The sequence below is a fragment of the Miniopterus natalensis genome, chromosome 2, assembly GCF_054644295.1.
Source record: "Miniopterus natalensis isolate mMinNat1 chromosome 2, mMinNat1.hap1, whole genome shotgun sequence".
Classification (NCBI taxonomy): domain Eukaryota; kingdom Metazoa; phylum Chordata; class Mammalia; order Chiroptera; family Miniopteridae; genus Miniopterus; species Miniopterus natalensis.
In genome coordinates, this window is record NC_142082.1 from 23,259,824 (window position 1) to 23,404,002 (window position 144,179).

The following is a 144,179-nucleotide window of genomic DNA, read 5'->3' on the forward strand; positions in this document are numbered from 1 at the left end:
TTTTCTGCACAGCCGAATGCTCCTTCTTGCCTCCTCCCTACCAGTGCCCCTCCCCAAGTTCAGCACTCTTCTGACCTTGATCACCTCAGGTCAACTTTGCCTAAGTCTAAACTTCATGTAGATGGAACCATACAATATGTACCCTTTTGTACAGGACTTTTTTCACTCAACATCATGTCTGTTGCATACATTGGCAGGTGGTTCTTTTCCATTATTGTGTAGCATTTTATGGTATAAATATACAACAATGTATTTATCAATTCTCATGTTGATAGACATAAGTTGTTTCCAGTTTGAGGCCACTCTGAATAAAGCGGCTATGGACGCAGCATTCGTGTACAATGGAACCTCAGTTCTCAAACTTAATTCATTCCAGAAGGCTGTTCAAGAAGTAATGTGTTTGAAAACCGAATCATTTTTTCCCCATTATAAATAACATAAATCGAATTAATCCGTTCCAGACCACAAATGATTCCCTGTTTCTTATATTCAGTACATGTCCAGTGTACTGTTTAATCTATAAATAAACACTTCTTAAATTTATCGAACCACTCACTAGTCTTAAATGGATCACTTTTAGCACTTGGTACAGGGGTGTCTTTCAGGTCAGCTTTTTCACATAGCACTGCCTCTGAAAGGCTGTCATTGGCTAACTGCTTTTCATTTACCCAAATCAAAACAGTTTTTCTACCTCTTCAGTTGCCAATGATTGTTGTTTTGTGAGCACTTTCACACCCTTGGCAACATTAGCACTCTTGATGGCCTCTTTATGTTTTGAAATTATGCTAATCCTAGATTTCACCAGACACAAAAAGCATTGTCTCCTTTGTTTGTTGCCTGAGAGACACTTTTTGTCATGCTGAGGTATCAGCATGAAAGGGTTGTCAGGTTAAAAATTGAAGTTTTGTCCCACAACCAAGTCATTTTTTTCCGGTGAACAGCTTGGTCAAGAAACAAATTGTTCTAGATGGGAGATGTTGGAGAGCCCAGATTTGACTGTACACTTCTTTTGGTAGAGGCATCTAACATGCCCAAAGCTGAGTTCCTGATGTTTGTCCACACGCTGATGCTCTCACAGTCTTACCCATCCTGGGTAATGTTAATCCGTTTCTCCAGTCGCTCAGAATAAAAGCATTGGAGTTCTCTTGACTCTTCTCTTTCTAGCACTTTCCACATGCAATTGCTAGCTAACCCTACTGGCTCTGCCTTCAAAATATATCCAGAATTCATCCACATCTTACCAACCCTCCTGCCTCACCCTTGTCCAAGACACCATCATCTCTGTTCCAGCCACATGGAGCATATTTCTGTCCCAGGGCCTTTGCACCTGCTGTTTATCTCACCCCCTTAACATCCATCAGCTCAGCTCATTCCCTCACTTTCTTCTGATCTCTACTTAAAAGTTACTTTCTCAATGAGGTCTTCGTATTAGTTTTCGAAGATTGTTGTAACACAGGCTGTGGGGCTTAAACAACAGAACTATATTGTCTCACAATTCTGGAGGCTGGAAGTCCATGATCAGGGTGTTGGCACAGTTGATTTCTTCTGCAACCTCTCTCCTGGGCTTGTAGACAGCCTTCTCCCTGCATCCTCACAGGACCTTCCCTCTGCCTGTGTCCTAATCTCCTCTTCTTGTAAAGCTATCAGTCATATTTCATTAGAACCTACCCAAATTATCTCATTTGACTTAATTACCTCTTTAAAGACCCTATCTCCCACTACAGTCACTAGGAGATAGGAGTTTAATATATGAACGGGGGAGTAGGGGAGAGACACACAATTCAGTCCAGAACAGTCTCCCTTAACACTTTATCTAAAATTCCATCCCCCTCAGCGCGGCTGAGCATCAGCCTAGGATCCAGGAGATCGCGGTTCGATTCCCAGTCAGGGCACATGCTCAGGTTGCGGGCTCCATCTCCAGTCGGGGGTGTGCAGGGGGCAGCCGATCAATGACTCGCTCATCACTGATGTTTCTATTTCTCTCTCCCTCTCCCTTCCTCTCTCTGAAATCAAGAAAGATATATTTTAAAAATAAAATAAAATCCCATCCCCCTCTACCCCACATACTTCATTTCTATCTTTCCTGCTGTATTTAGTTCCGTCACACTATGTGTCTTAATTATGTATGGTATTTCTCACCGGTCTCCCTCACCAGAATGTAAGCACAATGAGAGCAGGGATTTTTATCTGTTTTGCTCACTGTATTATCACCAGTGCATATAACAGAGCCTAGAACAGGGTAGGCACTATGCTGATATAATTAACATATATAATTAATATATTTAACTAATTAATTAAAGCCACAACTGTTTTTGCAAGGCCTCCAGAGCATCCTGGTACTCGTATTTCTTTCTTTGATTATTTTTATTGAAGCTTTTTTAATGAGCTTTGAAAATGGACTCATCATTTAAAACATGTGCCATCATCATTAATAACAGGCTTCTGCTCATTTATTAGCAGACTGTTTTCTCCCTGGTAGATCTTCCCTAAATCCAACTGTAAAAAGCCTTTTTGTTTCTTAACCTCTTTTTTGGCACCAGAAGGCATGTAATTTTCTTCCCTCCTGCCCTTCTGTTTGGTATTTAAAAACACACCCTGAGGAGCACAAATGCAGCTTTATTTCCTCTGATGAGTTTTCTGTACTTGTGGGCTTTGCTTTAAAGAGATTCAATATATATGAAGTTTAAAATGCCAAAAACATTAATAAAGGGGGCAAAAGGGAAGGGTGATTGATTTACTAAAGATCCTTTCTTTAAAAAGTATTTTCTTTTTAAGGATTCGGTGTGCATTTCCTGTCTCCTGCAAGTACTCCACTAGGGATCGAGCCTGCAACCCAGACATGTGCCCTGACCAGGAATGGAACTGGCAAACTTCTGGTACAGGGAACGACACTCAATTAACTGAGCCACACCTGCCAGGGCCCTCCACTGCTTTTAAAATGTAGGTAGACTTACACATTTTCATTCATATAATACTAGTTAGAGCACTTGTACTGCATCAAGCTGGATAGAGCTGCTCTGGCATTTCTTTGGTAAAAGGCCTTTTCTTGATCTTTTCATGTTTCCCTCCTTAGAATTTCTAAATGCTGCTCTGGATTCCAATTTTGGAATCAAGGGCTTGAGTGAGAGCAGGGCAGCAGGGCAGTGATTTGAGGTAAAGTGGAGGAGCCAGGGGAGGGAGGCCTATCCACACACACACCTCTGCTCCCCAGCACTCCAGGGGTCCCTTATGGCTTCTGTGGATTTCTTCTGTTGACCGAGGAGCAATGCAGATCACAGAATACGCCTTAAAAGATTCCCCTCATTCCCCAGTTTCCCTCATTCCTCAGTATTTCAAAATTCAGGGTATCAAAGTCATGAAGGAGGGCTGCTGACTGATGGAATCACAGGATGTCAGAGCCAAAAGCCACGTTCAAGATCATTCGATCCCCATTTTGCAAAGGAGAAAACTAAGGAGCAAGGAGCAGGGGTAATTTCCCTCAGGCCACCGAGGGTTGCCTGGAGGGGCCAGGAGAGAGGGTCAGGTTTTCCTAGACGTCATGGAACGGTGGCTCTAGGGAATGTGGAGCTCGAAGGAGGAGACAGATCTCTGTAGGGCAGCCCAGGGGGTGTGTCAGTTTGAGGGCTATCAGGCACTTTTAGCTCACTGCCAAGTGGGATCACAGCTCAAGGTCCTGCCTCAAACAGAGAGAATAACAAAGGTTGCAAGAGGGGCCTGGTCGAAGGCATTGTCAGCCAAGAGCACCCCATTCCACAGATGGCTGGGAGATGGCCATGGCAGAGCGGAGGCACAAGGAAGGGAAGGGGCGGTTGTGAAGGGCACACACCACTGAGTGAGCAGGCAGGTGAAGCCACAGCCAGGTGTCCAGGGGAGTCCACAGCAGGACAGGGCGGTGTGGTCTCTTCCTATCAGTGACAGCCCAGGGATCTACTCTGAGCCTCAGCAAGTGGACACAGGGCTGGTCTTGTATCATCAGCCTAGTCAGTGTTTGGCATAGTAACCTCAGTAAATGTTGACTGAATGAATGAATGAGACATATTTCTATATACGCAATCACGTGCAGCCTCAAAATGAAAATCCATTTGTGTGACCATAGGCAACTGCCTAACCTCCTCTGACCCAGCTCCCTCATCACCAAAATGAGCTGCTCTGTAAGGTCCCTTCCACTTTGAATATTCTCAGAGTCTATGACATTCTCCAAATTGAAAGTCAACTTCTCATCTACTAAGATGAAGCATAATTGCCCAATACTTTAAATGTAGAAATATGTCAACATGAAGAGTTTAAAAGGCATCTAAATGTAAGTTGACTGTAAGTATTCTGTTTAGCTTTAAATGTGGGTTGGGTTTGGTTTCTAATTGAGTAGAAGGTGAAAGGCCCTCAGGGTGAACAGGTAGCCCCAGTAAGAAGTAGTCAAGGCCAATGAAGGTGGAAGTGTGGGGAGCCAGCCATCACGTTGAAGGATAATGGATTATAAGGATAATGCATAGTCTGCTATTCTTGCATGTTGTGTTTTATATGGGTCCATTAGGGCAAGTTTGTAAATCATGTTCAATTATCATATATCATGACTGATTTCTGTCTGCTATTTCTATAAATTATTTAGAAGTCTCAAAATCTCCTGCTCTGGGCTTTCCTTGCAACAAACAAGTGAAATTTGAAATTAAAAACACATTACCATTTACATTAGCATTCAAAAAATTAACTAATTAGGTATAAATACAACAAAATATGCACAAGATCTATATGAGGAAAACTACAATGATGAACAGTACCAAAGAACTAAATAAATGAAGAGACATTCCATGTTCATGAATAGGAAATTCTGGAAAATGCAAAACTATGGAGACAGGAAAAAGATCAGTGGTTGGCTGGGGGTAAGAGAGGAGGAGGGATGAACGGGCAGAGCGCAGAGGACTTTTAGGGCAGTGAAACTATCCTGTGTGATACTACAAAGGTGAAGACATCATTATATATTGGTCAAAACACATAGAATGGGTCCACCAGGAGTAAGCCCTAATGTCAACTATGAACTGTGGGTAATTATGTCAGTGCAGGTTCATCGACTGCAACAAACGTACCATGTGAAAGAGAATTGTCAATGTGTGGGGTCGGGCTACACGGGAACTTTCTGTACATCGTGCTCAAATTTTCTCTGAAACTAAAACTGCTCTAATAGAGTTTATTAATTGGAAAAGAAATCTCCCACTATAACTGTAGGTTATTTTTCATGTCATAGTCTGACCTTTTTTGCTTTATATATTTTAGAATCATGTTAATAAGTGTATATGAATTTAGAATTTTTATATCTTACTGGTGAATTAAAACTTTACCATTATTAGGTAACTTCATCTTAGGAATCCCTTTTGCCTTAAAATCCTGTTTTGTCTCATATTAATATAAAGTAGCTTTCTTTTGGTAATTTCCTGACATATAATTTTCTATATATTTTTTTTAATTTAAAAATGTTTGGTATCCTTTTTGCTGTTTCTTTTATAAACAGCATATAATAAGATTTTTAGTTTTCTTTTTTTCATAACAATTTTTGTCTTTTAAATGGAATGTTTAGTTTATTTAGAAATAATTTAATTACAGACATATTTGGGTTTAAGTCTATTTATTTTGGATTTTCTACTTAATTCACTTACCTGTGTGTGTGTGTTTTTCTCTTCTTTGTTACATTCTTTGGTATTTATTATTATATTTTATCATCCCTCTTTCCCCTTACATTATTTTGGAAGTTCTACACTCTGTTTCTATTCTTTAAGTGCTTCCTCTGGAAATTAAAATATGCATCCTTCATTCAGCAATGGCTAATGTTAATCAAGACAATGTAAAGAAATTAAAACACTTTAACTCAATTTATCATCTTTTAATTCACATGAAATTGTCATCTTGTATTTTAATTATATGCATATACATGTGTGTATAATCATTTAAATTTACCCATATATTTTTCCAAATATTGGTTTAGTATTAGAAAAGCAAACAACATTTCCGACACATTGACAGATTAGAGGAGAAATCATGTGAATTATTAGATTCAGAAAAAGCATTTGATAATATTCAACATCTATTCATGATAAAAATTCTTTAAAAACTAGAAACTGAATGAATCATCCATCTGATTAAGAATATGCCTGCACTTACCAGTTCAATTCAACATTGTGTTCAAGATCTAACCCATTGCTAAACAGCCAGAAAAAGAAAAAAGGTAAAAATTGGAGAGGAAGAAATAAAACTCTCATTGTTAGAGATTATATACAATACAGGTAAATAATCCAAGAATCTGTAGATAAATCATTAGAATTATTGAGTTGAACAAGATTATTGGGTACAAGGCTAAATTAGAAAAATCACTGATATCTCTGTATGCCAAAAAGAAAATTTTTAAGTTAACATTTTAATAGTTTCAAGAATAAAGTAACAAAGTACAGAATCTCTATGCAGAAATCAATAAAGAAAATTTGACAGAAATTAGTCTTAAATGCATTACTGATGTTCAATGAATGAGGGAGTCAATACTGTTAAGATGTCAATTTTTTGCCAAACTAACTTACAGAATCGATGGAATCACAATAAAATGTCAATAGGATTTTTTAGGAATCTGATAAGCTAATCCTAAAAATACATGGACATGTAAAAAGCACTGAAGAGTCAATCACTCCTGAAATAGAAAAATAACTTAGGAGGACTTACTTTACTTAATAACAAGGCTTTTCATAAAGCTACAGTAATTAAGACAGGATAGATATACAGACCAATAAAACAGAATAAGCAGTCAAGAGGGACTTGGTGTTGACACTTGATGTAGAGCAGTGGTGAAAAGGTACGTGATGTTAGAGCTGTATGGGCAGAAAAGGAAATTGGTCCCCTACTTCATGCTATGAACAAAATTCCAGATATATTAAATTTTAACTATGTAGCAAAGCAATGAATCTGTTACAAATTACTCTTAGAAAGAATACTATTATAATCTCAGGGTAGGAAAAGACTTCTTAATCTGGGCAGAAAAGGCACTACCTACAAAGGAAATTGCTGAGCTGTATCACATTAAGAATTCTGTTAATCAAGACACCAGTAAGAAAGTGAAAGGCGAACAAGATGACAGTGTACCCGCTGCACCCGCCGCTGCCTCCCGCAACCACATCAAAACTACAACTAAAATACACAACCACCGTCACTCAGAGCCTCCTGAGATCCGGCTGCACAGACGCCCTACAACCAGGGAGCTGAAGAAGCACCGAGACCGGGAGGAGGGGCGGAGACGCGGGGGGGTCGGGGCGGATCATGGAGACGCGGCCGCGGGCCCACACCCGGTGCCGCGGGTTAAACCCGAAAGGGAATCTCACGGTGGAGGTTTCCCGGGGGAGGGAGGGGTCCCAGCCCCACACCAGGCCCCCAGCCCAGAGCTCCAGGGCTAAGAAGAGACGTCCCCACACCTTCGGGCTGTGAAACCAGCGGGGACTGTCCCTGAGGGTCATGGAGGCTGCGGGAGCCCCAGCAGCTCCTCTCAAAGGGCCCGGCACGGACTCACTCGGACGCTCCCTCTGAGCCCAGCGCCGGGCAGCAGATGAAAGGACCAGGGACACTCGGGAGGAACTAACCTGCCTGAGATCCGGGCGAAAGCTGGAGGGGCGGCTTCCTCCCAGGCAGAAGGGCTGGCAGAGGCCGTTGTTCCTTTGGCGAGTCCTCCCCGCACACAGCCGGCAGGCAGGCGCCATGTTTGAATCGCCAGCACCTGACTCACACCTTTGGCCCCGCCCCGTGATTCCCGAGGCCCCGCCCCTCCCCACCTGCAGCTCATCCAGGCCATTTCCAGGGGCTTTTCTGTGCAAGTGGCCACTCGAGCTTTACGCTTAGGACTTTCCTAAAATCTCTCAAACAAGCAGCAGTGGGCCCCATACGGCTTGATAAGTGGCCCCACGCCTGGCACTAGCGGCAGCCTGCATTGGCTCATAGCTTGGCCTCTCCTGGACACCTCCAAGCCCAGCACAAGTAGCAGCCAACTACGGTTTGCTGAGTAGCTCATGCTGGGTGGCCCTGGGCAAGGCACTGGCACAGGCTGACTCTGCACCTCCCGGGAGGCCTCAGAGACAGTGCACCTGATGGTCAGACTGGACCACGCTGGATTACAACCCTACCACATCCATGAGTGACACACTCAAGGGGCACACTTGGTGAACACCAAAGCTCCACTGCAGTTGCAGCTGGTCCTCACAGCCGATTGGTCTGGGGGTCAGTTCCTCTCAGTGACGCCAACAGCAACCAAGGCTCAACTACAACAGGACAGTGCACACAGCCCACACAGGGGAGCACCTAGAACGCCCAGCTCAGGTGACCGGGAGGCTGAGCCACTGGACTCTATAGGACACCTACTACACAAAGCCACTCTAAAAATTCCAGGAGACATAGCAGCTCTACCTAATACATAGAAACAAACACTTGGCAGCAGCCAAAATGTGGCAGCAAAGAAACATGTCACAAAGGAAAGAACAGAAGGAATCTCCAGAAGAGGAACTAAATGAAATAGAACCAAGCAAGCTAACAGATACAGAGTTCAGAATTTTGTTTCTAAGGATGCTCAACCATATTAGTAAGAGTTTTATGAAAATAACTGAGAAAATCGATGACTTAATAAAGCAACAATTTGAAATGAAGGCTACGCGAACTGAAATGAAGAATAATTTACAGGGAATCAACAGTAGAGGACGCTGAGAATCAAATCAGCAATTTGGAACATGAGGAAACAAAAAACACCCAACCAGAAGAGCAAAAAGAAAAAAGAATCCAGAAATATGAAGATAGTATAAGGAGTCTCTGGGAAAACTTTAAGCAACCTGACATTTGTATTATTGGGGTGCCAGAAGGGGAAGAAAGAGAGCAAAAAATTGAAAACCTATTTGAAAAAATGGCAGAAACTTGTAAGACAGAGACTTACAAGTCCAGGAAGCACAGAGGGTCCCAAACAAGAGGAACCCAAAGAGGCCTACAGCAAGACACATCATAATTAAAATATCAAAGGTTAAAGGCAAAGAGAGAATCTTAAAAGCAGCAAGAGAAAACCAGTTAGTTACCTACAAGGGAGCACCCATACGACTCTCAGCTGATTTCTCAACAGAAATCTTGCAGGTCAGGAGGGAGTGACAAGAAATACTCAAAGTGATGAAAAACATGGAACTACAACCAAGATTGCTCTACCCAGCAAAGCTATCATTTAGAACTGAAGGTCAGATAAAAGAGCTTCTCAGGCAAGGAAAAGCTAAAGGAGTTCATCACCACAAGACCAGTACTACATAAAATGTTGAAAGGTCTTTAAGAAGCTAATGAACACATAGAATCTGACAAACTAAATACATCCAGAGACACTGATGCATGCAACAGATGATCATATTTCAGAGGGAAGAGGGAAGGGAGGTGGAGGGTGGGAAGAGATTAACCAAAGGACTTATATGCATATATGCATAACCCATGGACACAGACAATAACAGGGTGAAGGCCTGGGGAGGGGTGGGAGCGATGTGGAGGTCAACTGGGGGGAAAAATGGAACACCTGTAATACTTCCAACAATAAAGATAAATTTTTTTTAAAAAGTGAAAGGGCAAGTTACAGAATGGGAGAAGATGTGTGTAACACATGTAACTGACAGAAGACTCCTCCAAAATATAAAGTATTCCTACAAATCAGTAACTAAAAGAAAACTTAATAGTAATACAGGCAAAACACTTGAACACTTTACAAAAGAGGAATTTCAAATATCCAATAAACATATGAAAAGGTGCTCAAACTCATTAGTAGTCAGGAAAATGCAAAACATAACCACAAGGAATTTCCATTGCACATCCACAGGATTGACAAAAATTAACGTGATTTAAAATATCAAAAATTGAAGAGAATGGGTACTAACAACAGCTCTCATATACCGTTGAAGGGAAAAAAATAAGTAGTATGGTTACTTTTGAAATTCTGGCATTATCTTGTACAGGTGAAGTTACACCTGCCCCATCACCCAGCAAATCCCCTTCTAGGAATATGCTAAGAGAAATGTCTGCAAGTGTGCACAGGATTACATGTAGCAGTATCCCCGCAATAAACCAAATTGAAAACAGCCTAAATCTGGCAACTTTAGAATATATAAACACATTAGAGTACAGTCCTACAATAGAATATTATACAGCATGAAAATAAATGAACTATAGCAAAGGCAACAAACATCATGAAGGTTGAAGGAAGCCAGAGACAAAATGAATAATTCCATTTCTGTAAAGTTCAAAACCAGGCAAAATGAAACTATGGTGTTTATGAATGCACGTCTAGGTAGTAAAACTTTTTTAAAAAACTAAAGAAAGTATTTACCACATTAAGTCTGGTGATGATCTTCAGTTGGATGAGAAAATTATGATTAGAAAGGGCCCTCACAGTCAGGGTGGAGGATTTCTGTCTGGGCTGCTATTCTATTTTTTGAACAGATTTATTTTTACAGAGATATTAACTGTATACAGTTAAGCGTATATATTTTGTGTCTGTATGTACTCTATTTTCACATAAAAATGGGCATTAACAAGATGTTGGGGAACAAAGTTCTTCTTCTACGGGTGTATTCACATCTTAGAATGCCCGACTCTGCAGAGGAAGGCAGCTCCGGCAGAAGCCAGCTGAAGACAGTGGTCACACCACGAGGGTGAAGCAGATTGATGAGAGATGTTCCATGGCCTGGGAGCCCTAACGAAATAACAACAAAGAGGCTTCAGTGGCTGGTCTGGTTCTGTTTTGCTTTGTTTTTCTTTGTAATTTTTAATAAAATTATTTCCCTGGCTCTCCAAAGTTGTTCTTGCAACATTCCATATTACTGTTTTCAGATTACAACGTTCAACCAGGAACCCTTTGGAGATGTCAAGTTAGGAGTTTTAGTCCATTCTAGTTAACTTCCTTAAACGGGGGCTAAATAAACTAAAAAAAAAGTGTAATTATTCTATTTTGCAAGAGGTACTTGCCTTTAGTAAAGCCATCGCTGTCTCCTAGTCAATCTGTAACTATTTTCATTTTCTCTGGAAAACAATTATCAAAAACAATCCTTTTGACATAACTGACTATACAACTGCTTTTTTAAACCTTATTTTAAAAAGAAATTTAAGTCAACCAATTTTTAAAAATGTAATACATCAATTAAACAATTAGAACTTGTTTGTACATAGGGCAGAGCCTCAGTCCTAGCAAAGAAGTTTTATGTATGCATGTTTTTATTTACTTTGTTCACAAGAGACTTTAAATTTAGGATCCCAATTAAAATATTTTAAAAGAAAAGTTCAGAAAAAGAAGATTCTGGGGGCCCCAAAAACTCTTTTAAGGAGAATCTTTAAATAACTTGAGAGGTAATCTGAATGGCTTGTGTCTCCCAACATTAACCAAAGGTCAGTTTTCCAATGCAGATTCACAGAAACCCCAGTGAGCTACACCAGCACTCAAGGTCTATCCTCTAAGCACGGGCAAGTAGCTTACCTCTCAGTTCACCTGCTTGTCTTTGCTTGCGTATCTTGTGCACATGTAAACTAAAAACGGTTAGTTAAAAATGAACATGTCACCCCAGAGAACATTTAACATTTTTTTGAATGTTGCTTAAATGTGGCTTAGACCATTCTTTTTCTTGCTAACAATAATGTATACCTCACACTCAAAAAGCTTATTCACAAGTTGCAGGAATACAATTCTCTATTAGTTTCTATGCCTAGTGTTTTAAAAGATCTGAAAAAAACAAAGTCCATCATAACCAGGGCTTTCCTTATTTAAGGCAAAAATTGCACGTGCCACTTTTTTAGGTTTTGTGTAATTTGTATACTAATATTTAGGCTCCTGATATAGCAAGGAATCGCAATTAGGTCCAATTTGTAGCTGTCACTCTGGAAAGAAAGCCCTTGGGTCTGTGCTGCGTTATGTAACCACACCAACTTACGTAACAAACCCATCCTGCCCCTTAACAGGCATTAAGAAATGAGTTGGGTTTTGTTCTGGAGATTGTTCGCTTTTAATTGGACCTTACTCTACATGTTCTTCTGAGATCATTTACAGAAACGTGTCCCTTGAATTTTTAGATTTCTTGAAGGCCACATCAAGGGTATGGAGCTCTTCCCTCCCACACACACTTGCCACAATAACCCTGCTTACTCTATTCGGCCAACAAGGACCGTTATTTTTTCTCTTTTCACAATGCCTTTCCATTATCATCATTGACCCATATCTTTTACATTATGAAAAGGCAAGGACAAAAACCACAACACACTGCCCAGACTGTAACGGAGAAGCCAAAACAATAATTCTTACCTGAAGAGCTTGAATTGTCGACCTGACAGACATTGGCTTTTGGTGAATACATACTTGTCACCATGCTACAAAGGAAGCCATGCTCAGACAGGCCTTGTAGGAATATAATTCCTGGAACCTTAGTTACTAAATGCAAGGGAAGAGGTCTGGGCAATACACACATTCACCAAGTGTATTTCCACTTTCCTTCCACACCTACCTTCTGATGCTGAGTGAAAAGGCCAGAGGGTGGACAATGAAGAAATGAGAGCTCCTTCTCTACTCACATCATTCATGAGTTTGATATAGAATTATATCATGCAATTTATATTTTAAATGTAATATAAATATGGTGGGGGTATTAACACTTAAATCTATAATATATTCTTTGGTCACATTATCTCCTTTGTAGAAAAATCAAAATTACTGTATGTTGAATTCACTTAAAGCAGTATGTTTTTGAGACAATCCACTAATAATTGCATAATACCACAACAGTGTCTTGGGTCCAAATCATGGTTACCCAAGCAAGCAAAGAAATCAAGGGAAAGGAACCTTTTCTGGATAATGCCTTTATGGCCTAAAACTTTAATGGCATGAAGTTTAGAACAGAGGTCTGCTATAGATACTATTCAGGTACACTTCCTAAATTCCTGACTCAGTGTGCAAGAGCAGCAGATGAAGCTTGTAGGCCACTACAACTTGCAGCCGCTTTGCCTCTCCAGCCCGAGGCTGTCAGCTTTCTAAACCTAATCTTTTGGAATCTGCCTCATATCCAAAATTCTAAGTAATGAGAGGGCAAGCACAAGAACTCAGAAAAAAAATCTCCAATGTTCAGGACTTTGATTTGTGGTAAATATTCCTAGATTACATAATCAGGTAAACTGAAATGAGAGAAAAAACAGTTTTAAGTCTAAGAGGTACTTGTCATTTCTTTTCCATGGTTGGGTGAATCACAAGGTTTCCAAATGGATTTCCCTAAAAAATCCAAAATGAGGTTTTAATACCATTTTCTTTGGAAAAGAAAAAATATTTACATTGTTCACATTTAAACACATATATATTTGAAAACTGGATTTCAAAGCAAAGGTCCTGAACTTATACTTGCTATATAAAGAGGAGCATGAAAAGGCTGTGTAGAAAAAGAATTGGAGCTTGAATATTTGGGAGGGAGAAAAATTCCACATGCAAGACAGACATCCAAAATGGCTCAACATAATTTATTTTTTTTTTATGTTAAAATGTACAGAGTTCTTTTGAAAGTACTTGCTAGAAAGGGGGGAAAAAGTGATATTACATACAAGGAGAGGAAGGGAGACCAACTGGCCCAGGAGCGCATGACATGGAGAAATACAAAGGCATCTAGGCACCCCTTCCCCTTAGCTTACAAGTCACCATGAACAAAGTACAAAGAGGTTACAAAACAGGAAAAGCAAATATAAACAGACAGGAATAGACTTAGTTAGCTTCATTTGTACATGCGGCTTTTAGAGGCATCTGGAGCTCTATTCACACACTCTAGAGATCTCTTTAAAGAGAATTTTTATCTTTCTTAAAATAGTTTTTAATATTCTACAACAAAGATAAAAAATTTTAAAGATGGAATGAAATGAAAAAGCTCTTATTTTAAAAGGCATCAAAGTCACTAACAGTGAGTTTTTAAATTTCTTTTTTAGAAGATTACCCAAGTTATTTTGCTAAAAATACATTTTTTTAAAACAGAAGTGAAAAAATGACAGGTACCAATATTACTGTGTTGGATAATTTCTTTTATAATATAGAAAAGAACATTTTCTCTACAATAGTTCTAGTCACAAAAAGGCTTGTGGAAAAAGGGAGCTGCCCGATTGAATGTTTTTTTTTTTTTAAAGAAACAAACAAAACCAAACACAATCGCAAACCAACAGAAACTGAATTCACGGCCCTCGTTTCAAAAGCTTCTCCTTCTGCCTTGACCCACCCTCCTCCCAATATACTTCCCTCCCTACCCGCCCCACCCCCACCCCAACCAGGAAGCAATGACATAGCTGAAGATGTAGGGAGAGGGCAGAACAGTGCACTTTCTACATAGATGATTGAAAACTGGAATAGTATATACAGAGAAACTGGGTCCTACACAGCCTTGCACATGCTCAGAATTGATAGCGGTAAGATGTGGAATTCTGCCTTTTTCTACCTAACACATTAATTGAGAAAGTCAATTAAAGTGTATTAAAAAAACCAACAAACCTGTGCATTTGAAAAATTTAATGCCTAATTAGTACTTCAAAAATTTACCTATATAAAATGTACAAATAAAGGAGAGAATTTAATGCTTACAGGTATTCCTTTAAGCAGTACTTCCCCCTTTTGGATATTTGACTGCACATACCAAGTGGTATAATAGTTTCCATCTTCTAATGATGGAATATATATATATATATTTTTACCTATCCCTGGAGCAAGTAACAGGAAGAGAATGGGCAAACTGGCTGCACAAGAGAAAAGAGAATGGAACTGGGAACAACATAGGAGCCTGCTAAAACCCTGCTGTCCAGATTTGCCCTACTATGCTGGTGGTTGGTTTATCCCTCTTCTGTTTAGCCACTCACAGGTGAGCGGCTAGTGCACTGATTCACAGGGGATGAACTCAGGGTCTCAAAAGACAAATGAAGACTAGAGGTATGTATCATTTAAGTAGCTATAAAACTCACACCATGATTTCCCTTACGACACAAATTCTGTGTCATCTCTTCCAACATAAACAGTGTCAAAGGTTTGTCAGGTATTTTCAAATCACTGAAACAGTCATCCACCAACACTGTAAGAATGTAAGAGGCTAACCACTGGGGACTGTTGTTTGAGTTGAATCAGAGTCAAAGGCTCAGGAATCAAGACCCTTAGCATCTCAAAGTACATACTAAAAACAAGAGGCTGCTTGGAATAGGGCAGTATGGCTGACTCACCAGGTGGTAAAAAACAAGAGGTTAATTTCCTCTTTTTGATTGTTAATTGACCATCTCTATTCCTCCAAGGCTAAATTAGGGTTGCAAACAGCTTTCCTCTGAGATTCTGCTGTTAATTGAGACTTACAGTATTTGAGTGTCTCTGAGTGCTGAGTGGGAATAGTAAAAAAAATTATATTACACTTGATTTAAGAAAGACAAACATTTCAATGAAGTCCATCAAAAAAGAAACATTTCGGGGGAAAGGTTTCAAGAGGGGTGTGTGTGTGTGTGTGTGTGTGTGTGTGTAGGGAGTGGAGGGGATTTTAAAAGGAGAAGCATTTTCCTGCCTCGCTTTATTAATAATAATAATAATATTAACAATAATAATAAGTTTAAGGAGCTTGGGTTGTTCTCCATGTCCCCATCCGAGTCTCCCATAAGTGCCTCCTCCTGGAATGAAGTAGGAAATGAAAGGTTGGGTTCGGAGGAGAGGGTCTGGTTAACCCTCGAGATGTATATATAACATTTAAAAATGACAACACTGGGAGCTGCAAACAGTGAGGGGAAACATACATCTTCAAATAAAATAAAGATATTTCACTTTTACACAAATTCTGTCCATGTGGTGTATAAAGAAAGTAAGGCTCTTTTTAATTATGAAAAGATTTTTGTGCATGTTTCCCCTATCCCCAAATCCATTTGTAGATGAGTTCTATTGTAAAATGTTCAAGATTATGAAGAAAACCAAACCCCAGAACAAAATGAACCCCCCAAAAAGAAGACCAGGTTTTCTAAAAAATAAAATAAACCAAAGAAAAATTCCTCTAAATCTACAGCAATATTTTAACTGGAAAAAAGGTCCATTTTTCTCTGGTTTGTCAGTATAAAAGGTTCCTTTATTTATATATATTTAAGTTTTTAATTGCAAGTTTATCTTGCTCATCTTCTCATGTAAGGTCCATTGAGTGACTGCTTGGGCACACCAGCAGCATTCATGTAGCTGTGATGGGAGGGGCCAGTGTACATCATGTTTCCATGAGGGTTTGGCTGCATAGGCTGCTGGGTATAGGCCTGGCTCCCCATCATCCCCATCTGCATCTGCATAGGATACTGTGCTGTCTGGTTCATGTAGGCAGGGTTACTATGGTAACTGCTGTTCATCATGGGCTGTGTCATTCGATAGCTGTTCATGGCATTCAAGGTGTTCATATTCATGGAATTGACATTATAGGTAGGGGTTGGCATTAAATTAACCCCCATGTTCATGCCACGCTGAACAGCCAATGCACGCGGGCCAGCCTGCATGGCAACCGCTGGTGGGCTGCGGCCATACAGCTGCTGCTGGTGAGCAGCTGCAGAGGGCAGTGGTGCAGATTTGGAGCGGATGGAAATGTGTCCCTTGACTGGCATTTGCCCTTGCAACCTCTGAGTATGAGGAATGCCAATGTTGGTAGCAGACATGTTGCACTGTAGCAGAGGTGACGTGAGGTTCATGGTGGTAGACGCCAAGTTTGGGGGTGGCGTCATGGTGGCTTGTGCTTGAGGGGTCCCAGCTAATGGATGAGATGGAGCTAGCTGGGCCAGTCCTGTATTAGACAAAGAAACACTGGTTGCATAGGAAGTCACAGCAGGAGAATGGCTATAAGGCATGGCATGAGGGTCCATAATGGTGTTAGTCAGCTGCTGCAACTTGGCTAAACTGAAGGTGGCTGACGGTTGAGAGTAGCTGCCGGCACCAAAATCCCCTGGAATCCTCTCATAGATACTGATGTTCCCAGTGCTTCCAGATTCTGGTATCTCCATGATCATAGGTGCTGGAGTGAAACTGTTATTCATACTACACTGTGACAGGGGTGGCTGCTGTTGAGGTGGGGGTGGGGGTTGAGGCTGCTGGGGCTGAGGTGGTGGTGGTGGCTGCTGCTGTGGCTGCTGCTGCTGCTGCTGCTGGGGTGGTGGAGGTTGAGGTGCTGGTTGCTGCTGCTGCTGTTGCTGCTGCTGCTGCTGCGGTGGTGGTGGCTGCTGCTGGTTACTGGGAGGCCGCTCCACCACACAACTCTGAGGTGACTTGATGTTGCAGTTGGCAGCAGGCTGGACATTGTTCTGCTGCATCATGCTGCAGCTGTTGCCCATGTTTGCCATTTGCTGAGTGACAACACAACTGTTCTGAGTGAGGCTGCTGGAGGATGATAACCCACCATAGGAGCAGCTGCTCTGGGAAGAGTTATTCCCACAAATGCTGCCACCCATTGTGGAATCATAACTGCTAGGGTTCTCATAGTTTTCTGTGGTGCTCTCAATGCTGCCCAGATCACTGAAGCCACTGTCCACCACCTGCTGAGAATGGTCTGATACAGAAGGCACATCCATCATGGGGCTGGTCTCCATGTTCTGCATAGAGGGTGCGGACAGGGATCCTTGTTCTGGGCTGATCTGGGTGTAACCACTTTCAAGGGCAGGCACATTGGGACTGCTGACTGAACGCACTGACTGGCTGGGATGAGACTGAACAGAAGATATTGGACTATTATGTTCTGAAGTATGACAGTCTTCAACCATTGACATCTGAGGGTCTTCATCAGCCTGGGTGTAACTCTGCAGTGTCTGACAAGCTGCAAGCGTCTCTTCACAGTCCTGGTAGGCGCCCTCATGTTCATTGCTTTCTTCTTGAGTCAAAGACTGCACTGCTTGCACAGTTTCCAGATCCAGTTCACTATGGGGAATCTCATCTTCCTCTTTTAACTCAATTAATTCTTCTTTAGAGTTTGAATCTTCTTCATGATCATCCTCAGACCCTGGCATATGCTCTGATACCACAGATGTTTCATGGGAAGTCTGTTCCTCTTCGGAATCTGGTTCTGTTTCATCTTTATTCTTTATATTCTCCCTACTGCTCTGCATACTCGTATCTAAAAAAGACTCCTGACCACCAGGATCCTCCTTTACGTCGTCTCTAATGGGCTGCTCCTCTAGTTCTTTTTTCTTTGTAGATTCTAGATGACCGTCATCTTCATCATCTGCATCGTGGTCTTCATTCTGGTTTGTCTCTGCAGCCACTTCCTCCTCTTCCTCTTGCTCCTGTTCTTCCAGTTCTTGTTGCTCTTCCTCGGACTGCCTCTGTTCTTCTGAGACACGGGGTTTCTCCTCTTCCTCCTCTACCTCGGGTTCTTTCATGTCCATCTCAGGGCTGTTGCTGCTATCCCCTGGAGAAGCTGCTCTAACCTCACTGCCAGTGGTATCTCCTTCATCTCCCTCTTCAAGCTCTTCTGCTTCCACGTGCATCTCCTCTTCCTCCTTCCTTTCTTCAGTCAAAGGCAAGTCTTCCTTTGATTCAACAGTTTCTTCATTCTCTTGAATTTTGAGTTTACGTCCAGGTTTAGGAATGGGTACAATGGGCTCAATAATGCGTTCTTGAGTAGAAATGGGTATGATTTCCCGATTCAACTTAAATCCTGGTTTGCGACCAGGTCTTTTCTTCCAGTGGATTGGTTTGCGACTCTTCCCTTTGGGCCATCCCTTTTTCTTTTTCATAGGTGTGGATGTATCTGGCTCATGTGGAGAATCCTTCACATCACATTTTCTCAAGACAGGTACTGGCTTTAGGATAGGAGTGTCTGTACAGGAGGAATAAAAAATACAAATACAAATAGGTTATAAGATCTTATATTTTCCAATGCCCTTTTCTGAGACCAGCATGTACAACAGAAATAATTTCATTAATCAACACAAACTCTTGATTATCTTCATTTTCAAGTTAAGAATCTAAAGAAGAAACCTAATTAGTGACATCTTCTAAAGTCACAAGGAAAACTGGCAGAACAGTAAAAGAATGCTGGTCAACATTCTATTACCATCCACTAATTAAAACCAGCTCAAGTTTATCATTGCCAACTGTATATCTTGGGAAAGTTCCTCTAATATTCAGTTTTATCACCTATAAAATGAAGATTAGCTTTATAAAGATGCAAATACTAAGTAGTTATTACAACTACTTTAGACAAGTTGTCTTCATTGCATAAGTTATAAATGAGCTGACATCTTTTTTTTTAATCCTCACCTGAGGACATGTTTTCATTGATTTTAGAGAGAGAGAAGCAAAGGGGGGAGGGGGGGAGGGAGGGAGATCAATGGGTTGCCTTCTGCAAGGGCCCTGACCAGCAACCTAGGTTAAGTGCCCCAACCGGAGACTGAACCCGCCGCAACACTTTGGTGTACAGGACAATGCTCCAACCAACTGAGCCACCCAGTCGGGGCTTTTTTTCTGATTGCAATTTATATTCTCTGGTGGTATTATTTTCCACAAAATCATTACTTCAGGTAATTTCATGAACCAATTACTCCAGGTCATGACTGAGCAATCCCACAAAATAAATGTCAATCAATGTTGTGTTTGTATGGGAACAGCTGCAAGACATTTAGTCCTAGACAAATACTGACCTCAAGAAAAAGCTGAAGCACCAATGACAATGGTTTATTAAAAATAAATTTTATTTTAGCATTATTTTCTCCCCAACTAATTTTTTTTCTTTTTAAAAATTATAGTGAAATATGCATAGCATTAAAGTCATCATCTTAACACTTTTGGTGTGGCATTAAATACATTCACATTTTCAATTAATTTTTAAAGGGAAGAAAACCAAGGTAAGAACAGGATTGGGGGGCACTAAAAGGGTATAGTTAGTAATAACTTGAAAATAAACAGAGAAAATTTGTCCAATGCAACGGAAACTTAGAAGATACTATTTCAGTTTATAATGATACAAGTTAGAATTTTACTAACGTGCCAAATTTTAGAAATAAATTTTTAGTTTCCTACTTATTATGTATCTCAAAATATAATAAAACTCTGGAAAATCATTTCCAGTAAAGCAAAGAATTCAGTCATCGTATCACTTTATTAAAAGTATTTATTGTATAAACATATGAGAATGGAAATCATGAAAGTTATCCACTAGATTTGAAACTGAGTGAATTTATTTTTAAAAGAATAAAAAGCTCAACTAGTTAATACATAAAAGCTGTATGTTTATACATATGTACAATTAGATTCCTTCAGTTTGACCCCACACAAGGTAAACACTACAGAGGTATGCAGCATGATACCCTGGCAAAAACTGAGGCAAGGATGCAAATGACTAGTGTGTGACCCAGCTCATATATGGGCCCCCGTTTCTTCATTTCTAAAGAGAAAATGACAAGGGTATTTTAAAAGTAAATCTCTGATGTTTAGCTATGCCATAAAATTTAACCTATTTTGAAGTACTGTACCAGTTTTATTCAAAATTTACTACTAATTGAGTAAGACACTTAGGGAGATGATTCAGGAAGGATTCCTGAACAGACAGGAAGCAAGTCCAATTTATGTGAATCTGATCTTTTTTAAGAAACATCTTCTTAGCATTTATTAACTATTTATTGAGTACCTATATTAAGCACTCAGTATACTACAATAAGCAACACAGACTAAATCTATAGAGCACACATTCTAGTAAAGCATTATTACTTAAATATCTTTCTGATGCTGTCTAGTCCGCCTGTTAACTAAAGCAGGGGTGGGGAACATCCCGGCCCACGGGCATATATGACTCGAGGAATCGTTTGGTCTGGCCCTGCCAAGGCAACCACAGGAAGGACTCGAAATTAGATAAATCTAGGAGCTTTGTTCATAGCTAATTTTTAACTTAATAATTTTGCATTGCCTGCAAATGATGTTATAAATACCCAAATGGCCCTTGTTAGAACAAAAGTTCCCCACCCGGATCTTAAGCTTCAGATAATGGACAAAAAAGGATTAAGCAGAAAAAGAATTTTCTGCAAAAACAAAAACAGGTCTCAGATTGAAGGGGAAACTAGAAAAGAGCACTTTAAAAGGACAGAGGACTAAATAAGGGTGAGTACACTTGATACAACCTTTTAGAGATTACCAAGTCATCCTTCAGTGGCTTAGTAGGCTGTGTTCATTTTCTCAGCCTTTTAATTGAAGGGTTTATAGCTTTCACTGCTGTATCTCTAAAGACAATAAAACTACAAGAAGTGAAAGTCCTGCAAAACATACCATCAGCATCATCTGACTCTTCGTCATCATCGTCATCTTCATCTTTAGACTTCCTCTTAGAAGAGGATCGACACCTGAGAACGTCCTGTGAGGACAGCCGACGGAAGTACCCTCTGGGGAAGAGCTCATTTTCGTCCTCTTCCTCCTCCTCTTCATCAATCTCAAACGTGGGTTCCAATCTTGGCATCGGCCTCTCGGAGTCAGAGTCTTCAAAAGGTTCATCTAAGACTTCTGTCGTCTCAGAAATAGTTTCTGTGACTACACTGCTATTGTGGTGTTTGCGCTTTCGAACTCTCCTTCTTCGGTGAAGAATCGTTTTCTATTTAAAAGAGAAAGAATTTTATTAACAGTAATGAACACTATCATTTCTACTAATAATATGATTAATAGTTTTTAAACCTAATAGAATTAGCACATATAAAATGAGGATGCTGTTTACCAAAATATATTTAAAAATTTTTTTAAATATTTTATTGATTTTAGAGAGAGGGGAAGGGAGAGGGAAAGAGAGAAAGAAACATTGTTGTGAGAGGGAAACATTGATTAGCTGCCTCCTGCATGCCCCCTATTGGGCAGGGATTGAGCCCACAACCTGGGCATGTACCCTGACTAGAAATTGAACCGGCAACCTTTTGGTGCAAGGGCAGGGCTCAAAATACATTTTAAATATTTCAAAATACTAAGATACATACAGTATCTTACTATACATAATGTATCAGAGGTACACAGATGTTAGATAACTGAATACAACTTTGTAAAACAACAGGCAGGCATGTCCAAGAACAGATATTATAATTCCCTTATTAATAGTTCAGTTAAACTAAGCAACCTAGGGAGTTGTCTATTTCAATACTAAAATGACACATAGGCTAGTCCTTTAACTTCTCTTTTCCTCAAGAGAAAAAAGGAATAAGTACTTTCTGTTTGTCTCATAGCTCTACCATGAAGGTCAGCAGAACTATCAGTGAAGCTGTATGCCATCTTCATGAGCTATCCATAGACTTATATTGGAATACAGAAATATGGAGCTGATAGGAATTTACTTGATGTTAGTAAAGCATTTCAAAAGTAATAAAATAGACCTGTTATTGGAATTTGGCACATTATGCACAATTTTGTACTAGAGTTGATCTAATACCTTAAATCACACAACAGCACAAAACAAAGATGAGGCACCAGGAAACGGCCTAAGCCAATTCCCGCACCTACAGAGGTCAGAAAGGTTACAGGACTTAAGGTCACACATGCAGTCAGTGTAGAAATGGTTGTAAAATACAGTCTCTGACTCCCAGTCAACTGCATTTCTTCAAGAACTTCAAAAGTACTTTGTAACATGATCTCACTGCCTATTATAATATTCCTTTTTTACACAAATAGCATAATTTTATTTTATGAATAGGCAATACAAGCCTAGGATGGCAAAGATATATTCTTCATGGTCACATAACAAATAGTATAGTTAGTCAAGTTCACTTTTTATCCACTTCAAATTTACTAATCCTAGTTAAGAATACAATTTTCAAATTAGATTTAACATGCTTTGCTCTTTGGAGAAATAATCGATTGGGGCATGAAATATACAAGTTGGAACATCTTTTAGTACCAAAAAGTAAGGAAGTACTAAAAACAAAACAAATAAAAAACTTTGCAATGATGAGGGCATGAATGTTAAAGGGATACAGGAATAAAACTGAAAGAGCTCCTAATGTCCAAAGATAGAAGAATTTGAGTGACAAATAAAGTAATAGTACTGGATTATAACCCAAAGTATAAAGTAAGTATCTGTGAGTCCACAGCAATATAAATAAATGCTTAAATAAATAGATGGAGAAGAGATAAATATTCCAAGCAGAATTCTAAATAAACACAGGTATTCTGCTCTTAAGGAGTATTACTCCCCATAACTTAAGTGTGTGGGCTGTGGACAGAGACTTCCTTCCAAAGAATACAGGGCAGAAAAGGGAAAAAAGGAGTACCTTTACAGTAGAGGAGGGGTGAAGAGAGAGAGAGAAAAACATGGATGTGAGAGAGACACATTGATTGGTTGCCTCCCACACGCGCCCCAAACTATAACTGAGGTACTTGGCTGGAATCGAACCTGGGACCCTTCAGTCCACAGGCCAATGCTCTAACCTTGCAGCCAAACCAACAAGGGCGAAAAAATATTTTTAAAACAAGGTTAAGACAAACTACTGGAGGAGTGAAGGGGAGAGAGAGAAGGGAGGTGCGAGTACAGGGAAAATAGTACCACTCAAGGTAAGATGAATGGCTTTGCTCTGAGCACCTCAATATACATCCACTTTCCATGGAACTATGTAAAGTTTCCTCTTCTTTTCTAATATAATCATTCCTAATTTATACATATTTTTAAAATATCTTAAAAACCTCTAAGTCATGATTTAAACATCAAACAGCAAGCTGAAAAACAGTCTGTCAGCCCTTAAATACGGTTATGACTTCTAAGCTAATTACCATGAACCACAGAACTCATATATACATTTCAAATAGTCACTGGGAACAATATACTGAGGTTTAAAGTTTAAAAAATAAACACACTAGGCCCGGCTAGTGTGGTTCAGCGGTTGAGCATCGACCTATGATCACAGAGATTGCGGTTTGATTCCCAGTGAGGGCACATGCCAAGGTCAAAGGTTCAACCCCCAGTAGGGGACGTGCAGGAAGCAGCCAATCAATGACTCTCTCATCACTGATGTTTCTATCTCTCTCTCTCACCCTCTCCCTTCCTCTCTCTGAAATCAAAGACATATTTTTAAAAAATAACACACTAAGAAACTTCTATATTTACTCTTTCAGAACTCTAGGACAGAACAACTATATCCAATAAGCTACAACTGGAGGAAGAAAGGACATCAAAGAAATTCTTCACCTTTCGCTTCAATGTGGGCTTTGTAAGAATTGGTGGCGAGTTGGACCGAGGACTTTCTGGCTCCTCTTCCTCCTCACTACTCTCACTGAAGCCCCTGAGGAGAGCCCTATCACCATCACTATAGCGACGGGACAGTCTATCATTGCCTTCCGATAGCCTGCACTTCAGAGCCTCAGGGTTTTTCTTTAGCTGTCCTCGCCACAGCTCAATTCCTTCACTTAGTCTTCTTTTGGGAATGTTTGGCTTCCCATCCTGGCTTGGCTGCTCCTTAGAGGCTGCCAACTGTTCCTCACTTTCAGTGTACTGTTCTTGGGAGGTTTCTGATTTTTCTTCACATTCTCCATACTGTTCCTGAGGAGTTGATGTCTCTTCAAGGAGCAGTTTAGAATCTTTATCACCAAAACGTTCCTGGGTTTTTTTGTTCTTCCTCCCACAGCGGCCTCTCCGAGATGGCTGATTATTTGCAGGAAGACTTTCACGGGAAAGGACCTGTTTATTCAAACGTGTAGAATTGGCTGGTGCTGTAACTTCTGGTTTCTTTTCACTTTCTATTGAAGAATAAGAATCTTGTTCTTTGTTCTCCCGAGATGCAGACTTTCCCACCTGATTTTAGAAAACAAAACCATTATGGTTAATTTTTCAGTCTTACCTGGTTATATCTCCTATTCTGATCTTTTAAATACAAAGATAAGAAAACAGAGCTTTAAAAAAGAAAATGATTATTTAATAGCTAACATGAATATTTCTTATGTGTCAGACACTGTTTTAATGCATTAAAGGTATTTAATCTTCACAATAATTGTATAAAGTGTAATTATATGCCCATTTTACAGATTAGGTAACTGAGGCACAAAAAGTTTAAGTAAGTTGCACCAGGTCATACAACAGCAAATGAAGAAGTTGGGATATAAAACCAGGCAATCTGACCCAAGAGCTAGCGCTCTTAGGCCCTATGCAATACTATCTTCAATAAACAAAGTGAATATTATTATTCTTATAAATTTTAAATGAGAGAGTTTATGAAACTTCTCAGAAATAAAAATTTATAAAGAGAGGAGATGGGCTCTGGAGTATGAGCAAGAAAAGGGAGTGTTTGAAAAAAAATGAAAGAAAATTTCTGTAATTATTTTGATTTCTTTCTAGTCTGAATATTTAATTTCATTTTTAAAATTAAATTACATTAAACAGGGGCAGGAATTTGTTTACATTTATCAAAGAAGAACATAGGTTTTTAAAAGATGAAAGAACTGCTTTTAAAAAAAAAGATATGCATCACATGAAGAAAAATATTGAAAAACTAGTCTCTCCCTTTAATGGCTTTAACCCTTTAATGGCTAAATACGTCTGTGTACCTACTGAACTATTTAGTGCTCTCTTAGAAAACATACACGTTTACATTATTCCATAATGTTTTATTTTAAGGAAAATGTATCTTCATTTCATTTTTAACAAGACAAATTTAGATTCAATTCAGATTCCTCAACTACTATATAGCTTAAAATTTAGCTGCTTACTGGTACTCTGATAAGAAATATTTAGTCAGAAGTAACACCTAACAAATTTGAAGGTCTCCCAATGAACCAAGCTTAAAAATATACAAATAAATAAAACCCAGTTTTCCTGAAATTTCTATCCTTAAAATAAACTCTGAAATTCCAATGTGAATTTACTGTATTGGTTTATTTTATTCACCTATCACAGATACTCATGAAAACTCAAAATATATCCTTCTGTCATCAAAAATAGAGACTACCCATGTCCTTACATTTGTCTCTAATTCTCTTTCTTGGCACTGTGGCTCTTCATTTTCTCCTTCCTCAGCCTCCTCTTCTTCTTCCTCTGAGACAACAGAATTGGAGACTATGACAGGAGTCCAGCGCAAACATTCTGGATCTACATCTACAGGTCGCAAATTCAGCTGAAGCTTTGTCATGTGATCCTGAATAAGTTTTTCCCGGCGGATAATCACAAATCTGGAACCAAAGAAAAGTTTATAGCAATCAACAATGTACAAGGAGTACCTAACAATGAATATAGAACTATAATGCCCAGAAACCCCTGGAGATGATGATAAATGCTTCAAAAATAGCAAGCCTGGGAAGCTGAAACACAGAAATATACCATCATAGAAGAGAGCTAAGAAATATGAAGCTATATAAATACTTCACACTCAGCTACAGCAATGGACGAAGTTGTTTTAACCTTTTGTTTTCTCATACTTCCTACCTCTGGAATTTCTGATACTTTCCTGAACTCTAATCTCCTATTCTCCACATTTCTAGCTCAAATGCCTCCTTTCAGGAGAAACATGAGCTCCTTCTTTTGACATATTTCATTTTGTGACACGTTATGTGGAAATAAATCATGAGTATAATTTATGTGACACTGTTTCTAGGGTTGAAGAAGTTACCAATACTAGAAAGAAAAATGATGTCTGAGAATCACAAAGTGTATCATTTATATTAGTTTATGTTCTTCTAGCAATAATTTGGCTGCCTGATCCAAAAGCTTCCACCTAATTATCCTCCAAAGGTATACAAAGGGATGTAATACTCACTGGTCACTACGGAAGTCCAGCATTCTTAGGTGGTGGAGTGTGGAAGTAATGTCTTGAGGACAGATTCCAGTCAACTTACTTAACTTCTTAATGCTGATTTGCTTGTCATTTTGGTGATAAAGGCACTCCAATATTACACTTTTCCAGTAAGCCATGTAGGAAAGACGACCTAGGTCGGATAATGGTTTCTCTGGAGATCCTGCTTGGCCTTCACGCTTTGATAACAAATAACCTAAAGAAACCCCCAAATCATGAATATGTCAGAGAGCCTAAAATAGGCCAATGCCCCAAAATAACAATCCCCTCTTCCACAACCAATCTAACTTTTGTAGGCAATAATAATTACAAAAGTAAATTCCTTCAAGGAAAAACATAAAATTGCAAAATTACTTGAAAACTGCAGGAAGACTACATAATTTGTCTACAATGAAAATTACATTAGTATCACTTGGTCTATACTTAACGTAACTACTGTTAAAATATTCAAACTTAAAAATCAGGACTTCATATTGATGGGCTACATTAGCAAGTTTAAGGCAATAATGTTTTTTATTTAATTACTGTAGTAGAAAACCACCCTTGCATATTTTATTTGGACCACTAGATGGCAACAGCTATATGTAAACTGAACAACACAGAAGAATTACCACAGTATGTAGGTAATCCCATTTAAGATTGTGTTCTCGGAGAGAATTAGATGATAATTTTTCACTTCAACCAAAGCTCTCCTCACAATGACCTATCACTCTAATTCTTGATAAGCAAGAATGTCAACATGAGGGTGTCACTGTGAGTATATCATGGTATTACTTCGTCCTCTTGCCTAGTGTGTGGCTTTCAAGAACAGGGGGAAAAAAGGCATAAATTCTAAAGGAAAGCATAAAAAATGGAGATGACAGAAGAAATAGATTTTTTTGGTCATTAAAGAAAAAATCAGCCTAAGAATGGTAATATGGGAATATACATTACAAAAAAATAAAGACAAATACTATACAGATACAGATTATTTGTACATCTAAAAAAAAAAAAAAAAGACTAACCAGCATAATAAATTATTTCCCCCTAACTGTGTCACTTAATAGCATAACGTGTTCAGTTATGAGTTTCTATTTCAAAGCAATATATCAATATTAAAGGGATAATCTGAATTCTACCCTCTACTACTAATCCAAAATAACCAATTTTATTTCCAGTAAAATATGGTTAGGTGTATAGTCTAAGGCCAACGAGAATAAGCTTCACTGGTCTATATAAGAATTAACTTCTTAACACTGGTGATATAATCATCTGATATTTAGAAGGATTGTCTGTTATCAAAATCCTTAGTTTAAACCACTGTTTCTGATTAAAATATTATTTTTAGTAGTACCTGAGAAACTATTCCCTCAAATATCACTATTTTATAATTAATATAAAATTTACTGCAAACATGTATTTACTTTCTAAGCAAGATTATCAATGTGTAAAATGAAATTCAAGTTCTACAATGACCTTTTTAGAACCATTAGCTTTCAATACTTAATTCAGATTAAATTATTTACTGTATCATTTAATTTTAAGATTTTTAAAGGTGCATCCCATAATTTTAACCACTAGGTAGAGAGCCTATAACTAAAAAATGATGCACATATTTTGGGTAACAAAAATAGGACAGGTGCTGTCCTATTAGTATTTATTAATACTAATTTAAGTAGTTATACAATGTCCTAATATTGTTGTGAGTTAGAGTTACTAAATAAAACTAAGTTCCACTGTAACTTAACAGTTGCAAATTAAGGTATTTGCTATCACATAGGAGTTGGTGCTTAATATTAGCTATTTAAAAATATTTAATGTACAACCAACAGAAAAAAAATTCATGACTAAGTTGTTTTTTCCTCAGTTTCCTCATTTTTTTGGTTTGTTTTTGTTTAAAATATTACAGATGTCCCTTTTTCTCCCCAATGACCAATTCCACCCCATCCCACCCCCCAACTTTAAGTTTTAAAGTTCCATACAGCAATATGACAACCAATAAATCTTTTATCTGCAAATCTTTAAAATATTATACACAGCATGGCTGGTGAGGCTCAGCAGCTGAGCATCAACCTATGGTCCAGGAAATCGAGGTTTGATTCTCGGTCAGGGCATATGCCCTGGTTGTGGGCTCAACCCCCAGCGGGGGGGCATGCGAGAGGCAGCCAATCAATGACTCTGTCATCACTGATGTTTCTCTCTCTCTCCCTCCCCCTTCCTCTCTCTGAAATCAATAAAAATATATTTTAAAAATAAAATAAAATACACATGTATGTGCACACATACACACACAAACACAGACATGGTCCATAGGAAGAGATAACAAGAAATTATGTTATAATACTTACTAAAATCGATGAGAAACCTGCCGTAGCCCTTACGCTGGTATTGGGGAAGAATCATTATACAGGAAACGTTGTATTTCTGTTGGCAGTGCTTTTCCTGGTGGAGAAAATAGAAGCCAAGTTTTAAAACAACAAGCTGATAGGACTGAACAGTAATGCTAATTATTAAGAAACAAACACTAACAGTCAAAACCACAGCCCTGGTCCTTTGGGAATAACAATGCACATCAAGAAAAAAATACCCCACTGGGAGGAGATAGGACAATATTAAGTCATTGCCATTACCCACAAAGCAACTATCCCAGGAGAATAAAATTATAAAATAAACTGATGCCATCCAACACCATCTGCAACTCAAAAACAAGTATGTCAATGCCTAAGATGAGCAGAGGAATCTGAGTCCCAATCACTTTGCAAAGCTACAAATTATGAATCAATGTGGCACTCTAGAAGTGGAAAGATTCACCATCAACTATTTCAAAGTTTCTTTTATTTCCTCCTCTGATGCTACATAGTGCAGTCCCACCTCCCCATAAGCTGTACCTAACTTTACAAAATATAGTCCCAAAGTGTTGGGTACAAATAAATTTTTACAAACCAGGCAATATAGCTTGAATTATATTTAACTACTGAAATAGCCTACTAACAAAATGCTTATAAAGCTAGCTGTCCTTTCACTTACCTTACTCACCTAGATTTTACCTTGGGCTTGCTCAAATAAAAGGACATCTTTCATGTTGCTTGACTACAAAAGAAAACTTTTTTCTCCCAACAGAATGAAAGATTAAAGGAGAAAAATATCCTGTAATAAAAACTGCTTCTTACTCTTATTTCTACACCTAAAATTCAAATTAGGAAGAGAGGATTTAAACTGAGAAAGAACTTAAACAGATAATGACTCTGTTTATTTCACAAGTTCTATCTATTATCACCATGGGAATGGAAGTTATTTAAAAACTTTTCCTCTTGAGTATAACCAGCAGTTCATGTTCCTAGGAGAGTATATACAGTCTATTGAATGTTAGTAGGCACCTTCTAGCATTTGGTTTCTGAGCGTTCCTTCTAATTTCCTTTCTAAAAAGCTAGATGGCTCCCAGAAGGTCCTGTACCCTGCAGTGTCTCCTAGTGAGAACCAGTAAAGATTATTTCAGATTTACATATGAATTCATACAAAATTTAAGCTGATACACTTACTTTAGAAAAGTAGCCAACAAGGTGGCAGCCCTTGACATCATTCTGTGTTAGTACATAAAAAAGAAATGGCTCCACATCATAATAGAGTGTTTTGTGGTCAAGAAACAATTTTGCCAAGAGACACAGGTTCTGACAATAAATGGTACTCACATTCCCATCAACCTAGAGGGGAAAAAAATGGAACAAAATGGTCAGGAGAGTGTCTCTTTAGTTCCAGAATAATACAGGTCAGTTACAAGCACAAATGAGTATCCATAGTCCAGCCTAAGAGAAGTTGTCAGTGATCAGAACACACTGAAACCTGGAAGCTATCTCTTGAAGCGTCAGGATTACAGTACCTGCTGTTTTAAGACAACTAAATAAATATGTATATAAAATACTGTATTTAACAAAGCATGAACAGCTAGATAAGGAGGTAATGACCATTTTTAAAATAGCACTTTTTGCTTTCATAGCAGATTGACTGCAGGAATCCTTCCGATGGCAAGCTGAACTATTTCCTTTTTAAAAAGTATTTAATATAACAGAAGATCTAAATGCAACTGCTTCTAAAATACATATGTAAATAAAACAAAGTATAACTATAATCTGTGCCAGCAGCCAGAAACAATGTAGTCTGACTGCCATGATCAGATTTATGCCCAAATAAAGCTACTGAGGGAGATTTAACTAAGCACGTTCCCTGGCAACCTGGCCAATGAGGTATTTCTTGGGCCCAGGCTGGCCAAGATCAGGAGGACTAGACTATGTTGCTCCTGATACCCTGTGCTCTTGGAGTTGCTGGAGCTAGCTCTTTTATCAAAATGCCAATTGATGTCCACATTAGACCCCTAAGACATTGGCATTTTAAGACTGAAACCTCTTCAACAATTTTAGTAATTTAATATTACTTCTTTAAAAATACACACCAGTATATGCTTAAGTTGTGAAACAATTTGCTCTGAAACATGTATACCACAACTTTTCCCCTTCCCCCAAGGTGAAGCGCTTCTCTATTCCTCAACTGAAATAAATGCTTAGGGAAGATCAAGAAAGTGAGAGACTGAGTAGATTCTGAAAATTTGAAATTTTATCATCAAGAACTCTACTAATGTAAATTCTAGTGATTAACAGAACTAAACACATGACAAGTACTCAGTACTTGCCAATTAAACCACAGAACTGAGGATCAAGAAATTAAATACCACTAACAACACAGAATAATCACAAACATAGCATAAGTCATATCATCATGATGAAGTTAGGAAAATATGTTAAGATTTACTACTGCTATTTAAATATATCTCTACAAAATATTCCTTTAAATAGAGCAACAGAAATCTTTTCATTTAAACACCATTGTTCATAGACTCTAAGACAAAATTTAATCACCTCTAAACATACGTAAAACCAGTTGGCCTTTTATAATCAAATGGAGTCTTAAAAAACATTAACAGTACTCTTTTTCCTTCTTAATGGTACATAAAATAATAAGATATATAATTGATAATTAAATACAGAATAATTTATTCTGAGATCAAGCTTGTAAACTTGGTACCATTTGTATTGGCCTAATTCCGCTTTTCATATAGCAGAATTATCTGAATGGTGAGTGAACAATAGTAAAATAACATTTCCAAAAAAAACCACCAAACCGAGTTGCACAATTAGATACAGTACAGGTGACATTATATTTGAAATGGATAGGACAACTACTAAACATCTACTTTACCTCAAAGACAGATATGTTATTCTTTCTGTAAATCTCATTGGCAGGAGGATGGAACCAACCACATTTCTTCATGTGCTGCTGTAGAATAGTTCTACTTTTCATATATTTTAGACAGAATTCACAAAGATACAATTTAGGTAACCTATAAACAATAATTAAAAAAAAAAAGACAGGGTTTCATATTTTATAAGACTTTAAACTTCCACAACAATTCTTTTTTAACTCTCATTACTCCACAGGTAAAAAGGTAGAGAATGTATCATTAACCCCATTAATCAAATGAAAAGAAAGGGAAAAAAAGATAAAACTAATTTGGGTAACAGTATCCATCTAATTAATAGCAGGAAAGCAAGAATGAGAAATCAAGACACCAAATTCATGTTCTTCTTATTAGACTAATATTCTGCAGTCTTTTTAAGTTACCCCTTTGACAGGTACCAAAAAAAAATCTCACATTCTCTCTAGTAAGTAGAAAATAAAGTCCACCTTCAGAGCACACCAATAAGTAAAGAAGACTGTGTCAAGCTGTATATTCTTTCTTCATTTATTAATATCAGAAAATAAACATTTGTCAGGCCCTGCACTAGGTACACTACGTTTACAGTGCTGAAATGGACATATAGTGGATATTATAAAAGCAGATTTTGTATTTCTTTTTAAGTATAAAATTATAATATTGAATGTTTTTTCAAGTTAGGACATGTTACAGTACCTCCTTCTCCCACCTCTGAAATTCTGCCTTTCCCTCTGGTTAAATATTACATTCAATTCTGCAACTTAAAAGTCTATTACTCTCCCGGCCGGTGTGGCTCAGTGGTTAAGCATCGACCTATGATCCAGGAGATCTCGGTTCTATGCCTGGTCGGAGCACATCCCCGGGTTGCTGGCTTGCTCCCTAATAAGGGGCGTGTAGGAGGCAGTCAATCAATGACTTTCTCATCATTGATGTTTCTCTCTCTCCCTGAAATCAATAAACACATATTAAAAAAAAAAAAAGTCTATTACTCAACAAGTGAAATAAAAGTTCAAATTATTCTTCCAGATATTATTACTTCATATTTATTCAACAGTCTTGCTATTTTAGCAGTAGTATAACAGGACTTCTTATAATGTCCCTTTAATGAGGAGCTAGGCAATAAAGTGATCAGATCAGTTCATACAGTAATGGAAGCAACATGACCTAAATTAAAAACCAGCAGCTTTTATACCTATTTTAGTCTGAATCCAGAAGACCACATGGCTCTTCTATTATAAAAATACACACCTTTTTTAACCCCTGTATCCTGAACTGTGTCCAGAACTGGCCATGCCCTGGTAATCTGAGATCTGATATTATCATTAAAATTGCATATGCAAAATACTAAATGATATGATGACAAAAAATATAATCCAAATAAATTACAATATCTTCTCTCATATAAATAAGTAGTGAGGCTGGAGGAAATTTTAAAAACTCATTAATTTAGTTGCTATCAGTTTGGATATCTATGCTTTAAAAAGATTACCCTGGAATTAAAGAAAAAGTAGATTAGCACACACGAATGTTTGATTTGTTAAAGTGTGAAGACCATAACTATTTTTTCAAGTTCTACTCTAGAAGCAGCTTTTGAAGCATGATTATTTTTCTGAAAACATTTAACTAAACCCTCTCTAAATGTGTATTTATGGAACACTAGTCCTGTCTGCACTAAGTGCTTCATGCTAAAATAAGGGTGGGAAAGGGCATGTGATTTTTTTCCTTCTCTCTTGGGGATTCACATTAATTCTTCCTATACAATCTCACATTTTATTTTTAAACTTCCATTCAGCACAATAAAAGCTTCCAAGGAACTGCTGAAATATATTTCTAAATGTCTACAATATGTAATACTGTTTTCTAAAATCTCTAATATTAGCCAAACCAAAACAACATAAAATTATACATTAGTACAAAACTTACTCCAAAATAAAGTACTGAGTAAAACAAATGACTGACATTAAAAATTTAAGTCAAGAAGTAAGAGCCAAGAACATGGAAAAGAAAGGTTCCCTAAGCTACTTTATTTCCTTTGCAGGCTGTCTCAAACCCCATACTCAAAAAGGAATGGCAGCAGCCCTAGCCAGTTTGGCTCAGTGGTTAGAGCATTGGCCCTTGGCCAGTACCTCCGCTGCAGGTTCAATCCCTGCCCTGCTGGGGCACCTGCAGGAAGCAACCAATCGATGTGTCTCTCTCACATCCATGTTTCTCTCTCCCGTCCACTCTCTCTGAAAAGCAATGGAAAAAATATCCTTGGGTGAAAAAGAAAAGGCAGCAGGATAAACAGCTTTTTCCTTCTTTGCCATCAGAACTAAAAAATCTCAAAATGAAATGGCCCCAACTGTAAATGACATCATCTAATGTGGGCACTAGATGTATTAACTGAGTTTCAACGGTGGCCCACAACAACCAGACTGTATCCTGGATACCTGGATTTTGAATAATTTCTTCTTAAAAGGCAGTTAGAAAAATGAAGTTCTTCCTATGCAAATGTAAGTCATGCCCCCCCCCCCCACTATTCTACCACTTACCTTTATTTACCTGTGCTAAAATCTCAATGAGCAATTATTTCAACTTGTTGCAACATGAAGATAAAGAAGAATCCTTGAGCACAGTTTTACTTTGAGAGCTAAACATTACAACTAAATATTCCCCACAATGTGAATCTGGGAAACCTAAACAAAATTCTGTGCTTTTTGAAATATGGGGGTAGGGGATACAGAGAGGAAAGGAGAGAAAGGAAGGGAAGGGAAGAAATGAAAGAGAAGGAAAAGAAGGAAACGATGAAGGGAAGAAAGAAGAAAAAGAGCCAGTGACAGGTCACTAAACTTTCTCCAGATTTTGGTAAACTAATGCCAACTCTAGGTCTCAGTACATGAAAGTAAAATACAATTTACTTCCTAAGGTCTATTAGAGAAGGCCTAATTTTTTTTAAGCTCTATTAAGTAAGTTGTTCAAGACAACATCAGAAGAAATGAAATCTCTGACAAAATTACTAACAAGTCTTCTCAGGTAAACTGAGTTCATGCTATTTCTTTGGAATAATAAGATGTAAAGCATTTTATTGATGAGTAAAAAAAAACTTTAGCAAACCTTATTACATGAAAAATAAGTAAAAGGAAGCAGAATCATGATCTATTTCATTCCAATTCATTCTTGCTGGAAACATTCTAAAAGCCTCTTTATTATAATCAGGCCCACTGGGATGACATTGCTAGTCTATAGGGAATCATCTGATAAAACTCCTGAAAAAACAAAGTGTTTTTCTAGTAATAGTACCAATCGCTGCAGTTTTCTCACTGAAAAAATACATCATCTAGAACATTAGATCACATGAAATAAATTGTCGTTATGGCGATTATGAATACTCCTAGCCCTAGAGAATACTGCTAGGTGCTGCTTTTTGTCATCTTCTTCCTGAAAGCACCTAGAACTTGACTATCAAATAGGGGTATGGTTGCTCTGAACAACTTCATCATGGGGTGTAGCCTCCACACTTGAAATTTATTCTAAAGTCAGTCACTATGTTGACAGCCCAGCCTATGAAGTTAGGACTGAGCTACAGCTGTGTGCTTTGGAAGCACTGTTTCCCTTACTTCTACAATGACACAAATATTCTTCCCAGGAATTCTTTCTTGGCTTTTGAACATTGTCCAAGACAGTAGGAGTTTATATAGCCTTCATAATAGGTCAATTTGTAGTACAATTTTAATACCGTAATAAAAATTATAACAAAATACCACTTAAATAAAAGGTAATGGTACAAGCCATCTAAGATCAATCTAAATAGAGATACAATATAAAGTAGTACAAGCACAGTGGTTAAAGGTTATGGCTATGGTTGTGGAAGAGAAAAATGGGATTAAATCCTGGTTTTGCCACTTTAATCTGTATGGTCTTGAGTAAATTTGCTGGTCCCTGGTCCATAAAACAAAGACAGTAACATCCACCTCAAAGAATTACTCCAGTGATGCTTAGTCCAGTACCAAGCTCAACGACGGTAACTAGAGCTGCTATTATTTCTAATTAGTACTATGATTATTTTTATTCTTTCATCCACTTTACTCCATCATTTAATGGTCATCCAAAGACTTTAAGAATGTGTTCTTCAGTAACTGGGGCTATCCATAGCTTAGGCAATGAATCAAGTTAGGAACAGGATCAAAAGGTTGAAGAAAACTTCCTAAAATACTCAATTATGTGGGAATCTGCCTACTTAGGATCTCAATATGATCTTGCAGCAAAGAGGTTATTATGAAGCTAAGCACTAAACAGCTCTGGAGTAGAGGATATGCCATGATTACAATAACTCTTGCTTTCAGCCTATCTCCGTCCTGTTTTTAATGGGAGAGTGGGGCTCTCTATGAACCTGTCTATCATGTGTGACCATCACATGGCCCTGTTGGAGAAATTCAGAGTTAAAACTCTAATTTATACTCTTCAATGTTTGAGACTTAATCTACTGCTCCAAATGAAGTACTACTATCGCTTCATTGTTGTTGTTTTACTTTGTTTTTTCTTAAAGTCAGGGATGTAAGATTACTTAATATACAATGCACACACAAATGTTTGATATTATGAGAGATAATGCATAATCCCACTTCCCAAGAGATTTTCCCTCTTGTGATCTTTTTGTTTGCTCCAACTGTCATCTTTTTACCTGCTTTGGGATTTGCAATTTTTTTTAAAAAAAGTGTTTAAAACCTTTAATAAAAAATAATTTAGGAGTAATTTAGCAAAGAATAATGAAGTCATTAATGAAGTAAGGATACAGGATTATTATTATGAAAACTTAAATCTCTAAACATTTTAGTCATCTAAGTTGAAAAGAACTCAGAAGTAAAACAAGACAAAATTTATTTAAATAGATATTAGTTTTTTAAAAATGCAACCAAGATAATTATGAATACATAGAAAAAAGTCATGATTATTTAAGAACCTATTAAATTACAGAATATTTTCTGATGAAAAATTTGGAGAAACCTCCACAACGAATAAGAAAAATGTCTAAAATTCTATTTCAAGTTGATGAATTTTTACAATTCCTGTCCTATTGCCACTTTCTATTATGATTCCTAGTATATGTTTTTGTTACTTATTTTTCTGTAGCAATGTTTATTCCTTCACTGACAACCAATGCCCTAAAACCTGATAAGAAATCAGGTTTAGCGATAATTTCATCAAAACAAAAAGCAACATTCTTAATGAAGCCTTTTAACATCCTAAAAGACAACAGCCTCATGTTCAATTCTTATCAGTTCTCTTGATAAGCAAGTGCTGAGGCTGACTCAACTGATTTCCTCTCTTCCCCTAGAGTAGAAGAGACAAGGTACCTATGGTATCTATCTATACCACAATCCTGAAACAGTTGATACACACATTGAACAAGATTTCTTTTCCAAGCTGAGCACTCCTGTAATGTGCATAGCTTGCAGAGAAAAGAGCTCACTAATAAATGGTAATATTTTAAACCTGATGAAGAAATTAATTCCTCAGCATATTTCTTCTTGTATACATCATTCTGGCTACTCAGAACTACTAAGGAGTAACTTGTCTTGAATACCTAAGTTCTGTAGGTAGTTGAGAAATTACATGCCCTCTTTGAACATATATGTGTTATATGTGTGTGTGTGTGTGTGTGTGTAATCTTTTAAGAAACTCAGATTATTGTTATTCCATGATATAAACAGAATGCTGCTTTAAAGATCTACCACACTGTTTAGGGCTAAAAGACCCTGTAATAAATGGTTCTCAATTGCTGTTTCATGAGCTTGTGTGTTAGTTTCCTGGAGTTTCGCTTTCTCTTCTGGTGTTTTTTTTTGCTGTTGTTGCCTGTTTGTTTTTCCTTTTGTCACGGAGGTCTGTGTCTGTAATAACATTCTTACTCATATTTTTCTACTTCTGCTAGACTTGGAAACTAGATAGCAATTTATATGAAAAGAAAATGTAAAAAAAAATTACTAAGTTTTTTAACAAATATTCCCAGCTTCCTGGAAATAACTCATGTTAAAGCACTCTGTAAATCAGAGTGTAAATCACTAAATGAATTAATGTTGTTATAATTATTTTTACTAATATTTTGGACAAGCAATGTTACTAGACAGGTAAAATGTCATACAATGAGTACTTTGAATAGGTGTTTAACCCACAGAGCACCATAACTTATTATTCCTTACAACAACCTGCTAAATAGGAAACTATGGAATAATTTACAGATTAAAGACAGCATTAATGTGACTGCTATACTTCAAATGACAACCATGTTTAATTTTTTTGACCAAATATTTTATTTTTCAACTCTTTTAATTTAAACCATAAAGGAAAAAAATAATAATAACTGACATTATTCAGAGGGATGGAGGAGGGCAGGTGGGTGGAGGGGGAGAGAGTAACCAAAGAATTTATATGCACATACACACAACACAAGGACACGGACAATGGTGGGGAAAGGGACTGGGAGGAGGATGGGACGGGGTGGAAGGGGTCACTGGGGAAAAAAAGGGACATCTGTAATATTTTAAACAAAAATAAAATTAAAAAAAAAAACACACAAAAAAAACCCTGACATTATTGAGCACTTACCATTTTCTAAGTCATTTACATGTTTTAACCCATGCAATGTTCACAACAAACCCTATGAGATTGGTACTATTATTATCCCCATTTTAAAGATGAGGGAACTGAGGAGCAGAGTTGTTGGGTAACTTCTAAGGGCAGCTTATATATGTCAGAGTTGAGTCATGAAATAATTTGGCTTTACTAAATAAGCACAATGCCTCATCCCAAAAAGCTGGTGACAGATCCATTTTTATATCTGGAAACCTGAGCTATTTATATATAATTTAATACCACTTGTCCAATTATTTCTGGGAAAACAAACCATCAAGTTTGTTAAATTATAAAAATTTAGATAAAAGGCTACTCAGTGAAACTTAATTTATAGGTAAGTATAAGAATCTTTTTTAAAAAAATATGTGTTTTTATTGACTTCAGAGAGAGGAAGGGAGAGGGAGAGAGAGAAACATCAATGATGAGAGAGTCATTGATCGGCTGCCTCCTGCATGCCCCGTACTGGGGATTGAGCCTGCAACCCAGGCATGTGCCCTGATTAGGAATCGAACCTTGATCTCCTGGATCATAGGTTGATGCTCAACCACTGAGCCAAGCTGGCTGGGCTCTCTCTCTCTTTTAATTCTTAGTGTGGGGTATATGAAGGCAAATTGTCTTAAAGAAAAAAATGTTCCCCTTTCATTCTGACCATGTGTCAGGCCTTCTATTTTTAAGTATCAGCTTTTGGGCAAGTTACAGGAAAACAAATCTAAAGCCAACTGGGATTAAGTGACTGCCAAAGTATGCTGCTATTACGGACATTTAAAAGCCACTAGTTTGGCCCAGCTGGAGTGGCTCAGTGGTTGAGCATCGACCCATGAACCAGGAGATCACAGTTCAATTCCCAGTGAGGGCACATGCCTGGGTTGCGGGCTCGATCCCCAGTAGGGGGCCTGCAGGAGGCAGCCTATCAATGACTCCCATCATTGATGTTTCTCTCTCTCCCTCTTCTGAAATCAATTTTAAAAACACATTTTAAAATAATAAATAAGTAAATAAATAAATAAAAGCCACCAGTTTCCTCAAATATAAAAAGATTAAATAGACTGAAATGTAACCAGGATCTCTTCTAGTGGTGCTGAAGTTCTATGAATTTAAAAACAGAAGGTAAAGGTTCTCTCAAAACATACCTTGAGTATTCTTGAGGATATGGGGAAGAGTACCAGGTGTGAATTTCATACTTCCCAAACTCAATGACAGAGGGACAGCGGACTTGTGGATCAGGGGGACCAGTCACTCCAACTTTCTGTGCAGGCAAAAAATACATTACAAAATTTAGCTAAATCAAGTACACTGATATAGATAACAAAGCAAACTAAACAAAAAAACAATCTGAATCTAAATGTTGTCTTCTCTGAATTCCACAGAACAAAAAAGCCAAGAACAAGCTAAATTTTGAAGTAAGCTGTATTATTACTTAAGTAGAGGACCCAAATCAAGAACAAAAATGCTGATAAATCTTAGAGCCTAATACGGTTGGTGTGACTGGATTTCCATGTTTAATAATACTGTGAATACTTTCCTCAACTAAATTCACGCCCTCAGTCACTTAGTTATTAAAGAGAAACTGCTGGCATTTGGGAATAGAAGATAATCATTTGTAAGAAGTGGGGGAGGAGTGCTGCACATTTGCCAAGGTTATATATATAGTGCCTCAACTGACAACAGAAACCCCCCACTGAACATCTGAGCACATACAGAAAAAAATAACTTTCTGGTTTGGGAAAGTAGATATTTAGAAACAGCAGGAAAAAAATATGGCAAAACAAGTATCAAGAGAGTCTTCAATTCATTTTACACTGCCCCTAAAATTCCCTTCATTAGTAGCTCTTCACAGACTTGACCAAAGAAAAAAACACTGCTATACACATACTGTAATCCCTTTTATCTACCTTGTATTTATAATAAAAACAATCTCTATGCTTTCATCCCTGCAATAATCTGAGTAACTATACCTTCTAAAAAGAATAACTTGTAAAGCCTTTATGACTTCCACACCATCAATACCAATATAAGCCATTGTTAAGGACTATAAAGATCAGGTTTTAAAACCTTAAGTTCTAGGGCAATTTGATTTGCTCTGAAACCAATATAGCAACATATTCATATATACATACATGTACACATGTGTATATTATGTATATAATACATGAGTATGTATATGCATATTTATCATAGATACTCTAGAAACATTAACTGAATAAAGAAAAAGATAGGTCCTGGCTGGGTGGGTCAGTTTTTAGAGCATCGTCCTGTACACAAAAAGGTTGCAGGTCCAGTTCCAGGTCAGGGCGAGTACCAGAGGCAACAGATCGATGTTTCTTTCCCCCTCGCCCCCCCCCCACCAAATCAATAAACTGATCCTCAGATAAGGATTAAAATTTTTTTTTAAAAAAGGGAGATATTTTTTGAGTCCCTTCTTGGAACCCATAGACACACAGACAGGCACAAACAGGCGCGCACGCGCGCGCACACACACACACCCCAACCCCACAAAACTGAAAAGATCAGAGATTTTTTAATTCACTTTTTTAATAGAAATTCATTTAAGGAAGAACCCTCTTCACTACAACTCACTGGAACACTCTCCCTGGTCTGTTTCCTTTTATAAAAAGCTAAGGGACTTATCTCAGGTTTCATACTGGAATATAGCCAGGTGAAACCTCAACTTTTTCCTTAGACACCTCAAAACAAAAGATAAACATCTATTAAGTTGGATGGATTGTGTTATGACACTAAGGAGTACTGGGGATCGTCCAAAGGCAAAAATCATAAGGAAATAGACAAGACAGGGTTAAAATAAAATTTTTTCATTTCTCAAAACCAAAATAGAACTTTGTAGGTTTTTAAAACATTGTTCTTTAAACTATATTCCAGAATCAAGTATTCTAATTCATAAAGTAGTATCTTTTAACCTATCTTCACAGCTCAAAATAACAAGGACAGTAGTACAGTCAGAATTATCAAATATCAGAAACTAGATCTAATTTCCTCAGCCAAGGATCGAACAGGACGCACAAAAGCTGAAAACATGCACCTGTTGCAGCACTGCCTGTTGTTTGAGAGCTTTCCCATCAGCTGCCTGTCGCTCTTCCAGGTGGATGCCTGATGTGAAACTGGATATCCAGTTCCAGTATAACTGCTTGCACATCACCGCAACTAAGAGAGTCTGTGTAAAACTATACTCACAGCAGATTTCCCCACTGCCTCACCTACCCCCACCTTTGTGCCCTGTAAAATGTTCTGGCACATGCGCCCTTCCACCTCTGTCCTCCACCACCTCCAATTCCCTGGTGCAAGTTTCCTGAGCCAGTGTGCTTCTGTTTACTAAGGTTGAGAAGTTAACAAAGGCTCTATTCTGTGGGGAAGCAACAGCTGCATCTACACTAGTCATTAACCCAGTCCTTGCCAAAGTCAAATCGTCAATCTGAATTACAAGGTCACCTTTGCTAGGCCATTTTATTTTTAAATTTCAGCCAAAATACTCTTTCATTAAACACACAACTTTCCAAAGCAGCAGGTACCTGATATAATCGAGAGCACAAAATATTTTTTAAAACTACTAATTCAAGTTCTGCCACTTTGTACCCTCCTTCTCATTTGAATATGCCAAAATCTTTAAAAGATGACAAATATTCTGGGCCAGAATGGACTTTTCAATCTAAAAAAGTTAAGGGAGGGCACTAAATGCACTAGTAATTGGGATAACCAAAAAATAACTTTAAATATGCCTATTCTAGATAATGGAACTTTTATTACTAGCAGTTTAGAAGAAAAGATTATTCTTCTACAAAAACTCCACTTCCATCAAATAACTTATCTAACTCCAATTTCCAATATATAGAGGCCACTCTTGCAGTATCCTTAAATTCAGATTTAGTACAAACATGAAAATTACAATTCATGTAGATACAGCCCTGTTCCCTTCCCTTTGCCCTCCATTAGATAACTCCCCCTTCCCTGACCTTCTTTTTCCATCTCCCCTATGGAAATGACATTTTGAGGTGGGAGTGGAGGGTAGTACTGCACCCTTATTATCAATATGAGAATGTGAAATGTGGGGAGAAGAGATGTTTTTCTGGTATTTTAACATTTTCCCATAGAAACACTATAATAAAAAAAAATTTCATCCATTAGGGATTAAAAGTGACATGATGAAAGATATATGTAAGAATGAGTTCACATGCTACCAAATAAAGAGAGCAAGAACTTAATAAAGAGAATCAGCATTTGTGAAACACCTACTGTGCCAGACTCTGTGCCTTATATCGTTATCTCATTGAATCCCCACAATCCATTCCTCAAAGTAGGAAACAATATGCTCACTTTATAGATGAGGGGAAAAGCCACAAGGCTCAGAAAGGTTAAGAGGCAAAAACCTCCTGAATAGAAATATTGAGAAAGAAGCACAAAGAACAAAATGGGTAGCAGTGAAAGAGGAAATATAGGTAACCCCCAACTAATTAATGATCTAAATTCCAAAAGTCTGCAAGTTTTTTTGAACTGAAACTTAAGTTTTCCAAAGAAATGAAGCTACAAGTCCACAGAATCTTATCCAAAACTCTTGGAAGAGGATGTGCTCTGGAATCCTGAATTTTTCTGATGTTAAAAAAGTATTACAGTACATATATGTATCTTAAATCAACAACTCTTCTAGGATTTGGGGAATACTCCATAAACAGACATCACTGATATTTCTTTAGCAAAACATATGAATAGTCACATTAAATGGGGTAAGTAAAGAATACATATAATCTCACGTCAGTTCAAGTCATGTTTTGCCAATAATTAAGTGAGATCTTAATGTAAAATGAGTTATAAATCTTTTTTCATTCTCCAAAAAAGATGCACAGATGGCCAACAGGCATATGAAAGATGCTTACCATAACTAATCATTAGAGAAACGCAAGTGCAGACCACAATGAGATAGGACTTCATACCCATTAGAATGGCTACTAACAACAATAAAAACAAAAAAAAAACAAAAACAGGACAAAACAAAAAAACAGAAAACAACAAGTGTCGACAAGAGTGTGAAGAAACTGGAAGGAACTCTTGTGCATTGCTGATGGAAATGTAAAATGATGCAACCACTGTGGAAAACAGTTTGGCAGTTCCTCAAAAAATTAAACATAAAATTACCATATAAATCAGCAGTTTTACTTCTGGGTATATAAAAGAATTGAAAGAAGGAACTTGAATAGATACTTGTCCACCCGTGTTCACAGCAGCATTATTTGCAATAGCCAGAGGGTGGAAGCAACCCAAGTGTCCCCTGGCAGATGAATGGATAAACAAGATTTGGTAAATACATACAATGAAATATTATTTAGCCTTTTTAAAAGGGAAAGAAATTCTGACACATGCTACAACATGGATGAACCTTGAAAACATGCTAGGTAAAATAAGCCACACACAAAAGGACAAGTACTGTATGATTCCACTCATATGAGGTCTACCTAGAGTAGTTAAATTCAGACAGAAAGCAGAATGGTGGTTGCCAGAGGCTGAGGAAAAAAATGGGAAGTGTTTGTTTAATTGGCCATTCTTTCTCAGTTTCACCAATCTCTAAAAGGTGAAATATCCCAAGACTCCTCAAAGCTCTTTTCTTCTCTTTTGGTGATCTTATCTAGTCTCATTCCTTCAAATAACACCAACTTGCCGACAAGTCCTAACTTTAAATTTTTAGCCCAGACCTGTGTTTTGAACTCCAGACACATGCATCCCATTGTCTATTTGATAGCTCCTCTCCTGAATGTGTTATAGGAATCTCAAGTCCAACAGTCCAAAATCAAACTCCAGATCTTCTTTTCCCCAAACCTCTTCCTCTTGTATTCTCCTCCATCTCAGTAAATGGCAACTCCCTCCTCCAAGTGTGCTCTGGACTTGACTCCTCATTTTCATAACCATCCAATCCAACAGCATATCCTAATGGGCCTACCTTCAAAATATAATCAAGAATTCCAATTGACCACTACCACAATGATCCATATCTATTACATCAGAGGTGGAGAACATCCAGCCCACAAAATCATTTGGTCTGGGCCTGCCAAGGCCATTGCAGGTGGGACTCGAAAGTCAATAAATGTAGGAGCCTTTTTCACAGCTAATTTTTAAGTTGATAATTCTGTACGGCCCGTGGATGATGATATAAATATTCAAATGGCCCTTGGCAGAAAAAAAGTTTCCCAAACCTTACGTGGATAATGCTAATAGCCTCCTAAGTTCTCCCCGCTTTTGTATTTTCTCCCTTAAATCTACACAGAAGCCAAAGCCATTCTGCTATAACGCATGTCAGGTTGTGTCACTCTTCTGCTCAAAATCCTCCAAGAGTTCCTATCTTACTCAGAGTAAAAACCATAGTCTTTATAATGGTCTAGAAGACTCTATAAAATCTGGCTTCCCATTACCTTTCTGCCTTCATAGTCTATTTTCTCTTCTCAGCTCTAACCTCACTGGCCTCCTTGTATTTCCTTGACCATGCTAAGCACAAAAACCAGATTCAGGGCGTTTGTATTTCTGTTCCCCTGCCTAGAATGCTATTCCCTCTGATATCCACATGGTTTATTCCCTCTCCTCCTTCAGGTTTCTACTAAACGTCAGACAGTCCCTAACACAACAATTTAAAACTGCACAAATCCATCCCTTCCCTCTGACTTTTCTCCATAACATTACCATATGGCATACCATTTACCATCCTCACCCCAACTAAACTATAAGCTCCACAGAATAAGAATTTTTTAAAAAATCTGTTCACTCTCGTATATTCAGTGTCTGGCACATGGTAACCCAGTATTCAGTAACATCTGTTAAATGAATGTTATCTATAATAACTTCAGCTATTACCTATGTAGTTTCACCTATCCCCTGTTGCTCCTACCTGGCAAAGCTCCTACCCAAAAGTCTCCTGACCTCCACATACAAGTCTACAAAAGTTCTCCATTTTAGGCTTTATACAAATCCCCAACTTATGTACGCATGGTCTCTTCCTCCATCCAAAAAAGCTCCTCTTACCACATTTAGTATCATCATGTACTCAAAATAGAAGAACAATGGGAGACCTATTTGGTTCCATCTTCTTCAACTCTAATTCCCAACCCAATAATATGTCTTTTCCATTCTATCCTAAATGTTTTTCAAAATCTCTGCCTACTGCACCTCTTGTGCCTTCATTTAGACCCTAGTCACTTCTCATTCTAACTATTGTAATCACTGGACTGATATATGTCCTTGTTCAAGTATTCTTCAATCCACTATGCACTATATTACCAGAGATGAATTTCTAAATGCAAAACAATAATGTCACCCTCTTTTTAAAAATTCTTCAGTAGCCTTTCAAGAACTACTTGACTACTTTAAAAAGCTACTGTAACTAAAAAATAAAGTACAAAACTTCTTAGCATGTACCATAGGATCTTTGTGATCTGGTACTTACCTTTCAACTTCATCTCTTAACGTGTACAGCCAAATTAAATACATCCAGCTCCAAAGGTTCAATAAGCTTTCTTACACCCAAACTGTTCTATCTGAAATACCTTCCTCTTCTTATGCAGTAGTAAGCTGTTATTCATTCCTTCAACACCCTGTTCAAATATAACTTCCTCTACAAAGGCTCCAGTAAAGATGCCTTCTTGTTCATTCTCATTGCATCTTACGCAAATCTCTATGGTAACATTACACCATAAACTAAGCAGTTAAGAGTTAAGGATCTAGGGTCAGAATGCCTGGATTCAAATACTGATTCTAAAACTTAACTATGTAACTCTAGATAAGATAATCCTTCTAAGACTTCAATTTCTTCATCTGCAAAATGGGAGCAAGTAATAACAAGGTTGTATTTAAAGCAACAAATTGATACAAAATGCTGAATGTAGTACCTGGCACATAGAAAAAGAGTACCTATTACTAATTACATGGTTTTAATTATTTGTTTATCACTGTCTCACCAACTGGAGAGAAGAGACACATTTTCTATTCATCTATGTATTTCTAGCATCTGCCCCTAAGATAGCTAACAGCAGCTCACATTTATCTAGCCCTCACTAAATGAATGATGACACACTAAGAATTTTGCAAGTATCTACCCATTTAATCCTTTCAATAAACCTATTAAGTAATTTGTTCAACCAAGGTCACTCACCAGAGACAGGATTTGAAGTCTGTATCTAGTGCCTAGGCCTTTAACCACGGTCTATTAAAATTCTCAATAAAATTGTGCTAAATTGTGAAATAAGTGAATTCAAAATACATCTAAACAGCCTTTAATATGTCTTATAATTAATGCATAAATGCCTAAGATATTAAAACAGTCCCTCACTTCCCATCCCTATTTTCATCAATAGCAAGGAGAAATCACTCCAACAATAACCCAAAAAAGCAGTTATGGGGCTACCTTAAATTCCTGGCATGCCAAGACTAATGTCCTCTTACTAGCATTCAAAACCTGCCAATATCCAGTTCTATGCTAGTAATTCAACATATTTCTTACCATTTCCTAACAAATGTTTAACTGTTTTATCTCTCACACTAAACTAGACTGTCCTTGCTTTCCATGGTGCCATGTTAACTGAAACTTACACATATCAGAATTGAGATCAAGTATCAGTCCCCACAGAAATGTGTAAAGCATGGATGCGATTCTGATGTGCACATTTCCACTAACACAGTGCCATGCAAAGTAAGGACTGCTGTGTTATAACACTTTTATGGGCAACTATTGTATTTTCTACATCATTTCCACAGTGTGCCTTGCACAAGGTAGGCCCTTAAATATTTGTTGATCTGATGGGCCAATAATCGCAATGTCTCTTGTATTTATAGCAGTTATTTATTCCTCAAAGCTGAAGTTAATGTTTACCCCACCTGGTAAGCCCTCTTTCTCTCCATTTACCTAACTCCTAATCATCCTTTGAGCCTGCTTCTTTTATGAATATCTGATTGTTAGCATAGGTAATTAGCAAGGTCACACCAATTCTTACTTATTCTTAGTATGCTGTGAACTTGTGGAATAATCTGTATCATTTAATACAGCAATGAATTATATAAATTGGTATTCTATGCCACCATTTATCTCTTATATACCTTTCCCTACTTGTCACACGGGACTGAGCTCTAACTACACCAGAAAAGTCACACAACTAAAAATTGCAGTTTCCTCATATGGAAAATAGGGATAATAATCTTTACCTCAGAGGGTTAGGAGAGTTATTGAACATAGCTTACTTCATTTCTAATAACTGTTCAATTTTTTTATGCAAAAAAAATTATTTTAATACCCCAGATGTAAAAAATGCTGTTAACAATCAAATCCTTCAAAACTAAAAAGCATTAAAATTAAGTATGGAAATATAATGTGCTATTTGGTAATATTTTATGTAAAAATCATTCTATATATTTCAAGAAGGCTGTTATGCTCCAATGGAATGAGATGAATACTTCTTTCTGGTGATGGACCTCTAAAGAAAAACCATTTCTTCCAAGTTCATAAAATGATTGTTGAAATAAAATTCCAGAACAGAAGCCTACTCTAGTAATTTTTTATGCTTCTATTTTTCTTTTCAGAGATGGCTCTTTTTTATAGACGTGTTCCCTATATAGTTAATAATGGAACAAACTATATCCTTATTTCTCCTGAAATTTAAAAAAAAAAAAATCAAAACCAATTAATCAATGGCCCTTTTGATAAAAATCTTGCTAAGCATTTCAATAACTCTTGAATTAGTAATATATCACAAGAAATTTAATTACTCCAGATAATCATTATGTGCAAACATTGGAATTGCTTTTTTGAATTTCCTACTAATTTGTAAACTCTATGTCTTACTCATATAGCCCCTAAACCTAGCAGTTTCTAGAACAAAGCAGGTGCTCAATAAATGATGAGTTGTTGGCTGGATGGGTTCCAATATTAACTCCTCTATCATTTACCTCTTAATGGTACAACTGTTCGACTACCTAAGATTCTAATAAAATTTTCCTGCAAAATTTTTGAAACGAAGTTGAAGCAATTTCTACTAAGCCATATCTAGGCTCTCAAAAATAACTTTGTTCATTATCTTTATGGATGCTTTATTATTCAAAACATCCTCTGATCTAATCAGCAGTGACTTTTCCATGGACTTCAACCCACTTTATTACATTAAGTCAGGGAACCTAGGAATCATCCTTGATGACCTCTTGCTCCTTCAAATTACATAGAATCTATCACCAACTGCCACTGATTCCATCACTAAAATATATTTTAAATCCATCTACCCCACTCCCATTTCCACTGCCTCCTCTCTAGTTTAAGCTGCCAGTTTCTTTCACCTGGATCATTGAAAAACCCTCAAGATTAGTTTCCCTCCTTCCACTCTTACCACTTTCAATCCATTCTTAATATGGTGGCCAAGAAAAAACAATTTTTAATGCAAATCTGATCCTGCTATTTCCTTGCTAAAACTTTTTCAGTGGTTTCCCACTACAATTACAATAAATACCCCAAGTCCTAACCTACAGAAGGAAAATAATTTTACAGAGAAAAAACATGGAAGAATATTCCCAGATCGGATGGATAAATAAACTGCTGTTACTGCTTTACTCACAATATAATTAATCCTGTTTCTCATCCATGAACAAATAGTGATTGTCCAATCCGAATATCCAACTTTACCTGCAGTGCTTGTTCTTGGATATCGCGAAATAACTCCATATCTTTCTCAGTCATGATTTCCTGGCTCCCAAAAAGCCGTTCCTCACTTTCTTGTTTGCCATCCCAGCCATCCTGATTGTCTGTATATAAAGAAAGGGTTCACACATTAATATACTAACCTTAGTTTAATAGATCATCTAGATAAAAATTTCAGAAGTCTTTATTTCAGTTTGAGGACCTCAATATTATTTATATTATTATTTTATCAACAGAGGATAGCATTAAACTGACTCCTAGAAAGATAGCAGTAAACAAAAAATATATACATATTATATCTGCCTTATAATAAAAACCTTGAATTGCCTTCTTAAAATACTACATAACTAAATTTAAACTTCATTAAAAGAGATTACATTTTAATGTATTATAGCACATACAAAAGCAGAATAGGAAAATGGTCTAAGGAGTATAAAATTTATTTTAAAGTAGTATGAATAGAACACTTTTAGTAATAAGTTTAACATAACATTCAAATATTGTTTTTTCATTCCTTGGTAGTATGGAAGAAGTTTATGTTATAGCAAGACATAATTTTCATCCCCTGGGGGGAAAATTTGCTCTTTTCAAACTTCTCAGTGATCATACAATCACCATAAGGGGCCAATACATTCTTATCTCAGCAAAAAGATAAACTTTGAGATAACTACCTTAACTGATGTCAAGAAGTACCCACTCCCTTCACATTCTGGATGCCCTTTTAAAGTAAGAACTCCACAAACCTGAGGACCATAGATGATAATCCTTTGGGTAAGTATGATAAATTATAATAGTCACTCCACTAAACGAGGCATCTTCCTCAAATGGACAAAGAAATTAGTGAAGGAGTATTGGGGGATTACGTGGATCACTATCCTTTGCATTTGAATATGACACTGCTGATAGTGTATCATCAGCATTTCCTCTCTGTATGAATGTGGTTGAAAAGACCAATTAGTGAAGTAATTCTTTTCATATCAACTGCACATATAGGCTGCCTGTTATTCATTTAGTGTAAAAAAAAGGACAAGGACTCACTGTTCACAATATTCCCAAATTGAAAAATACATATATATAATCTAAAGATACTGTGTGACTTGAATGCCCCCTAGTGCACGACACAGACAGATGCAGGCACAGATCTAGTACAGCATTCAGTAGCATTATCAGATGGTGCAAGGTTATTCCTTAAACTCTAAAACTCATAAAAGAAAATGACAGCCAATTAAAGCAAAAGCACACACCAATGCCTAAAGTTCAATATTGGTTCTCCATATACCTTATACAATTGCTCTAATAAATTTATATTTCTATAACTTTCCAGTAGATTCTTCTAGTAATCTATCTACAGTGAAATGGTTAATTCAAAAATGCCTTTCATTAAGATCTGCTTTATAAGATTCTTTCCATCTAAATCCAAACTAAGTGGCTTGCATATCTTCTTAGATAAGCATGCTCAAACTGGAGCTTATCTACAGTCTACATGGCTGATAAAGACATCAAAAGTACTTAAATGCTTCGAGTAATTAGTTGATTGCCACTGGTGAAAACCTGATCAATACTGCATTAAAAAGAGGAACCTGACAATGATGAGAATTTTCTCTTTTGCACTGGACCAATCAACCATTTATATAAGCAAGAATGAGGAAGCAGCAAATACAATCACCAATGGGACATTCAGAGGAAGGAAATCAAAGTGAAGAAATCCTCTTACAACATATGAGACAAGAGAGGCTTGTGATCCCAGAAAGTCCACTCTCATTCTTCTCCTTTCCTCAGAGCCCTTTCTACTTCCTTCACAGGGTTAGGTTCTCTAAACTCACAGCACTCAAGCAATAAAGCCAGTTTAGGCTTTCATTATCTGAACAGCTAGTTGAAATTTTCTCCTCAGACTTGGATTACCTGCTACACTATTAAGTATTCTCCACGGATATTTTCTACTTTGAGAAGTAGCCAACTTAGCCTGATATATAAGCAAATGGTCTGAAGCTATGGTTCTCTCTCTCCGTTTTAAGTGCAATCCATGAAAATTTACAACTTTATTTGCCAAGATTTGAAGTAGAAAAATCAATGAGCCTATTATTTACATGTGTTTTATTCATTTCCTTATGCTTAAATCAACAGCATTTTATCCACCCTCACTCTTTCCAATTTCCTTCCAGGAATAGGGTAAACATCATGATGCTCATCACATGATTTTGTAATTTATGAAATGTAAAGTTATCCTTGATTCAAGATTATAGCCCAACTTTCTGCAGGCAGATTCTTGGTGGTCCTACCAAAAAAAAGCACCTTTTTCTGTCTAAGAGCTCCTACTTGTCCCTTCTGTAACTTCATGTCTAGCCTCCAAATTCTTGCCGTAGTTATCACATTATCATTATGTATCTTTAATGCATTCTTATACTCCATAACTAATTTTTAATAATCAAATATAAGTCTATTCCAGAGAGCTAGTGTTATTACAAATAATATACTTTTGGAATACTTTTTGTTTCTAAGTGAACAAACTTTTACCTGTGGGCCAATCTGAAGTGCTTGATTTTCTGTTGCCCTTTTTCCTGATTCTGTATTGCTCAGAGTAGTCTACCACTTCCCCTCGTGGTTTCCGCCCATCAGGGGAAGGGGTGAAGAATTTGGTAAGGCCATCAATGAGCCCTTTGGTTTTCTTGTTGAATTTCAAGGAGACACTGCTATCTCTGCAGAAGTCCAAGCCATCTATTCGCTCTAAATATCCTTCTTCTGATGATGATGCTGATTGGCTGGAGAGAGTGATTTTCCGTTTCCTACCCCTTCCAGGGCCAGTTCGAACTTTGCTGAAAGGACCTTTTGATCTAAAGAATTAAACAGGGAAAAAGATAACTATTAATAAATAATCTGTATAAGGTTTCTATTTAATATCTAACATATAATTAGTAAATGACCAACATACAGCTTTATTTTTAAAAATTCTGTATTGCCCGGCCGGGCATGGCTCAGCAGTTGAGCGTCAACCTAGGATCCAGGAGATCAGGGTTCGATTCCCGGTCAGGGCACATGCCCGGGTTGTGGGCTTGATCAATGACTCTCTCATCATTGATGTTTCTGTCTCTCTCTCCCTCTCCTTTCCTCTCTCTGAAATCAATAAAGATATATTTTTAAAAAAAAAAATTCTGTATTAAGAATATTTCATGCCCGGCCAGGCGTGGCTCAGCGGTTGATCGTTGACCTAGGATCCAGGAGATCAGGGTTCGATTCCCTGTCAGGGCACATGCCCAAGGTTGCAGGCTCGATCCCCAGTCGGGAGCATGCAGGAGGGAGCCAATCAATGCCTCTCTCATCATTGATGTTTCTATCTCTCCCTCTCCCTCTCCTTTCCTCTCTCTGAAATCAATAAAGATATATATATTTTTAAAAAGTATTTCATAAACTATAAATAAAAGTCCTATGATCTCTGTGCCAACTCAAACTTACACTTTTACGTTTAAACACAAGGATGGGTTATTCTCTGAAAGTGAGGAGTCAAAAGATCAATTTATAAAGCTTGACTTAAGATTTAAAATATGAACTACAGGCCCTGGCTGGGTAGTTCAGTTGGTTAGGGCTTCATTCCAATACGCCAAGGTTGCAGGTTCAATGCTTGGTCAGGGCACATACAAGAATCAACCAGTGAATGCATAAGTAAGTAGAACAACAAATCAATGTTTCTCTCTCTCTTCCCCTTCCTCTCTCTCTAAAAGTCAATCAATAAATAAAAAATATATGATCTACAATGCTGGTTCTATATATTTCAATCTGTTGCTACCCATTCATTTCAAATGTATCACCTTCAAGATACTCTTAAATATAGAAAAGGTTGGTAAAATTTTTAAGAATAAAGAGATTTACAGGCCTAAAGATATTTTACATTATCATCAAAAGTGAATTACCTTAGATATACTTTAAAAAAACAACCAAGAGGTAGGAATCTTGTCCCACCTCCTCCAGACATAGCCCAGTTTCCTAGTCCACAAGGGATAATTATATCCTGATTTCTGCTAATAGAGCAAAAACTTGCATTATTTTACCTCAGGACATAAAAATAACACTTAGCTATGACCTCAATAGAAGCTATCCAGTGATTTTTACTTCTAATAGAAATAAAACTACAGAGACTAATATCAGGAGAAAAATCTGTGAACTGCTAAGTAACATAATTTTTTCTTTCTTGTTTTTTCTAGAAGGCAATAGTTAAGAACCAGGCATTAGTGCTAGACTACTTGAGTTTTAATCCCAGCTCAACATTTACTATAAACTTGTGCAAGTTAATCTCTCTATGCTGTAGTTTCCACTTTTGAAAAATAAGAGTAACAACAGTCCCTAATTCATTGGGTTGTTGGGAGAATTAAATGATTTAACACATGTAAAGCACTTAGAAAGTGCCTTGGAAATTTATTAAGGGCTCAATAAATGTTAGCCATTATTAATACATAAAAATGCCAGTTATAACCATTGAAATTTTTTTCATAGAGCAAACAAGGGAATCCTACACTATAGAGAAGGCCCTATTATAGAGAAGGCCCTATCCTTTTCTCCCCTCACCTTGCCACAAGTACAACTTACACCGTGTTTTGTTTCTTTAACCTGTTTTTGGGACGTCCTATTGGATTAGCATAGCGCCGTTTTATCTGTGCCGCCTTCTTCTGCAGAAGTTTTCGTCCTTTTTTCCTAGGTCGACATATCTGACATATCCACATGCCTATAAAGAAAAAACATTCCACATAAAAGCACAGTAGATATAAATACACTGAAAGAGTTCAGATACTCTTAAGTCAGGAGTACTTAACCTCTTTCAGATCAAGGACTCTCATTTGAAAATCTGATGAAAGCCCCCCAGAAAAATAAACACGAAAACATATACACACAAAATTCTACATATAATTGGAAGAGATTCACAAATACCGGAAGTCCACTAATCCTCAGTTAAAAATCCCTGCTCTATACCTAGCACCCAGATACTGGTTTCTAATTACCATTCTATAAGAAAAGAAGCCAGCATTCTATAGAGTCATGACTGACTCTAGGACTGGCAAAGGGAAAATGCAAGATAACCTAGAACATCTTATGGTGCCAGATAACCAAAAAGTGCTCAAAACGTGATGAAGACATATCAAAAGGGCACGGGAACCAACTTGAAGGAGCTCCCCACAGTCAAATCTGGGTCAAACTTAGCAAAAAAAGAAATAATTACAGCAATGAGTTCTAGCCCATAGAATAAAATAAATATGGTGAATCTGTAATGATATAAATTACACAAATAAATAAATGGGAGAAAAATCATCATTATCAAATACCACAGTAAAAATTGGTGCAAGCAAGAATCACTGATGGATGCTAAAACTGATGGGCAAAGCAAAAAAAGAATAACTTCCTCTATGGATGCCTAAATACTGAAGAGAGAAAAATAATAATAAATCCATATCACATAAGAATGTCAGGATGCTTAAACAGAAAGACTGTTCCCACCATTAAGGTGACTGCTTTCTTCCTACTTATACAACCCCAAATAAAAAGATAAAAATTACTCTGTCATTTTAACAAAATAGATAAAAAATGCTTTTACTAGCATGACCCTTTATATTGCCAGTTTAATTTCAAAAAGTATTTCTCACCTTTTGGCATCCGGGTGAGTGGTGGATCACAACACTCCATGTGAAAACCTCGGTCACAGGAATCACAAAAGAGCATGTTATCCTAAAAAAAGAGAAAGGACAGTTCTCTGCTTTACCTTAAGAAACTATAACATAACAGGATCATGACTTCATAAAACTTAGGAAACTTCAATGATCTCAGAAAGGAGATGAATTAGTATTAACAGTAAAAGTTTCCTTTATTTGTATTAACTGAGTAAATGGTCACTCTGAGTTAACAAACAGTTTTAAGTTTTGCTTCCTCTGATCTTTAATAAAAACTAGTTTCATTACTTTCAAGTTTATCCAGTCATCAGATACAAGCTAACTTTAGTCTGTGTTAATTAAAAAAAGGACAATTCACAATTAATATACCAACTGACTAGTCCTAAAATGAATGCCTCCATACTACCGAAACCATTTCCAAGTATTATTTTAAAACAGCTTGGTCTCTCTGCAAATTTATAATTAAGGTGCTTTAGAAATTACCTAAAAATAATCCAAGTCTCAATGAGCAAGTAAACTAAACTAATAATAATTAATTTAGAGAGTCTACTGTTCTAAATTCTGCTGGACCAAGTGACTAAAAAATAACCAACCATACATAGAATGTACAACAGAATGCCAGTTGTACATTTTATTTCTAAATGAAATATTTACTGTGGAAGGTGAAGATACTCACTGCATTTTTGCCTTGATCTCGACAGGAGCTGCAGGTTTTACACTCAATGCACTGCCACCGTAAGGCCTTCACTCTAACCGTTAGTTCAGGGGAAAACTTTAAACAGGATGGATGACCTAATAAGAGAGGAAAATTCACAAATGAAACCATCAATCATTTTGTAATTGTATTAAAGGAAAAATGCAGAAAAAGTCAGTATCTTAAATCCAAACATATATCAAAGAAAATAGGATGCTCCTGGAAGCTTGCCACACCTGTCTCATTAGGACTTAATTCCAATTCAGTTTTATTAATGCTAAATAGGATTTAGTACACACCCCACAAATTTGATTATAAAAAACTTGACAAACTCCAAATTTTTATTAATTTTGCATTAAAGCATTATGTGTGTACATACAATACGTAACATGCCCAGGCCACTTCTTGAAGAATATGCAAAAACTTTAGGATATGGAACTATAAACATTTTGAAGGAAGATTTTACATTTCATTTTATACCCTTCTGTACTCTCAATTTTTAAAACAGTGACATGTGTTGCTTTTATAACTAAAAAAATATATAATAAAAATCCCAAAATTTAAAGTGAGTTATCTGTTCATCATTTAAGGCACTCAAGCTAAAACTAAAATGTAAGCAATACTTCTACTGACACCAGGCTGGGCATGGCTCAGCGGTTGAGCATCGACCTAAGATCCAGGCAATCGGGGTTCAATTCCCGGTCAGGGCACACACCAGGGTTGCGGGCTGCAGCCGATTAATGACTCTCTCATCATTGATGTTTCTACCTCTCTCTCTCCCTCTCCTTTCCTCTCTCCAAAGTCAATAAAGATATATTTAGAAATATATATATGTATCTATTTCTACTGTGACCAGAATTAACAGTAACAGAAAAACATGTTTCCTCTTCCAAGAGTTATCGGTTTGATTCTCAAAGTTTCAGAGTAGACAATTTGCCCTCAACTTTGAAAAGATTTGTCCCTTTCCTCTAAAATTTTATTATTATTATTATTATTATTATTATTATTGGTGAGAGAAAGGATTAAATTATTTTCTCTCCTCTCTTTTCTACTGATAGTCCTTCAATGAGGCGATAAGAAGTTTATCATCAAAATACCACTAACATTAAAGGAAAAAGGAAGAAGAGGTATAAAAATTTCATTCATAATTTCATCACCGTAGAATTGCCATTTTCATGTTCTACTTTTCCTTTGTAAACTGGCTAAAAGCACTTTCATGGTTTTAACTGCAGGGTCCACTGAGTTGATAAACATTATAACCTACTCAACCATTTCCTTACTGTTAAATACTTATAGACTATTACCCATAATTGTTAGAATACTAAAATAAATTATTTCACGTTTATCGATTCTCTCCTCCTTTTAACTTAATACCCTATGAAGTAAATTCCTGAAAGTGGGGTTGGTGAGTGAAATTAAATGAACATTTTTTATAGCTCGAGAGATAGAAATGCACTGCCAAAACATGTTCCAAACCCTATGATATATCCAGTGCCTCCAGCAAAGTACAAACATTTTGCCACAATTTGCTCAGTTTTAGGTTTGGGCTCTCTTATCTTTCAAGTTTTATTATTATAACAGCTATGAATTGACACTTCACTGCTGCTTTGGTGTGCATTCCTATTATTATTTAGGTAAAATATTTTTTTATATGCTCAACTATTAACTTTCTCTCATATAAACTGCCTGTTCATAGACTCTGTCCCTTGGACTTTATGCTTAGAAATGTAAACATACTCTTTGAACTTTATAGCTTTTGAGCCTCTGCCATACTTAATGCAATTATTTTCCCTGAACAATTCTTGCTTTTTAAAAAAAATTTTGGGTAGTTTAGTTCTCAATTTGGAAAATATCAAATTCCATATATTTGACTATGTCCATACTTTTCTTCCTTGGTTAGTGTGATAGCCAGGCTCCAAGCTGCCCTCGAATCATTCTTGCCCCCTTAGGGGCTATCACATCCTTTCTTAGTTCAGTCCCATAATAAATAATGGCTGATCTGTGTAACTAATAGGATACTGCTGAAATGACAGTATGTGAGTTCTAAGGCTAGGTTATAAAAGATTGAAGATTCCATCTTGCTCTCTCTCTTGGATATCTGCTAGGGGGAATTCAGCTGCCATGTATGGACATATATGCAGCCCTACGAGGAGGTCCACATGGCAAAGAACTAAGATCTTCTGTTAACTGGCAACATTAACTTGATAGCCAGCTATGTGATTCATCATGGAAGCCTTCAGATAACTGAAGCACCAGCTGAAATGTTGATTGCCACCTCATGAAAGATCCCAAGTCAAAACCACCTAGGTAAGCCAATTCCAAATTCCTGACCCACAGAAACAACATGAAATGTTTTTTAAATGTTTGTTATTGCTTTTATCTTCTGAGTTTTGAAGTAATTTTTTTCTTACAGCAATAGATGTTATTCTATTAGTTTTTTTAAAAGTTCTCTCTACAGTAATTTTTCAAATTGCATTCTTACCTATCTTACAGAAATAAATAAATAAATAAATAAATAAATAAATAAATAAATAAATAAATAAATAAATAAATAAATAATAGAGGAGATCCACATACCACTGTTGCCACAATCAGCACAGGAGATGAGTTCTTCTGGCTTCTTTTCTCGGTTTTGTTCTTTTGTACCAAGACAGAAACTACAGATGGGAATTGGTTCAGCAACCGGCTGTAAAGACAAGCACAATCATTCAGGAAATAGTACTTTTTCTTAGTATTAATCTAAAGACATTAAAATTACACTTTTAAATTCCCACAAAAGTTACACATAACTTTAGGATAAAAACATCACTCTCCTAAATTTCCAACTAAATAGGTCAACGTTTTACAAACTGGTCCTTGTAGTGACAACTTTGGTCCAAATAAAATCATATCCCAACTATATTGGTCATTTAGAAACTAAATGACACAGTATAGATTAAACAAAGCAAATTCTTCACCTACGATTGAACAATTCAACTGAATTAAGTGCAAGGAATCACAGTATCAGTTCCTTAAAAGGTATGTGATGTAGAAGAGTGATAAGAGATATATGAATAAGCATTATATAAGGCAGAAGACATTAAGTGCTCTAAGAGAGAAACTAGTGCTCTGTACAAATGAGGAAGATAAGTTCTAATTGTGGTTAGAAGGAGAAGGGTTGAAAAAGGAAGACAACATGTATCAAGTGCATATACTATGTTAACGGATCTTAAGAAGCTTGCCCAAGGATATTAGATAATAATTGTTAAAAGCAGGTTTAAGCCTAGGTTTCTATATTCCTCTGTCTACAGCACTGTCTCCCTCACCCTGAGGGTGGAGAGGAAGGCAATACAGGTAGTATAAACTAGATGAACTCAGGTGTGCACTCTGCTAAGGCCAGTGCTTAAAGGATATGGTTTCTGTAATAAGCGTGGGGGCACTGGGGTGGGGAGCTAGATCAGTTTGTCAAGACTGTCACTGAACGTTATGTAAGGAAGTTGGATTTTATCTTTCAGGAAAATAGAAGGTTACTGAACCAAAAGATGATCACCTGTATTTGAGAAAAATACCATCCTGGTTCTATTCATGAAGCCTGAGTCATAAATCAAGAAAAATAATTCCAAGAGCAGTATCAAAGACATATGGGGGGAACCTAAAGACAGGCAGAACACTTAAATAGTGGTTATACTAGTCTGGTGAAGACAAGATAAGAACCTGAACCAAAAAGTAAATGAAACAGAAAAAACAGCTATGGACTTAGAAATCAGCTACTTGTGAAGTGACAGAAAAAGAAATGAGTTAAACATGACTAATTTAACTAAAAAGATGGTAATACCATTAACTGTGGAAGGTAAGTCATCTTGAAGAAAATTAGGAGGAAAGCAAAGAGATGAGTTTGATTTCAGGTATGTTTAGTTTGGAGGCACTCTCAGGCAACTATTAATGCTAGGCATTGTGCAGGATAGCAATATAAAGCCTTCGAGATGCTTTTAGTCTACTGGGGGGGAAAGATAAAATGTTTGATAGAAGTATTACATGGAAAACAAAGAAGAAATGATCAAGTTGGGGAAGGGGTATCAGAGAAGGTTTCACAGACTTAAGTTGTTCTGGAGGTATTTGACAGGCAGGCCCACCTCCTGCTAGAGGTATTAAAAAAAAAATACAGAATTGGGTTTGGGGGTTAGGGAGAAGAGCTTAGTTTGGGACTTATTGAGCTTAAAATGCTTATGGAACGTCCCTGTAGCAATACCCACTGACATTATGATATAGGGATCTGGAGTTCAAGGGAAAGGGTGGTCTGGAAATAAAAATCTAGAAGTCATATACATACAAAATGGCATTAAGACCATCAGAGTTGATGAGTATTCCCATGGAGAACAGATGGAAATAAGAGAGCTAAGGTAGGAACACCAATATGTAAGTGACTGCCAGAGGGAAATGCCTGAAAAAGAAACAGACCCGTGAGAGAGCTGGACAGTATGTCAATATAGAAATGTCCAAACAAGCAAACTAATAGTACTACTCAGCTAAGAGATTATAGATAATCAGCTGGAAGTTGTCTTAATAATTATGGCTGTGGTAAAAACTAGCACATTTCTTTATATTAAAAAGAATATGAAAAAGGACTGGGGAATAAAGTCAGGAAAGACTTCATTCAGGAATAGATACTTAAACTCTAAAGAAGGCCTAGAGAGAAGGCAGAAGCAAGTTCATGAGGTTTGACCTGTATGCTATAACCTCTAAGTACCATGAGAAGATTTTAAGCAGAGGAATGATATGACCAAGATTTAAATTTTAGAAAAGTCACTTTATAAAGCAGTTGAAATGGATTAGAAGGAATATGATCTATAATCCAGGCCATGAGAAATGAGGGTTTGTACTAAGGCACTGACCAAAGGGGTGGAGAAAAAAGGTAAGCAATACTAAAAATACAGAACTGGCAGGATCTGATGGCTAATTGATTTGGGGTAGGGAGCACATTAAGGAAGATGGAAGACTTAGAAAGACACCATTAAAGATGTGAAAAGGCAAGCCACAGAATGAAAGATATTACAACATATTTTTTAAATGGCTCATATTCAGAACATTTAAAGAACTCTTACATATCAGCAAGGAAAAGACAGACAACAATAGAAAAGTAGGCAAAAGACTTCAACCAGGAATTTACTACAGAAAATACATGAATAATATATAAATGGCCAATAAAACATAAGAAATGATGCTCAACCTCTTTAATCATCAAGGAAGTAGATCTTTAAGAATGGCTAAAATTGTGAAGGCTGGCAATAGTAAGGGTTGATAAGAAAGTGGAACAACAGCCCGGCTGGGGGTGGCTCAGCAGTTAAGCATCGACCTAGGATCCAGGAGACTGAGGTTTGATTCCAGGTCAGGGCACACGCCTGGGTTGCGGGCTCGATCCCACTGCGGACATGCAGGAGGCAGACGATCAATGACAACTCTCTCATCATTTATGTTTCTATCTTTCTCCCTTCCTCCCTCTGAAATCAATAAATATATATTTTAAAAAGAAAGTGGGACAACAGGAACTCTTACACTGCTAACGGATATAAATTGAAAAAAAGCACTCTGAAAAATTTATGACATTATCTACTAGAATTAAACACAGACATACCAGATGATCCAGCACTTCCACTCCTAGATTTATATGCAAATAAAGTGCATACATACACATAAACAATAAAACGTTCACAAAAATAATCAGAGCATCATTATTCATAACAAAATTTACTCAAAATTTACCCAAACTACTAGCAGTGGTTGCACACATAAATAAACTGCGCTATATCCATACAGAATATTAAACAGTAATGAAAATAAGTTACAGTCAATAACATGGATGTGTATCAAGAACAATAGTGAGTGGAAGAACAGGCACAAAAGAATATACAGGGTTGGGCAAAAGCAGGTTTACAGTTGTTCATATGGAAAATAATACAATGCTACTATAAGAATAAACTCTGTGCTTCATGTATTCACAACTGTAAACTTACTTTTGCCTGCCCCTGTATGCTGTGTCATTTTGTTTACATAAAGGTCAAAAACAGTTCCATGTTGTTATAAGTCAGGATAGTGGTTATACCTTTAGGGAGAAAGGAAGTAGGTGCATTAGAAAAAGACTTATGAGGTGTTGGTAATGTTCTTTTTCTTGATGTGGATAGTGGTTTCAAATGTTAATTATATAATAATTAAGGTATAGGCTTATAATCTGTGTGCTTTTCTTTATGTATATTTTAGTTAGAAAGTTAAATTTAAATTAATGGACATCTATAGTGTAGGACTATGGTACCTTTGGAATATTCTACAAGAAATACCAATGATGATTTGGACATTGGAGTTTGGAACTTTGGATAGAAAATAGGCTAGAGACAGAGATTTAAAAGACATTAACATGCAAGTGATAACTGATAGCACCCAGTGAGAAGGTGGAGTGGGAAGAACATGGCAGACAGTAGGGGGAAGGGAGTGGAGAAGTGAGATGAAGTCTGAGACAGAGGAATATCAACATTTAGGAAAATCAGAGAAAAAGAAAAAGGAGGCCAGAAAGGACTAGTCTGAGAGAAAACAGAACCAAGAGAAGTGATAACACAAGAATTTTAAGAAGCAGAGAGCAATCAACAACATTGGAAAGATAAAGTATCTAGTGGATTCTACAACTGAGATATAGTTGGAGACCTTACTAGAGAACACCTTTTTCAGTGAAAGAATAAGAACTAAAGTCATAGGAACCAACAAACTGCCATAAAGGGACAGAGACCAAACAGGAGAGAGCAAAAAAGAAATGGCAAAGAGTTCTGATGTGTTCGAGGTATTTAAGATGAGAAGACTAAACCTATTTAAAATATGGAAGAGAAGACACACATGGTAAGAGATTCAAGAAACAAGAAATAACAGGAATATATTATGTAGTAAGGTTTACAACTGCTGTTCAATACGGTAGGCATACAACATGACTAATTTAATTTAAAATAAAGTTAAGTTAAATTGATTCCTCTGTCACATTAGCTACATTTCAAGTACTCAATAGTCATATGTGGCTAGTGGCTACGGTATTAGACACACAAATACAGAACAATTCCATCATTACAGAAAGGTCTATTGGATAAACACTAGTTTAAAGAGGATGAACTTGTTTTTTCAAATTTTTTTTAGGGATGATTTTAAAATTAAATTTATTGTGATGACAATGGTTAATAAGATTATATAGGTTTCAAGTGTACATTCTCCATATTGCACTGTGTGTCTACCACTCAAAATCAAATCATCTTCTGTTACCATATATTTGACTTCCTTTAACCTTTTACTACCCCCTACATGCCCCTTCCCAAAAGAGGATGAATTTTAAAGTATGGGTAAAGGGACTGGCCTTAGTAGTATAGTGATACAGAATTATATGTAAATGGAACAGTGGAAATAGGGAAAAGTTGAGAGTGCTAATTTTTTATAGCCTCATTCTTTCTGAAAACTAGGAAGTAAAATCACCTGCTAAAAGTGGGGCAGGGATTGGTTAGATACAGCAAGAAAAAGTGATAGCTGAGAAAACTGTGAGGTGAGATTGGCTGGGTCCAAGAACAGAGTTAACAAAAACCGCCCTCCTATCAAAATGGAAAATGGATACACATTCCTCAGGCAAGACAGAATCAGAAAAGTTTGTATTAGCATAAAGAATAAATTCAAAACCAAGAGAGAAAAGCTCATGGAGTCCCTGCAAAATTGCCTCTATCTTTTCACTAAAATAGAAGGCAATGCCACTTGCTTAAAGAGAAGTAAATAGGTATGGGTTTGGGCATTTACAGAGAGCAGAAAAAGTCTGGAAGCCTCTATGTGGAAGGTGAAAGGGAATCAATTAGTGATGAAAAATAAAATTGTCAATCAAGTCTAACAATAAAGCCAAGATCGGAAATTTGTAGCACTTCCAATCAAAATGGTTACACACGTTTCCTTAACATCTCTAAAGGCTTGTACTGACAAAATCAAAGAACTATAGACTGCCAAGACAAACCAAAGGGTGAGGTGCACTAGAACGCAAATGCAAATATTTCTGATGGTTGGCCAAAAAGTTGAGGACATCATAAGCAGAAGGGGCTGACAAACTGAAACTATAAGGAGTTAAGATACCATAGAAATCCTGATGAATTGGAAACAAAGGTCCAGCAGGAAGTAAAAGAAATGAAAAAGTAGTAGGAATGAGGATTGCTGGAAAGGAACTTTAGAGTTTGCTTTTCTAAGTATAAAGGTTTAGCTGATTTAAAAAAAAAAAAGGCAAATGTGCATGAATTCTTCAATATTTAGTAAACCCTATTCTAGACACTTGAAGGTACACTGGTGAAAAGGCAGACCAAACCCCACTTTCATAGTTTACATTCTAGTTGAGTGCAGCAGAAAGTAAAATTGAAGACAATAAAATCAGTGAGTCAAGAAGCTGGGAAAACATAATTTTAGAAAAACCATATAAATGTGTTCAAGTCAGCAAAGATAATGATTGTGCCAAAGATGAGAAAGGGAAGTTTTGCAAAATTTTTCTAAAGTTTTAGAGAAAAAAATATTGGTAAATGACAAACCCACCCCCATCCCCTCAAAAAAAGCAGAGGTTGTGGTATTAGTAGATGGAAAAAGCTTATCATCAGGAGAATTTGCTTAATAAAGGAATAACAATCATCTTAAAGGCTATGAAGATCAACTCTTCTTTTTTGAGTCTCTCCCCACACCTTTTAAAAACAGGGGTAAGCCCGGCCTGGTGGCTTAGTGGTTGAGCATCGACCAAGGATCCAGGAGATCTAGGTTCGATTTCTGTCAGGGCACATGCCTGGGTTGCAGGCTTGATCCCCACCCAGTAGAGGGTGTGCAAGAGGCAGCCAATCAATAACTCTCTCAACATTGATATTTCTCTCTTTCCCTCTCTCTCCCTTCCGCTCTGAAATCAACAAAGATATATTTAACAACAACAAAAACCAGGGCTAAGAGTATGGAAAAATAGCTCTACTTAGGAGGATATGGACACAATTCAATGTAATGACCTACTAGTGACATACTAGTAGTACCACTTTCACAGATAAAGAAGTCTATGTAACCTGCAATCTCGGAGAAGATGGAGAAGCCTATGTTATATAATAAAGAGCTACAGGGCAGAGAAGGAACAATATCATAATTCAAACTAATTTACCATAATTAACACACATTAGATATAGCAAAATACTTGGTTAATCTGCTACTACTTCTGAGAGATAGATTAGATCATATTTAAAGGAGCAAATATATAAAGATGAAGAGAAAGTGTGAAAAAGAATTTGTTATTCCTCGGCATAGGGAATGTCTTAAATGAATACTATAGTTATCTGTCTTTAAATATGTGCCTTTTATTATCTAGAACTAGACAATAAAGTTCCTAATGACAGAAAATCTTACTTAAATTCATACCTAAGAAATCCTTAGCAAAACTATCCCTATATGTTCCTATATGTTCCCTGGAATATTACTGCTGTTAATATTTTTTATATATGATCAAGACAGCATTTTTCCTGATACTGTCTATCCCAAAACAAAATAACTGAGATCATTCAAATCTATTCATTAAAGAGGCGGGTAAGAGTAGTGATTTAGACAAACTGGCTGCCTAGTAACTTGGGACTGAGTAGACAGTTTAACTCAACTGTTTTGGTACTTATCAAATGACCACAGTCTTAGACCTTGCCTACTCATTACACAAAACAATTTGTTGATTATTCCCAATAATGACAACTTTAAACACTATTTATATTTACAACGTGAAAATAAAATAGGCTAAAAAGCAATCTGCTAAGTCAAATACACACACTAGTTCAAACAGACTCAAATTATATAGAAACAGAGTTTTCAGTAACACATTGCGGTATAGTCGAATTTCCTTAACCTAAACACTTGATACTGAAGGTGTTCATTCTTTGACATCACAGGACCATGCATAAAAATGATAAATCTTTCAGTTACCAAAACAAAATGAATCCATAGAGAAATTCTATTCCTGACAATGATCATGATTTTTAAAAACTGACTGATAATTTCGGTGGGGGGGGGGGGAGTGCAATTTGGGAGAGTAATAGTACATTGAGGATCAGCCACTTTAGCTGATGAGCTACAAGCAAAAAAAGTGGTTTAAATAAATCATCTAGGTTACAACAAAACTTGTGAGGTTTTCTTTGTTGATCAAATAGCACTGCTAATTAGTAACTGTGTGTTTTTTAATATGGCTAACTATACTGTTAAGAACATAAAAAAATTACAACTCCAGATCTTTCTCATTCCCAAAATATTAATGAGCATAGAAGTCAGAGAGAAAGAACTAAAACTACATTGGTTCACTGCAAGATCTGAACCAGAAATATACTGGGGTGGTTTTCAGGACAGTGAAGAGATACTTATAACATTGTCCAAGTAAAACTCTACAAGCTCGTTTCAACTATCTTTAAATAAGAACAATTGTTAATACGATTTTTAAAAATCTGTGTAGAGATAGGCAATATGCCATATAATCACTGTTTCTACACCTGTCCAAGTTTAGTACTTAACTTATTCTCATATTTATATAAAGTAAATCTGATTCCACAGCTAATAAAACAAAAAGTTTGTAGCAAATGACTTTAAATACTGTTAAACACAGCAACCAGAGTTAACCTGTTAAAAGGTAAATCAGAGCATGTTACTAGGCTGCCCTAAACACTCCATCCAGTCCAATGACTTCCATCTCAGATTAAATGCCAAATGGCCCACAAGATCCTATGTGATCTGTACCCCCATGTATATAACAAGCAATGACCTCTTCAACATCATCTCTTATTGCTCTCTCCTTCTTTCATTCTTCTCCAGCTTCCTTGATTGCTTTTTCCTTACAAGTCAGATGTTCAGTCACAGGGCCTTTACAGCATTTGCTTTTCTTTAATTTGGAATTCTATTCCCTAGATCCTTCAGATCTTTCCTCAAAAGTCATCTTCTCAGTAAGGCTTTCCTTGACCACTCTATCTAATATTTCAAAACAACTCACCAACCACCATAATTTATACTCCCCTTCCTTCATCTTTCCCCCCAATCATTTTCATGTAATTAACATATTGTGTGTACGCGTACCTTACTATCTGTCCCCCACTAAACATAAACTCTATGAAGGTTCTAATTTCTATCTGTGTATTCATGACTGTAATCCTAGTACTACGAACAGTGACTAGTATAAACACTGAGTGTTGTTCAATACATTAAATTACCTTGTAGGACTAAAAGTAATAAGAAAAATAGTATCTTAGAAAGAACCGTGAGTTGGCATAAGACTGATAAAGCTATGAGCATCTTAATAATATATAAGTGCTCTGTTTACAAAGTAATCTCACAAGTAATTTCATGACCTCAATAACTAAGACTTCTGCCACAGCAACCCACCTTCATTCAATTTCTCAAAAGTAGGGGGAAATTTGTGGCAGGAGACACTTAGATTGTACCTTGTGCCACCTGTTGCTCTAGGTTGCCTTAAACACCATGTTGAGATCTCCATTATAATCACCAGATGGCAGCACTGAGGCAAATACATAGTAGATGCTCTGATAACCAGTAGACAGTTGAGGAGCATTCTTAGTTGAGCTTTTGGGAATAACTTCTAAAAACAAGAACAGTAAAAATTTCACCCAGAGATCTCTACTATGTGAGCTTTATATCATAAAAGAAAATAACCTTTTCAACACAATCATTTAGAATATCTTAAATATAATATTTTCTAGTTATCCAAATACATCATCTAAGACAGCCCCATCTTAAAGTTCAATTTTCATTTTTACCTCCGAGACTTGCCTTTAATTTTTTTAAATCCACTATACATGTCATTGTCCCCATTTTTTAACATCTTCTGAGGAACTCAAATCTACCTTTATGTTGTCTCTGCTCTTAAACACTGACATAAAGGATAGTCAAAAATCTGTTTTATGTAATTATTTCTAGTTATTTCAAGAGTGAATTGAATGGTAAACTCTAGAATTTGTGACCACCAGAATTTTCAAGGAAAAAAACTGCACTAATAAACTTAAGACTTATGACTTCAGGAACCTTTAGATCATTTAATAGGCTATCTGGTAATAAAGACATGTGATTTCTTAAAAGCCACAAATGTTCTCATGTTTTATTGCCACTGGAAATAACTGTGACAAGTTAGCATAGACAATATTAAGAGTATGAAAGAAGTAGATAATTCATGTAAGACTCCTTATGATACTCAAACATTCACTAAGCAATAAAAAATAGTCACATCAGCCCTGGCTGGTGTGGCTCAGTTGGCCGAGCATCGTCCTCCGCACGAAAAGGTCACCAGATGGATTCTAGGTCACGGCACATGCACGGGCTGCAGGCTCAATCCCCAGGAAAGGGCATGCAGGAAGCAGTTGATCAATGTATCTGTCTCACATCAATGTTTCTTTCTTTCCCTGGCCAGGGTAGTTCAGTAGTTGGAGTGTCAGCCCATGCACCAAAGGGTCGTGAGTTCGATTCCAGTCAAGGGCTGTGCCTGGGTTGCAGGTTCGATCCCCCCTATTCAGGGCGCCTCTCCCAGTGATGTTTCTCTCTCTCTCTCTCTCTCTCTCTCTCTCTCCCCCCCTTCCTTCCACTCTCAAAATCAATGGAAAAATATCCTAGGATGAGGATTAACAAAACAAGAACAAGAACAACAAAAAGGTTACATCATTCTTCCTTAAAGTACAAAATATCTATGCACCAAAAGGTTGCTGGTTCAATTCCTGGTCAGAGAACATGCCTGGGTTGTGGGCTCAATTCCTGGTAGGGGGCATGCAGGAGGCGGCCAATCAATGTTTCTCTCTTTCCCTCTCTCCCTTCCTCTCTAAAAAAACAAACAAAAAAAAAACCACAAACAAAAAAAAAATCAATAACCTGGCCAGGCGTGGCTCAGCGGCTGAGCGTTGACCTAGGATCCAGATGATCGGGGTTCAATTCCCAGTCAGGTCACATGCCCGGGTTGCGGGCTCTATCCTCAGTCAGGGGCATGCAGGAGGCAGCCGATCAATGACTCTCTCATCATTGATGTTTCTCTCTCTCTCCCTCTCCTTTCCTCTCTCTGAAATCAATAAAGATATATTAAAAAAAAAAAAAAATCTTTGGGGAAAAAACCAAAAACTTAGGTTCAATTCTAATTACTAAAACTAATTTTTTAAATCAAGTGGTATACCACAAAAGAGCAAATATTTTATGATTTCACTTATATGAGGTACCTACAGTAGTTAAATTCATATAGACAGAAAGGAGATTAGGAGTTACCAGAAGCTGGGAGGAAGGGGAGAATGGGGAGTTATTGTTTAGAGTACAGACTTTGAGGTGAAAAGTTCTGGAAAATGGATTCTGGCAATGGTTTCAAAACACTTGTGAAGATACTTAATGCCACTGAATTGTACACTAATAAATGCTTAAAATGGTAAAATGTATGTTTTGTAAATTTTATCACAACAAAAAGATGAAGAAAAAATTACTAAGTGGTATATATAGATTTTTCATATTCTCACAATCGGATGATTTAAGTAATAGGCCAAAATTCATGCAGTGAGAAGCAACTACTACAATTTGTCCTCATCTTGAAAACCTTTATCTTCTAACTGTTCCTGTGAGCCCCCTCATTATGTTCATCTAAAGTATAATAATTAGGCTTAGAAACAAAGGTATAACTCCCCCCAAATGAAAAAAATTTAATTATTCATAACAAATTCTGGTACTGAAGTTAAACGTTAGCCATTTTATTCTCACTATACCTACATCAAAGTTAGTTACCTCTTTTTTTTTTTTTTTTAAATATATCTTTATTGATTTCAGAGAGAGGAAGGGGGAGGGAGGGAGAGAGAGATAGAAACATCAATGATGAGTCATTGATCAGCTGCAGCCCACAACCCAGGCATGTGCCCTGACCGGAATCGAACCCTGATCGCCTAGATCCTAGGTCGATGCTCAACCGCTGAGCCACGCCCAGCTGGGCGAAAGTTAGTTACCTCTTAATCCAATTACAAAAACAGCTCATTCCTACGCCTTAACAATTTTCTTGTAAAGTAGTCTAAGAATTAAAATCTATCAATTGAGCACTACTCAGTCTTAAACTAAATTCTCTTTCTGACTGCTGTGTATCTGATCCAGCCAGGTTACTCTGCATGAACCACCGTAAGCTCCTCTCAAATCTACCCACCTAACTTAATTTTCTTACTTTCAACTTTTTGAATTACAGCCTTGCCTACCTCTTTGAATTTTTCAAGGTTTTGTTATCCTGCCCCTTTCTTCTGCAATTATAATCAGGTAAATTTAACTGCAAATTAACTTTCTTCAATGGATATTTATTTCACACAACTTGAAACAATTTTCAGCTGAGATATCATTTATTAGTTGATAGTATCTACTGCTGAAGTACTACAATATATATAATAAAGCTAAAAGAATGGCTTTATTAAATAAAATAAATAACCAAAGGATACAGAGTTAAGTCTTAGCTTAGAAACGAGGAAAACTGAAGTATTCTTAGTCATGGTATAGTGAAGGAAACCAAAATGGTGCTCCATGACTGAGCATGAGGAAAACAAATATTGCTAGGTTTTCAAAATACTATCCAAAGCATAAGAAGTCTGGCAAATATTACTGTTTGGTAAGCAATGTAATATATCAAAAATTTGAGAAGATAAAAAATAAGCGTTCACATTTTCAAAGCACTTATAAATGTCAGTAAATACAAAACAAAATCCACACAAAATAATTAGAAAACAAATACTATTCCATTATTCACTTACCAAAAAACTCAAAAGTAAGCCTTTTGTGAGACTATTTGCACAATTAGGTTATTTCCAGTATTATAAGGGAAACAAACTGGCACACAGAGTTCACTTTAAGAAACTAATACTTTGCTGAGAAAGCTAACAAAATACATTGTTCTCTTTCAATGAGGCAAGCCCTCCTCTCAGTTTTACCCAGTTCTTCACTCCTTCACTATTGAAGGCCTTGGGTGAACTCATGCTCCTCTCAAATCCTTTTCAACATTTTAGAATTCAATTTTTGTTCTTTTCAAGACAAGAGAGTACTAGATAAGCAGAAATCACCCTAGACCTCTTAACTCACCTCGTATGTGTCTTGCACATAGTATGTACTAAATATGCATATATTGAAATTTATATAAAACAGAATCATGCTTAGCTTCAAATAGGTTTATCGGTAATTGCCTCAAAGCCTCTCCTCCAAAGTTCAATAATCTTCAGGGGAAGTGTACTTAGGTAGGATGATTTAATCTCTTGACATTCTTCAGCACCCTATATAGTATCAAGCAATCTATGGCTCCTTATTAAACATATTTTTAGGATAATCTTTTCCTCAGGAGTATATAGTTACAAGATATATAATAATAAAACAACATGAACAGCCTGGAAAAGAATCCATTTTCCATTATTTATAGTCTACAATAAGGTAAGTCTTGTGTAATTTTAATCAGTTCCAACACAACCCATTAGCCATTACAAAGCCTTAATAGGAGTACTAAATTGAATTCAATTTTATTATGATGAGTTCATTCAATGACTTCTACAATTAGATAAAATAACAAGATTATTGGTGAAAGTAAGTTAATGGTATAATTAGAACAGTGATGATCAATTTCAATTTACATTTTTACTATGCATATAGATTAGTATAAATTTAGATAAGAAAGCAATCATCTGTCAAGATACTATAACAATTTTCTATTTCCTAATCAGAGGTGACATAAAAAATGATAGTATGCACATTTGCTGAATTTAAATTCTATGTTAAGACTGCAGAGTTAACTTTCTTTCACATATTCATCAGTTATTTGAAAGCTCCACTTTCGGTTTGTCAGTGACATATTTTCTTCATTCATCCAAAGTTGGAGAGGCCAAGTTATTACTGCTTCTCCTTTCCTTTGTGGTCCTTCCTTTCTATTTTAGTTTCTTTTATATACTTATGGCTCTCCCCTATCACCATATGCAATCTTCTGTATGGACTGACTGACTCTAGTCTCTGATTATTTTTCTACACACTGCTATGAGATTAATACCCCTAAAATACTATGCTTTTTATCCAGCTACTTGCCTGGCCCAAAACTTACACAACATATACTGACTGCCAACTCCTATAGGCTATTGTTCAATTCCCTCCATCATATACCAAACTACTTTCCTGACACTGCCTTCCTCTACTCTCAATCACTTGTTCTCAGAGATCATAGTTCATGCTCTTTCCCTAAATTATTTTACCCCATCCCTCAGAGTCCTTTGTATCCCTGTGTCTAAGAATCAGTTCAGCGGAGCTTAGAGATAGACTGGATTCTGCCACTTATGGCATCACTTTGGCCAAGTTACTGAACTTCTTTGGTGTGAAATAGTACAACATACCTATTTTCAAGTTATCATGAAGATTACATGGGATAAAATTATGAGACTGTAACTCAAAAGAGGCACCTATAAATGCTGATTTCCTATATCCCTTTTTAATGCTATCCTTCAGCTCAGCTGGTGTTGCTCAGTGGTTAAGCATCAACCCATGAACCAGGAGGTCATCAGTTCAATTTCCAGTCAGAGCTCATATCTGGGTTGAGGGATCAATCCCCAGTAGGGGGTGTGCAGGAGGCAGCCAATGGATGTTTCTCTCTCATCAGTGTTTCTATCTCTTTATCCCTCTCCCTTCCTTTCTCTCAAAATCAATAAAAACATATTTTTAAAAATATATTTTTTAGCCCAGTCGGGCGTGGCTCAGTGGTTGAGCGTCGACCTAGGATCCAGGCAATCGGGGTTCAATTCCCGTTCAGGGCACATGCCCAGGTTGTGGGCTTGATCAATGACTCTCTCATCATTGATGTTTCTAGCTCTCTCTCACCCTCTCCTTTCCTCTCTCTGAAATCAATAAAGATTATTTTTGTTAAGTGGCCAACTATCACTTTTCAAGTCAGGGTAAGTTTTTGTTTTAACATCCAAAATAAAAAGCAAGGTGATTAAAATTTTCTGTGGACTAATAGATTTTCTATATATGTTATTTACATGATTGCATTAAGATTTTAAAAGTCTTTTTGTGCACACATATTTACCATACTTCACATTACCTACTTTAAAAAAATTTAGTGGTACTTGAGTACAAGAGCATTAGCAAAAGAATCTTTCCTATGCTAAACATACAGGGTGGGGCAAAAGTAGGTTTACAGTTGTTCATATGGAAAATAATACAATAATTAATAAATAATAATACAAGAATAAATCATGTTTCCTATACTCACAACTGTAAACCTACTTTTGCCCCACCCTGTATATGAAAGTGATGGTTTAAAAGGAGCAAGATCTTCAACAAGACTTCCGTGTTCATTACTTTTTTAAGAGGTTGCAATTGTGGGCATTATTCTGGCCACAGTCTAAATTAACACTTGAACAAATTGGCAAACAGCATCATTTTCCTCAAGACCTACCAAATTAATAACTAACATATTAGAAGGTATATTTTTCTGTTACTATCAGAATCTGATGTTTGGAACTGGAAGGGATCTTTAAAAACCATTATAGCCCTGGCTGGTGTACCTCAGTGGTTAGAGTGTTGGCCTGCACAGTGAAGGGTCTCTGATTCAATCCCTAGTCAAGGGCATGTACCTGGGTTGCAGGTTCCAGCCCCAGTCAGGGTGCAGGTAGCAACCAATCAATGTGTCTCTCTCACATCAATGTTTCTCTTTCTCTCTCTCCTCCCTGCCTCCCTTTCACTCTCTCTAAAATATCAATGGGGAAAATATCCTCTGGTGAGGATTAACAAAAAAATTAAAATAATAAATAAATGAAAATAAAAACCATTATATATTCATTTTACCAAAAATAAAAATAATTGTCAAAGGCTATATATGACTAACAAAGTAACGAAAGTTATTCAAAGTCAGGTAGATATTCTGCCTTTAAGGCCAATACTCTAAACAGCTTCAACTCAACCACTCAATGAAACAAACTATAGATAAAAATTTTTTTTACAACTTACACACACTTTATTTACTTGATTGAAAGCCTTCTTATGGTACATAGAATGCTTTATACAGTTGATCTCAACTTTGTTCACACTGGCTTCAGTGAGTTGTATTTGGGTTTCTATGCTTGAGACTCTGCTGATGCCGTTGGTTTGTTTTCTTTCAGGATCAAGGTGGGTACTTTCATATAAAATCTTCTATTTAATTCCTTCTCTGGTGATTCTTTCCTGGATTCTTAGCTTTGCATAATTACACCTACAATGGAACCAGCATCCTAAAGTCACCAAGATAAATCCTCCTACTCCAACATCACATGATCTTCCAATTCTACTAGATAACAAAAAATGTCCAAGGCCAGCCACAACAGATCCTAATGAACCATATAATACCAAGTCCCGTACACAGGAAATGTTCTTGACATCTAAAATTCCTAGGAGCTTAGAGGGCTTCCCGTTCCTGGGCTTGCTGGGCTCCAGAAAGGCAGCCATGGGGACAAGTCTAATAAAATAATTTTTTGAAAGAAAAAAAGACTTCACAGATGGCAAATGTTGAGTTTCCATTACTGGTAAATAGTTATACTACTTACTAACAATATGATGTGGCAGGATTTAAACTCGCATATATAAAACTCAAACTGCCCTGGCCAGGTGACTCAGTTAGTTAGTGTCATCCCATGCACCAAATGGTTGCAGGTTCCATTCCCCATTAGGGCACATACCTAGGTTTCGGGTTCCATTCCTGATCGGGGTGCGTATGGGAGGCAACTGACTGATGTCTCTACACACCGCCCCCCGCCCCACTCTCTAAAATCAATAAACATATCCTCAGGTGAGGAGGAAAAAAAAACTAAAACTGACCAGAGGTTCTCCTGCCTTTGATCACTCACATCAATGTCTCTCTCTCTCAAATCAATAAACATATCCATAGATGAGAATAAAAAGCAACTAAAACTGACCAAAGGTTCTCCTGCCTTCTTCAAAGAGTAGCATTATTCAGAGCAGTAAGAAATCAACCTTGGTGGAAAAGGGTACAGGGGGGATAAATGGTGATGGGGAAAAAATAAATGAAATAAATAAAGAAATCAACCTTTTATCCATTTCCCCCACTTTCAGAGAATGATTAGAAGGGAGAGGGAGAAAAAAACAAAAATGAAGAAGCCACAGGAGGTTCCTAAATGTAACTAAAGGGGTAATAAGATCTTTGTTTCAGCACAGTCCATTAGCATCTTTGTAAATGAGTAAGGCAAAACAGTCTTGCCTAAGAAACAGAGAGAATATTGAGAGAGGGTTAAGAAATGTGGAGAAAGAGGTGGCCAGTGACAAATTCCTAGAGACAGGGTGGGTCAAAGGCCTTTTAAGAACTATATAACAACTGTTTTAAATTGTTTCTATGCTATAATAAAAATCTTGAAATTTGCAGTCCACATGAAAAACAGGTGAGCAATTTTTCAGTAATTTAAAAAAGAGACGAAGCTTAAGCAAGTTTGGTTCTGCACAGAGTGAAGAGAACCCACCCACCATAGTAAGAAGCACCATAATAAGTCCCTGAGCATTTGTAGAAATCTTGAAAAAGAATAAAATTTCTCCACAAGGAATAAGAAGCATGTCGAAAGAGAAGCCTCAGTTGTCAACTGCACCTAGACTGTAGTGGGAAAAGCTTTTCTACCTACAACAAAACATCCAGGAGTTCTAGGACTTCCTGAAGCAAGCAAAGAATACTTTTACATCTTTATCAACTTCACCATTTTTAGTTTTAATAGAAAAGCTCTACTGTTTATCTTAATTATAAAATCATGATATTCTCATTTTAAAAATCAGATAATAAAAGGAGAAGAGACAGTAAAATTCTCTCCCAATCTTTCTCTTCCTCCCCTATAATACCTAACATTTACTGGGCACTCCAAGGACTGTTAAATATGCTTTACAGGTATTAATACTTTTAGGCCTAACAACCACTCTTGGTACTATCAACACCATTTTCCAGATGAGAAATCAAATTCCCAGAAAGATTAATATACCCAAAGTTATAAAAAGTGTCAGAACCCAGGCGACTAGCCTGGCTCCAGAGCCTGTACTCTTCAACCTTCCTTTGTGCTATCTCTTTTCATGTACATTGTATTCAGCTTTTCCTATAAATAATTTTTTAAATTTTTTGTTAAATTTACTTCCACAGCAATAACCCACATCAACATCATCTTTCCAATGACCATACAGTATTTCGCTGCATGTTGTAAGATAATTTAACCAATCTCACATTAATGAACATTTAATACTTCTAATTTTTTATGATATTCAAGACTGTAATCAAACATCCTTATAAATACAACTTTGCTCACTTTTTGGATTATTACCTTGGGACATATTACTGGACCTGGAATTGCTGGATCAAAAAGTGTGCACATTTCTAAGAATTTTGATACATACTTTCAAACTGAATTTTAGAGAGGCTGTATTCCTGCCAATTATATGTGCCAGCTATGAAACTCTTTTCTACACTACCCTAATATTACCCAGAAACACACATTTGCACATGTGCATACATACACCTTAAGTGGATATTACATCAAATTAAAGTTTCTGCCCTGGTTGGTGTGGTTCAAGTCGTTGGAGCATCACATACCCAGGTTTTGGGTTTGATCCCAATCAGTCAGGGTGCGTGTGGGAAGCAACCAATCGATGTTTGTCTCATTATGATATTTCTCCCTTTCTCTCTGGAATCAATGAAAAAACATATCCTCGGGTGAGAATTAAAAAAAAAAATCTCTTTCAGCCCTAGCTGGTTTGGCTCAGTGGTTAGAGAGTCGGCCTGTGTGGACTGAAGGGTCCCAGGTTCGATTCCAGCCAAGGGCACATACCTCGGTTGTAAGCTCTATCCCTGGCCCCAGTTGGCAACCAATTGATGTGTCTATCTTACATCAGTCCCCCCCCCCCCCTTCCATTTTCTCTGAAAAGAAATGGAAAAAATATCCTTGGGTAAGGATTAAAAAAGAAAAAAAAATCTCTTTCAGACTTAAATATATTTCATCTTCAATATTACCCCCATAACAGTATAAATAAAGCCTTAAGTGTTTAACAAGTTTAAAACCTGAGGACAGTAGCTTTTCAAAAGAAAACAGTATATAATGAGGGTGGAGAACATAGTGACGTAATGCTCAAGAAGGAGAGCCCTGACAAGCCCTCACACACAATGAGATCGGGAAAGCTAGGCTGAAGCAGCCGGCTTGGTTTCATGCTGCAAATTTTGGCAGGCATTCAATTCCTTCTGATGTTTTCCTAGCTGCACATTTATCTATGTAATGTCACCAGATCTAGGAAGGGAGGGAGGATGAGAGGAGGGAGAAGAGGAGAAAAACTGTTTTACATGCTGCCAGTCCCTCCACACATGCTGTTACTATACAAAGGATGTCTAGAAAGCCAACGTGCTGCACAGATCCAAACGCTGCAAGCAACCATAAGCACATGCACACGAACGCACACATGCACACACAAGAACAAATACAGAAAAGGGAAGTGCCTGTGGAAAGAAGAAAGCCTATAATTAAAGCCTTGATTCACAAGCAAAGGCTCCCTTCTGAAATCTGTTTCAATTCTTGGGTGAGGGGGAGGAAAGGGGGATGTATTCTAATCTCCTGGGGAAACAACTAGTATTCTGCAAAAATCCTGAGCTGGTCTGGTCCCTACCAACTACAAGCATATGCTACCACAGAAATAAACCAATAGTTTCTGAGAGGTAAAAGTATCCTATCAAATAACAACCACCTTATAAATACCTAATGTACACTTTACCAATAACTGTAGGGAATAAAATGAATTTTATGAAACAGCTCAGGTACCCTAGAAATGTCAAGTCTTCTTTGTACATAGGAATGTTTACTCTTCTTAGCACTCCTGTGAGTGTCTGTGTGTGTGCACAATACTGAAACCAAAACTAACTAGAATATAAAAGTAGAGATAAAAAATAGCTCATAAAAACAGGACTATTAGGTTCTATAAATGGACACTCTAACCCTATAACTCATTACATAAGGTTTTACTACCAAAGGTAATAGAAAAATGCTGTATCTCCAAAAACAGCATATAATCTGCCCCTAAGAATGTGTCATAAGAAACAAACAGGAAATATCAGGAGTTATAAATAACTTTGTTCTACACTGACATAGTTTATACATACAAAAGATAGTAACTTCAACCAAAAGTACTGCTTAAGACTTCCTTCAGATTAAATTTAACAATCAACTAGTTAAGGAGATAGCTTGATAGAAGGCTATCCAAGTTCTCTAGTCCTGGTTCTCTAAGTATGGGCAAGTAACTTCACCTGTCATGGGTCTTCATCTGTAAAATAAAAATATTTAACATGAGTATCTCTAAAGTCTCTTTCAGTTCTTAATTTCTAAAATTATAGGTATTTTAAATACAAAACAGGATTTCCTACTTTTAAGGAGCTCACAATCTAGTTATAGGTCATCATAATGTGTAATCATAAATGAATTAGCAAATAATGTAAGACAATGACTGGTCCAGAGTAGTTACTTTACAAGTGTGTAGACTCTGTTTAATGAGACACTAAAGGAGAGTTGAAGTTGAGACACTAAACTTTAAGGGCTTAGAAACTAAAGGAGAGTTGAAGTTGAAATAACTTCAAAACAGCAAAGATTTCTGTTGGGACTAGGAGGTTCACTAGGATTTGAATTTTTAACTTCATAACCCCAATCAATTAATTCAAATTCCATGTAGTCATTATCTCATTATCCTCATTCTATGGATAATAAGGAAAAAATATTAAACATTAAAGCTTAAAAGATATTAAGCATTAAAGACGTAAAACACACATTTGCAAATATTTTATTACTTAGCCCAACATATCCCTCAGCCTAGTATGATCAATTTATATAGGGCCAGAGAGATTTAATAAAATATTAGTCTAAGTGTGAACATGACAAACTTGATCAACAGACAGTAAATCACGAAGCTCCTCTCCTTAGGATAATCTAAAGTTAACATTTTTAACTTCAAAAATCCTAAAGCCTAAAACAAAACCTGTCTTCAAATGATATTTTCTCTAATTATTGTTCTTAAAAACAATGCTGTTTAACAGAACTTTCTGTGATGATGAAAGTTTTCTGCATCTGTGCTGTCTAATACAGTTACCACTAGTTCTCTGAGGCTACTGGGTACTTGAAATGTGGCTACCATTAATTTTTTTAACTTTAATTTAAATTTAAATAGCTGTATGTGGCTAATAGCAACTATACTGGTACAGTTCTACAAAGTCTGTATAAAGGGAAAACTGATGAATAGTTTTAAAGTTGATGAATAAAGCAATTAAAAAAGTGAATACGGCAATGTCTACATAGCAGTATTTTACCTTGAAAAACAATTAATATAAACTCCATAGACTGTACACACAGCGCCCTGTGCAAGGCTAGCTGTTTTACCAAGTGCCTCACATCCTTCATCTTTAGTATAATTCTCTCAGAGTTGAGTTTAATTGGCTGCTGAAAATAAAGCTAGTTAGTTACTGGTTCTCTTTCGTCCTCCACAAAAGGGAGTTAACAGTGTCTGGTGTGATTAAATGAAATAAAATGGAAACCATAAAGTACTCTGACTTAAAACATAAAAAGGCACTGCTATTAGCCCTGGCTGGGTAGCTCAGCTGGTTACAGTTGTCCCCATATCAGTTGTCTCAATATGCGAAGGTTGTGGGTTTGATCCCCGGTCAGGGCACATACAAGAATCAACCAAGGAATTCCTAAATAGGTGGAACAACAAATCGATGTCAGTTGGTCTGTCTGTCTCCCCCCACCCCACCCTGCCCTGCGTAAAAACCAAAAACCAAAAAAGCCCTATTACTTTCTATAAAAATAAAATTTTAGAATATTATTTTTAATGTTATCATCTAAGGAAACATCACAGTAACTGTGATTCTCAATGAACAACTATATATATATATATATGTATATTCTAGGTTCATATAAGCTAACAAGGGAATAAAATAATTTTTTAAAGAAAAGACATAACAAAAGTGTCTTCATGGAAAAGACAACATACAAGGTGGTCCTAAGATGACTAATGTGTGTGTATGTTACATTCTTCACAAAACTTTTAATGTCTTTTTCATTTTTCCACAAAATATTCAATATTAGCATTCTTTGTCAAAAGTACAAAAGTCTCATTTTAAAAAAAATACACATTTACCTAACAAACGTTAAAAACGCAAATCTGGAGTAATAAGTTTATTTTTATAGAATCAGTCTTGCTGAATACAGTCATATCTATTAATCTCAATTATAATGCATCTATTAACAATTCCCAGGCTGGAATTTAAAATGTGAGGATGAAATTCTATAGTGTGTACTTGAATATAAAATTCTGCCCTCTTCCTAACTTGAGTTCAACTTTGTTTTACATAAATAAGACTTTAAACCAATCTTTTCAAAGGTACTTATATATGTTATTTATAAATGATAATGTATAATAAAAATAATTATAGCAACTGCTATTATGATTACCATCCACCTCTAGATTACCTTCCACTCCCTGCTGTGCACTCCCTACTCTACTTCACACCCCTTAAAAACGTATCTTAAAGTCCATCTTTCCAATCTACTCACAAATGGGTACTACATATATAGATACATAAATATATCATGAGATACTTGAATATTTTTAAAATATAACTACTGTATTGGAAAACTTATTTTCTTCTTTTTTGTATTATAGTGATTAAGTAAAATGCCTTTTGAAACCCTTAGAAAAATATTTAATACCCACATATATATTAGTTCAAACAAATAGGTGACAAGTGATAATGTGTATTACTTTTTGTTTTCAAAAAGAATGCTATTAGGTGTTCTGTGCTTAATATGTATAAAGTATTCAAGGGGATTCAAAATGTAAATGAAAAAATAGAGCAATATTAAGAGGTAAAAACAAAACAAAACACAAAACACACAAAAAAACAAAAATGTGTACTACAGCTATCTACAGGACAAACTGGCAAGAGAGTAGGGACTTATGTGAGGAAATCCTTCAATAACAGTGCAAAAAACTCTCAATAACCTTTTATTGACAGTAGGCCAGAAGCTTGCACATCAGACAACTCATGTATTCTTTGAGTAATAGTATAGCAAAGCACAGTAGTAGCTTCCTATGGGAAAATAAAAGAGAATTAGGTCCAGATTCTAGAATTTCAACCTTATCTGCTAGATAATTAAGTTTACTAATTAGGACAGATCTACAAAACTCTTGGCTCACTGTTTATGTTCAGTCCACACACACACACACACAAAAAGCTCAGAGCTCTACCTGGCTTCTTCCTACCACTTTTAGGCATGTCTCTTCCCCTTCACAGCCCTCAGGCTCAAAATATCCCATCCTACAACAACTGATTATCACCAACAGCCCCAGTAATGGGATTTGTGAGACAGTCCAGGTTTACACCCACTTTCCTGGCACTCCCTTTCATCTCAAAAATGACCTAGTTTGAATGACAAATTATATGCTCACCCTAACCTTCACTAACTCAGCAGTCATTTCCAGCCAGGTTTATAAACTCTGTGCTCTACAACATGTCCAAACATTCTTGACTCCAGAACCCTGTCTTGAACCTCCCATAGCTGGTTAAGAGAGCAGCAAATACATGGACAGTCAAAAGAAAAGTATTAGTAAGGGTCAATACAAGAAACTTACAGGAGCCCCCAAGGATAAGCATAATAGAGAAATGTGAAAATGAGTGTTATTATTGATGCTTTAAAATATCTGGTTTGCCTATAACATTCACTCAGTCCACTGCACTAAGAAGTTAGAGAAAATAATGCTAATTAGACTCTAGTAGGTTTTTTTTTTTAATGTTTTTATTGAGTTTAGAGAGAGAGGAAAGGAGAGAGAGAAACATCAATGCGAGAGACAAATATGGATCAGCTGCCTTCTGCACGCCTCCTACTAGGGATTTAGCCTGCAACCCAGGCATGTGCCCAGACTAGGAATCGAACCCATGACCTTTTGGTGCATGGGACAATGCTCATCCAACTGAGCCACACTGGCCAGGGCTACTGGCTATTGTTTTAAATAAAGATTTTAAATTTAGTTTAGACCTATGCCTACAGATAATTCTTAGAGTTTTCTATTCAAATAAAAATATTAATAAATATAGTGATTAATACCAGAATTAATTACTATTATTTTCAAAATATCAAAAAAAGCATTAAGTGTGGTATCTTAATGTAGGTCCACCTAGAACCTATTGCAGTGGCTATGGGTTTCTATCCACCAACCAACATCTCACAAGAGCACTATACCCAGGTTGGGCCAATTGTAAAAATGCACTCTGATTTCATTCTTTCAAAAACCTTTACGTGGCTAACAAATGCCCCATACTGGTCTAGAACTGGAGATACAAAGGTAAACAAGATAATGTCCCTAAATTCAAGCAATTTATAGTCTAGTGGTAAAAAAGACAAAACCCAAAAAGATGGCTAAAACCCAAAGAGATGGCTAAAATGACTCTCAGTTGTAATAAGTGGTACTGTGAAGCAAATAAGGAGCTTGGAAAAAGATTGGAATGAAGAAGGAGCTGCATGCTTTAGAAAGAAAACCTCTCAGAGGCAGTGATATTTAAGCAGAGATCTAGGGAGAGAAGAAGCTTTACCCCAGAGGGGTAAATCACTGCGTGCAGACGGAACAGCTGTGCTAAAGTCTCAAGAAGAGAGAGAGGCCTGGCCGGTGTGGCTCAGCAGTTGAGCATCGACCTATGATCCAGGAGATGGAGGCTCGATTCCCAGTCAAGGCACATGCACCGGTTGTGGGCTCTATCCCCAGTGGGGTGGGGTGCAGGAGGCAGCTGATCAATGACTCATCATTAATGTTTCTATCTCTCCCCTTCTCCCTTCCTCTCTCTGAAATCAATAAAGACATATTTTTTTAAAAAAAGAAAAAAAGAGCTTGGTGTGTTAAGAAACTAAGACATGCCCTGGCCAGTGTGGCTCAGTTTGCTGAATGTCGTTTCATGCATTGAGAGGTCGATGGTTGATTCCCAGTCAGGGTACACACCTGGGTCGCAGGCTCTATCCCCAGTAGGAGGTGTGCAGGAGGCAGCTGGTCGATGTTTCTCACTCATCAATGTTTCTCTCTCTCTGCCTCTCCCTCCCTCTTTCCCTCTCTAAAATCAATAAAGCATATTTTAAAAAAGAAAAATGGAACTAAGAGAAGAGCAGTGTGGTTACAAAACAGTAAGCAAGGCTAATGGTTTGGATATGAAAGAAAGGGCTATTCCTGAAAGGAAATCAAGGGAGGGATCAAGGAGGACTCCTGGTTTTCTGGCCATAGGGATTGGATTTACTGATATGAAGAAAACTCTAGAAAAAAGAGGGAAGAGGAATCAAGAGTTTGTTATGTTCACATTATTTGAGTTAAGATGTTCAAGTAGGTCAGACTGAAAACTCCAGGGGTTTTCTGAACAAGGTTTGAAAAGATCCCTTTTTTCTTCTAGGGTAGCAAGGGTAGAAGGATCTGAGTCCTAAAACACGTGCAACCATATACCCAACCATTTGAAGAAAACTTGTCTGAGGCAGGAGACAATGTTACCAATTGAAAGCCCCGAGGAAAAGAGAGAAACCAGGCAATAATCTAATCTATGGGTAAGCTGTCCCTAAAGCCAACTCCATCCCTACCCTTCCCTGAAGTAAGATCATATGCACTAATAAATTACTTTTTACTCAAGTGTTTCAGTCACTTACAACTCCAGAACTAACATACCCACGACATGCTAATTTAGATTCTATTTCCTTTACTGAGTAAATCTATTAGGTGTCAGAAAAGAACTAATTTATTTAGTTCTAGAAACTCAAAAAGGAAACAAATTTGCAGCAGGGAAATATAAGAAGCTTCAAAGATCACAAAAGCACCAACATCTTCCAAATCCCCTGGGGTCCGGGAATAACTTTGGGAAGAATAGATGTTAAAAAAAATGAATAAACATGCCCAGCTGGCATGGCTCAGTGGTTCAGTGTGAACCTATGAACCAGAAGGGCACAGTTCGATTCCCAGTAAGAGCACATGCCTGGGTTTCGGGCTCGATCCCCAGAAGGAGGCATGCGGAGGCAACCCATCAATGACTCTCTCATCATTGATGTTTCTCTCTCTTTCTCTCCCCCTTCCTCTCTCTGAAATCCATAAAAACATATTTTAAAAAAATGAAAAAACACAAAAGAGAAAATAACCCTATTTTTTAAATGGGGAAAAAAATGGACACTTCGCCAAAGAACAAATATGCACATGAAAAGATGCTCAACATGATATTATTAAGAAAATACCAATTAATTCACAATTAAATACCACTATATTCCTATTAGAATAACTTTTTTAAATGACAATTCCAAATGCTAGTAAGGATGCAGAACACGATACTCTCATATATTGCTGGTAAGGATGCAAAACAGCACAGCCACTATGGAAACAGTTTGGTAGTTTCTCATAAAGTTAAACATATCTTTACCATACAACCCAGTAATTCCCCTCCTAGGTGTTTACCCAAGTGAAGTGAAAACGTATTGTAGTAGACTGAATAACAGCTCCAAAGATATCTCGTCCCAATCCCTGGAACCTGTAAATGTTAATTTATTTGCAGATGTGGTTGAATTAAGGATTTTGAGATTGGAAATTATCCTGGATTACCAGGTGGGCCCTAAATACCATCACAAGTATCCTTATAAGAAAGAAACAAAGGGAAATCTGAAACACACACAGAGGAGAAGGCATGATGTAAATATGGAGGCAGATATTGGAGTGATACAGCAACAAACCAGGAAATGCGAGGAGCCACCAGAAGCTGAAAGAGGCTGTAGAGAAAGCGTTGACCCTGCCAACACCTTGATTTTGGCCCTGTGATACTGATTTCAGAACTCTGACCTCCAGAAGTGTAAGAGAATAAATTTCTGTTGTTTTAAGGTATTCAGTTTGGCAATTTGTTACACAGAAAACTAAGATATCTATGTTCACATAAAAACCTGTATATAAATGTTTACAGCAGTCTTATTCATAATTGCCAAAAACTGAAACCAACACAAATACCCTTCAGTAGAGAAATAAACAAACTATGTGGTACATCCATACAATGGAACACTACTCAGAAATTAAAAGGGACAAAATATTGATACACACAACATCATGAATGAATCTCAAACGCATTATGTTAAATGAAAGAAACCGGACTCAAAAGGTAACATATGATTTCATTTATATGAAAATCTGGAAAATGCAAGACTATAGGGAGAATAACAGCTCCGTAGTTTGCCAGTTTAGGGGGAGTCAGATTTGACTATACAAGGGTTGCACAAGGGAAGTTTATTAGAGAGGATAATAGAATTTTTCTGTATCTTGATTGTGGTGGTGATTATACAACCCTTTGACCTTGTCAAAACTCATAAAACTATACACCAAAAAGAATACACTGTTCCATATAAGTTTATAAATAAATGCAGTGTTACAAAGGGGAGTAGCTCTGCCATGTTTTGTTTTGTTTTTTTAATATATCTTTTTATTGATTTCAGAGAGAGGAAAGGAGAGGGAGAGAGAGAGACAGAAACATCAATGATGAGAGAGTCGTTGATCGAGCCCGCAACCCAGGCATGTGCCCTGACCAGGAATCGAACTCTGATCGCCTGGATCCTAGGTTGACGCTCAACCGCTGAGCCACGCCCGGCCGGGCTCTGCATGTTTCTTTAATGCTGATATGCACACATGTACAACCACTCCTTTATTCAATACTCAAACACAGTTGATCCTATCTTAACCAAGGTTGCTAGTCCTTTTGTGACTTTCATTCAAAACCATCCTTGATATTAATTTATTAACTCTATTTCATCTAAACAGAGGGTGGGAGGGAGACAGTTGAACGGTGTGATGGCCTTTCCAATCTAATAATATACTTATCTCTCACAGACCAGGATATCTTGCAGCAGCACTAACCCATGCATAAATGACATTCTAAGCAATTGAATAATCTCCCAGCATTTTTGTCAACAAGTACTAGAAATAAGACTGGCCTGTAATATTATACTGAATTCCCATAGGTACTCCATTTCCTTCTCTCCCTTCCCTCAACCTTTCCCTTTCAGCTCCCCCCTAACCTTGGTCACTAAAAATACATAATAAAAATGACCAAAGCTCTCTTCTGCCTAACCTTTTTAGAAAAGTAATATTAAATCTGCAATCCAATTTTGTTCAAAACTGTTTGTAAACCAGTTGTTTACAACTTGTAACAAAATATTCCATTTAAAAATGTTCTAAAAGTTGATTAAGCCCAAACAAATCAATAAAACATAATGTTACCAAAATAGTTAGATTCCCTAACTACTTTTCAAGACACAGAGAGGTCTGAATAAAAGCTCTAAAGATAGAAACACATTTCCTCCATGACCCTATACCCTAAAAAATGTGTGTTTGAAGGGAAGGAGAGTGATTCCTAAGCACTGGAAATCTATTAACTACACCGTGACAAAATATAATAATTATGATCTGTTAAGCATTTTAAACTATATACTAGTACCTGTCCATTATTTCACTTAATCATTACAAAAACCCTATACTACTATCAATGTCTCAGTTTTACAGGTGATAAAAATTAAGGCTTAGAGAAGACAGTTTGCCTAATGTATCATAGAAAAGGGAATACCACTCCTCACTGATAGGAAAAAAAAAGTACATAGAAAACAATGGGCTAGAGACTAGAAAGTTGTGTGACCCCTCTCCCCCCCCAAAAAAAAATTAATTTAACTTTCTAGGTCTCAATACAACCTGTGAGATCAATTACATGTTCCAATCCTAAACTTCTATTATTTATGAAGACCACCATAGAGGAGTGCCTTTCTACCATGGAAGCAATCAAGAAAGTGCCTGTAACTCAGAGGTTGGCAAACTGTTTCTGCAGAGGGTCAGAAAGTATTTTAGGTTTTGCAGACTATATAAGGTCCATATCATCTACAGTATATTATCTGTTTTCCTTTGTTATAAATCTTAACATAAAACTGGCTGAAGGTCCATGTAAAAATAGGTCTTAGGATCTTGCCCACAGGCTGAGTCTAGTTTGTTGATCCCTGCTCTAAATCAACTGCTTTGGTATATTTTGAATTGGAAAAGAGAAGAGTGATGGGCATTTGGGTAGACATCCTTCTGGGCATTCTTATTAAGAAGTTGGATATCTGTGTCACTGATTTTCTAAATGTATTACTGAGTACAGTCTACGTTTTTCCCTCTCCCAATCACTTCCCAGCATCACTTTTTCTTTTTTTCTTTAACAAAAACAATTCCACATCATTTACTGTCATCTGGTAGTAACATAAGGGTAATGAAAGCAATATGAATAAATGTTTATGAACTATATTCCCAACAAAGGACACCTAAAAAACACAAACTGTATTGCTTCTCAACAATTTCTCACTTCATTAGTCATTTCTAGTTGGAGACACTTGGGAGCAGAGTAATATTATCTTCTTTTAGCATGATCCGATCTAGTTGTTTTCTTGACTTTGTTTTAGAATGAATCTCTTCTGCATCATCTAATACGAGGTTCATATACTCATCAAAACCAATGATACAGCCCTCTATCTGCATATTCACTTGCTCATAAAGCCACACCTGAATCTGAGATCTATTTTACAAGTATCTGAAGATGAGGTTGATGGGCTGCACCATCACCTTCCGCACCTTTTGGCCCTGGCTGCGGTACGTCATGGTGGATGCTAACAAAGCGTATCACTTTTTCTTAATGGCTATCTTCCTAACTATAAACAGGTACCCATTTGGTCTGAACACCTAGATTGATTCATTTAATATGTACTGAAAACCCACCCACTATGTGCCAGACACTACGGAAAAAAGCAGGCATCGAAAGAAAGCCCTCTTGGAGCTTGCATTCTAGCAGGAGACAAAAATAAATAAAATATAGAGTATGTCAGATGGCAGTAAGTGTTACATACAAAAATGTCACAAGAAATGGTAATAAGTTCCAGGTGTGGTGGAGAGACTGCAATCTCATACAGGGAGGGAAGTGAGGTAAATAAGTCATGCAAATATTTACTTTGGAGACACCACCACAACCACCACCCCAGCTCTATGTATGCATGTCATTTTATTCATTTATGCCTCTCTTAGTATGCTCTATTTTTCCCAATGCACATATCTTATAATGTATCTTTTATTTCTTATGTTTGTTAATTTTTTTACTGTCTACACACACACAAAGGAATGTGAGCTACATATAGTGTGGAAGAGTTAAGGACAGTACCTGGTACTTGGCAGATACTCAATAGATACTGGGGGAGGGAGATGTCCCAATAGAGGGAAGGGTAAATTCAAACTCCCCTGAGGCAGGGATGTACCTAGGAACAACAAGCAAGTCAGTGTGGCTGGTGGACAGTAGGGAGGGGGAGAATAATAGGAAGTAAAACTAGGAAGTGTGTGTATGTGGGAAAGAAAGAACAAAAGCAAGGACATAATTAGGAGGCAATAGCAATGGCACAGTCAAAAGAGTTTGAACCAGATGGTAGCAGTACAGGATGTGAGAAATGAATGGATTCTGCATTTATTCTAGGAACAGGGTTTGAAAAACTTTTACTGTAAAGGGTTAAGTAGTAAATATTTTAGGCTTTGCAGGCCGTAAGGTCTCTTGCAACTACTCAACTCTGCTCTACAGCATGAAAGAAGCCACAGACAAGTGTAGCTGTGCTCCAATAAAACTTTATATAGACACTGAAATCTGAAATATAGTTAATTTTCACATGTATGAAATGCTATTCTTTTTTTCCCAACCATTTAAAAATGTAAAAAAACAAAAGTAAAAAACATTCTTAGCTCATAGGCTGTACAAAAAGAGGTGGGGGCAAGATTTGGCTGAGGACTCTAAATCGCCAATCCCTGCTCTCAGAGCAGAGCCATAAGGATTTGCTATTGGACTGCAGGAGATGTGTGAGAAAAAGAGATGGCAGATATGCTATTATAGTCTCTTTACTATAGTTAGTTTTCCTACCACACTGTCCCATATACAACATAAAGCAAAACAACTTCTGGGCCATAATTCTGTAATTGGCTATTACAGACCATTCACAATCACCTATACCCATGCTACAGCTATCCAAGGCTAAATCCCACAGGAAAATCAATTGAAGGAAATATTCCAGTGACTATAACCACATTTTTTACTTGATATTTAAAGGCTATTGTCTTTCTTAAAACACACATAGAGAAAAGTCTCAAGTTACCATTTTTTAAAAATATATAAAAATAAATCAATAAATATACCTGCAATCCATAACATGATCAATTTTTCTTTTGGGTTTTTTTGGGGAGAAGTGGGGTAGAAATCACAGCAATAAGACAAGGACAGATGGGAGGACAATAGAGAAGCAAAGAAAGTATGAAAAAAGAAAAGGATAAAGTGGGGCAGGAAGAAGAGCAAATTAGCAAATCTAAACACATACATTTAAAAAAGAAAAAGAAATCCAGAGATGTCACTCAATTCAGATGAGCAACTTCATATTCAATGGAGATAGAAACTGAAGCAGAAGCAGAAACAGTGTGTGATCCAACAACATACTCTGGTGCATGCAGTGATTGACTTTAGTTACAGGTTGAGGATCAGGTTAGGTTAAATTAGGTTAGATTATAGGTTCGGGTCTCTTTAATTAGTTGAGGAATCATTGTTCATAATTCTTCAACTACCCTTCACCCTTAAGCCTCAAGAGACTATTTCAAATGGTTTAACGGTGTGAGGGGAGAGATTAAGACATGAGGAGAATAATAAGAGAGTAGGCTAGAGAATGTCAAATCAAAGTTAGAGGTGTCCCACCAATGTCATCCACAAAGACGTAACAAAAACCTATTGATATATCACAGGCATATAAAAACCCACAAATAATTTATCCAAAGAGGTCAGGGCCTTGGCTTTGAGTCCGTTCTGTACTCAGAGAATTCTGACTCTTAAGCTAGCAGCCCTGTGCTATGGTAAGCAGGACTGCAATCCATAGTCAGGTCCCTTCAGCGTCTGTGAGCTCAGGGAAAAGAAAGCAGTACTGGGAAGCAAAGAGGGCAGATAAACCAGGAGGCAACTATAACAAACAACTTCCTAGATACCACAATAACATTTAATAGAGAATCCCAGGTAGTTAACAATGTCACACACATAGGAGGCACTTTGTAACTGAATACAAAATCCTTCTTGCCTAACCCTAGCCGGTTTTGCTCAGTGGTTAGAACATCAGCCTGAGGACTGAAGGGTCTCAAGTTTGATTCCGAAAAGGGCACATACCTCGGCTGCAGGCTTGATCCCTGGCCCTGGTCCAAGCCACGCAGGAGGCAACCAATCAGTGTGTCTCTCTCACATGGCTGTTTCTCTCTCTCTCCCTCTCCCCTGACCTCCTTCCACTCTCTCTAAAAAGCAATGAAAAAAAATATCCTCAAGTGAGGATTAAAAAAATCCTTCTTGCCTTAAATTCAAACACAAATTACTGTATCTTCAAAGTGCTCACAAATTAGTATATCCAGAAAGCCTTCCATGCCTATCTACAACTTCCTATAAGTTTTATAGACACATTTCAACTCCTGAAATATATACTATCTTCTCCTCTCGGGAGAGAAATGAGTAATAAAGGCTGAGCTAAAAATGTATGCTCAAGGGTACTTTTATTTAAAAACTTGTCTTTAAAAAGGCATTTTGATTTAATTTTGTTTTAAACATGTTTTTGTCACTTCCAATGCCATGAACAACTGAGTCAAATAGCAACTTACCTATTCCTACTTTAATAATCCAAACAGCCAACAAGTCTGATATTAATATAGAAATGCAAAATAGCAAAGAAGTTTGCTCATAGATATACACAAACCCTAGAGAGAGGATTTTCCAACTGAAATAGACTGGAAAAATTTTTCCCCTTTAAGTAACTGCCACAGATATTTTACTGCAAATACAGACAATCATAGACTGCAACTGCTATTAACAACCAAAAAGGCTAAGTAAGTTCTGAAAGATCAGAGCTCCAGAAAAGCATAATGGCAGTACTTTCTAAACAGGTCTTAAGGGTAGTAAGAGATGGGAGTAGGAGGTTGTCTTCCCTTACACAAATAAATTCCAGTTAGCAAAAGTAAACAGGTGTAGAGGTGGGGATTCCATAATTCCCTTAATATGCTTATGTGAACTATAAATATGCACTGTGTCCTAAACTTACTGTGACAAGGATTTCTCTGCTCTCTAAACACATATTCAGGAACTGTTGTACCAAGGAAGCAACTTGAGAAACACAACTCTCCTAGTTGTTGTTTTGGAATTAATAGTAAAAGTGAGCAATATTGTCCAGCCAATGTGGCTCAAGGGTTGAGTGTCGACCCATGCACCAAGAGGTTGCTGGTTCAATTCCCAGTCAGGGTATATGCTGGGGTTGCTGCTTCATTCCCACTGAGGGGTGTGCAGGAGGCAGCTGATCAATCTTTCTCTTTCCCACTTCCTTCCTCTCTCTAAAATCAATAAAAACATATTTTTTTAAAAGTGAGCAACAGCCCGGCCAGGCGTGGCTCAGCGGTTGAGCGTCGACCTAGGATCCAGGCGATCGGAGTTCGATTCCCGGTCAGGGCACATGCCCGGATTGTGGGCTCGATCCCCAGCTGGAGTCGTGCAGGAGGCAGCCGATCAATGACTCATCTTTGATGTTTCTATCTCTCTTTCTCCCTCTCCTTTCCTCTCTCTGAAATCAATAAAGATATATTTTTAAAAATAAATAAACAAACAAATAAATAAATAAATAAATAAATAGTGAGCAATAAAGCCCGGCCGGGCGTGGCTCAGCGGTTGAGTGTCGACCTAGGATCCAGGAGATCGGGATTTGATTCCCAGTCAGGGCACATGCCCGGGTTGCGGGCTCAATCAATTACTCTCTCATCATTGATGTTTCTCTCTCTCCCTCTCCTTTCCTCTCTCTGAAATCAATAAAAAGATATATTTAAAAAAAAAAAAAAGTGAGCAATAAAAATTTGCCCTGGCCCTGGCTGGTGTGGCTCAGTGGCTGGAGCTCATGCACCAAAGGATAGTCTGCTGGATTCCCGGTCAAGGGCATGTACCTGGGATGTGGGCTTGCTCGCAGCCCTGATTGGGTTGTGTGCAGGAGGCAACCGATCAACATGTCTCTGTCTCTCTCTCTCTCTGTCTCTCTCTCTGTCTCTCTCTCTCTCTCTGCCCCCCCTCTCCCTCCCTTTCACTCTCTCTAAAAATCTATGGAAAATATATCCTCAGGTGAGGATTAAAAAAATTGGCCCTAGTTGGGTGGCTCAGTTGGTTAAAGCATTAACTCACTACACTAAGGTTATAGGTTCAATCTCCAGTCGGGACACATGCAAAAATCAACCAATGGATGCATAAATAAGTGGAACAACAAATCAATGTCTCTCGCTCTCTCTCCTAACCCTCTCTAAAATCAATAAATAAAAATGAGCAATAAATATTAACATCAAGGCTCATTATTCAAAGATTAACTAGAACTTTTCCTTATAACAAATACACACACACTCTACAAGGTTGGGCAAAAGTAGGTTTACAGTTGTTTGTATGGGAAATAATACAATAATTAATAAATAATATTACAAGAATAAATTCTGTGTTTTGTGCACTCACAACTGTAAACCTATTTTTGCCTCACCCTGTATATTTTAGCAATCCTTTTCAAAATAGATTTACATATGCATATACTTGAATTAAAAACACCAAAATAAGTACACAAACACTTTTTAACACTTCTAATATCTCTATAAACATAAAACAACAAACTGAGATTAATGGTTACAAATACAACAGTCAAAGTATAATACCCATAAAATAAGAGTCAAAGAGAACTGCAATATGAAAATGACTCCTACACTTTAAAACAGAGAGGCACTAGTGAATACAAGTAGATAGCTCTACTATGAAGGTGGGGGACAAGGGGAACAGAAGAAATTTTTTCCCGAAGGTAGCATTAAAGGTCAAGACTTTATTTGGGGGGGGGGGGGGGGGCGGCGCGTTTCCAAGCTTTCACATTTTTAACAATAGTAAATACAACAATTTAATACTGTCTAAAAATTTTTTATGTTATTAAATTATCCAAATGACTTTGGACCTCTGGGGTGTGCAAAAAATATTGGCATTGCCTATACTTCCATTTCCCCCAATTTACTTTTGCCAAACTTTGTTAGTTAAATTTTTAACATAAACTTACTGAAAATGCTCTTAAAGATATTTTTATCATATAGCAATAAAAAATGTAAGCAAAATTAAGTATCCTTAAACCTTTTTAAATTCAGAATTCATCTCTGAATCACTTTTCTGTTCAGAGTTGCCAGTGCTCATTTTGTGTTTTTGTTGTTATTGTTTGTTTTAGGGGTATCATTCTTTGGACCACCCAGGGTGTCAGTGATGCAGTAATTCTTAAAAGACTATTTCACTCTAGTCTCCAGAATTTTCTTCCAAGAATATTAGCCCATTTTGCACGTTTTGATGCTAACACTTTTTTTTTTATTAAAACATATCTTTATTGATTTCAGAAAGGGGAAAGGAGGGAGGGAGAGAGAGATAGAAACATCAATGATGAGAGTCATTGATCGGCTGCCTAACCCGCAACCTGGGCATGTGCCCTGACTGGGAATCGAACCCCAATCTCCTGGATCCTAGGTGGATGCTCAACCACTGAGCCACGCCCGGCCGGGTGATGCTAACACTTTCTTGATCTTACCAGAAGGTATCCACAGAAAGTTTCTATGAACAAACCAGGACTCATATAATCCTAAAATGGTTTGTGGATCCCCAAATTTTTATCAGTCTTTCTTCAACAGTTTAAAACACTACTTCAGTAAAAAGATGCCATCAGCACTGTTTGGATACTTGATAGAGGCTTTAGAGGCTATTTTTTGAAAGAGAGAAAGAGAGAGAGAGAGAGGGAGTAAAACAAAACAGTCTGTTATGAAAATAAGAGAGATGTCAGCCATATTGTTGACTCATCTAACAGCAGGTTTTGTATTCATCTCTACTATCTGGCACATAGTAAGAACTCCATAAATTCAAAGGCATACTGAATGAAACCCCAACATTTTCCAGTCAGCTTGATAGTGCTGAGATAAAAGTTCAGGCATTTCATTCATCTGTTCTATGAGTATTTCAAACTATGAGCCAGGCCCCTTGACAGACACTGTGAAATTAAGAAATAAAAAACAGCCCTTGCCTTTAATTCCAGTAGGAGAGGCATATGAATAGACAATCATAATACAGGTAGAAAAACATCATAGCATCAGCATGCCTAACATAGGATGAGAATATGTTACGTTCATAAAGAAAGTCATCTTACCAAGTAATGACAGTGGATATAGGTCAAGGAGGTTTAAGACATGAGTATTCGCTATTTTTGTTTTTGCATGGAGTAGTGTATAAAAGAATGACATTCCAAGGAGAGATACAAATAAAAACTGAAAGGCAAGAGAGTGTGTTAACTACAAGGAACTGCAATATGTTGAAAGACAGAGGGTTTAAAAGAGTATGGCCACTAATGAAGTTCCATAAAGGCTAAGGAGCCTGAACTTTACCAAGAAGGTACAGAAATCCACTAGTCTTAAGGATTTTAAACAAGGAGAGGGCATGATATTTTTAGAGAGAGTAATAGAACAAAAGTATAGAGGTGAGCCCCAAAAGTCTAGACTGGAGTCTGCTAGACAGCATTAGCTCCATGAGGGCAGGGATTTTTATCCATTTGGTTCACTGCTCAATCTCCAGCACTTAGAAGAGTACCTACCACATGTCAAATATCATTAAATATTTATTGAATGAATGAAGGGAAACCAGCTGAAAGACAGGTAGAAAGAAAAGAACTGAACTAAAGCAATGGGAAACAGATACGAGGCATGACTAACGCTGTTAAATAGCAATTTTTTTTTTTTTTTAGCCTCACCCAACGATATTTTTTCCATTGCTTTTCAGAGAGAGTGGAAGGGAAAGACAGAAACATCGATGTGAGAGAAACGTATCGATTGGTTGCCTCTGCACGCACCACAACCAGGAGCAGGGATAGAGCCTGCAACCGAGGTATGTGTCCTTGGCCAGAATTGAACCCGAGACCCTTCAGTCCACGGGCTGACACCTTAACCATTGAGCCAAACTGGCTAGGGCAGCGATTTCTTTTTTAATTGTAAGTATTCAACATCACCTTTCCCTTCTACTGATGCAGCTCAAAGAGACTAACAATATTGTAAATTCTAAGCTCTGCAAAAAAACCCAAGTTTACTAAAGAGCTATAAAAATATCATAGAAAACTGTTCCTAGTGGCAATATTAAAATGAAATCACAATTACTTAATTTATAGTCAGGACTATAGTTACTCTCCATCTCTGCTGAGGTCAGAAAATTATTTGAGTCAACATTTAACAAGTGTTCAAAATATGCACAACAATCAACAAACAAGTGCTGGAGAGGATGTGAAGAAAGGGAACCCTTGTGCACTGTTGGTAGGAATGCAGACTGGTGCAGCCACTGTGGAAAGCAGTACGGAGTTACCTCAAAAAATTAAAAATGGAACTGTCTTATGACCCAGCAATTCCACTTCTGGGAATTTATCAGAAGGAACCCAAAACAGTAATTTGAAAGACTATATAAACACTTATGTTCTTTGCAGTGTTATTTACAATAGCCAAAATTGGGAAGCAGCCCAAGTGTCCATCAGTAGATAAGTGGAGAAAAAATGGTGGTACATTTACACAATGGAATACTACTTAGCTATAAAAAAGAAAAGAAATAAATCTTACCCTTTGTGACAGCATGAATGGAATTTGAGAGCTTTACGCTAAGCCAGTAAGGGAATGGCAAGTACCATATAATTTTACTCATATGTGGAATCTAATGAACAAAATGAACTAACAAGCAAAACAGAGACAGACTCATAGCGAGCAAGCTGAAAGCTGGGGGGGAGGGAGGGGGCAGGCACTTGGTGAAGGATGGGGGTGGACACAGACCAAAAAAGAAAAAGAAAAGTAAAACTCATGGACATGAACAACAATGTAGTGATGAGGGGGGGGGGTGCTGGAGAAGGGTATAAGGAGGATAAGTGGTGATGGACAGGGGTTTGGCTTGGAGTGGTGAACATACAATACAGTGTAGAGATGATGTGTTGTAGAATTGTGCACCTGAAACCTGTATAATTTTGTTAACCAGTGTCATCCCAATAAATTCAATTAAAAAAAAAAAAAGTAATAAAAAATTTAAAATATGCAGAACAAGCTCTTAGGTGCTTAAACTGAAACAAGATGAATTTGGCGTGGAAATATATTCCTAGCCAAGAACCAGTAACATCTGGTTAATCAGTAAATGTTAAATAGTCTCTTCTGCATATCTATAAAGACAGCCTGCAGATATTTAGGGAAAGTCATTTAATGTCTTCTCATATGTAAAAATAAGGGTTTGAATTGAAAGAATTCCTAAGACTTTTAGTTCTATAATTAAAAGATTCTCACCTATAAGAGATAGCCTCTTTACTGAGAGGCCTTACATTTGTTTACACGTTATTTTGAAAGTGCTCCTCTTTTTAACTCCAAGAAAATTTTAAGACTCTTATGTGCAAGGAACATTTTTTTCTTAATTTTCCTCAGTACATAATAAACTGCTTTGCAGAGAGGTCAGAAGGGAGGGAAAGTAACATCTCCTAAGGGTTTAATATTTACCAGTGCTATACTAGGTGCTATCAGATACAGTGTTTCTTATCATCTCCAAAATTGTGCACAATATCATGACCCCTATGGAGAAACTGAGGGGCAAAGAGGTTAAGTACTTTGCCCAAGACCACACAACTGGTTAAGTGGTAAAACCAGAAAGCAAACTCCAGAGCTCACACATTCTATCTGCTACCCCAAATGATGGTACCTGATTTGAATGTCCAAAGATGCCCATGCTGTTCAGAGCAGGGCTGGGCAAACTATAGCCTTCAAACCAAATCTAGTCCACCAGATGCTTTGTAAATAAAGTATTATTGGAACTCACACCTGTTTGTTTACATATTGCCTATGGCTGTTTGCGCAGAGTTGAGTAGTTAGGTCAGAGACTACATGGCCCACAAAGCCTGAAGTATTTACTATCTGACCCTTTACAGAAAAAGTTTGCCAACACCTGTTTTAGACTAACAATCAATTCAATCAAAGCTCCATTGTACACCCAATTAGGAACATAGATGTCAACGTATCAGGCAAATTGGTTTTAATATCTTCATAAACCTGTTTAAAAAGCAGGATTTGTAGTTAGATTCTCAGAGCTCCCTGGACTTATCCATCACCACTTCATATACTTTCTTATTTCCATGGCTTCCCCACCTAATTGAGAGCAGGCTATCTATCTGGCATTCTGGTTATAATCCTAATACCTAGCATAGTGCCTAGGACACAGACATTAAATGGAAATCTGAATGAATGTCTGAAAATAGGCACATGATTTAAAACAGTCAAGAGTAATGAAGAGATTCAGTACTACAGAAACTTGAAATATATTCAACATGTGTTTTGTGCAAAAGTGGAATACTTGGGAGCTTGTTAGAAATATGAAATCTCAGGCTTCACCAAAGACCTATAACTACATTTTAACAAGATCCCCAGATGAACATTTGAAAAGCAGTGCTATACAAAATGGTGCTTACTTATATTAAAGTCATTAGTTTGATTCCCAATATGGGACAGGTCACTATGCATGGGAAAAAACTACAAGGCTTCATCCTTACCATAATCTTGAGCTTCAATATACAAAATAAAGACCTACACTGACAACTTTAACTTGTTCTTTAATTGGGGGAAGAGAGAGACATTGTTACTAAAAAATAGGGCCAAACAGGGGAACTGTTCAAATATTTTGCCTCTTCCAAAAAATATGACCAGAGAACATCCATCCTAATTTAAATGGATTATAGAGAATATGAAAAACTATCTAGATGATTGTTTCTATGTCCTGTTAGAACTGATCTGTCTTCATGAAAACTTCAAATAGTCTTCAGAATATTATGACAGTATCTTGTGGGTTAATAAATTGATTTGTTTTGTTTTGTTGTTTTACTGGAAAAAGAAGAGGGAAGTCAGCACTACTTCCTGCTGTTTATTTTTAAAAACAAAGGCTAAAAACACCATTGGAGCTACAATTTACTCAGGCTAAAAATAGTCTTTAAAAAGGTAGTTGCTTGGTGAATTTGGTGATTTAGGTACAATTACTACTCCTCTTTTACAGAAAAGGAAAGTGAAGCTCATGGAGGGTAAAGTAACTTAAAGGTCAAACAACAAGTAAGTGATGAGGCTAAGATCATACTCTTCTACAAGCCCTAAACTAATTAGAATTAATGTTGTATTAATTCAGGGAGTACTTTAAACTACTACACCAATTCACCAGAATTTCAGTTTATCTCAACTATGAGTTCAAAGTGTGTGTTTTTCTTTTGACCACCACCCCACTAGCCTCTATATTGCAGTTCATATACTTAAGCTATATTACCTTGGGCAAATCACTTGACCTCTACGAGCCTGTTTCAACTATAAAATATAAAACCTCCTTAAAGCATTATTATAACCTAAATATAGTATGTAGCGTATAATATTTATTCAAAAGTATATAGGTTTTCAAATACAAGTACTACATAACATGCACTTAAAAAGACTGACCAACAAGGACACACTAAATCATCTATTAAATAGGGTTTCCCTGCCATCAGTAGAAAATAGGCTAAGATTTTTATTTGGTGGGGAGGCATCATTCTATAGGACAGAAACCTACCAGTATAGGCAACTGCTCATAAGAGAGACTCAACAAAAATACTTAAATATTTGTTTTGTTTTGTTTTAATCCTTACCCAAGGATATTTTTCTATTGATTTTTTTTTAGAGAGTAGAAGGGAGGGAGGGAAGGAGGGAAAGAGAGAGAGAAAAACATCAATGTGAGAGAGAGACATCTACTGGTTGCCTCCCCCACATGGAATCGAAACTGCAACCCAGGCACGTGCCCTTGAGCAGAAATTGAACCTGCAACCCTTTGGTGCGCAGCCAAAGCTCTAACCACTGAGCAATACCCGCCATGGCAAAAAAAAACACCCACAAAACCTAGATATTTCTTAAAGCAACATCATAACAGTTAAAAAAAAAAAGTACACCTCAACAAATTTCTGATTACCTCTAAGGATTGTTTTTTAAGTAACTGGCTTAAGACAGCCTATCTATACAGGTTGTCGCTTGTCACTGGAGGTTGACAGAACAAACGCCAACGAGAATGAAAGAATGGAGTCAAAAATGGATAATGATTCTTCATTTATCAGACTGCCAAAGATCAAAAAGTCTGATACCACTATGTTTCCATGGGCATAGGGAAACAAGTACTCTCATATACTTGTTGGTGAATCCCTATGAAGAAAAATTTAGAAATACAAAATTACAAAGACATACATTCTTTGACCCAATTACTCCACTACTAGGAACTTAAAAGTAAATAATGTATGAAGGAGATTATTCAATTTACTACTGTTTATAATCATAGAAAATTGGAAATAGGAGATTAAAGATGGCGGCGGACTGAGTGGAAGCTACACTGGCACTCTCCCGGGACCAAACTGGAATTACAACTAAAATATAGAAAAACCATCCTGAATAATCAATTGCAACTGAAGACTAGCTCAAGAGCACCCTCATAACCAATGACCTAAAGCAGAGACCGCATAGAGCCTGGTAGGAAGTACAGAGGCGCAACAGGGCTGGCTGGCCTCCCACAGGCAGCAGCTGAAGGTCCAGAGGGATATCTCAGCTGTGGGGATTCCCACTGAGGACTCTGGGGCTTAATCCCAGGCTGGGATTCCCGGCCCAGAGCACCAGAACTGAGAAAGGAGCCCACATAACATCTGGCTGTGAAAAGCAGCAGGGTTTCTGTCTGCCAGGGAGAGATGGCTAGAAATGCAGGCACCCTCTTAAAGAGCCAACACACAAAGTTTCGTGTGTAGCCATTCACCTTGGGCTCCAGCAGGAGGGCAGAGTGGACTGGAGCTGTGTGAGGAGAATCTGGGGTTGTAGGCTCTGGAGATTGAGATCAGAAGGCACCCATCTGGACTCCTATGCCGAGTCATTCCCCCATACTGCACAGGACATCTTTCTCAGGCAGACAATTTGCTGCTTTTGCCTGGAGGGGAAGCAACTGCCCCACTCTGCTGGAAAACCTCTCACCCTACTCAGAGGAGTTTCTACATCCTGAGGTTCCTTAAGAGACTGATAACAACGAGCTGCCCCACCCAGTGGAGTTTCTACAGCCTAAAGCTCATTAAGAGAATCAGATTAGTCAGCCTGCAGGCAGAGGCAGACCTCAGAGTGCTTTGAGTCTTTGCCTGATCTGCTTCTGGACCCGAGCCTTGGAAAAGCATACTTTGGTGTGTACCTTGGTCCCGTCTAACAGGACAAGTAGAGGAGACCTCAAGCCATGGGTTGTTGATAGCTCCAAACAGTGTATTCAGGGCTAGTCACAAACTGTGTCTGATGTTGGCCTGCACCAGAGACCCTCCAAAAAGACTGACAGTCCTGGCTGATCTACCTAACACAGAAACAAACAAGCAGCCAAAATGGGGAGACAAAAAAACAAGCCCCAAATGAAAGAACAAAAGAAGTATCCAGAAAAAGTTAAATGAAATGGAGATAGGCGATCTATCAGATATGGAGTTCAGAATACTGATTGTAAGGATACTCAACAGCATGAAAAAAGATATGGAAACTATGAAGGTAACTAAGAATGACATAACATAAATAAATAATACACTGGAAGGAATAAACAGTAGATTAGAGGAAGTTGAGGATCAGATCAGCGAATTAGAAGACAGGGTAGAAAAAAATCAACTCAATCAGAGACCCAAAAAGAAAAAACAATTAAAAAAACAGGAGGACAGTTTAAGGGAGCTGTGGGACAACATGAAATGTAATATTTGTATTATAGCAATGTCAAAAGAGGTCGAAAAGTAAGCAAGAGTTAGAGAACCTATTTGAAGAAATAATGGCAGAAAACTTCCCTAACCTGGTGAAGGAAAAAGTCACACAAGTTCAGGAGGCACACAGAGTCCCAAGCAAGAGGAATCCAAAGAAGCCCACACCCAGACATATCATAATTAAAATGCCAAAACTTCAAGACAAAGAGAGAATATTAAACACAGCAAGAGAAAAGCAATCAGTTACCTATGAAGGAGCTCCCATAAGGTTGTCAGCTGACTTCTCATCAGAAACTCTACAGGCCAGAAGGGAATGGCATGAAGTATTCATGATAATGCAAAACAAGGATCTGAAACCAAGACTACTCTATCCATCTATCAAAACAGATGGTGAAATAAAGAGCTTCCCAGACAAAAAAAAAAAAGGCTAAAGGAGTTTATCACCACCAAACAAGCACTGCGGGAAATGTTAAAGGAACTGCTGTAATTAGAAGTAGAAATAGAAGCACTGCAAGATATGTTAAAGGGACTGCTGTAATAATAAGAAGAAATAGAGAGAGAAACATAGGCATAAAGAACTAAAATGGCAATAAATACGGACCTATCAATAATAACCTTAAAGAGTTTAAGGGAGAGATCAACAACAAACAGCCACAGTCATGGACTTTAACACCCCACTGACTTCACTGGATAGATCTTCCAGACAAAAAGTCAACACAGAAACAGTGACTAAATGGCACACTAGATCAGATGGATTTAACAGATATTTACAGAACATTTCACCCCAAAGCTGCAGAATATACATTCCTCACATGGGTCTTTCTCAAAGATAGACCACATGTTAGGACATAAAACAAGTCTCTACAAGTTCAAGAAGACTGAAGTTATATCAAGCATCTCAGATCACAATGGCATGAAATTAGAAATCAACTACAGTAAAAACACTCAAAAACATTCAAACACATAGAGGCTAAATAGCATGTTATTAAAAAATGAATGGGTTACCAGTAAGATCAAGAAAGAAATAAAAAACTTCCTGGAAACAAATGAAAATGAACATCCAACAACCCAAAATCTATGGGACACAGTGAAAGCAGTCCTAAAAGGGAAGTTCACAGCACTGCAGGCCTACCTCAAAAAGCAAGAAAAATGTAGCTAAAGGAGTGCGGGACTTGAAAGAGACATGGGCTCTAGTTCCATTTATTCCCTTAACTAACCACATAACTCTGCATGAAAAAAACCTGAGTATCATAGCATCTGGACTGTCTTCCTTACTATGAAAATGTTATATAAAATATAAGTGAAAGCAAAATCCTTTATAATCTGTGAGACACTTCAGAAACATGTTATTACTACCCATATGAAGTTTTGGAGAAAAATACTTTATTTCCCCTTTTCCTTCTCTGGCTTTCCTGGCTGAAGTTAAGAGTTCTCTGCTTAGCTAAAGTTATCACAAACAAAATTATTTTTATCATTCTTTCAAAGATAGTAGATGATGGAGCCAACCCACTTGTAAAGCATTACAAGAGAGTAAAAGATGTTTTTACTGAAAATTACATATATAAAATCCCAAACAGACAAAAGCAGGTATTCAACAGCAACTAAAAGTTGGAGCTTACACAGTACATTTACCAAGGCCTTGATGCTCTTACAAATTAGGGTTAATGAGAGCAACAGGCGGCCTAGGTAGGATGGCAGCAACTAGGGCAAAAAGGGCCAACACAGAGTAGAGCTACAGAAGTGACAACAGTTATGGTTGTCAAGCTTGGTCACCTTGCAGCCATCTTAATGATATCCTTTGCTAGTGCTCTAAGTTTGAAGTTGTTTGTTTAAAATCTTGGCCTATTCTTATGCAATGAGAAAAATGTGTTTACCTCTGCCACCACTGATGTTACTTACCCTGTAGTATAATTCTTCAGATAAAACATATTCTTTCTTCTACCATTAAAAGGGAAAAAAAGATAAATGTATCCTGCTGGCTTAGAGGTTACCTTAACCATATAAAATGCTAATGAATGTTTGCTGGGGAGAGCAGTGACTTCAAAACAAAGATCTAAAAGTTAGACATGTGATTTGGTGTTTTATTCCTATTCAATTAAACATTTATTATGGGCCTACAATGTTTTGCTTCTAGACCTTGGTACATGCTGTTCCCTTTGCAGGAACTACTCTCTTTTCCACCCCACCCATGTGCTTCCCCACCTCACTAACCTCTCACATGTGACTTCCTCTGAGAAGACTTCCCTAACTTCCCCCACTCCCTGTGCTTCCACCACACTGTTTTTCCCATCAGAGCACTTATCACTGTGTGTGTTAATCACAGGGACTGTATCTCCTTTACTCATGACGTAATCACTGGGCTGGCACCTGGAAGATGTTCCATAAATACCTGTAAAGCATACCGAACATTGTGCTAGATAAACAGGTATACAAAGATGAAAAGCAAGATCCTAAATTCACTGTATAGTAGGAGAGACAGGCTAAAGCAATACAATGTAAAATAAGCTATGATGGAGGTATGTACAAGATATCAGGGGCATAAAGAGAGCTGAGTCAGCCTGGAAGCAGGATAGGAGGAAGGGAAGGAAGAAGAGGAAAAAGTGTATGCCTAATCTAAGTCTGCAAGGTTAAATTAGAGCTAACTGGTGAAGAAGAGGGAAAGAATGATCATTTGAACGAGAGATAAACATAGGAGCAAGAGAAAATAAGGCGGATGTGAGGAACTGCAAGTAGTTTGAACTATGCAGTGGTTCTCAAGCCTTAGCAAGCCTCTGATTAACAGGGAGGGTTTATTAACATACAAGTTGCTGGATCCCCACCCCCTAGTTGGTGATTCCGTAGGCCAGGAATATGCCCCAAGAATTTGCATTTCAAACAAGTTTTCAGATGATACTACTACTATTTCTAGTCCCAGGACCACACTTTGAGAGTCATGGTATTGCGGAACACGGAGAGCATATGAAAAAGCAGCAGTAGACAAGATTGGAGCAATGAAGGGGGGGAAGAAGCAAGTTAAAAATAAAATACTATGCCATGGAATTTGGCCCTGAAGGATTTTAATAAAAGAAGTTTAATTTTAGAACGATGATAATAATAGCTAACATTTATAGAGCACTGGACTTCATATAATAGCTGTATTAGCCATATGTGGCTATTTCAATTAAATTACAATTAAATAAAATTGAAAGTTCAGTTCTTCAGTCAACCAGCCACTTTTCAAAAGATGGCTACTGTACTGAGCACAGATAAAGAACATTCTATTATTGCACAAATCTCTATTATTAGACAATAATGATATGTACTGACTCATTAAATCTTCACAAGTTCATTATGAGATAGGCACTGCATTATCCCCATTTTATAGAAAGAAATATGGCAAAGAAAGATTAAACAAATCACCCAAGGTCATAAAACACGTAGTACCAATATGAGGTGCGAATCCATATGGTCTGGTTCTTGAGCCTGTGTTCTTAATCGCTTCTTAATAAGATCATTCTTGGCAATAATGGGGACTGGAGGGAAATGATGCTAGGGGAAGGAAAACCAGTGAGGAAGCTACTAGGGTAAATCAGGAGAGAAATGACAAGAGTAGCAGCTGGAATGGAGAAGAGGTTAATTAACAGAGATGTTAAAGTAGAAAAAATGGGGATGAACCCTGGCCAGTGTGGCTCATTTGGTCGGAGTGTCGTCCTGTATACAGAACGCGGCGGGTTGATTCCCAGTCAGGGCATATACCCAGGTTGCAGATTCGATCCTGGTTGGATTTTTCTCTCTCACTTGGATGTTTCTTTCCCCCCTTCCTCTCTCTAAAATCAATAAAAAACAAACATATCCTCCAGTGAGGATTTTAAAAAAATAAAAAGATGGGGATCAACTAGAATCGAATCCAAAAAAGGTGCAAATGAGGTGAAGGAGATAACACCAAAGTTTTAGTCATCAGAGTCAACAGCAATGCCTCCCACCACAGTAAGAAATCAGAAGAGCAAGTTGGAGTGATAAATTCCATCTGGGTCATGATGAATTTGAAGTGACTGAGATAAGACACTACATAGTGGAATGATAACTCCAGAGTGAAAAAAAGAGATGTCTAGATTCAGATATGAATTTAGTACAGAGGAGAAAAGTCTAGAGATAACTCAGGAAGGTTGAAACAATAGGAAGTGGGCAAAGAACAGAACCTTTGGGAATACAACAAGTAAGATTTTTTAAAAATGCAAAAGATAAAAAGCCAGTAAACTGAAAATGAGTTACCAGAAAGATGGAAGGAGAAGGGGAAGACACCTAGAAAGAAAGAATTATCCCAGAAGTTAAGTGAGGAGAGAATATGGCCGACAAGTTCTAAATGCTGCTGAGAGGTCAGGTAAGATAGAGACTGAAAACTGCTCACAAGAGCTCTAAATGGTGCTCTAGGGCCAAAGGCCAGATTGCTACGATTAGAGGTCACAAATTTCTAAGTGGCACCCCACCAAATGATTTGTGCAATTTTCTTCAAAATGATAAAGAGCCCCATATAGGAGCAGAGAAAAAATGGTTAGCTAATTTCAAGGTTTGGGTTCGTCAAGTAGATGCAAGAGTAAAGTGAGTAACTGAGGTGATAAACCACAACGCCAAGTCATTAGAAGAAAAGGCAAACATCTGAGTACAGGGGCACCCATCAGAATCACATAGGGAACCCTTCTCCAAACTATGTGTGTACTGTCTGAGACCCTGATGAGATAAAACAGCAAGTGCAGTTGAAGTTAGGAGAGAAAGGTAGAAGGCCAGGGCAGTTATGGTCAGGGAATGGGATAAAACAAAATTTAGGTTTCCAGAGGTACACTGTCCTGGATTCAAAATGTGCTCATGAGAGTAGGTGTGATGTTGTTTCCTGTATTTGCCTGAATTTCAATTATTAGGTAAAAAGTAGCTACTCCTTCTGTCCCCTGACTTCCTAAGCCACTTCCCACTACAGAGATGTTGGTTCTAAGCATTAGAGCAGTAGTTCTCAAGCCTGGTTGTACATTATTTGCACATGAAGGTTAAAAACAAAACAAAAGTGAAATATGGGCCCTACTGCTAGAGTCTAATTTAATTGGTTTGGTGTTTACTATTTTAAGGTTCCTCTGGCAATTCTAAAGTGGATTTAGTGTCAAGACCACTGCTTTAAAAAGAACAGGGCTTTAGATTTATGCTATAAAATTAGAGAAAAACTTCCCTAGCCAGTTTTCTCAGTGGTTAGAGTGTCAGCCTGCAGACAGAAAGGTACCAGGTTCAATTCCAGCCAAGGGCAGATATCTCGGTTGCAGGCTCAATTCCCAGCCCTTGTCAGGGCACATGCAGGAGGCAATCAATTGATGTGTCTCTCTCACACTGATGTTTCTCTCTCCCCCCCGCGTTCCACTTTCTCTGAAAAGCAATGGAAAAAATATCCTCAGATAAGGATTAAAAAAAAAAAAAAATTTTTAAAGAAAAACTGACTGGCATGAGAAGAAATGTAATAACTAAAGCAGGAAACTAGTGAAAGAGAATCTAAACTGTTTACTAAGTCAGATATTTAAAGATGTCCTGAAAAGTTGGGAAACCACTAAAGAACAGCATCACACTCAACACACACAAAAATGTAATGTTTCCAATAGTTCTGTTACAGGTTCTAGAAAAAGCAGGAATTCAATGCTTCACTATAGGCCAATGACTAAGAAAAAAGAAAAACCTGCACTCTACTACGCAGGAAGAACTGAAAACCAACACTTAACACCAGCTCTCCTAGGTCAAGGACAGTTCACAATTCCCTGGAGGAAAAAGCAGCCATAGTATAAGCATAATAACACCCCGCATACATGGAATTCCCCTCTCCTCAAAAGGTATACAGCAAAGGAATCAGCTGTCTTTCACATATACAAAGATTTTTTGTTTAGCTCCCAGATTTTCTTTCTACATCATTTTCTCCTTAACAAGTTTTACCAATAATCTTAAAACCACCAATTATTTTACAAATAACTGTCTCCAACCTAGCCTTTATTTGCCGCTATTTTGCTAAGTTCTATGACAAACTAATGCAGAGATAAACTGTTACCACAAAGACCAAAAATGGCATAAAAACCAAATATGATCTGTTGCCTGCTACCTTCCCTGTAAGGTTTGTGGACTGGTATTACAACCCTCCCAGAATCAAGATACTACATATACATAACAATGCATGACAGACTATATTCTTTTTTTTTTTTTAATTGTATTTATTGATTTGAGAGAGAGAGAGAAATATCTATTTGTTGTTCCACTTATTTATACATTTATAGGTTGACTCTTGTATATGCCCTGACCAGTAATCAAATCCACAACCTAGACATATTGGGAGGATGCTCTAACCAACTGAGCAACCTGGCCAAGGGCTTAAACTGTATGCTCTGAATCCACCCATACTTAATGCCTTTATTAAATTCTTATTATGAATTACTTCACTGATTAATAGACTTGTACTTTCCTATTTCAGTCTTAAATTTTTTAAGTTCTAACCAATTATCCAAGTCACTCAGAAGTCATCTGTGTTGTAGACTTTCTGAAAATCAGACTTAACTGTAAGCAGACTTTTTTTTTCAAAACTCAAGTACTGTTTTTTGCAGCATTAAGATCACTCAACATGTTCTTCTAACAATACTTAGCGAGGTAGGCCCTCCTTGGGGCGCACCCACTCAAATCTCCTTTTCGAGTAAATTTTCTTTCTCTTAAACTCTAAGGGTCCCCATGAGACTTGCAACCAGGGAAGCAATGGGCAGCAGCAGCTCATCCTGGGCTAACCTCCTGAACCTGTCTCCAAGGTCCCCTTTCCTCTGACTTTCTGATGAGCTGACAGCAGCCCTGCTTTGGCTCCCTTCTTTCCCATAACGTTTATAGAGAGCCAAAGCACCCCAGCCTAGGCTTTCTCCCCTGTTGCTTCTTCTATCCTAGGCCCTTCCTTGTTTCATTGTCCCCAACTTTAATAAATGTACTCTCAAAATAAAATAAAATTAATAATAATAATATTTAGCTCAACACATAAGACAACTTTCTAATTCCTCTAATTTGGGCAATAAGAAAGTAGTCTCCCCCTAACCCCACTCCCCCCAAAAATGTTTTGACTTTTAGAGTATATAGCTATCTTCAGACATTGAAATAACCAGACTTACATATTTGTGGTTTACAAAAACCACCAAAATTCTCTAGACCACGGTTTCGGTCTATGGTTTCCATGAGGAAGAGTGTTCTAACTACATTAGTTTATACTCATTGCTCTCTTAATACTATAAAGCAGTACTACAGTCTAATGAAAAAAGCAAAGAACAGAGAATGCCCTGACCACTTCTCCCAGATGTGATTAACTGGCTGTGTGGCACGCAACAAGACACTTAAATCTCCTTGGCCTTCAGTTTCACTACTTGTGAAATAAAATTAGAATCACTGTTACCCAAGGTTACTATAAAATTCTACAAAATGCAGAAGACTCAATTCGTTCTAAGAATTTATCTATACTTTGTAAACATAATATAATCCAACTACAAAATAAACCTTAATCAACACTACACCCTAACTTACTTTTTCTTAGCAAGTCTTATTTTTTTTAATTGCTGGCAGTTAAAAATTACTTTGACCCAGAATGGCATTCTGCAAATCTAAATGCTACACTATTATAACCTCTATGCTTAATTTCAACCCTTAACCAAGTAGTGCCTTACTACAAACTGTTTCTTCACCTGTTCCCTAATGAAGTTAAAAGTAATTCTTTGAACTTGAATTTACAGTTATGTATAGTACTGATGAAAGCCATCTGTTGGGAACTATGACTTTCCTGTCAAAGGAAAAACCAGAAAGAAACAGCCTAGATATTCCTGGGAACCAGCTGCAGCTGAATGAATCCTAATCCTGCTCCAGCTGGGAAAAGCAGAAGAGTGAAGTCCCTCCTGGTCTAATTCATTTGCTACAGGTCCTTTGTGAACTGACACGACACTGAATAGCCAATTGGTAAACAACTGGACCAGAATGAGGCTCTTAATAATTCCTACACATAAGCTAAGAACCAAGTCAGTGTAAAAAATATACTGTCTCCAATATTCTAAATAGAAAGAGAGGGGGAAAAAACCTGTCAAGGAAATTCTTACAATCTCAAGAGGCCTGGAATGATTTTTTTTTTTTTACAGATTCATCAAACAGTTCTTGTTATCTATTCTCTTTCACAGTATTAAAAGTAAATGTAATGTGAAACAGTGCTGGCCCATGTGTCAAGATGAACTAAATAAAAAACAGGCAGCAAAGATAAAGAAAAAGATAACGTATTTTGCATACATTCATTTTCCATTTGGTGTTTTATGAGAAGCAATAATGAAAATTTGTATCATTAAGCATTATTAAAGAGCTATTATATAAATATATTATGCCCATAAAACTTAACCATGTAAAGTTCCTTTGAGACGTCAACAAGAAAGTACATGTTAAAGCACTCAGAACAGGGCCCAACATATTGTTAGCCTTTAACAAATGTTAGCTATTAATAGGTTTCTATATGCAACTACTTACATTCTCTTAACCTACTGATGCAGGGCAAAGAAAGAGGTGAAGATGCTTAGATCTTCTAGATCTCTATTCCTGAAGCAATTTGTAGTATATGATGTTTTTACTTATTTCTTCTCTTTATTTCATCCACTGATGAGAAGTTAACCCAAAACAGAGTAAAGTGCTAGAAACTCTAAGAAAAATGTTTAGGTATGTGCATAGAAGTTTTGGGTATAGTAGTTTTGATTAGCAATGACTAAACCAAAGGTTGTTCAGTAGCTCAAGTTTTCTTTCAGGGTATGTTATGTGCTGAAAATTACCAAAACACATGGAGCTCATAGGCTAATTAGAAGACCAAAAAATATCTGTACAGTTGATTGTATCTAAACATATGTTGCACTACTGCCAGAGTTGTTTTTGAATTTCTGTTTTTGTCTTTTTTAAAAATATGAACAAGTCTACTGAGACAGTCAATTAATTCCTAACTACATTTATATTTAATCTGCATCTCAATGACTTGTTAATAACATATTTTTATTTCTAGCCAGCTTTTCCTCAGGGTGCAGAACATTCAGTCACCAAAAAATGATATAAACAATAATATATAAAAATTGTAATTTATATATAAGTATATAAAATTGAGAAATATATAAGAAATATATAAAAATTGTAATTATTGAGATCAATCCGTTGCAAACTCAGTAACATTACAAAATCTACATTATCCATGTCACTATGTCCTTACTATGACACAAAAAATAAGGTCCACTACATATGGTTAGGATAATTTTCTCTAAAATAATCCTTCTGATAGGACCTAAATCCTAAATGCATTGTTCATGGTAGGCATCTAAATGTTTGCTGAGTGAATAATAAATAAATGAAGTAAATGAGCAAATTATCTTACAGTAATATTTATATTTCAAAAGAAAAGAAATTTACGAGGAACTTGTTATTTAAGCCAGTTACGCACTATAACCCTCATTTATATCCCACAATTTAAGGAAAAGCAACATTCTGTCCCAAATGAAAATACTCTATTACAGCCATGCATCTAATCCCAAACTGCAAATGATAAAACTTAAGCAACAACTGAAATGAAAATAAACTTAGAAATTATTTTTTAAGAAAAGAATAAAACAAAATGTTACGTAGACAAGCTATTTTTTATGTACCTCAGGTATACAAAACTAGATTATTCATAATCTTTGGTTTCTGATACATTCTTATCACTGGTTGAAAGTCAGTTTTAGAATTCATTCTATGACAGAAAGAGAAAAAAGGGACACAGTGAATCGGCGAGGGAAGAATGTATCCTTTCACAATTAAGAGAAGGTACTATTAAGTTAATATGAAGAACATTCACAATTATGTATTTGAGTGCAGTGATAGGCATTATATATAACAACTCCCAAGGGGCAATAGGTATAACTGTTACAATAAATCTGGAGCCAGACTGCCCAAGTTCAAATCCTAGCTCTGTCACCTAATATCTGACTTGGATAAGGTACTGAACTTCTTTTATGCCTCAGTTTCTTCATCTGTAAAATAACAGTACCTATCCTCATTGAGTTGTATGAGGATTAAATGAGTTAATAAAGTTAGCTTTAAAGTAATGCCTGGCATACAGTAAACATATGACTAAGTTAAGTAAATAAATTCACCAACTACTACAACCTAAAGCTTGCTCAAGATATTTCTCTTAGAACATGGTTAAACTTTTAAATCACAGTATCCCACAGTTTCTCCTCACTATCTATCACTGTGAAAACATACTTAAGTTCAAGTGTTTGACAAAAACTCTTAAAAATATTCTACACAGCTCATCTCATTGAAAAGAGCAAAAACCACTGAGCTGCTGAAAATCTAACCTACAGGTCTATAGTTCTTTCCAAAGGTTAAGACAGAAATATAAATAAATACAAAGTTAGAACTGATACAGAAAAAATTGAAGAGGAACTTACTTAAGTCACTCCATATAGGCCCTAAATTTCTTCTGTCAACCCGTGGCTGACCAGACCAATAGATATGTTTGCATTCCACAGAAAATACCACCATTTTAGTTCCAAGCCATTTCAGTTTTAAGCAGAGTGCCTAGCCCACAGAAGATACCCAATACCTATTTGCTGAATTAATTAATGCCTAAAAGTGAAGCTACTTCTGGCCTACACTTTTCCTCTCTCCATCACTGTCAAAAATACACTCTGGATACTTTTTTTGAAAATATCTAGGTTCATAACAGGAAGCCAATCAATTCCACGTAGGGATCCATTGGCTAGTTTAAAAAAGAGGAAGTAGTTAAAATACAATGAAAGAAGACATACACTGTTACCTGTTTAGAGGAGGAATAATTCCTCACCCTAGAGTTCATTGTATTATGATTTTGAATGTGAGCTTTTCATACCTTCAGGGAAAGTCGCTCAGGAAATTCACTACTGAAAATAAGGCTACATTTAAAAACATAAACAGATCCTATCAACTCTAATTTTGTAGATATTATCATGAAATTAATTTTCCAATAAGACCAATACACATACATAAGTTTGCTCAATGAAACTCAATTTTCCCAAATGTATACTCCAAATTTAGTTATTTCAATTAACAACACTATATATTAAAGTTATGTAACCAAAAACATATTTCTAACCAAAGCATACCAGCAGATCTCTACTAGATAAATCTCAGCTCAGCTGCAAAATGATGATTGTTGGGTTAGATGGTTCCCAAGGTTCCTTTCAAAAGTAAAATCCTAGGCTAATAGGACTCAGATTTGTCCTACTCTGCACTGCACTAAACTACCATTTTAAAATATGGCTAATTTTTTTAAATTAAAATATCTACCTCAAGCAAGGGAAATTATAATACAAGCAAGCACTCAGATGTTCGAAGAAGAACTTAATACCCAATTCATAGATATGATACTGAATTTATTCTAAACTACAAAGTTTCCATGCAGTTATTAACCTGAAGACCATTTAAAAACAGTTGTAGGAATCAACTGTTATACTTCAATTCACTTCAGCCATATGTGATTAAGAAACAGTTCTCCCAGGTAAGAGTTCTTACAGCACTGAACAGAATAAAGCATTTTTAGTCACCTGTCCACCTTGAATATTCAATAACACACTCACAATAAATGCTTAAATGATACAGAGCCATGTAACAAATGTGATTCTCTATCAGAATCACTTTAAGGGTAATAACAGTAAGAAAATGTTTCTATTTCAGAGTTCACAGAGAAAATTCAACTCTAAAATAGATCTCTAACAACGTCAAAGAAAAATACTGTTAATTTTCCATCATTATTTAAACAAAAATCTATCGATGAGTTATTAACTGCAGTAAATTCAGATGAAATCTCAAATATTTATAGTATTCAATGTTAACTTTACAATCTTCTCATCCTAGAAGCAGACCCCATGATCTTAAGCAAAATGAAGGTTATTTTACTATTGTATACAAGGTGTACAACAACTTAAATTACTACAACTTTCCACAGAACTACAATTCAGAGCAACTGAAATATACAGCAAGGACACTAGGTCAATGTAAGAAAACAGCTATTAACAAAATTCTTCCCATCCCCAAATATCTACTTAAGGACCAAAATTTACTGTTAAGAAGGCATACTTTCAACTGCACAAAATAACAGCATAAAACATAGCGCAGGAAGGTATATCATCTGTGAATCAAAACTCTCAACTCCCCAGAACTTTACTAAAACATGTAAAATACTTTATTCCTGGCCATGTAGTTACACCTGTCATAAATAACATTTAGGACTCATCATGTGCAAAGAAATAATATACAACAGAAAGTTAGAACACAAACAGGAGAAATAAGAACTGCTAAATTTGCTTAGCTATTACTATGGATCAGGAGAATCAGTTTCATTCTTATCTAATGATAATCTGCAACAAAAATGGAAAAAGGAAAGAAAACAGGTTCTCAGAGCCACCTGCTTGTTTCAAATTCATGTCTCCAGCATTTGGCTGCTTATTAACTGGCAGCAGCACAGTATAAGAACTTTTATGCAACAATTTTAAAGTTGTATACTACTTTTTAATTCTAAACTAAACATGTTTTTTTAGGTAGATCAATAGCCTACACTTTGAATCTTAGGCATCAAACATTTCAAAATATCAGAACAATTAGCATCCATTGAGTTCTCATACCTAGAACTCACCAGTAAAAACTAGAGCTGATCATTTCACAAGTCTCCAAACACAAAACTTGTGTAACTTCTATATTACTTCCTAGAAATGCGACTTTGTAGCATGCTACATCATCAGCTCTATGAACATGACGCATGTACCATTCTCACCTTATCCTTTTCATGTGGAAGGAGTGATACTGGAGGTAAAGAGGAAAGAGACTCACAACTCTCTTTCCCATCCACACTGGTTGCTTTAGTGTTGAGCCGATAAAGAGGTCCATCTTTAAGGAGTCTGCCATGGCCAACGGCACGTTTAATAGCCAATCGTAATTGCTGGTGAAAACCAGAGGCAGCACTGCCTCCAAATAATGCAGACACATCCTTCTGACCTTTCAAAAAACGTTCAATGCTTTTCAAGGTTGAGCCACCGGCCTCTGCCAAGCCATCAACCGCCCGCTTGATCAGTTTATTCCAATCTACATTTTGTTTATTGTCCAATTTTCCATGGTTTCGAGGTTTAGGAAGTGCTATTCGCCCAGGGTTATCAGGATCTTTATAGGAATTGAGACCTTTATTTGAAACTTTTAAAATTGTTCCATCTTTAACACTCAACTCCAATTGTTCTAAAACAGTTTTACGATCCAAGCCATGGGATGAAGACACTGCATTGCATATCCTTTCTTCTGAAGGACGCTGTTTCTGCTTCTTCACTTTTTTGATGGCCTCCAAAATCCATTCCGTATACAGCGGGTTAGCGAGTTTTACCATGATGAAGGATTCGTATATCCATAGAGTCGTTATCCCTTATCCTGATGCTGAGTAAGTTTTATACCATGGAAAACAACATTCTCGGAGGCTGGGAACCAGTTAACCATAGCATACAAGTTTTCTGGCCTAAGTCCTTCCTCCTTTCACAAAAGAGAATACCTCCCCACTTTACTTTAGAAACCTAAGCAACCTGTTATTTGAAATGTCTTCAAACTTCCCAATAAATTTCTCAATAGCACCACACATGGGTCTCTTCATAAAGTTGTAAAAACTCAAGAACATCTCATTCCCAGCAGAAAAATGTGCATCTTATGCCTGAAAAAAAAATAAAGCAAAGTCAGTTTTCTATCAAGGCCCATTTTGTGAATAAGCTATAACTGAAACATCCTGGTCTTTAAAAGCAATCAAAAGCAAGTGTTTACTGAGCACCTGTAGGAGTTTTAACATGTTTCTATCAACATTCCAAAACAATCATGTATGTAAACCACTGAGATAAAAATGAAAAGAAAAGAAAAAGCTGAATAATTAGGATACAGTAAGGAAACAAAATGAGATGTACTATGAATGACCTTAGGCTACAAGTAACCAGAGACTGCTGGTTATTCTGTGCTCCACAATCTCTGCTCACCAGTCTATGAACTGAAACTCTTCCCTGACATCTTTCCCCAAGAAACTATTCAACACTTCAACAAGTATCTGGACTAGTAGAAAGAATTCTGAAATGAAAGAAAGAGTGAATCTTTCATCTTTTAAAATTCCAGACATTCAGACTGGACAAAAACAGTCAATTAGACAGAAAACCATTGAGAACATGTTAACTATTTCATGTATTCAAGAAACAACAAATACAATTTACACAGACCAACTTCATATTTTAAGTACAATATGACTTTAAACATTCCAAGTGGAAATGAAAGTAATACTGAAAATAGTCAAGTGTGAAAAGTACTTAAGGAATTTTAAATAATCCAATTTCATTCAAATTTTAAGAATTACATGCCAATAGCCTCACATAGTTAAACATATTCAATATACTTGAAGGGAGAAAGAACTGTCAAAATATTCATAACCAATCTACAGATAAACTATAAATGAAAAAGGCCCAGAATCTCTGTGTTCAAATGCATACACTACATATGAAATGTATAGTATAGAAAAAAATGTTTGTGGGTCTAAAGAGATATCATGCAGATTCAAGATTCCTGTCCCGAAATAAACATCAATAAATAAAACACATATAAATAAACTGCCTCTCCAGGATCAAAGTCAGTATTATTCTTTCAGACAAAAGAACCTGGCAGATAAAAGTCTTTTAAAAATCACCAAAATAGTGAATTCTCAACCTAAATAACTCCTTTGCTTACAAAAATAAATTTAACTTAAGTGTTTTTAAGAATAAGACCTCTGCTCTTATTCTGAGGAGCATTTACATTGCAACATAAACAATGCTAGAAAAATGGCTCCAGAGCAATTATTCTTAAGAGTGACATTAAAATCCAAAGGAAAACCATAGATGTTAGTAAAGGAATAGGACTATTAACTCTGATAGGAAAGAAAAGGCTTAAATAAACACTCGAACCTGAGCCAAGATTTATTTTTAAATTATCTGACTAAAAAGAAGCCCCCTGAGAGAGCTATGCTTCATTTTGGTGAGAGTCTCAAGAGGACAGAAATCATAGTATTATTACTCCACGAAAGTTCATTATGTAGACATTAACGCTGAACTAAATGAGAAGCTACAACCTGAGTTTAAGAAACTAGGAACGTCCTAATTGATTATGCTTACAGGTAAAAGAATAAATGACAGTTACTCATTGTCTTGCGGCCGAGATTTTCACCAGTCTCCAGGTCTTCCGAAAGCAAAGCGCCTGCAGACTTGAACTTTTATCTGTGAAAGTACACCAGCCGCTGGAGAGAAAGCACAACTTGCTTCCGACAGTCCTTCTCGGTCTCCATTCCCCACCCCCAAACACATCTTCGCGCTCTCTTTTTAAAAGAGCAAGAAACTTTAAAAACTTGAAACAGCACAACCCTGCAGCTTGCCAACGAGTACGCCGTTCCCATTAAATGGAAACAGAACCCAAGGACTAAATTAACAATGAAATCACGTGAAGGAGTTAAGAGCAACGTATCTCCCATTCCCAGCTCCTTCAAATCCTAAGCGCGACAGAGGCCGCTTCCAAGGAGGGTTTGGGGCTCGCAGGCTGCCCAGGAAGCCTGACAGGTTGGGCAGCTCCTGTCCAAACCGCCCGACGGTTGACAGGCAGCCCGCCGCCTCCCCTCCCGGCGCCCGGGCTGACAGCCCGACAGACACAACACCACACGTGCTGCCTCCTCCGCACCACAACACCCGCCAGCCTGTCACCCCCACTTGCCGCCACAGCCTCGCTGAGATCTCCGCACACCGGGCCCGAGCCGGAGAGCGAGCGCCGGGGAGCGCGGGCAGGAGGGGCCGCGGACGGCTTGGGCGCCGAGAGGCCGGGCGCAGGTGGGGCCAGGGCGGTGGGCGCGCCCCCCAGGGAGAGCGGGCTCGCCGGCACAACCCAGCCCGAGGCTCCGCGGCCTGGGCCGCTCGCCGCACGCCCACCCGCGACACTCGCGGCTGCGCCCGGCCGGCAGGCGGGCGGCGGGAGAGTTGGGCCTGCTGCGCGCGGGCCGCGGGGCGGGGGGAACCCGGCGCCGGCCGGGCGCGAGGGGGCGGCCGCGGCGCCCCAGCCCGAGGCCTGGCGCAGAGCAGCGGGAGGCGGCGCAGGCCGCGGCGGGGCCTGCAGCGGCCCGCCGACCCCGCGAGGCGGCTAAGCGGGCCCCGGAACGGCTCAGCCTCAGGCTCACCGGCCGAGGGAGGTTGGGGGTGGTCCCTCGGCTACTTACCGGGGGCGAAGAGAGCCGGGATCCCGGGGCCCCGGGCCGGACCGCGGAGATGCCCCAAACTGACACGACCGCCATCTTGGAGACAGTGAGCTCCGGCCGGGGGGAGGGGAGGCGAAGGGACGGAACAGCCGCGGGGGGAGGGGAAGCGTCGCGAGGGAACGGCGGCCTGGGGGAGGGAGCGGGAACAGCCTGGGAGGGAGGTGAGGGGGAGGGGGAGGGAGAGAGAGCGCGGGAGGGGGGCTGCGAAGGAGCGGGAATAGCTGGGCTGTGAGCGGGGGAAAGGCCGGAGGGCGGGGCGGTATAAGAGGGAAGAGCCGGCCGGGCGGGTCACGTGGGGCCGGTACAAAAGGCCAAAGCTAAAGTGGGAGGAGGACCTGGTGGGGCTGGAGGCCAACGACTCGGAGCTCCTTCTCGCCTTTCTCACGCGGTCAGGTCTGGCGGATACTCGGGAGTGAAAGGAGGTGGTGTATCCCCATTACACAGCTGGGATAACTGACGGCAGGCGCAAGGGCGGGGTGGTATCCGTGTAGCACGGAAATCCGGTGGCCAGACGGAATCTGAACTCTTGATGGCGTCTGTGTTTACAGTTAGCAGATCCTCCCTGCCCACTTCTGTGCCCTCACCCCACTTCCACAGCGACTCTCCCGGAACCTGAGGTCGGGAGCTGGGTCGGCGGGGGAAGGGGCAAGGGCAAGGGGGAAGTTGCCTCCCTTCACCCTTCATTTTCAGTTGGCGTCACTCACCCCACACATCTGACTCCTACTGTAGGAAAAACAGTAGGTGCGAGATGGGGACAGAGGGTAGGAACTTCGACACCGCTGTCAAGCTCTTTGTCAAGTCTGCCCAATGATTTCATTCTCCCCTCAACTGAGAGACTTCTTGGACCTTTCATAGCAAACAGCATAGACCAGTGTCCTGAGACTTGCAAAGGTCACTCAGATTTTGTGGCACACTTCTGGGTTTGGAGCCTACATCTGTCTTATTCCAGCGGCTGTCTTCTGCTCGCCCTGTGCAGAATTGCTCTTGTCCGAAATTATGGCTGAACCACGAACTGGCACTTTTTTATGGCCTTTCTGTCCTCTACTGGCTGCAAGGGTTTCTTTGTCTTGTCTCACATCTAGTTTAAACTCCTTGAGGCAGAGATTGAGTCATACTTCTTCCTCTTTTTTTTTTTCTTTTCTTTTTTTTACTGCATTCACTGGAAAGGCCATAAATGACAAATAAAAAGACATACTAAATGCTTAATAACTTTGAGTGTGTTTTCCTGCTACTTGAGCTTTATTTGCTTCCTGACCCCTATGTAGACTGTCCCCTAACACCTCATTTTATCCAAGTTTTATCTTTTAAAGACCACCCTCTCACTGCCTTAACTTCGATGTTTACTTTATGAACTTTTGTTGTATTGACCATTTGCCCCATTCGTTTGGTATTTCATGTGTGGCCCTTGTATACATTTTACTAATGCATTCCTATATATGCTGATCTAGGGTGCCTTTTTGCATCTTCTGTGGCAGTGTTGTACAAGCAGCACAGACTCAAAAAACAAACAAAACAAAAACATTGCTAGTGAATGAACAATTTTCAGCCACTAAGAGGTGGAATTTCTACCCCCAACTCAAGTCCTCCTTGTTTATACCTCAACCTATACCTTCCTATCTCTATAGCTTTTCTCTTCCCTAATTCTTAGACTGTCTAGACTATTCAATAATAACATAAAAACATATCTTCAGATGATGGTCCAGCCAACTCAATATCCTAGCACTGACACTGATAACCTAAGTGTGGTGTAATGAGGTTTACTGAATCACCCTCCTTCCTAGCCCCAGCCCCAAATTAGGAGAGAAATTTAGAGATATAAGGTAATCTATTAGAAAATATATTTTCCATCCTAGATTAATCAGACAGATGGATTCTCAGGTAAAATGGGAGCTATTTGTAATGGAAGTATAGGAATTTTTTTAAAAGGTTTTTATTTCCCAAAGATGACAAATAAAATCATATTAATAGAAAGAAAATTAGTTCTTCATGTGAGACTAATGTGTGGTCTTCAGAAGAAAAGTAATGTGTACAGAGATGAGCTGTTTTCCTTTGGGTGATTTAGAAGAAAACTAACCACAACCATTCCTGTGAAAAGACCAAACTGTTGTTTAAGCACACAGTAGCAAGAATTTAAAACAATTTGCAACAACAAAGCACAGTTAGCTTTTCAAACAGCTTCCATAGAGAGTCTTTGCTTTACATTTGCATTACTTAAGAACACATTGTGGAGGACTCCTCAAAATAAAAGGTTTGCAACAAAGACATGTTAAAGTCCTCCTCTTTTGCATGTTAGAAACAATCCACAGCACTGAAAGCACAGTTTTTCTTTTTTTTTTTTTAATCCTCACCCTAGGATATTTTTTCCATTGATTTTTTTTAGAGAGGGGAGGGGAGGAAGGAGGGGGAAGGAAAGAAAGAGAGAAACATGGTGTGAGAGAGACACACCCGCAACCCAGGTACAAGCCCTTCACCAGGAAACGAACCTCTAACCACTAAGCCAAACTGGCCAGGGCTAGGACAGCTTTTCTTGCTTCAAGCTTCACTCAGAACCCTGCCCTGCAGGGCTGGCAGCTAAAAGTTACTTCCCTCTTCCACATTTTGCTTTAGGAATCCCTGCCTTTTCAGTTGTAGTTGGTAACTATTTTTTTCAGTCTAGCTAAGCCTAAAACAAGGTTGCTTTATCCTTATTTCAACAGGAAAAAATTTTAGTCCATTAACATTTAATATAGTTGCTGTATTTGGATTTATGTCTGCATCTTACTATTTTTTCCTTTTGTCCACTTTATATCCCTTATTCTTTTGTTTCTTGCCTTATTTTGAATTAATTAAAATATTTTGATTATAACATTAACCTTCTTTGTTAGCTTATTAATTACACATTCTTTTAGAAATCCTAGAGATTACAATATTCCTGTTTGACTTATTACACTGTAATATAAATGATTACTTACTTATACCACTTTCCCAAGAATGCTAAGACCTTAGACTACTATGCCACCACTACCCTTTGCCTTTTGTGTTTTTTGTTGTCATGAATTTAAAATGTTTGTTTGTTTATTGATTTTAGAGAGAGAGGAAGGGAGAGAGAGAAACATCAATGTGAGAAAGAAGCATTGATCAGGGACCAAAACCACGACCTGTGAATGTGCCCTGACCAGGAATTGAACAGGTGACCTTTCAGTGCATGGGCTGATGCTCAACTAACTGGGCCACACTGGGCAGGGCTGTTGTCATGGATTTTAATTGTACATATATTTTTTTAATCCTCACCCAAGAATATGTTTTTATTGATTTTAGAGAGAGAAAAAAGGAGATGGAGAGGGGGAGAGAGAAAGAAACATCAATCCATTGCCTCTCATACACACCTCCACCAGAGATAGAACCTGCAACCTGGATATGTGCCCTGACCAGGAATCGAACCAGTGACCCTTCAGTGCATGGGATGATGCTCCAACCAACTAAGCCACATTGGCCAGGGCTAAAATTGTACATGTATTTTAAGCCACAAAAGAGTTTATAATTATCGTTCTGTATTGCTAATACTCATTATATCTACCTACATATTTATCCTTTATGTTGCTCCTTGTTGTAATATACACTTATGAGCTTCTGACTGGAATATTTTCTTTCTGTTTCAATTCCTCTGTTCAGAGTAGGTCTGCTAGCGACAAGTTCTCTCCATTTGGTTTCTCTTCATCCTTCACATTTTTGCTGAGTATAGCATTCTATTTTGGCAAGCTTTCTTATCCAGCACTTTATCCAGCACTTTAAAGATGTCTGTTTATTGTATTCTGGTTTCCATCATTCCTTTGTTACTCCTTTGAAAAATGATGTCCTTTTCCTTCTGGCTCCCTTTAGGTTGGTTGGTTGTTTGTTTTTTAGAGAGAGAGGAAGGGAAGGAGGGAGAGAAACATCAATGTGAGATAGCCAATGATAATTTGATATGTCTAGATGTGTTTTTTTTATATTCATCTCACTTGGGTTCATGAGTGGGATGAGTGCCACTCATGGAGTCCCTTGAATTTGTAGCTTGATATATTTTATCTGTTTTAGAAAATTCTTAGTCACTATCTCTTCTCATCTTTCTTCTCCTTTTAAGACTTCAGTTATACATAGGTCAGAATTTTTCATTGTTTACCATCTGTATTTACTCTTATCTTTTTGGTGTCTTTGTGCATGAGTCTGTATATTTTCTATTCATCTATCTAAATATTCTCTTAAATTTATTGAGTTCTTAATCTTGCCCATTGTATTTTTAAGTTCTAGATTATATGGTGTTCTGCTTTTGTTTTTGTTTTTAAATATATCTGTATTGATTTCAGAGAGAGGGATAACGAGAGATAGAAACATCAGTGATGAGAAAGTCACTGATTGGCTGCCTCCTGCACACCCCCAACTGGGGCTCCAGCCTGAAACCCAGGCATGTGCCCCAACCGGGAACCGAACTACAATCTCCTGGATCCTAGGTCGATGCTCGGCCACTGAGCCACGCCTGGCTGGGCTAGATTGTATGGTTTTTTAAAAACACAATTTATTTGGAGAAATTCTCCATCTTTTTATTTATTTTCTCCACCTTTGCCTGTATTTTCTTAAACATATCAATCCTAGCTATTTTAAACCTCTTTCTGATTATTGCAATAGCTATATCTTCTTAGGGCCTGTTTATATGTTCATTCTTTCCATTGGTTTTTGGTCAATTTAAGCAAGTTGAACCTGAGATTATAAATAATGGGTAATATATTATGATCAACTGGATTTATCTCAAGAATGCAAGGCTGGTTTAGCATTTGAAAATCAATTGATGTATTTCACCACACTAGCAAACTAAAAAAGAAAAAAATATATCATCAGTTCAGTAGATACAGAATAAGCATTTGAAAAATCCAACATCTATTCCTTGTTAAAATCTCTCAGCAAGTTGGGAATAAGAGGAAACCTTCCTACACTGATAAAGGGCATGTATGAAAAATCTACATGATACTTAATGATAAAAAAAACAGTACTGTCCCTCTGAGAAATGACCGAGACAAAGGTGTCTGCTTTGTCATCACTTCTATTCAACATTGTGCTCTAGAGCCTAGCCAGATCATAAGTCAAGAAAATAAAAGGCATCCAAATTGGAAAGAAAGAAATAAAACACTTTACTCATAGATGACATGATTTTCTATCTAGGAAATCCTACAGAATCTACAAATAACTACTAGAATTAATGTTTATCAAGGTTGAGGGGTATGAGATCAATACATACAAATCAAGTGTAAAACAATCTGATTTTTTTAAATGTGCAAAATACTTGAACTGACATTTTGCCAGAAAAGATATATAAATGACCAATAAGTCCAGGAAAAGATGCTAAACATCACTAATCATTAGGGAAATGCAAAACCCAAATCACAATGAGATATCACCTCTCACCCATTAGGATGTCTACTGTATGAAAACCTGTGTTGGGCTGTCCGATGTGGCTCAGTTGGTTGGATGTCATCCCATGCATGAAAAAGTCACAGTTTCGATTCCTGGTCAGGACACCTGCCCAAGTTATTGGCTCAGTCCCAGGTAGGGGGCATGCAGGAGGCAGCTGACAGATGTTTCATTCTCACATCCATGTTTCTCTCTCTCCCTCTCCCTGGCCCTCTCTCTAAAAATCAATAAAAATACATATATATTTTAAAACAGTGTTAATGAGGTTGTGAAGAAATTTGAACCTTTGTGCATTATGCATTAGTGCCTCAAAAAATTAGAAATAGAAATACCATGTGATCCAGCAATCCTACTTCTGGGTATATACCCAAAAGAATTGAAAAGATAGTTGCTCATCCTCGTTCGTAGCAGCAATTCACGAGAGCCAAGAGGTCGACATGACTCAAATGCCCATTGATGGATGAGCGGATACACAGAATGTGGTGTGTACACACAGTGAAATGTTATTCAGCCTAGAAAAGGAAGGAAATTCTGACACATGCTACAGTATGAATGAACCTTGAGGACAGTTATGTGAACTAAGTGAATAAGCCAGTCACAAAAAGACAAAAACTGTATAACACCATTTATATGAGGTACCTAGAGTAGTAAATTCACAGAGACAGAAAGTAGAATGGTGGTTGCTGGGGGGTGGGGGGGGGGGTGGGGGGTATTATTTAATGATTACAGAGTTTCAGTCTTGCAGGATGAGAAGAGTCCGGAAGTGGATGGTGGTAGTGGTTGCACAACAAGGTGAGTGTACTCGACACCACTGAGCTATACATTTTAAAATGTCCAAGTTGCTAAATTTAATGTGTATTTTACCACAATTTTTAAAATTGTATTTCTGTATACCAGCAATTAACAATTGGAAATGAAAATGTAAAAAACAATATATTTTACAATATAAAATATTTCAGCCCTAGCCGGTTTGTCTCAGCGGTTAGAGCGTCGGCCCTCAGACTGCAAGGTCCCCGGTTCAGTTCTGGCCAAGGGCACGGACCGTGGTTGCAGGCTCGCTCCCTGGCCCCGGCTAGGGCGCGTGCGGAAGGCAGCCAGTCAATGCGTCTCTCCCACATTGATCTTTCTCTCTCTCTCTCTCTCCCTCCCACTCTCTCTGAAAAGCAATCGGGAAAAAAATATCTTCGGGTAGGGTTTTAAAATAAATAAATAAAATATTTCAAAATATAAAAATTTTAGGGGTAAATGTGACAAAAGATGTGCATGATATGTACACTGAATGCTACAAAATATTGCTGAGAGAAATGACAGAAAACCTAAAAAAACTGGGAGAATATACTTTGTTCCTGGGTTTGAAAACACATTATTGTTAAGATATCAGTTATTCCCAAATTGATTTATAGATTTAATATAATCACAATCATAACCCCAGCAGACTTCATTTGTAGAAACTGACAAGCAGATTCTATGAAAATACAAAAGATGTAAAATTGTCATAAAAATTTGAAAAAGAACAAAGTTGAAGGAGTTATACCGCCTGATTTTAAGACTTTCTGACTTTCTGACTCATGCAGGTCATAGCAGTTAATTGTACTAATGATTACCATACAATCACATAGGATTGTTGTGAAAGTTTCAAAAGTTACTGTAGTTAGAGCACTGAAATAGACTGTTACATGAAGCACACCATAATGTTAACTCTTTTTAGTATTATTGGTACTATTACAGTAGTGTTTTAATTTGTGTTTCCCTGATTACTAGTGAGATTGACCTTTTTCCCCATGTGTTTATTGGCCATTGGAGTTTTCTCTGAAGTTCTCATTCTGCTCTTTTACCTATTTTCCTGTTGCATTGCGTGCCTCATTCTTAGTTCTGTATATCGTCCATATACTGATACATGTCAGTTACATGTGTTACATATCATTCCCCCTAGCTTTTACCTTGTCATTTCACTTTTCTTAATGGTGTCTTTTGGTGAACAGATGCTCCTATTATTAATTTACATAAGTATATCAATGATATTTATGATAATTGGCACCCTTGCCTTCTAATCTTAGAAAAGGAATGCTTTCAAATTGAGGATATGTGCTGTAGTTTTCGAGGATGCTTGTTATGAGGGTGAAGACTTTCCCTTCTATTTATACACTGCTAAGAGTTTTGTCAAATGTTATTCCTGCAACTAATGACATGATCGTTTATATTCTCCTTTAATCTCTGAAGGTATTGAGTGGCAGTGGTTGTTTTTCTAATGTTAAATCAAATTTGCCTTCCTGGGACAAACCCAACTTGGTCATGATATATTATCTTTTTTATAAATAGCAGGATTACATGCATCAGTCATTTGTTTAGGACTTGGGTGATTATGTCTATGAGTGAATCTGGTCTATAATTTTCCTGTCTGGAATTATTCTTGCTTGTTTTGTTATCCAACTTGTGCTGGCCTTCTAAAATGAGAAAGGAGGGTTTCTTCTTTTTTATGTCTCTAGATAGTTTTATAAGGTAGAATTCTTTGTTTTTCAAACATTTGGAAAAATTCATCAACAAAGCCATCCAGACCTAGTGTTTTCTTGTGGGAAAATGTCTGCATACTGATTCAGTTTCCTAATGGTTGTAAATTATGGTTTTCTATATTCTTTACTCAGTTTCGGTAACTTATTTTTCTAGGAAGTTGTCCATTTCATTTTCATTTTCAGGAAGTTGTTAGTAATATCCTTTTATAATCCATGTAATTTTTGTAGTATCTATAATTATGTTTTCTTCACTATTCTTAATAGTATTTATTTTTGCCTTCTCATCATTTTTTTCTTTGAACATTATTGGCAGAAGATGGTTAGTGCTATAACTCTACTCAAAGAAACAACTCCTGGCTTTGTTCATGTATATTTTTTCTCTTAATTTTCATCTTTATCGTTAATATTTCTTTTCTCTATTTTCTTTAGAGTTGTTCTTTTTTTCTCTTTGGTTTTTTTTCTTCTCTTTTTTTGTTTCAATTTTTCTTATCTTTTGTTCTTTATATAACCTTTTGAGTGGATACTTAGCACATTTGCTTCTGATATGTGTTTAACACTTAAGTTTTGTTAAGTGGCATTTCATCATTTTCAAATTCTAAATTTTTTTCTGAGTTATTTTGAATTGTATTTGTTAACTTTCAAATATAAGGAGTTATTCTGGTTATCTTTTTATTATTCATTCCTAACTTAATTGATCTATAGTTAAAGAACATAATTTTCATGATAGTGATACTTAAAAACTTATTGAAAATTGTTTTATGGCCTAGTGTGTGTGATCAATTTCACAAATATTTCACTGTGCTTGAAAAAAAGTGATATTGAAAAATAGTACTCTACATGGCTATTGGATCAAGTTTCTTAATTGTATCATTCAAATCTTCTGTTTCCTTCTGATGATTTTCTCCTGCTTGATTTATCCATTATCAAGAATAATATTGTAAAATCTTCTACTATGATGATGGATTTGGCCCTTTTCCCTTGAAATTCTCTCCAAGTTTAAAAATACAAATGTGTTGCCCTAGCCTGTTTGACTCAGTGGTTAGAGCGTCCACCCGCACACTGAAGGGTCCCAGGTTTGATTCTGGCCAAGGGCATGTGCCTCGGTTGCATGCTTGATCCCCGGCCCCACTCAGGGAGCATACGGGAGGCAACCAGTCTATGTGTCTCTCTCTCACATTGATCTCTCTCTCCCTCTCTGTCTCCCCCTTCCACTCTCTCTGAAAAGCAATGGGGAAAAAATATACAAATGTGCTAAAAAAATAAAAATAAATAAAAAATACAAATGTGTATTGAGGTGATGTTATTAGGTAAGTGTTAAATACACTTACTGTTGTGATGTCATTCTAGGAAATTTAAACTTTCTATCATTATACTGTGATACACAAAGCTTACTTTGTCTGATACTAGCTTTCTTTTGGTTAGTATCTTCCTGCTCTGTTTTTTCATACTCTTACTTTCAACTTCTGTGTCCTTATGTCTTAGAAATGCCTCTTGTAATCCACCTTGTATCTTGATTTGTTTAAATGTAGTTTAATATTTTTCTCATTAAGCAGAGCATTTACTCTGTTTATTTTTATTTTTATTTATTTCTATTTTATTTTGTGATTTCTGTTCTTTCTTTTCTCTATTTATTTGCAGCTACTTTCTTGCCTTATTTTGGATTTTTTTTTAGATTTTTAAAATATCTTTGCTGATTTGGCCCTGGCTGCTGTGGCTCAGTTGGTTGGGTGTTGTCCTGTGCATCAAAGGGTTGCCAGTCCAGTTCCTGGTGGGGGCACATGCAGGGGGTTTGCAGGAGGTGACTGATGGATGTTCTGCTCTAACGTCGATGTTTCTCTCTCTCCCCCTCTCCCTTCCTTTCTCTCTCTAAAAATCAATTTTAAAAAATCTTTACTGCCCAGCCGGGCGTGGCTCAGCTGTTGAGCGTCGACCTAGGATCCAGGCGATCAGGGTTCGATTCCCGATCAGGGCACATGCCCCAGTTGGCTTGATCAGTGACTCTCTCATCATTGATGTTTCTGTCTCTCTCTCTCCCTCTCTCCTTTCCTCTCTCTGAAATCAATAAAGATATATTAAAAAACAAAACAAAAACCTTTACTGATTTGTATAATAAATATCCTTCTTTTAGTGGCAATGCCAGAAATTTTAATATGTATACTTGTCAGAATCTAAAGTTAATAAATATCTTTATCATCTTCTCAACTGGCACAATAATCCTAAAACACTTAAACTGTGATATTCCCCTCTTGATATACTTGGATTGTTTTCATGTATATTGTCTCTCATGTTTAAGCCCTCAAAACATTATTAATTGTTTGTATAGTTGATATTCGTTTAGAATTACTCAAATACTTACAATTCCTGTGCTCATCATTCCTCCTTGAATCTCAGAACTTCCGTGCAGGATCATTTCACTCTGCTTGAAATTTAGCCTTTGCATTTCTCTTTAGTGAGGATCTTTGGCAGCAAATGTATTACTTCTGTTTTTATTTTTTACTTCTTACTTTGAAATAATTGTTTTTTCTTTATTTTGAAGTAATTTTCTATTTACAGAAGAGTTGCAAAAATAGTACAGAAAGTTTTTGTATACCCTTCCCCCGGCTTTTGGGAAGAATACCACAGAGATGATGTGCCCTTCTCACTGTATCATATCAGGGGCTAGATGATATTAATATGATGTATTTCTGGTGATGTTAACCTTGATGGCTCAGTTAAGGGGGTTTCTCTACTGTAAAATTGCTGTTGTTCCGTTCTATACTCTATTGTCAGAAGCCAGCCACCAAGTCCAAACTGCACTTAAGGGGAAGGGGAAGCTCCATCTCCTAGAGGGAGGAATATTAAAAAATTTGCGGACATATGCTGAAACCACCAAACATTCATACAGTGAATTGTCCTCCAGATGAGGAGGGGCATGGTGGAGGGAAGGAGGTTATGAGAGCTTCCCTCCAAACTGTAAAATGTACCGGAGTTTGGGCTGGTCCCTGTCACTCTCCTATGGCAACCTTCCTTGGTTCCCTATCACCTATGGAAGAAAGCCCAAGCTTCTCAGTGAGGCCTGTAAAGTTTACCTGCTAACCCCATTTTCTTGCCTTCACCATTCTCTGCTTTTCTGAATTACCTGTGACACCTCAGATATGCTGTGTTTCCTCAAATCTACGTGCATCTGCATATGCAGTTCCATTCAGACTGAAAAATTCTTTTCCTACATCTTTAAATTGGTAGGCTCTTCAAGTTTAGGACATAACATTCATTTTATAGTATCAGTAACTCCCCTGAAAAAAACATTATATCTGAACAAAATGACTGGGTAAATTCCATTTCCTACATTAAAGAGAGAAAATTAAAAAAAAAAAAAAAAGAAGGAATGTGTAAGTCCATGGCCAATGATTGTAGCAACTGACCCATGATGTAGCTCAAGGTCACAAAAGTGGTCAGGTATAAACCCCCCAAACACATGACTGTCAGCCTGGCTCTCTCTGACAAATCACCCTCACCCATGAAGGTTCAAAAGTATTTCCTTAGGCAGTATCGGACCTGTACTTTCTAATTAATTTATAGGGGAAAACCCAGAACTTTAGAGGACTTAACAAACATCTGCTACTTACTATCCAGAATTAACACCTGTTTTTTTAATTCCATAGGGAGACTTTAACAAGATGTCTTTAATAGGGAAAAATCCACCAAAACCTAATATTGGTGAAATAAGTCATGGAAAAGATCTGGTTGATTATTCTGGCTTGGTTTTGTTTGTTTTATTTTTTCACTGTGGTGTAGGACTTTAGATTTATTCGTTTTAAATTATTTTTTAAATCGTAAAATATAACAAACACAAAAAAAGTGTATGAAAAGTTATGTTCATTTTCAAGGACAATAATAATATAAGTGCTTGTGTTCCATCACCCAGGGTAAGAAATAGAACAGTATTCCCCTCCCTCTTCCTCTCCTGAAAGGCCCCCCTGTGTCCTTCCCTAATCACATCCCTTCCTCTGAGTTTTATGATAATCATTCCCTTGCTTTTCTTCATATATATTCTTTTCATATTGATTTCTAATCTCTCTGTGGGAGAGTAGATTGCATACATCATGATGCTTACTTTACGGTTTTTACTTATTACAAAGGTATATTCTTTTTCTAAAATATATCTTTATTGATTTCAGAGAGAGGGAGAGAGAGATAGAAACATCAATGATGAGAGAGTCATTGATGGGCTGCCTCCTGCAAGCCCCCCACTGAGTATTGAACCCGAAACCCAGGCCTGTGCCTGGCAAGGAATGGATCCTTGATCTCCCAGATCATAGGTCGATAATCGCTGAGCCACACCAGCTGGGCGAATTGTTTTTCTTAATTTTATTTTTGCAATGTCCATTTCTAATGTATAAAAATACAATTAATTTTTGCATATTGATCTCGTATCCTGCAAATTTACTGAACTCATTTATTTTTAAAAAATATGTTTTTATTGATTTCAGAGAGAGGAAGGGAGAGGGAGAGAGAGATAGAAACATCAATGATGAGAAAGTCGTTGATCAGCTGCCTCCTGCACGCCCCCTGCTGGAGTTAGAGCCAGAAACCCCGGGAATCGACCCTCGATCTCCTGGATCCTAGGTCAATGCTCAACCGCTGAGGCACGCCGGCCAGGCTGAACTCATTTATTAGCTCTCGTAGTTTTTAATTAATTCCTTAGGATTTTTTTTGATACATACAAGATCATGTCATCTGTTTTAGTTGTTCTTTTCCAATCTGGATGACTTTTATTTTCTTATCTAATTGCCCTGGCTACAACCTCCAGTACAATGTTAATTAAAGAGATGTGGTGGTAGCAGACATCATTGTTTTGTTCCTGATCTTAGCCAGGAAGACACGCAGTTTTAAACTATTAAGTATCATAGCTGTGGGTTTGTTTTTTATAGATGACATCAAATTAAGTAACTTCCTTTCTATGCTTATTTTGTTGTTCCTTTTTTATCATGAAAGGGTGTTGGATTTTGTTAAATGCTTTATCTGCATCTATTTGAGATAATCAAATGATTTTTGCCCTAAATTCTACTAATTTGATGTATTGCATTAATTTTCATATCTTAAGCCAACCTGGAGTTCCTAGAATAAATTCCACATGGTCATAGTATATAATCCTTTTTCTATGTTGCTGGATTGAGTTTGGTAGTGTTTTACTGAGGATTTTTACATCTATATTCCTAAGGGCTATTGGTCTATAGTGTTTTTTCCTTGTGATATCTTTCTCTGGTTTGGAGTCAGGGTAGTACTGTCCTTGTTAAATGAATTGGGAAGTGTTACCTTCTTTGCTACCTTTTGGAAGTTTGTAAAGGCCTGGTATAATTCTTTAAATGTTTGGTAGAATTCACCAGTGCTGTCATCTGGGCCTGTATTATTCTTTGTGGGAAGTTTTAAAATTGCCGATTCAACCTCTTAACTTGCTACAGGTCTGTTTGGATTTTCTGTTTTTTCTTGAGTCAGTTTTGGTACTTTTTGTCTTTCTAGGGGTTTGTCCATTTCATCTGCTTATCTAATTTAGGTACATACAGTTGTTCATAGTATTCCATTTTATTCCTTTTTCCCCCCTGTAAAGTTAGAGTAATTTCCCTTTTCATTCCTGATTTTAGTAATTTCAGCTTTTTCCCTCAGTCTTGCTAAAGGTTTATCAATTTTGTTGATCTTTTTTAAGAAGCAGACTTTGGTTTGGTTTATTTCCTCTGTTGTTTTTCTACCCTCTATTTCATTTATTTCCACTCTTTTTTGTTATTTCCCTCCTGCTTGCTTTGGGTTTAGTTTTCTCTCCTTTTTCCGGTTTCTTTAGTTGGAGTGTTAAATTACTGATTCGAGATATTTCTTGTCTTCAAATGTAGATATTTAGTTGGTGAAGTTAATTTCGATTACCTGGTAAACTTATTGTCTGTTTTCACCACTGTAGAATTAGTATTTTTCTCTTTGCATCTAATAATCAATCTATGAGGAGATACTCTTTAAACTTTCTGTAGAAGTTTTCTAGTGAGGTAAACAGTTGTACTTTTTTTTTCCCCTTTTTTAAGGCACACGCTGTCAAGTAAAAGTTTCCATCTGCTTTGATATCTAGTATTGCTTACATGAGATGTCTAGTATAGCTCATAAGGCACCTCATTTTGGAGTAGATTTTTTTTTTCTGGAACAAATCATTTAAGTAGAACTTCTTAATTAGATATTTAATTGTCCCAAGATGTGGGTATAGCATGCCCATTTGTTAATGACTTGACAAAGGCTACATCTCCCAGTACTCCTTGCTCTGATGCCAAGGGGGAAGGAAATTTTGCCTAGAGACCCTGATTCCTCTAGGATATTGACACCCTTGTGTATACATTCCTCCCATCTTGAGGTACAGTACAATGTTAGAATATTTCAGCTGTATTGAGTCGGGCCTCTCTGAAATCCTTGACCAGAAAAAGATTTGAAGTGTCCCCATTTACTTATTAAAGGGAAATCAGAACCCAAACCCAGGCTAGATTTATCAGGATGGCAGTGTAACCAGGAGCATTGTCCTGTGGGGGAGGCTGGACACTCCTCCTGACCCAGCCATCCGGGCCTTGTGGGTGAGTTTGAGGAACTAAAGCAGAGTTTTAGAGTATGAAATAAAGAGCCTGTACCTAGAGAACCCTAGGCAGGGAGTGGGGATCATGATGGCTCAATCAGGGTCTCTAGTTCTCTCTCCAATAAGGTAGATTACTATGAATATTAAAGGTATGTGGTAAATGTGTGCACTGAACTGGTGAAGCTGGTCATTCCAGTTGCACTGTTGTTGTTTTTTAAATGTGGCTACTTTAAATGACTTACTTTCATATCATATGGCATACCTAGAAGAAGGTTATCTTCTTAAGGTAAGATAGAATTCTGAAAGGAATTCTGCTTCTTTTGTTTCACACACATTTATAATCAGATGGGGTCTGCCTGGTTTAGATCTCCATGGTTAAACAACACCTGAAGCAACTCTTTGACTTTATAAAATCAAAAGATTTTTTGATGAATAAAGACCACAAGTTTCCAGCAATAAGCTTAATTGGAGGTTCTACAAAACTTCTAAAAAGCCAACCAAGCCCTGGTGGGTGTGGCTCAGTTGGTTAAGCATTGTCCTGTGAACCGAGGGGTTGCCAGTTTGAGCTCCTGTCAGGACACATGCCAGTGTTGAGGGCTCCGTCCACGGCAGGGGCAGGTAGGAGGCAGCCTATTAATGTTTCTTTCTCACATGGATGTTTCTCTCTCTCTCTCCCTCTCCCTTCCTCTAAAAAATAAATATATAAATAAATAACCTTATTTTTCCTGGGGTACCTGGTACTAGCATTGGGTCTGTGCAGGGTGGGGAGTTCCCCAAACCCCAGGACTCAGCAACAGTAAGGCTTTGAGCTAGGAGAATACACACCTAGATGAGGCAGACAGCAACAGTAATAGTTTGTACATTATCTTTGTGCAGAACTTTTTTTTTCTTCTAAGAAAGAAAAAGCCTCTGTTGACATTTTGGGGGTACTAGCATTTTTTGAGGGTGCCTGGTCCAATTTTCACTGTTTGCATGGTCCAGAAAACCATCAGCTGAGGATTTTAGTTTAAAGCAGATCAGATCAGATCTATACTGCCCCAGACACCTGGTTGCAAAAGTAAATGCAACCTTCCCTGGAGGAATGTACCCTCAACTTAGGCCTGGGAGAAATCTGACAGAGAAATTTAAACAAAGATGAGCCAACAACCCCAATCACATAATACACAAGGAAATACACAAACCATCATGAGGAAAATTCAGCAAAACAAATCCTAGAAACCTTCAAATCCTTCAAACCCTAGGAAGACTTCAGTATGGGAATTATTAGGTAATAGCCAGATAAAATACAGGGTACTTGGTTAAATTTGAATTTCAGATAACTAATGAATAAATTTAAAGTATAAGTATATCCCGTGCAGTATTTGGGACACATAGTAAAAATTTGGTCTTTACCTGAAATTCAAATTTATTTTGGTATTTTGTGTTTTTAATTGTTAAATCTGACAACCTTAGGTATAGATTATGTATATTTTCTAAAGTAAATATGTTAAATATGTAAGAAATAAAAGAAGTTGGAAAGATGAGTAATGAGAAAGAAAACATCAGAAATGACCAGATAGCTATAAAAAAGGAACAGGTGGGCCTTCTAGAAATGGGAAATATAAGAATCAAAAAGAAAAACTAAATGGAAGAAGTGGAGGTAAGTATACTGATGTTGCAACTTACTTTGATATGCACAACAGAAGTTGGATTGATAGATGCATTGAGGGATAGACAGATGACCACATATGTGATAAAGCACGTGTAGTAAATGTTAATTGTAGAATATAGGTGGTGGATAGATGGATGGGATTTTAGTGTAAAATTATTTAAACTTATTTGTATTTTGACAATTATCATAATAAAATATTGAGAAAATAACAAGAAAGTTAAGCAGCATAACTGACAAAGTTTAAATACTAAAGTAGGAGATAAATCTGGAGGAATTTCAAGGACTGCAGCCCAGGATCAAAAGAGATAGAGATTATGAAAGGCTAGTTAAGATATGTGATAGCAAAGTGAGAAATTGCCATCTGTCCTAACAGAGTTCTAAAAAGAGGCAACAGAAAGGGGGGGAGGCAATATGCAAAGTAAAGTGGCTGAGAATTTTTCATAACTAATGGAAGAATCCACAGACTCAGGAATTCCAATAAATTCCAAGAAGAGTAAACTAAAAGAAAACCTGAGATGCAGATAACTTTTAAAAAAAAAATTGGTTGTGATAAAGCAGTAATAATAATGTTTAATTTGTGGAGAGTTAGAAAATACTGAGATAGAACAAACTGGTGGACCACAATAACAATGTAAGCCTGGAAGGGGGTTATTGAAATTAAAAATTATTTGGAGTTAAAGATATCAATTATATTTAGATTTTTTTAAAAGGTAGCTGATCAAGTTAAAATTCAACGCATAACTACTACAAGAAAAAAAAAATTTAATTCATATCTTTGAAACCAGTAAAGAGCAAAAATGGAAAGATATTTTTAAAAACTGATTCTTTTTGCAGGTAAAGAAATCTAAATATATCAGTAATAATAAATGTAAATATATTGAATAGCACAGCTAGTCGTTATAGATTTTCAGATTGGATATTGCTGTCCAGTTCCTTCTCCCCAATTCACCATTCAAATAAGTCACTCCCACTCCCCACAGGAAAGAGTTAGAGAGGGGGTTGGAGATAGGGGGGTTGCTACTCTTTCAGAGGCCCTATTTGGTGGAAACTGGAAGCTACAGAAACCCAACAATGTTTACTGTTTTTAGGTTCTAGATATGGTTCTGTTTGTCTATACATCGTCTCATAAAATTCAGTAAGACATGAATTTCAAAAATATTTTAAAGTCTTTTATAAAGGGTAAGCACTAACCCCATATAAAATCTTCTTAGGAAAACATCAGTATTCCAATACAGGAGAAAATGAAACTCTTGCCAAATATAATAGTAAGATTCTAAATTTATGTGGCTCTGCTTTCTTCTTCTATTTCTTTTAATTTTCTCATCCTTACTTAACAAGTTCAGTTTTTACAATTTCCAAGATAGTCCAATCTATAAGCAATAAACAATATTTTCAACCACTAGAAACATTGTAATACATTGTATTCCATGATAACACTGAAATGCAAAAATGTCTCAGAAAAAACAACAACAATAGACAACATTATGGTTGATGCTCCTATATCTATTCACTTCACCTCTCCCCAACAGCAATAGGGTTGGGGGAACTGAACTCAGCCTAATGAATGCAGCCCAGTTAGCCAAAAGGTGTTCTTATCCAGTCCATGCTTTGTTCAGGAAGGGGCATCCATTTTATCCCGGTTTTGCCGGTGAGACATGAGGAGAAGCTGGACTGAAGGTTTCTTGGGAACTTCTTCCTTGACAGTACTGGAAAGCCAGACTCATTCTCTCCCTGTGGATGTGACAGAGAAGAGTTTAGTCTCAACATTTATCAGGAACCATTCTGCCTGGAACATGTCCAAGGTCCACTCCGCCTCTGGACATCACCAGCTAACCTAATCAAGGTCTTAGTTAAGCCGGTTTGCTCCCAGTTTTCCATTTCTAAGAGCTAAAAGGGCCCTAACTGATATAATATTTAAGCCTTAACATTGAGACATTATTGAAATACTCTACTCTGAAACCGCTGCTGAAAGAGGATGCCTACTTCTTAATGAATTTGGAAAGCTTGGCAAGAACTACCTAGTTTGTATATTAATGTAATGAGAATGTAACTTCCCCCTACGTTTTCAAGTATATGTGGCAGTCATATGACAAACACTGGTAGTTACCTTCCAAATATCTGCTTCTCCTTCCTTGGTAACAGATTTAAATTATATCCTGGATAGCAAAATGTGTCCTTAAGATGATATATTCCAGTTTTTCTTGAATCTAGGGATATCGCCAATGAGATGCAAGAAGGTATGGGATAGGACTTTCAGGAAAGCTCTTCAAAAAGGGGACGGACTCTGACACGCATCCTTTTACTTCTTTCACCTTCTTGCTTTCTGGAATGCAGACCTGAGGGTTGGAACTCCAGGAGTCATTTTGGACCATGAAGTAAACTTGAAGATAAAAACTACATGTTAAAGATAGCAGATCAAAAAGATTGAAAGAGCTCGGGTATCTGATGATTGCAGGGCTGCCATACCAGCCGAGGGCTGCCTACCTCTGAGCTTCCTTTACATTAAAAAAAGAAATAAAACTTGTTTCTTGCTTGATCTGCTTATTTGAATTTTTCATTGTACATGCCCCCAGAAAATAATCGTAATTAATGAACGGTGTGCCACTGTTTAGAACAGAAGCTCTGGAATTAACAAACCTGAAGTTGAGGACCTACTTTGCAATTAATTAGCTGAGTAACCTTGGGCAAATTAGTTAAGCCTTTCTGGTCTTAATTCATCATCTGTAAACCGGCGATAATGGATGGTACCTAGTAGGGTTGTTTTCAGGGTTAAATGAGATGCTATATGCAGAATGCTTAGGGCAGTGCCTGGCCCAGGGTAACAATTGGCAGATGTCAGTAGTATATAATCTAAGGCAAAGGAGAAATCAGGGACCTCCAACTAAGACTGTGGCACTTCTTGTTAATCTTTCTATGTATTTTTTGTCATCTCCCTCTCCCATTCTTCAATTTTCAACATTTTCTAGACCTGTGCCTCTTCTCAAGAACCCTACCCCTCTCAGGATATGATATTTTCTCCTACTTCACAGAGAATATGGGATTATGAAGAGTGAAACTCCTGAATGTCCAGCCCTCATACCAACTATCTTGTTTCCAGGGAGTTTCTTCTTCCTTCAGGAGTGAATCCATCCACCTGTGATCTGGAGACAATTCCTCTCATCAACTCAGAGGTGTGGGCTCATCATACCCCACCTCCCCCTCTTGCCTCTCAGCTTCTATAGACATGCTCGAGTCTCAGCAGTCCTACAGAAATCAAGACAAAACAGTATCCTTCTTTGACCCTTAGGACACCTGTAACTATTGACCCTTTTCTCTTGCCCCTCAGAACTAAGCTATTTATTAAGAGAATAGTCTACATTCGTTGTAGCCACTGCTAAATAACACTGGTGTATCACTAAACGTTTACTATGTGATCTACATACCTTATCTCCAATCTTCAAAGCCATACAACAAAGGAGGGCTATAGCTCTCCTTTTTTTATGAACTAATAACTGAGGCTCAAGGAGAATTAAGTACCTTGTTTCGGATCAAACAGCTGAAATGTGACATAATTAGGATTGGAACCCAGGTCAATTTGAATGCAAGTCATGTTTTTTGCATTCTATCAGTAGTTCCCAAACCTGGCAGGGCATCAGAGTCATCTGGTGACCTTAAACAAAAAACAAACAAAAACCCACACAGGCTCCACCCCACATCTACCAAATCATAATCTCTCTCAAAGAGCCCAGAATCTGTATGTTTCAAGCTCCCTGAGTGCATCTGGTACAGCCAGTTTGATCTAAGTCTTCCCTACAGTTGAATGTTCTCTCACAGTTGAATGTTCCTCCCCTCATACCAGTTTGACTTCTAGTTTCAGTCCTCAAATCAAATTGCTCCCAGAGACCTCCTTGTGCCTAGATCCACTGGAAACTAATATTCATCTTGCTTGACTTCTTGATAACATTTGACAAGCTAACCAATTTCTAACTTTGTTTGCCTCCCACAATAATTTTCTGCCTTATTTCTGATCCTTTCTTCTCTGTGTTCTCTGTGATCTGCCCACCTCTGGCCACCTCAAAAATGTTGGCACTTCCCACTTTGGTTTCTAACCTCACCCTCTTCTCAATCTAAACACTTTGTTTGGTTGATCTCATCCACTCCCACAGATCTAATTACTGTTTTATATATTAATGGCTCCCAAACTGGTATTTCTAGCCCCACTCTTGGCTGCTGGATCTGTATGTTCATATGTGAGAAATTGCCAGTTAAATATCACTTAGGTCCCTTAAACTCAACAAGACCATAACTGAATTCATGATCTTCCTTAAACAACCTTACTCCCAGGTCTAATTATATTGGTAGTTTTAAAAATAGCATTCCCTACGTTTTTGAGGATCAATGACACTTACTTCCTCTGTAAGGGTCCATACTCTCCTTCCATTTTCTAAATGGTTGAAGCTCAACACTCTGATTGGAGGTGCCAGACCTGCTAGTACAAATGCCCCCATAGCTTGGAGGCCTGGGTAGCCCTTGGGGAGAAGGAGACCTTCAAGATCTACAATACAGTTGGTCAATGAACTATCCACAGACTTTCACCTTGAGTGAGGTACAGGGCCTACTACTCCTACAAAAGAGTTCTAATATTTCCTCAAATATCAGTCCTATTTTATTCCTCAGAAACTTGGGGGAAATGGAGTTTTCAGATCATTTAATTTTCCCCCAACATCTGATTAGGAAAAAATTCAAACATACAGAAAATTTAAAAGAAATATACAGTGAACACCCATATACCCACTCCCTTAGATACCACAGTCAGAATTTAATTTTTATCAGCTAGAATTAGTATTTGCCTAACCTTCTGAGTGATGTTGAATAGAGTGATAGCTCTACCATAATTACATAGAAAGTATTCTGTTCCTACTGGTAAGTCCAGTGCTTCATAAGATTTGGTACTGCAGCCAATTTCATGAGTGCTTTAAACAAGCCAACACAGGTCAGCTGTTAGCTGGGTGGAGGAACTTCTAGGGAGTTCTTCCCAGCTTAAAGAAACAAAATTTCAAAGTCATCTGGCTTGCTGCCTAAAGACACCTACAGCTTTTGGCTGTTATAAGCAGGTGTTGTCCATAGACATAATCTAGTACTTTCTGGTTGTGCAATAAGAAAGCAATCGCCACTATTTTCGGCTAGAAGGTGACAGGGACAGTGGTAGAGAGGAGGGTGTAATTGGGATTCGTCGCCCCCCACACACTGATTTTCCCAAAAGTTCTACTCTAAGATTAGTGACAACTGTCCCCACAGATGGCAAAGTGCTCTTTCCCCACGTGCTCTCTTTTACAAATTCATACAACCTTCCCAATGTTTTACAGAGCCACTAAAGCCTTTAAAGAGAAAAGGAAATATAATTCCTCGAAATCTAAGGAAAACAGTGGCAATCATCTCGAAGCTGGTTCCAACTACGTATGTGATGTCAAAAGCTATATATATTTCAACTCATAATAACTGCTTCATTTTGGCAAAATATCCTTGGCTTCTTTCTTTTCCTGGAAGGCCTTCAGTTAAGAACAGACTCCAAAACAAAGGAATGTGTACTTACCAGTAAGCTAGCTTCTCACAGAAAGAAAAAAGAAAAAAAAAGCACTGTGGCTGAATGCAACCTATGACTTTTCATTCTTATCCTGTAAGAACTGATGTAATTTTCTTAATGCTAAAGCCCTTTGAGGCAGCCCTGAATGTACAATTTTGAACAGCAGTGGAATACTTGAATGAATATAAAAATAACACTTTTAGAATGGGGATAGTATTTTTAAATTATAAAAGTCCCCTTCCTCTTTTGTCTTTCTGAGTGCATCACCTTAAATCTAGATGTAAACATTTTCTGTAGAGGGCCAAATACTAAATATTTTAGTCTGTGGACCATTCACTATGGTAGTATAAAAGCAGTCATAGACAACATGTAAACAAATAAGCATGGCTGTGTTCCAATTTTATTTATGGACACCTAAATAAAGACTACATTAGTTATTCACAAAATGAAACCTCATATTTACTCTGCACAACCAAGCTATAGCATGAATTAAAGTTTTACAGGCCCACTACTCTGTTATACAACCAATGTTTCCTCAAATATAGTCTAATTCTTAATACATACACTTTATTCAATTTTTGAAACCACAGGATTAGAGAGTCAAATTGAGCCTGTATTTTCACCATAATTTAAAAGATAACATAGAGGTTAAGAGCAGTTTTTAGAATCAGTCAGATGAGAATTCAAACCCAGGCTCTGCAGCTTTCTTAGCTGTATGATATGAGGTAAACTGGAGAACACTTCTACATGTTCCTTCATTTGTAAAAGCAGGAATTTGGAAAATTAAAAGAAATAATGCATACTCAACTCACAATCGTTTTTATTAAGGCACACAGTAAATGCTCAATAGATGTTAATTTATTATCATTATTCAGTAAGTCATTGCTAAATAATGATTTTTATTTTTATCTGTGTGGAAAGATCATCTGTGACATTGGTGTTCAGTGGTCCATTTCACTGATTATATACCATTTTGTAATTAGGAAAATGATCCTAATGTAATGTCATTATTTGTTTAATTTGGAAGCCCTGTGATTAATTTGCTATAGTAATAGGTGGATTATACAGTTGGCTCCCAGAGGGGTGTATTTTCATGTTTGATTTGCCACTGTGAGTACCTTTACACATCTGTGACTTAATGGTACTTGTACATGTGTACTTTTAAAATTAATATTTATTAAAGCATTTAAAAATAAGAGTTTAGACATGTTATGGAGAATTCCAAATCTCATTAGTGTTCAAGCAAATGCAATTTTTAAGTTCTTTTGAAGAGTTATTTATTTATTTATTTATTTATTTATTTATTTATTTATTTATTTATTGGTAGTACAGGGTACATAGGACACAATTCAAAAGGTACATAAGATTTTATGATGTAAAGGAAGTTTTCTTCATCTCCCCATTACATCTTCTATCCCACAGTTGTCCTCCTAATAAACCCCTTCCAGAGATGCAAAAACATACATACTGATATATATATCAGTTGTGAGTACATGAAACACAGAATTTATTCTTGTATTATTATTTATTCTTGTATTATTTTCCATATGAACATCTATAAACCTACTTTTCTTTCCCTACGTGTGTGTGTGTGTGTGTGTGTGTGTGTGTGTGTGTATCCTACTCCCACTGCTTCGCAGCTTGCTTTATCACTTAGAACACATCGGAAAATTTCCGTATCTCTGTATCTAGAGCTGCCTTGTATTTTTAAATGGCAGCTTAATATTTCATCGGAAGGATGTGCCCCACATTATTTAACCAGCCCCCGGGGGATAGACTTTTAGGGTGTTTCCAATAGTTTGTTCTTAAAAACAAAATTGCCATGGTGCCTTGTAACTTCTCATCTTTATGCTGTGATTTCCTCCTTTCTCTTCCGACACGACTGAAAAGTGATTCTGTGGGGCTCTCCCCAGGCCCCTGGCCCCAGACCTCAGCGTGTATCTGTGGAGTGGCCAGGCTCCGCTCATCCATCTGCCCGCTCGGGGCCTGGCGGGCGCCGGGGTTTGTGTGTCCGGAGCAGCGCGCGCACGTGTCCTACGCTGATTTCTGGGCATGCAGGCGTGGGAGGGAGCAACTCCGAGCGCAAGTGGCTGCTTGTCCTTTTTGCAGCGTGCCGAGCCAAGGTGGCGTTGCGATCTGTGGTATGCGGTCCTGGCGTGAGGCTCCCGTGACACCCTCCCAGCCCCGGTCCCCAGTCCTCCCCGCCAACCAAGGGAGGTGTTTAAAGGTGTCTCTTAGAAACAGGCACAACCCGGGCAGCCTAACTCCGGAACAATGGGTCCTTTCAGCCGCCCCCTTTAGATGGAGGGCCCGTCACCATGACAACCACCCCATTATTGAAAGTCGGAGCCGGTCCCGCCTCAGACACTATCCTCCCGGGCTCCCCTCCCCCTCCGACCCGCCGTATGGTGTGTGCGGCAGTGGCAGCTGTTGTCAAAAGAAGGCACCTCTTTGTCTCCAAGGGATGAAAGACACTCGGTTTTCATCGCCACCCTTTCTCTCCGCCCAACTTTTTTCTCGGCGCGCTGCACCCGGTCCCCAGAAGGTGCCCCTGGACGCCGGAGCGCAGCCCCGCCCGCGCGCACGCAGCTCTGGTGCCCATTTCCTCTCGGATTCACTCTTCCCGGAGCCTTTCTGCCTTGACTTCCAACTCCCTGAGTCGCTAGAAGTCTCACTTCTCCAGCGCAGGGTCCAAACTAGGGGGATTCGCTAGAGAAATCCCGGGTTTCTTCCTCCTCTCGGCTCCCGGAGTCCCGCCGGCGCCGCTGCTCCCCTCAGACCCAACAGCACCACCTTCCGTAGCCGGGCGCTCACTACGCGCCCCCCGCCGCCCGCCCCGGGGCGCTCTGCCCGCGCGCCCCCCGCCGGGCGCCCGCGGAGCCGGGGCGGAGGCGTCCCTCGAACCCGGGCGCCTGCTGGCCCAAGAGGAGGCGGCACGATTGCGTAAAGAATCTCACCCGTGTGTTTTAGAAACCTCCCGTTTAGACAAATGTAATATTAAAATGTGTGTGGGGGGGGGGGTGTTAGGTGTTGTATTGGTTTGAGTGAATACCTAAATAGGACTGACTGAATTTTGTCTGTGTCCTCACAGACAAAACTTTATAAAAATTAAATTAAAAACTGAGAAAACACCTTTGGCCGACAGTGTGTGTGGGATTTGGGGTTCGAAGAATATTGCCGCTGAGCCTATGAGCTGCACTAGGAATCCTAAGATTGGAACAGATGGTGTTTTCCAGACCTGTCTGGATATAAAAAAGGTTACAGTGGTGAGAGGGGAAAAGGGGGGGGGAGGGGGGACCGAGGAGGAGGAGGGATGCTGTGGAGAGAGAAAAGCAGACCTTGTAGTCACCAGTGGGGACAGAAAGAAGGAGAGGGACAAAGCCGGGTATGTTGAGCTATTATGGAGATAAAGGCACACTTCAGGATCCTGTGTGGGTGGGAAAATAATCAGTATAAAGTGTTATCTAGTACTAAGAAGGGCAGATGCTAGAGCTAAAATGTGGGGATAAGTGTTTCAGATCTCATTGAGTCTACTTTTAAAAAGATTAAAGGAAAACTTTGGGGATACTAAAAGAATGACAAGTAAAAGGGAAAGGAAGTTCAGCAAGTGACTGACAAGAGGTGCATTTTTCTGGTCTTAGCTTGCAATTATAACAATTGCTTTTGATAAACAGGAAACAGCCGGGTCTGGCACACAGGAAACAAGTATTTGCAAAATGAAGGTGGTTTATTTTGTTTTTTTTTCATTTGAAAATAATTTTTATCTGAATACCTACCTAGAAAATAATAAGCATGTTACTTTAAAACTTTTCTTTACCATCCAAGTGCCTTTGTTCCCCAACATCGCTGAATAAATTGTGGAGGAAATTCTATCAACTTTTCTGTGATATGTGATAAATATTTCCCCAGTGATTTCAAGTGAGAGTTGCAATAGAGTATCACAATTCAAAACTCTAGCTATTTAACTTAATGGTTTTTAAAAAGTGTTTAAGAAGATTGTTAATAAGTAAAAGCAATTTTACCTTTCTGACAGTAATACTCATAGTTGAATCTGTAGTCTGATTTTGATCAATAAATACATCATTTTTTTTTTAGTTGCACATGGAACCATGTAGAAGTGTGCTGCTCCAAGGCGCTCAGGGGTTATCACGGGTATTAACGTTGAGTCCAAGGAGACAGAACTCTAAAATTCTGATCCCCGTGTCATTCAGAGTGGCTCTGCTTTATCTGTTTTATATCTAAGCTTTCATGTTTCTAAAATATTTCACTGCTAAACAAAACTAAGACCATTGTTATAATAGAAACTTAGAGTTGGAAAAGAGCTTGGAGATAATTTAGTCCAATCTTCTCCTTTCACAGATAAGGACATTGAGATCCAAGGAATTTATCACGCCATCAGTCAGATCACACCCTGTGACCACATGCCAGCCCTGCAGCCATTTCAGACCAGGGCTGACCACATTACCCCCTCCCTTACCATCACTTGCTAGATTGTCTTTTTACTATGAACATGTTTTTGTCTTTTCTTATTTTAATCTATCTCTGTGGAGCTTTCCTGTTTTCCAGTCAGTCACCCCTAAGTCCTTGAATTCCAGACTCTTTTTAGAATATCCAATCTATTCATTGATTGGAGCTGCTCTGTTTAACCCCACTGGCTGTGGACGGCTGTTAGTTACCTATCCAATATTCATTCTCCTGTCTTACTTATTAACAGAGTTCTGTTTGGGGGGTGGGGGTAGTAACGTGCCCAGCTAAAAACATTCCCAGGATCTTTTTAGCTCAATTCTGAACAATAGAACACAAGTGGGACTTCAGGAAAAGCTCATTAAAGGGAACTGATCCACTGTCTCATGCCCATTTGCTCTGTCTTTCCTCCTTTCTGTCTGGAATATAGTTTGATGCCTGGAGCCATGACAACGTTTCAAGCACAAGGGTCAAAATGCCACCCTAGGCCTGGCCAGGCGTGGCTAAGCGGTTGAGCGTTGACCTATGATCCAGGAGATCCCAGTTCGATTCCCAGTCAGGGCACATGCCCGAGTTGCAGGCTCCATCCCCAGGGTGGGGCGTGCAGGAGGCAGCCGATCAATGACTCTCTCATCATTGGTGTTTCTATCTTTCTCCCTCTCTCTTCCTTTCTCTTTGAAATCAATAAAGATATATTAAAAAAAAAAAAATGCCACCCTAGAAATGGTGGCATGGCAAGCTAAGTAAAACCCAAGTCCTTGATGTGAAGCTGCCATTCCAGTCCTGGATTTTCTAACTCTTGACTTCTCATAAGGTGAGACAAAAATAAATGCCCACTTGTTTAAACCAGTATTATTTGGGTTTTTTATTGCATGCTGTGGAATGTAATTCCCACTGGCTCCCATTTGGGAAAAGAGCAAAGTAGATTAGGACTTAAGTTTTATTGAATAATCTGTTTTTGAACACTTACTTGTTGCTTATGTAGTATTTACATAACACCATCACAGAGCTCATAGCATAATAATAAATACAAAATTCATTCACTTAGTCATGTAATGAAACAATCTCCTCCCCC

At 37.6% G+C, this 144,179-nt stretch overlaps 1 protein-coding gene and 2 pseudogenes across 3 annotated transcripts; all 3 read right to left on the reverse strand.

The window, feature by feature from the left end:
- Positions 1–13,497: 13,497 nt before the first annotated feature.
- On the reverse strand, positions 13,498–116,958 carry KAT6A (lysine acetyltransferase 6A). 3 transcript variants are annotated; one of them, XM_087814191.1, is made up of 17 exons: positions 116,877–116,958; positions 113,406–114,320; positions 58,200–58,308; positions 55,605–55,720; positions 54,905–54,986; positions 53,877–53,991; positions 51,792–52,108; positions 49,263–49,381; positions 39,742–39,857; positions 31,987–32,128; positions 30,276–30,437; positions 29,085–29,178; positions 26,722–26,953; positions 25,930–26,137; positions 24,165–24,767; positions 21,278–21,596; positions 13,498–18,836 (listed from the first exon to the last, which is right to left on the reverse strand). In XM_087814191.1, the coding sequence occupies exons 2-17, from the start codon at positions 114,003–114,005 to the stop codon at positions 16,165–16,167; spliced, it is 6,006 nt and encodes a 2,001-aa protein (XP_087670317.1). In that variant the 5' UTR covers positions 114,006–114,320; positions 116,877–116,958; the 3' UTR covers positions 13,498–16,164. The 3 variants fall into 3 exon arrangements, with proteins under 3 accessions (XP_087670317.1, XP_087670316.1, XP_016051103.2); XM_087814190.1 differs by having other exon boundaries at positions 53,856–53,991; XM_016195617.2 differs by lacking the exon at positions 116,877–116,958 and adding an exon at positions 115,817–115,951 and having other exon boundaries at positions 53,856–53,991.
- On the reverse strand, positions 73,910–75,921 carry LOC107523917 (cytochrome c oxidase assembly protein COX20, mitochondrial pseudogene; annotated as a pseudogene).
- On the reverse strand, positions 86,354–87,353 carry LOC107523916 (small nuclear ribonucleoprotein E pseudogene; annotated as a pseudogene).
- Positions 116,959–144,179: the final 27,221 nt, after the last annotated feature.

Bases quoted from the DNA above. Each gene is read 5' to 3' on its own strand.
- KAT6A (XM_087814190.1), bottom strand. From the start codon at position 114,005: ATGGTAAAACTCGCTAACCCGCTGTATACGGAATGGATTTTGGAGGCC. The intron at 32,129-39,741 runs GTATGTTTTGAG...TATTGTTTATAG, and splicing joins TATCCTCAAGAATACTCAAG to GTTACCTAAATTGTATCTTT. The intron at 26,954-29,084 runs GTAAGTATTATA...GGGTTTCTTTAG, and splicing joins CAGGTTTCTCATCGATTTTA to GTTATTTGTTATCAAAGCGT.